This window comes from Schistocerca serialis, chromosome 7 (assembly GCF_023864345.2).
Source record: "Schistocerca serialis cubense isolate TAMUIC-IGC-003099 chromosome 7, iqSchSeri2.2, whole genome shotgun sequence".
NCBI lineage: Eukaryota > Metazoa > Arthropoda > Insecta > Orthoptera > Acrididae > Schistocerca > Schistocerca serialis.
In genome coordinates this window covers 565,075,993-565,220,171 of record NC_064644.1, presented here as the reverse complement: position 1 = coordinate 565,220,171, position 144,179 = coordinate 565,075,993, and the positions used below count along the sequence as shown (strand labels likewise).

At 45.6% G+C, this 144,179-nt stretch overlaps 1 protein-coding gene across 1 annotated transcript; it reads right to left on the bottom strand.

Annotated features, from left to right (window-relative positions):
- Positions 1 to 29,133: 29,133 nt before the first annotated feature.
- On the bottom strand, positions 29,134 to 89,430 carry LOC126413251 (filaggrin-like). Its single transcript, XM_050083152.1, has 4 exons — positions 89,351 to 89,430; positions 86,199 to 86,287; positions 64,307 to 65,175; positions 29,134 to 34,500 (listed from the first exon to the last, which is right to left on the bottom strand). The coding sequence occupies exons 1-4, from the start codon at positions 89,428 to 89,430 to the stop codon at positions 29,134 to 29,136; spliced, it is 6,405 nt and encodes a 2,134-aa protein (XP_049939109.1).
- Between the last annotated feature and the right edge of the window lie 54,749 nt (positions 89,431 to 144,179).

Sequence of the window (144,179 nt, the reverse complement as noted above, 5' to 3'; positions counted from 1 at the left end):
TGGCATCAGCGTCGGCCTCCTATCCAGCTGCTTTCCTTCATCAAAAACAGCAGGCTGAAGCTGTCACCTTATGTTTCACCACTTGTGAGTCAGAATCTTACAACGAACCTTTCACTGAATGGGAATTTCTTTCTGCTCTATCTTCTTCTCATGATACGGCCCCTGGCCCAGATTCCATTCATAACCAGCTGCTTCAACATCTCAGTGCTCCACAACGGCACCATCTTCTTCGGGTGTTTAACCGCATCTGGCTCCAGGGTGACTTCCCTTCTCAGTGGAGGGATAGCATTGTGGTTCCTGTCCTTAAGCCTGGTCAGAACCCCCTATCTGTTGACAGCTATCGGCCAATTAGTTTGACCAATGTTGGTTGTAAGTTACTTGAACGGCTGGTAGCCCGTCGGCTCACTTGGGTCCTCGAATCTCGGGATCTATTGTCCCCTTACCAGTGTGGCTTTCGAGAGGGACGATCTCCAATCGATCATTTGCTTCGCTTGGAATCCGCAGTTCGGCAGGCTTTTTCCCAGCGCCGCCATTTGGTTGCAGTGTTTTTTGACCTTCGCAAGGCCTATGACACGGCCTGGCGCCATCACATCTTACTAACCCTTCATCAGTGGGGTCTTCGGGGCCCACTCCCGATTTTTATCCGCCAGTTCCTGATCCATCGGTCATTCAGAGTTCGAGTTGGTACTGCTTTTAGTTCTCCATGGACCCAGGAGACGGGCATCCCACAGGGTTCTGTCTTGAGTGTCCTTCTTTTCCTCATTGCTATCGATGGACTTGTGGCCTCTGTCGGTCCCTTGGTCGCCCCTGCCCTGTATGTGGATGATTTCTGCATTTGGGTTAGTTCCTCCTCGATGCCATCTGCAGAACGGCAGCTCCAGGTGGCTATACGGCGTGCCTCTGCATGGACCCTCTCACACGGGTTTCAATTCTCTCCTTTAAAATCGCGGGTGGTCCACTTCTGTCGCCGTACTACGGTCCACCCTGATCCAGAGCTCTATCTCGCTGCACAAAGATTGCCTGTGGTTCCACAGTTTCGTTTCCTAGGTCTTCTTTTCGACAACAAGCTCACTTGGCTGCCCCATATCAGACTCCTGAAGGTAGGATGTTTCCGAAAACTCAATGTCCTTCGCTTCCTTGCCCACTCCTCTTGGGGTGCGGACCGTTCCCTCCTCCTCCGTCTTTATCGTGCTCTAGTTCTGTCACGTTTGGACTATGGTTGTCAAGTTTATGGTTCAGCTGCTCCTTCCACGCTGCACGTGCTGGATCCAGTCCACCATCGTGGTATACGTTTGGCCACCGGTGCATTCCCTACTAGCCCTGTTGATAGTCTCCTGGTTGAAGCTGGGATCCCCCCCCTTTCTGTTCGGCGGTCCCAGCTTCTGGTGTCTTATGCCCTTACTATCCGTTCTTCTCCCGCTCATCCTTCCTATTCTATCCTATTCCCAGACCATGGACGTCGCCCGCCTGACTCCCGCCTTCGGGCGGGTTTACCGGTTGGGCTGCGCCTTGCGTCTCTTACCCGTGATTTTCGGCTTCCTTCTTTGTCCTGTCTTCCTCGCTCGCTCCCCTCCACCCCTCCTTGGTTAGTTCCTCGGCCTCGAATTCGGATGGATCTCCGCCGCGGTCCGAAAGATTCCATCCCCCCGGTGGTGTTCCGTTCCTTTTTCCGCCAAATTTTATGGGAGTTTCGGGATGCTGTTGTTTTTTACACTGATGGCTCTAAATCTGCTGATCATGTTGGGTATGCCTTCACGTCCTTTGTTGGAACGGAAAATCATCTACTGCCACCCTCGTGTGGGGTGTTTACTGCGGAATTGATGGCAATTTCCCGGGCCCTTACCTTTATTAAACAATCCCAACACAACCGCGTTTTGTTATGTACGGACTCGTTGAGTGGCCTTGTTGCTATTGACCGGTGTTTTCCGCGCCATCCCTTGGTCTCTGCCATCCATGACCATCTCGCTGATCTTCACCGTGCTGCTTGTTCCATTGATTTCCTATGGGTCCCGGGCCATGTGGGTATCCCGGGTAATGAGCTCGCTGATCGTTTGGCTGGGGGAGCAGTTACTTACCCCCGTTTTCTGTAACCCCTCCTGCAGCGGATTTACGGCTTCACATCAAATCCCACTTTGCACAGTCATGGGCCAATTCTTGGGAGGCTACTCCACTGTCTAATAAACTTCGTGCCATTAAGGTGAATCCAGGCCCATGGCGTTCTTCCTTTAGCCTCTCCCGCAAGGACTCGGCCACACTGTGTCGTCTCCGCATTGGCCATACCAGGCTGACCCATGGTTTCCTTTTGCGTGATGAGCCACCCCCGCTATGTGGTTGTGGAGCCTTCCAGTCAGTGGCCCACATTTTGGTTGAATGCCCCCTTCTTTTGGCTCTGCGTGCTAAGTACAGACTCCCCCACACTTTACCTTTGATGTTGGCTGACGATTCCCGGATGGTCTCTCTGGTTCTAGGTTTCCTCCGGGAGAGTGGTTTTTATTCTCAGTTTTAAAGTTTTTAATCTCCCTCTGGTGTTGGGGCAGGGCGGTGAGTGTTTGGGTATCTCCCACTGTAGGCAGTGTTCAGAGATTCCCGATTCACCTCCCTGACCGGAATCCTCTTTTCTTTCCCTTTTACTCTGTTTTTACCCCTTCTTTTTAAGGCTTGGTTAGTTTTTCTATTCCCATCCGTACTTTCTGCATTATAGCAGTTGTACCTTTCAAGTCACAGGTGGTCTTGCCTATGCTGCTTCAGCATAGTGTTGGGTCCGTTCTCTTGCCAACTTCCTTCATTTGTTTTTACTAATGACAACGTGACTGCCCTTTTACGTTTCCCCTTTTTCCGTTTTATTTTTCTGACTATACTGAGATGTCCCGTTAGCAGAATGGAGTCTATTTGAAACAAGGGACTGATGACCTTGCTGTTTGGTCCCTTTAACCTCAAACAACCAACCAACCAACCATGGACGGTGTTTCGTCTTGGACGGTGTTTCGTCTTGGACGGTGTTTCGTCTTGGACGGTGTTTCGTCTTGGACGGTGTTTCGTCTTGGACGGTGTTTCGTCTTGGACGGTGTTTCGTCTTGGACGGTGTTTCGTCTTGGACGGTGTTTCGTCTTGGACGGTGTTTCGTCTTGGACGGTGTTTCGTCTTGGACGGTGTTAAACGTCCCCTTTTTATAACAATTGTACATGACTGTGCTCAAACTGATACACAATATTTTTCTAGCGCAACGCAATCTGACTTTCAGAAATCGCTACAAAAGAATGGCCCTTACTAACATTAACCTGTACCTTTCACAAATCACTTACCTCGCAAAAATCTTGGTTATTCGAGCTACTGCAATAAAGCGAGCACCACTACTGCCAGCTAAATAAAAGATTCAAACTACAGAAGGCACTAACTACTGATAGGGATAGTTAGCAAATGAAAGATTTTAATAGAGAACAAACAATGTATTTACGTTAATAGTCATAATATATATAGCAGTTCATGACAAATTTCAAAACTCCGCCATCTCTCTCTCTCCATATCCACCACTGCTGGCGGCTCACCTCAAACTGCGCAACACTACGCACTGTTCGCATCCAGCTGCTGCTACCCAACGCTACAATGGCAGACAATAATGCAAACTAGCCACAGACTGCACACAGCACAGCCAGTGATTTTTATACAGAGGTGGCGTTACCAATAAAAAAACATAAACAGCCTACTTACATAGCTCCCATGCTCCCCAGAAAAAATTTTACAAATTGTGTTGGGCAGTGCCCAATAATGATTATGATAAAATTTTTCATAATTACAATAACAAAGATATCAAATGCACACACCTATTGATACATTGTTGGTCAAAAGCTAAAATTTTCTCAGTCTATAAAGACAGTCCTGATTCATCACTGTAAAATTACAGTGTTTTTCTTTTTTTTTTTTTCAAAGTCTGAACAGTAAAAGAGAATGCACACAGAAGTAGTGGATTTCCATGCAGTCTTGAAGTAGTGTCCTTCCATCGGAAAGACAGTGCTCACTCTTGACATGCAGACAAGTAATGGGCCACAACAGAGCAAACCCACAGCAGAGTCCGTCGAAATTTTGAAGAGTATTGGTAGGTAGGTCATCACAGAGCGGACCCACTGTAGTCCTGGTAGAGATTACGGTATTGGTGGGCCATCAAAGATGCAGACCCTCTATAGTCCTTGTAGAAATAATGGTACTGGTGGGCCATCAAAGATGCAGACCCTCTATAGTCCTTGTAGAAATAATGGTACTGGTGGGCCATCAAAGATGCAGACCTACTGTAGTCCTTGTAGAAATAATGGTACTGGTGGGCCATCAAAGATGCAGACCTACTGTAGTCCTTGTAGAGACGGCCAGCAGCCATCTGTTGCGACGGTGACCAGCTCTTCCCCCGTCTCGTTCCAACTTTTTGACTAGCGATGGCGTTGTTTCATTGGAACATAAGAGGTATTCGATCTAATCGGGAGGAATTACAACTGCTCCTCCGCCTGCACTGTCCGCTCGTCCTTGGTCTCCAGGAAACCAAGTTGCGCCCGACTGACCGTATTGCCTTTACCCACTATACCCCGGAGCGGTATGACCTCACCCCTGTGGACGGTATCCCAGCTCATGGTGGGGTCATGGTGCTCGTTCGGGACGATGTCTATTACCATCCCATCCCATTGACCATCCCACTCCAAGCAATAGCTGTCCGCATTACTCTTTCTGCTTTTACTTTCTCAGTTTGTACCATCTACACTCCACCACCATCTGCTGTTAGCCGGGCTGACATCATGCACCTGATCGTTCAGCTTCCCCCGCCGTTCTTATTGTTTGGCGACTTCAATGCCCATCATCCCCTTTGGGGCTCTCCTGCATCCTGTCCAAGAGGCTCACTCTTGGCGGATGTCTTCAACCATCTCAATCTTGTCTGCCTCAATACCGGCGCCCCGACTTTCCTCTCGGACTCTACTCATACCTACTCCCACTTGGACCTCTCGATCTGTTCAACCACTCTTGGCCGTCGGTTCGAGTGGTATGTTCTTTCTGACACCTATTCGAGCGACCACTTCCCCTGTGTCGCTAGTCTCCTGCACCACACCCTATCCCCACGTCCTTCGAGCTGGAACATACTGAAAGCTGACTGGGGACTTTACTCCTCCCTGGCGACCTTTCCGGACCACGATTTTCCCAGTTGTGACAGTCAGGTCGAATACCTCACGGCTGTTATCATCAATGCTGCCGAACGTTCCATTCCTCGTACTACTTCTTCTTCACGTCGCGTTTCCGTCCCCTGGTGGAACGAGGCTTGTAGGGACGCTATCCGTGCTCGACGACGTGCTTTACGCACCTTTCGCCGCCACCCTACGTTGGCGAATTGTATTGAATACAAACGACTCCGAGCGCAATGCCGTAGAGTCATCAAAGACAGCAAAAAAGCTTGTTGGGCATCTTTCACCGCCTCCTTTAACAGTTTTACTCCCTCTTCCGTCGTTTGGGGTAGCCTGCGCCGGCTGTCGGGCATTAAGGCCCACTCCTCGGTACCTGGCCTGACCTCATGTAATGAGGTTCTTGTTGATCCTGTGGCTGTCTCCAACGCCTTTGGCCGCTTTTTCGCGGAGGTTTCAAGCTCCACCCATTACCATCCTGTCTTCCTTCCCAGGAAAGAGGCAGAAGAGGCTCGGCGACCTTCCTTCCACTCGCTGAATCTGGAAATTTATAATGCCCCCTTTACTATGTGGGAACTCGAACGTGCGCTTGCACTGACCTGGTCCTCTGCTCCGGGGCCAGATGCCATTCACGTTCAGATGCTGGCACACCTTTCTCTGGCGGGCAAAAGCTTCCTTCTTCATACCTACAATCGCGTCTGGCCCGAAGGTCAGGTCCTCATGCGTTGGGGTGACGCCGTTGTTGTTCCTATACCCAAACCCGGGAAGGATAGACACCTTCCTTCTAGTTACCGCCCCATTTCTCTTACAAGCTGTCTCTGTAAGGTGATGGAGCGCATGGTTAATGTTCGGTTAGTCTGGATTCTTGAATCTCGACGACTACTTACTAATGTACAATGCGGCTTTCGTCGCCGCCGCTCCGCTGTTGACCACCTTGTGACCTTGTCGACATCGTTCATGAACAACTTTTTGCGAAGGCGCAAAACGATAGCCGTGTTCTTCGACTTGGAGAAGGCTTATGATACCTGTTGGAGAGGAGGTATCCTCCGCACTATGCACAGGTGGGGCATCAGGCCGTTCAGTATGCCCGCTGCCACCGCCATTCATCGTATGTACTCTGCTCTGACTCACTCAATGCTCTTCAGAGCCTTGGAGCTCCCTATTGTAACACTCCGGTTTAATCTACCCCGCTCGATCGGGATCTGATAGCAGCCCAAAATAGATACTAATTAATGTGACCGTGTACCTAATGGGGCTGCCAATCGGATTGGACTGCTACGGAGTTGTTACATTCCATTTTGTCCTTCTCGAATGCTGTAATAATGAATGTCTGGTGCCAAGAAGAACAACAACACAGCTTCATTAATCAACGAACTATATTCATCACAAAAACACCAAAAGGAAGGAGACAGCCACTGCCTTTGTCGTACAGAATTAATAACGGCTAATCTCAGCACAGGCCTCTTCGTTGTTCATTATCGTCACCCGAAAATTTTAGTGACTGTAAACCAACACTTCAATCCAGCACTGCAATCCAAATAATGCCGGCGCGGTAGAAATACAAATGTCGGCACTGAAATATCACTGAATCACTCTAGTAACTATACTTTTTCACTTTCCCGTATATTTCTAACACAAAGGGGTTAAACCACGGCGATGGCCACTCCCTTTGTCGGTACGGTCTTGCATTCCAGCCAGACCTCCACCCGGCTCGGCCCGCAACACGTACTACACTGTCTCAACACTCGCTCTCGCAACCCGACACACACTATCGATTGTTTGTCCTGTCGACCTGTGCTGTCGCAAAACTTATAGTAAGGGCCTACGGACCCCTTACATCCCCGCCCTCGAAAACTTCTTTGAAGCCACAGGCGTAAAAGAATCGGCTAGGGAATTAGACATCACTACATATGAACAAAACACACAGTGCAAATAAGTAATGAAATTACAATCACCAAGAAAATCCTTGACACCGGTAGTGGGCTGCCTCTACAATAATGTTCTACAAAAGTTATTACATCTCAAAAATATGGCATTGTCCAAATAACACACATCATCAATCCTACTTACTTAACATAGCATGGTAAATAGTTTTTTATAAACTTATCTTACCAAAAATTTCCAACAACTTTTCACTTCCAAAGGTTTGTACGAGTCATTAACTACATATCTGTTGTAACTTGCTATAGCAAAGACAAGAAAACAAACTAGGTGAATGCCAGCTACCCCTTTGGTATGCCGTCCTTTCAGCGGGGTTCGTGCCGTCCTTACTACTACCACACTAATTCATAACTCACTTGGCCAACACACATAAAAGTTAAGGAAGAAATCCACAACTTATTCATTACAGATTCCACAAATTTAAATGTTACATTGTACTGCTAAGCATGTTTTACATAATTATTTGCAACACAACTGTGGTCACCCAATGAAAAATTTTAAACTACTGATCATTTCATTTTGCCAAACATTACTTCCATATGTGAATTGTTATCAAGAAAGCTTAGATGAGAGGTACAATATCTCCTGTTATATTCACACTAATTCAATTCCACTATATGGATATTTGTCATTCATTACTCAGTGCCAGAATTCTGCTCCTAAAGCTTGACCTACGTATAACCATAATTGACTCTGATAGCTAATTGGATACATGAATTACTAATTATTCATTAGTTACACTTCGTTTTATCAGCATACTTCATATAAACATGTATACCTACAAATAACTTGCAAACTGATGTTGCTCATGTGTTAAATGACATACTTCAATATTTCAAACATCTTATACTCCATACTCTTCATTACACATAACTTAACATCAACTTCGACTGTAAATAAATATATATAATCTTCAACCTACATCAATTCTCCATATAATTCAATACTTCAATTATCTCATACTCAATACACATCATTACGACATAACTCCCTCAACTTAACAGCAACTTCAACTGCATATATATCTTCAACCTATATCAATCCTCCATATACTTCAATACTTCAAACATCTCATACTCAATATACATCATTATTTCACATCATTTATTCGAACAACTATCTCCCCATGTATTTGTTTCTTTGTATGTTCATCTACTTACAAGCTGATACACTACTTCAATTTTGTAACCACAGTTGACCTTTTCATGTCTCATAAAACAACTCTATAAGATTACACAAAATCTTGTTTGACCAATTAGCTTCCCACGACATTTTGTATACATTAGCTTTTTTATCTGGTTCTCATTTTATTACTTCTGGCACTATTCACTTTGTAATGTACACACACTAAACTGAGCTTTCAACTTATTGATTCTTTGACACCTCACACACTACATCAACAGTAACTACTTATCCTTATTTTAAGTCAACTATAAATTTACTACATGGTTCCTGACTGAATTACTTGGATGACCACTACCAATCCTAACTACTACTCACTTTCTTAACCTAAGGATAGAGAAAGATGGTAGAGGAGTGACACTTGAAATTAGAAATAAAGTCTCACCCAGCTGGGAGTGTACCAGTCGCCACTTGGTATACCAGCAAAAGAGTTGCTAGCTCCCTACACCTAACTTTCTTCAATTCGTACCTCTTCCTCATCTGGGTTATCCCTGTTCTCATGTGAGTAGTACCTTTTTATGTTTTCCACATGATCCTTACCATGCACTCTCTCATGATCTCTTGGTTCTTCATTCCTTCTCCAATCATTTCTCCATTGCCGTTCACCACCATGGTTCCTGTACCTATGGCCACCACCTCTTCCTCTATAATTTGATGAATTACCAAAATGATTCCTTGGGTCATTAATTCCCCCTCGGTTTCGATCATTAGCCTGATTGTGTTCCTGTAATCGAATAGATTCCAACTGTTCCAGTATTTCCATCAAGGCCTCCCTATCTTTAATTAGGCTCCCGGATACAGCTTCCTGCATTCTCCGGCTCATTCTTTTTATTGCTGATATCATTACGTCATCACTCAGGAGTTGTTCCAAGGTCTCGTTCAATTCCCACAAATATTCGGCAAACACTCTCAACGTTCCTCTCCATGTATTAAGTGACTTGCGGTGGAGTAGGTCCTCAATTGCTGCACACTGATGACTTTTGGACCAGTATTTCTTCAAGAATTCCTCTTCAAACTGATCATAACTAGTAGTCCCTTCCTTCTTCCTGACTCCCCAAGTGAAGGATCACCTTCCATTCTATCTATTGCAAATTGAATCTTGTCTGAATCTTTAAGATGTGCTGGGAAAACTCCTTTTAACCACTTCATAAATATCATTGGGTGCAACCCTCCTTTCGGTCTAAATTTCTGCCCTGTATTATTTTGGATGTACCGATTATCACTGTTCATCAAGGTAACGACCTTACCTCCCCCAACGGTTAAAGTGGCATTGCTAATTCGTTTATCAATTTCTTCTGTCTTGCTCTCCAATTGCTGCACTCTCTTGTTATCCTCTTCTCGTTGCGCGGCTATAGCATTTCTCAGATTGATAGCCAGTTGGTTTTGCCTATCTCCTATCCCCTTAACTGCATCATTGCATTGTCTCTGCATCTGCGTCACCTCGGCGATTCGATGATTGCAATTTGTTTCCACTTCGTTGATTCTTTCTCCCAATTCGGCTTTCGTTTCTTCAATATCGTCTTCTATCTCTTTTGTTAACTTTCCTTCCACCTTCTCCACGTCTCCCTGGACTTGGTCTATGCTCTTCTGTAGCCTCCTCTCTCTCTCATCGATGTCCATCTTCAGTCGTTCTTGTAACTCCTGCATTTCCTTCTTCAGATTACATTCCATCTTCATTTGCGATGTTTTGATCTCTCGTGCAATAGTTTCTTGTAAACGCTTCTCTAACGATGCGTTAGTTTCTTGTAAACGCTTCTCTAACGATGCGTGATTGTCTTGTGAACTTTTTAGTGATTCTCTTGTTTCTTGTGAACTCTTCTCTAATGATTTGGTCCCCTTCAGCAACTCTGCTAACATCGACCGTATATCTGCGTCCTCTGAAATTGGCTTATCTCTCGTCGTTTGTCCCGGTGTCTCGGGATAACTAGTTGAGTGTGCTAATGGGCTATCCAATGACACTCCATAATCACTGATTCCCGAATCATCTCTGTCTTCCTGTCCTATTCCTTTCCTTTCAACTACTGCCTCACAAACCTGCTTATCATCAGTAGACATCTTTGTTTATTTTTAATGCACAGGTAAGTAATATAGAATAACCTCTAGTAACCCAAAACACTCCTAATTACCATGAAACTAATCAGACAGTACCTGAAGTATTTTCAGTTAATCCCTAAATTGATACAATACGCAAGAGCATTGAACATAACTCTCAAAACTTAATCACTTCAAATATCAATTTTCACATACACAGAAAATCTTTTAAATAAGATAAATCATACCATTCATAAAATCTATACATATAAAATCCCCCAAAAACAATAAGCATATCTGTATAATTATCATTTTGACAGCGCAGCATGCATAAATAAGTATGCTCAATTCAGAGTATTTTTCGCAAACTTTTCGGAAATTACTGCAATTGGGCACTTTTCCTAACACGCAATTCAGTTTACAAACGTTTATTTACCGCGAAAACTGCACATTGCAATTTAATGTTATGTCAACCAGTCGTCTCCACTCGCCAACCGACGTTACGAGTCGCGATGTTTTGACGTTTGAAGTGGGCGTGGCGCTGTACTGCCGCCGGAACCGCGTGAGGTCTCGCTGTGGTGGGACGTCGTAGTTCTCAGCCGGCCGCTCCGTGGCGCTGCAGGCGGGCGTAGTTTGTAGTTCGGCTGCTTGATGTCAGGACGGCGCTCGGTGTAGTGCGTCTGTGCTTGAACTACTCCTTGCACAGGTAGTTGGGATGACGTGTGAAATCACCTCGCAGATTGAAGCTCTTTGGCGCAACTGCTACACGTGTCTGCGTAACGTCACTCAATAATTGCGTCGCCACAATACATTGTCGTCCGCATACCAGTTTATGGGTCCGCATGAAGCTGTCTGAATTTCACTATTCAAAAAACAATTTCAGTCACAATGTTATCACTAAACACTTCTTTAAAACTTTCGTGACGAATTCTTGGCTCGTTTTGGTCGTAATAATGTTCATACGTGTCTTTCTTTGGTGTTCACTTTTCACAGTTTTTCGTGCGGATTTACGCATTTGCACATTACAACACAGCTTATTGACACTATTATTCTCATCTAAAATGGCAAGAAAAAGTTTAGTCACAATCGTAAGGTGCTATTACTTCGTATTGTTCAAAATGCACTGTTTCTTGTCGCGATTTGAAACTTTATGCTCTGTCCTGATTCAACACTGGAAAATATTTTCTTCGCGTTAAATAAGATATTACCTATTGTTCTTTGATTCGTCTGAAAATTGCACTTGTCCTTTCATGGTAAGCCAAGGGTGTAACACTCCGGTTTAATCTACCCCACTCGATCGGGATCTGATAGCAGCCCAAAATAGATACTAATTAATGTGACTGTGTACCTAATGGGGCTGGCAATCAGATTGGACTGCTACGGAGTTGTTGCATTCCATTTTGTCCTTCTCGAATGCTGTAGTAATAAATGTCTGGTGCCAAGATGAACAACACAGCTTCATTAATCAACGAACTATATTCATCACAAAAACACCAAAAGGAAGGAGACAGCCACTGCCTTTGTCGTACAGAATTAATAACGGCTAATCTCAGCACAGGCCTCTTCGTTGTTCATTATCGTCACACGTAAATTTTAATCACTGCAATCCAAATAATGCCGGCGCGGTAGACGTGAAAATACAAATGTCGGCACTGAAATATCACTGAATCACTCAAGTAACTATACTTTTTCACTTTACCATATATTTCTAACACAAAGGGGTTAAACCACCTCCACCCGGCTCGGCCTGCAGCGCATACCCCACTGTCTCAACACTCGCTCTCGCAACCCGACACACACTATCGATTGTTTGTCCTGTCGACCTGTGCTGTCGCAAAACTTATAGTAAGGGCCTACGGACCCCTTACACTATCCGGTCCATCCCTTGATTCAACGGATACAGCAGTCCCTCCATTCTTTCGCTGATAATGGTGGTTCTGTCAGCTTTCTGTGGGTTCCCAGACATGTAGGAGTGCCTGGGAATGAGGCTGCGGATGCTGCAGCCAAGGCTGCAGTCCTCCTGCCTCGGCCAGCCTCCCATTGTGTCCCATCATCTGACGGTCGTGGGGATGTATGTAAGAGGCTTGTGTCGTTGTGGTGGGATGCTTCGTCATCCCTCCAAGGAAACAAGCTCCGGGCAGTAAAACCGCTCCCAACTGCTTGGACAACATCCTCCCGACCATCTCGGCGCGAGGAGGTCCTTCTGACGAGGTTGCGGATTGGGCATTGCCGGTTTAGCCACCGCTACCTGCTCTACGGTGACCCAGCCCCGCAGTGCCCTTGTGGTCAGGCATTAACAGTGCGCAATGTTTTATTGTTGCGTCCCCGTTTTAGTCAATTTCGTGTTGTCCTGTCCCTGCCATCTACTTTACCGGATGTTTTAGCTGATGACGCTCGAGCAGTTGCTTGTATTCTGCGTTTTATAACTTTAACTGGCTTGTCCACAGACATTTAACCTTTTTACTTATTTTATCTGCATCTTTGTCAGGTCCTTCTGGTGTCCCCCCCATACCCTTGAGTTTTCCCAGATTCCATGTGCTCTAACAACAGTGACTGGGCGCTAATGACCTCAGCAGTTGAGCGCCCTTAAACCCAACCAAAAAAAAAAAAAAACTGTTGCGACTGTGCAGGTGCACAATCACCATCGAAGATTCTTGCGGAGAATATAGCAAGTCCATAACCACCACTAGTGCACTCACAAAGTTTTTGGAATTGTCCTTAGAACTAGCAATGCTGTTATCCAGTCCCTTGCTGAATCATTAACACACGTGCAAACACTAACAGTCCCTACTTCTCACATATTGTCCATATACTATGACCAACAGAAACGTGTGCAGTGAAATGATACTTAATTTGAAGAACTGGCGTCAATTAAAATATTATAACATGAGACTACAATAACAAAGGTACAAAATACATCATTAAAGAACATAACAATACAGATAACATTTGTAGTAACAAACTTTACAAAAGAATCGAAATAATGTATACATCAGTGTTACAGGAATTATGACATAAGTACATACATAAAAGGTCTGAATAACTTTTGAAACATCAATTTCACACGTGAGCATTAAAACAAAACAGAATAAATAATGTCTAAACATCTTTACAAAGAAAATAACATATTATTAGAAAAATTCTACAACATAACTCTTATAGGCTAAACACGTAAAGACAGGGAAAACACAAATACACAAGGGTACACAAACACATAGAGGGATGACACAAAAGGAAAGTACAGGGTTTGTTTTACTGCAGTATTTTGCAAACAAAACTTTCTTTACTTTTCGGAGATCTCCCTTCATTCGTCATTATTCCCAAAAAGTCCTACCTATACCTGCTTTCTGTATTCTATTCATATTTCTTTCAAAATAATTATTTCTCAGTGTACAATACTCATTTATGCCCAAATCTTTTTCATATAACTTCTCAATGCATTTTTTCAATTCATCATAGTTAGTTTATTATATAGTCTACCCCCTCTTAAGCTAACTTAAATCTACTGAGCTCAGATGCTAAACTAAGGGACGAGGCAATGCAGCAGCACAAAACAATTAACAGAAACAGCAATGATAAATACAAAAGGCAAAGCAAGCAGCATAAATTACAACTAATATTACGCAATGAGCAGCAAACAAGAGAAATAAATCAGAAGTAAAATGGCTTAACAGAGTAATACAAAGTCAAATTCAGTAACATTATGCCTGGCAAACAGCACCAGAAAATGAAATAACTTATACCTAAACATGACAAAGCTCAAGCAGATAAAATAGTACACTAAAAATGGCCATGTCTAATACCTATGTCACATCTTAATACTAGTGATGCATCACAATTTATTCTAAAAAAGAAATTACCAAGTACTTGAAAAGAAAATTAGGAATGCAGTTCCTATAAAGGTAAATGTCATTTTGTGCTCCCTCATTTTTTTGAAAAAAATTATTTACTCGATGTGTAGACAGAAAATATTTATATTAGTACATCTATAAAATTTTATTTTAACCAATGCTGCAGTGCAGCTAGAAACTAGATATCAAATGAAATAAGCAACTATGTACAAAGTAAAGCATAAGAACATCATTCAGTAGTCATTAGGCATTTCATAAGTTAGTAGAAAAAATCTCTCATCTAGAAACACAGTAGTCATAATCAGGTGTGTAGACAAACTATTTCTTGTCATTTAATGAGGCATTTCAGTAAATATCAGAAAGTACGATATGTTTCCAAGTAATGAGCGTGTTGTATTTGCGATGCTTTCTACAAAGGAATGTCAGAAGCGAGGTTAATGGCCTTTTTTTTTTTTCTCCACCTAATGGCTTTTTCTCCAGGCGGCTGGCCCAGCTGGGTGCCACAACGCATTACATCAAGGTCACTTAGCTTTCTTGCCAAAATATTTACGACAGCAGTGTCCGCTACAGTGGCAGTCTCATATAAAACATTTCACAGGTCAAGAATTTGCGTTACAAATCTGTAGAAACAAAATCCTATTGATATAACGGTGTCCAAAAAATTTTCGTCGGCATTGTAATACACTCATGCATTTACATACATTTCATAACTCTCAAAGTACGATTCTTGGTTTCCAACAACCTTTTCCACAAATCAGAGTCCCTAACCACTACTCATTATTTCTTACCTTATTACACATATACATATTCGTAGACATTCTTCAATATTTCATTATGATAAATACGTAGCATACTCAAATAACTCATATAGCATCAGCTTATTGACCATAAACATACCTCAGCAGCATAATACACATTGTCGTCGTAAAAATATCATAACATCTCAGTCAATTCTCAAAATCGTCGTAGCTTCCACCAATAATTTCAAAACCTAAAAAAAAATTCTCTGCTCATTTGAATAGTGTCATCTACCTCAAATGTACTTTAAAAATTATGATCCCATACCAAATACATCATTCAAAGCTCTCATAGTATCACAATGGTTCTGAAAAAATATGAACAGTTCACAAAGTACAAACAACATACAATTTCGTAAGTGTGAAGTTATCCAACGGTGTAATTACGTAAACGTCTGTCACTGATGTAGTAAAATAAATGTTTTTCTCTCTCAGGTAAATAATCAGATAGCTGTGTAATTCTGTGTCAGAGAAATATGGTACCGATGTGTAAAGTTGTATAAGCAAATACCATATTAGCTAGGGCTCCTTGTGCTTGCCAAACACATGGTACACAAAGTAAGCGTGTACCCCCCTGAAGATTAATGTAATTATACCCTCAGGTGTTACAGATTATTGCAATGGAATGATATGTATCACGGAAAAACTTCGTATCATTGTACTTCAAATATCTTTAAAAATAAATGTTTTAAGTACAAAATTAATCACTCAAATGCGAGTCCTGTAGCGCTAAATGTGCGTCTTGCTGTAAGATAATTCTGTGGAAGTGTCGTAATTATCGTCCTCCAAAAGCTAAGTTCTGCAGAAGTCAATGTACTTACCTCATGATAAACAAAAGTGAAATGCTTTGAGTATAGATATCTTAGTTATTACGTACAGTACCGTGATCAAGAAAGTACTACACTGTAACGTATTGTGCTAATAAGAAAAAGGCTGTTTTATTGTAGCTATACCACAAAGTCACTATTAAACATGTTCTACTTTCCAGAAGAATTAAGAGAAACTGTGCAGATATAAAGCAGATACAGCACAAAAGCAACAATGTAAATTGTCACACATTGGTAGCGTCGTGATATAATTGTGTAGCTGTCAAAGAAACCAAGTGCTAAGTCATCTTTAATCCCACAGAAAGTACTTCAAATAAAGAATGTCTTTTCAAGTAAACCAAAATGTTGCCTGAAAATCTCATTAGCAGTACCAGTATATGTTCTAAGTATATAAGTCTTACAGTCGTTACGTAATCGTGCAACTAACAAGCAAGAATGTACACACACAATAACACTGTGACGTCTGTTCACTATAACAATGCATTCGTAATTTCTTTCTAAATAAGTTCTCTTGGTTCTTGACTGGATATTTAACTTCAAACATTGTTGCATGTTAACAGATTCTACGTCTGACAATCCATACTAGAAATGTGAAGTGAAAAGTTTTATGGCAATAACAAAGTTGAAAAGCAGATTATCTTTCGATAAACGGTTTTACATGTGAAATGTGTTGTAAACCTTTACTCTTCCTAGTACGCAGAGTTTCAACTTCAACGCAATTATCATGTGGCATACATCGGTAAAGAAAGCTAAAATTTTTCTCAAGGCTAGCGTCTTACGTTATTTTCCTCGGAGCCAGCGGACGCAGGCGGCTGCCTGCTGTGCGAGTCATTGTCTGTCTCTTTGTTGGCGCGCGCCGTTATTGGGATTATGAGACCTAACTTCTACAAATTCACTTTGACGGGAAGGCCCTGCCCTGTTTGAAGCTCGCCAGTTCTGGTGCAATTCAGGTCTGTCGTTACGAATATATCGTCTGTCGTCATGTCGGTAGATTCCGTAGTTTCTTTCTTGTCCGTCACGCGGTGGAGAATTTCTCGCTGAATCGTAACTGTGCGCCAAACTGTTGCGTTTGAAGTTATTCTGCCTCCCTTGATAATTGTTTTGGTTCCCATATTGTCTGTTTCTCTGTCTCTGTGATAGTCATTACCGCGGAGAGGTGATCTTTCCCTGTAATTATTACTACTCTGCCAACGGTTGTCATACGGGTGGTGTCTGTTTTGGTCGCGATATGTTGTGAGAATAGCCTTGTCGTGTCCAGTTATTATTTCTTCCATCGCGGAATTGTGACAGATGTGACCTGTAATTGTTGTGCTTCTGTTTCCGCGTTCCCCAATTGTCAGTGTCAATTTCCAGTTCTTGTAACAGTCCCTGAAAAGCCTCAATGTCTTCTTTGCAACGTCCTGCTAAAATAATGTAAATGTTCAGGCAATTTGAGTAAGCAAATGCGGATGAGTTCTGAGGGGCTGTATGGGTTTGAAAGATACTGATTCTTATGCAACATGTCTTCAAAATATGTCACAAGACTGGAAAATTCAGATTGTTCGAAATGTTGCATCATTATGATGCTATGTTGGACCCGGTCTTGTGTAGCTTGAGACCAATATGCTGAGAGGAAGGCATGATAAAAATCTCCTTCGCTGTGACAATCGTGAATGACCGATCGCGTTCTTACAGCTGGTTCATTCTCCAAGTAGCCACACATAAATTCTAACCTGTGCTCCAATGACCAGTTGGGAGGAAAACAATGAGAGAATTGATGAAGCCACGCTTGTGGATGAATGTCGTTGCCAGAATTCTTAAATGTTTTGAATTTACGTGTAGTAATGAACAGCTTATAGTCAAAATCATCGTGTCGGCGAGTCGCATATCGGTCATTGTAAGGTCGTGTCGGCGGTTCCATCTCAAAATTCGGTGCACATTGCCAGTTTCTTTCATAACTTCCGAAATGCCCTGTGTTATTTTGCGTCTTTTCCGTATTTCTAAGTCCCTCTTCCCATGTTGGAGGGCGAGTGTCCTCTGAAATTTGTAATTTTTGTATTACCTTTGCCAACTGATGTTGTACTTCCCGGATTTCTCTTTTGTATTGCGTATTAACTTTGATTTTGTTTGAATTTCTTAATTTGTTCATACTCTTCTGTGTCAGTGATGGCTACAGGTCTTGTCATTCAGATCATCTACCTTTGCAGATAAGTTAGTGAACTGATCAGAAAGTTCGGCTACTTTCTCCGATAGTGTACTTATTTCCTCAGTGTGTTTTTCTGAACCAAGTTTCAGAGTATCTACTGTGTTCTTTAAGTTTTCCTGAGTTTTTGCAAGTTGCGTAACCGAATCGGTAGATGCAACTGAGTCAAATTTAGCTTGCAAGGTCTCATGATTTTCATGAACAATAGTTTGCAGTTCTTTTATGGCTGCTTCGTGATTCTGTAATGCATTTTCATGCCGCGAAAAAATAGGTTGAAAATGCTCACAAATTTGAGTTTTTAAGTCATTACAGACTTTTTAACATTTCGATTCAATGTTATGTAACTCAGTAGTTAAATTTTCACGTGTTTGTTCAAGAGTTTGTTCCAATGAGTCTAACTTTTTAAGATTTTGTTCCACTGTGTCTAACTGTTGCTGTGTTTGTCTCTGATTTTGTTCCATTGTGTCTAACTTTTCAAGCTTTTTCCCATTTGTTGCATTAATTGTAATAACAATGCACTGGTGTCTGAAACATGTTCCTCAGCGCTTTTCTGCAGGGAAGTTGCACCGGCAACATTCACATTTTGACAAGCAGAAAATGTTTCTTGACTCATTTGAGAAAACGGTGAGAACCCAAAACCTGAGTCTACAGTATTTGCAATATTGTGTTCAGTCATTCCCGATTCCTGAGGCGAGCTGTTGCCGATCGATCGATAATGCTTCCCTGTTCACTACCTGTTTCACTGTCTACGCCATTGTTTGCAGCCCGCTCCATTTCCCTATGCACAGTTACCAAATTACTACTTTGAATGTCTGTTAATTCATTACACAGCGGTGCTCGTAAGCTACACTCGTCGTCACTATTATTTCTCAGTTTACTTTGGAGCCTAGTGTTACGTTTTTCGCACGCCATTATTGTCACAATATTTCACACGATAACACAGAAAAACACAATTTGAAGAGCAAAAATAAGAGAACACATTAACATAGCACTGAAAATAATATCTAGTTAATTGCAAGCGCAGCAGCGAAATACTTGGTGCAAATCTACATGCATGCCACAACTGTTTTACTGTACAACAATGAAAGACTGCAACTACAAAGGAGATTTTCTCTACAATTACGTGCTAGCAATAAACAATAGCTACACTAATTACACAAACTACAAGAAAAAATCAGAAGATTCCAGTGAGGTATCCTGGGCTAAGGGTCGACATATGAAACGTCCCCTTTGTATAACAATTGTACATGACTGTGCTTAAACTGATACACAATATTTTTCTAGCGCAACGCAATCTGACTTTCAGAAATTCCTACAAAAGAATGGCCCTTACTAACATTAACCTGTACCTTTCACAAATCACTTACCTCGCAAAAATCTTGGTTACTCGAGCTACTGCAATAAAGCGAGCGCCACTACTGCCAGCTAAATAAAAGATTCAAACTACGGAAGGCACTAACTACTGATAGGGATAGTTAGCAAATGAAAGATTTTAATAGAGAACAAACAATGTATTTACCTTAATAGTCATATATATATAGCAGTTCATGACAAATTTCAAAACTCCATCTCTCTCCCCACATCCACCACTGCTGGCGGCTCACCTCCAACTGCGCAACGCTATGCGCTGTTCGCATCCAGCTGCTGCTGCTGCCCAACACTACAATGGCAGAAAATAATGCAAACTAGCCACAGACTGCACACAGCACAGCCAGTGATTTTTGTACAGAGGTGGCGTTAACAATGAAAAAACATAAACAGCCTACTTACAAGTGTCTCATATTGGGCGTATTGGGCGGTGTCTCGTATTGGGCGGTGTCTCGTATTGGGCGGTGTCTCGTATTGGGCGGTGTCTCGTATTGGGCGGTGTCTCGTATTGGGCGGTGTCTCGTATTGGGCGGTGTCTCGTATTGGGCGGTGTCTCGTATTGGGCGGTGTCTCGTATTGGGCGGTGTCTCGTATTGGGCGGTGTCTCGTATTGGGCGGTGTCTCGTATTCTTTGACATGTTCAAAAGAACACACACCACACACTCAAAACTGAATATGGTGGATGTATTGCCCATTGAAGTGAATCAGTGTCAGATCTCCTTCGGGAATCAAAGTAGTGAGCATGGAGGAAATGAACAGGGACCCTATCGCAGCTATCTTGGCACGCCTATTCCTACCTTGTGCCACCTGCCTAAACATTGTCTGGGTGGCGCTGTGGTTCCCAACTTCGAATCCTAGGCCAGCACTCATGTTCACTCATCGCCATTCATACCGCGCAGAGTCTTGATGATGCAGCAAATGTCAATATTCCTTTCGCTCCCTTTCTCCCCTCCCCTTCAATATACATAATAAACATAAAAGACACTGAATGACTCCATAGGATGAAGTTTGCCGATATAAGCACGAGCAATAAGAGCCCAGACACAAAACTGACTACTTGTTCAGGGCAAACAATTTACCTTAATACTGCAATTCAAAACAAAATAAGACCAGTTGAGGGCTGTTTTGTACTCAGAAAAACCACTATTATCCTATTTTGGTCTCATTTTCTCCACAAGCAGCTTATGCATATGACATTGGAAAGCCTACCGGTAAGTAGGTTGCACAAATGAAAGCAGTTTATGCCTACATTAATACTGCAAATAACACTTACTTCATGAAGTGAGCCCATTGTACATTTCATAAAATTAGATATTTTCGAATGGAGTGAAAGCAGCGATGCTGCAAATCTGACGTGAGTGATGTATGATTTTTTCTTTGCTGGTAAAGTGGTGGTGACACATTTGTTGAATATACTGTGCTTCCCTTCTACTTTTATTCTCCGTAATGTGGGTACATGGTCAAGGAGGATACCAGAAACCCTTTTCATAGTTTTACACAAGAGTAGGTTTTCATCCAAACATGATTCCAACTGCCTTTGTTTTGCAGTTTGAATGTGCTCGTAGCTGCTTTGTAGTTTCATAAAAGAGACCCCACATTAAAGGTGAGAATGTAAGTAGGAACTGTATGTATTCTTTATCGTTTTCTCACTACACCAGGATTTTAGTAAGCCGACCTGTCAACAGAAATGCTTGTTTACATTGCATACATTTACTCCACACTGTACTATGGCAGTCTCCTGTGACGGTGCACCTAAGGTTGAAAAAAAATTTTGGAAGTACGCTGTGAAGTACAGTGTGGAAAAAAATCATGAACGGGTGTATTTCATGCAGCATTAGATTTTCTCCCTTCTGGTTTTTGGAGGCACACTATAATTTAACAGATTAGTAGTGATAAAATGTATTGTTTGTAAAGTAAATCAGCTTTGATTATGTGAATGTTTAGCATTCTTTAGATTTTCACATCAGTATTAACCTCGATACAAAACCAGGGTCTTCAACAAACGTGACAGCAACACAGGCTGTGTATGTACAATGGTCCGTCTGCCAGATATTTACGTATTTTTTGGGAAGAGAGGAAAGGAAAGACAACAGGAATTGCTTTCAGGAGCGAAATAAACAATGTTTAACCATTCTGTGGCCATTGCCTTCAATTACAGTGTACACTGCTTTCAACAAAGAGTGCGTTCATTGTGGTAAGGTGAGGTTTCCTTTGTATGAGAGATGTAACATAAGCACTCATTGTCAGTTATTCAGTTGAAGACTGTTAAAAAGAGTGGACTTTCTCAGAACCTGCTGCTTACTTCTATTTTTATTAGTGTGGCAGCATCTATGGTAGGATAACTGTCACTTTGTGGTTGCTGCATAAGCAATACTGTAGTAGTGTGTGTGTAGGCCAAAATACTGTATTGTATTTTGTGTTCCAGTGCATCAAAGCCTTCTGTCCGCATCTGCCAACACTTCCTTGGAAAGTGTTGTGTATTTTGTTCTTCTTTCACATCGCTCACCAGATTTTGGGAATGGTTGAAGAGGTAGCATAATCTGATTATGTGAGGAAATAGAAGCAGATCTGGATGTAAATGAGCAGTACCATACAGCTGTTTGAAAAACAGTAAGCATCACTGGATAGGAAACTCAAGATATGTTGGGAAATGTAAAAATAAAATACATTCTTCAGTTATACGTAATTAAATTCGTGTATTTGTTGTGTTATCTATCTTGACTAGCTATCAATTTATTTAGTGAAAGAAATGATTGGTCTGAGGATGATGACCTTGGTGTTCAAACAGTGAAAGATACTTCGATTCATGATAGGTATTTCAACTGAAACCTGAATTACGTTACAATATGGGAAACATCTTATAAACCAGTTTATCAGACTCACGTCCACACGCTTTGGATGTAAACTATGGACCTTACATCTTCTTACTATATACTGGGAAGGGCCAGAATGATAACAATGAGGATCTACCACTAAGTTCGACAGTTAAAAAAAAAAGGTTTCAAATGGCTGTGAGCAGTATGGGACCCAACGTCTGAGGTCATCAGTCCCCTAGAACTTAAATCTACTGAAACCTGAGTAACCTAAGGATATCACACACATTCATACCCGATGCAGGATTCGAACCTGCGACCGTAGCGGTCGCGCGGTTCCAGACTGTAGCGCCTAGAACCACTCGGCCACTCCGGACGGCTGTTCCAAAGTACTTTTGGATATATTGTCCATTATCACTAAGCCAAACAGTTACGAAATATTTTTGACCATTACTTACTAGTCATGACCTCATCCAACAGTAGGGACTAGGCTTCTGTGCATGTGCAACCATAAGAGAAAGCAGAACAACGATGTCACCCTTATCACCAGATAAGGTAATGAAAAAGAAAGGTAGGGAGGGGAGGTTTTGAGTTCGGATTTGATAGAGAAGGAAATCTTTGTCACAAAATGGAATGGTAATAAGTATGTTGTACTAGCAAATGATTTTGACCCTGTACCCCCACGGTCAAAGTCTTGTTGCTGCGAAGAATTCCTACGTTAAAGTTCAGTATTCCAAAACAACATGCAATGAACACACAAGAATGTCATAGATGGGCCAATCTTCATGGATGTCGAAAGAGAAATATAAAATTGCAGTACATGGTTAATAGCTATACTGGTGCCTCTTTTGATTTTACAACAGTTGTAGATATGATGGTTACAAATGCACAACTGGATTCTAAGAGGTGCAATGGAGGAACTTCTGCTAGTGTAAGGGTTCAGAAAACAAATTGCCAGAACATATCAAATGTCAACTAATGGAACACCAATGAATCCTGTGTCATGTCACAGCACGATACGACCAGAAACTGTGTCCGAGAAGTGAGAAAAGCGAAGATTGTCAGTCTGAGACATGTAAAGGACAGCCAAGAACATATTGTGGTGAGTGTAATGTTACGCTCCGCACCAAATGCTTTCAAAACATATTCTTTGGCCTTAATTAAATTTTCGTTTTGAAAAGATGATTGGTTAAATCTTCTATAGACGTGAGTTATTGTAAAATAAACAATAATAGTGAAATGTTATCAGTTCATTATCAATTTCCTTACACTATACATTTTCCTTCAAAGCACTGTTATGTGAAAACTGCAAAGCGCTCACTCAGCATTCTCAAATGAGAATGGCCCAAAATTTTTTCTTTCATGCCCTAAGTAAATTAAATTTCCTCATGTTTCCATAAATTGGCTTACCAGGATACTGTTTTCCAGAAATACATGTCAATTAATAATAAATTGAATGCTAATGGGTTAATACAATTTATTGTTGTTTAGGAAGTTCGTATTAATTTTGTGGATGATAACTGGCGTAATCCGTAGTAACAATTCTCTTATGAACCACATAAATTTCGAAACCCATATCCCTATACATCACTATTGCCAGACAGTGCTTTCATCCTGTCATTGCCTTATGAATCATGTCAGATGTGTTTTCTGGCATCTTTTTGATTGAGCCAAGGTGAAGATCTTCATTCACTTTGTCTTTTCTGAAAACTATCCCTAGCTACTATAAAATCAGAACCTCTCCATCAAAACCAGCCTTTTTAGCCTTGCACTTTCTGTACCAGTGTTACTGTACTGAAACATGTGCAATCATTTGCCTCACAAAACAAGCGATATTCATAAAATTCCAACCAGCACAATGGACGATGTACTGCTGAAAATCGTCCAAATAAGTGACAGTTCTTAATTAGTATCTTTCTGAAGACAGAAAAAACTTATTGACCACAGCATTCCATTGCCTGTACTTCTGCAAAGCTTCTCAGTACAATTTGTAGTGGAACACCATATGGTTTGCGTGAACCAGTCTGTTGCTAAATTACTATTTCACGCCTTCTGTCATTATCTTTAAGCATGTGAAAAAATTCATATCCCTCACATATGACTATCTCTCAAACGAAATAGCAATACTAACCAACGCAAATCACTGCCCTCTTTGCAGACACTTCCACCCAGTAATGACACAAGCAAATGCTGGCTACTGTGTAGCACTAAAATTGCAAAACCATGCCAGAAACAGCACGAATTGAGCACAGTATTGCCAAATGAATACTCTGAAGGACAGGTGTAGGTTTGAATGTCATTACTTCACCCAATGTTACCCGAACAGCACTTGTAGCACAAATAAAACTGTGCCAACGGTGTAAACTTAGAATCACAGACCATGTCAGGCTACCCCAATAGCTTCCCTCTGCTTTTAGAACCTAAGGGAAGATGAGGGGGTGAGAGAATTGACCTGCACCACACCACCGATGTGCCACCCTAGCTGATACCTTGTACATCAACAAATGCCAACGAAAACTGAAAAAAAAAACATTTTAATTTCACTTGAACATGGACGTACCATACATCATAAATATCAGGTCATCTGGGTGCCCAACTGTATGTTCATTTTTGAAAACTAACAAATTCAGAAACATCAGAAAGAATTATTACACCTAAACAACAAATGTATACTCACATTAACTGAGCATGTAAAACAAAAGATAAGTAGCTTAGTGCAGCCAACTTCAATAATTTTCAGTGCCCTTCACACATGGCAATTGCACCAATTACTCTCCTCTTTCGGAAGACAGTCCCATCTACTGGAATATCCAACATCAAACCTACCACAAGATTATAAAAATGTAAACCCTTAAGCACATCTCACTGGTACTACACAAAGCTACAATTTTCTCAACATACCCCAATAGACTAATCACAAAGATAATTCTGTTACATTCGTTGTACCAATCTTCATTCTTTCATACCACTGATGAAAGTAAATTATCAGGACCCATAGCTAAAATGTGTCTCTTTGACGAGAGAAGCTAGTATTGAATGTTTCCTGCCTTTTTATCAAAACACCCTAACCAGCATTTGATGACAGTTCTCTTCATGTAATATTGTTGTTACATAGATAAAGTAGACCACTAGGACATGCCAGCTTCCCAGAATCCAGTGGAACTAGAAAACAGTGAACAATGGTACTTCCAAAAAGTGCTGTAATGTGAGGAAGGCAGAGTACCTGCAGGTCATAACTGGCAAGTTAACAATGGGACAGTGAAGCACTTCTTTTGGAACTGAAGAGTTCTGACAGTACACTCCGCAGCTAAAAGCCCAGTTTCACGAATGACTGAACAATACACAAACACTAAAAAATTACCTCCATTAGTAGAAACAGGTTTTCTTATCTAAGTATACATAGCACTCACTGTAGCCATAGCAATAAACTTACCCATAATAACAAACGTTTTATTATTTCTCAATTTCAGTGTTTCATTAAGAGTTATCTCATAATGAAAATAACCTGATATTGCCACATAATATAATTGGCACTGCAATCAGGCAAACATGAAACAAAGCATCAGAAATAAGCTTAATAAACCAGTCTATTACACAAACCATTCCTGACTTCCACCAAGACCTCAGCAGTACATTCTGGACGTATGGCTTCCAGCCTGCTCTGCGGGATGGAAGGTGTTGTCTGCACACTGCAAAAAAAAAATTGAACTTTCAAAGCAGGTTTTTTCAGTGCAGCAACGGAAAGAGAAATTTTGTAGTAAAAACAGAAAACTCAGTTTAAGGATATCCCAGTTTAAGAAGTCGCACAATGCAGCTGCAGTTCTTACGATTTAATGAGCAATTAAAAAACATGTACTTGAGTAAACGGAAGTGTCACGAATATACATGAAACTTCTGCTGGCAAATCCGAAATGTCATTACATATTAAATGTTTCATTACATATTAAAGCTTTATTCAATTTTCTACAGCACTAATCAGCTGTGGGAAGGTAGCTCTAATGAAGTGTAAAAATAGAAGGAAAATTTTCTAAAGCTTGGGTGGACCCTGCAGATTTGAGGTATGGCACAGCAGGCGTAAGCACAGCTAGTAAAGCTCTAGAGAGAAAACATGCCTCAAATTCATACTGCCTTTCTTAAGTGATTTGTTTCGCATAGTTTTGATAGCATAAAACAAGCATTTCTAAACATGTTACGTGAACAATTAGAGCACTCAGTATCTCGTTCAGCCTGAAATACGCTTTCACACAAATCCTTATTCCTTATCTAAAAATACTTCATTTACAAACCTCTAGCGTACATACAGCTGGGAGCCTAAGGGCTTGAAACATATTGTATATAGGGTTGTTCCGGGAATCTGGGGTAATTGGTTATAACAGACCCATGGCCTCTGCTAGTTCGTTACAGATTTATGGATTTTCGTTAATTTCATACCCTCACTTATGCGATCAAATAATGCTGATGTCAATGTTACGTATTGTGTATCTTGTTTGGAAACAGTTGTTTCACAAAATCTTGTTTATTATAACTCTGTGGAACACAACATATTATGCCTCACCATGACACAGCTGCTAAATTAGTTATTACTACCCAACTTGTATCCATAGTACACATATTTCAAAACTTTAAAATCCGAAGGACGAAAACATAAGTTTTCTTTGATTTACGTCTATGGTCGCAATCTTATCTAACAGATTACCGGTTTCGGTCTTTAATGCCCATCTGCAGATCTGCAGCAAAAATGGGAAATATATACACTCGCTAACTGTATACAGCTTAAGAACAATACATAGAGCATATTGAAAAGTTGTACTTACAAAATTTACATTTGTGCTCCTTAAATGTGAAGAGGCATACCTGTCTCATAGAAACGAAGTCCTATTGCACGGCAGCCATAGTGGCATAGTCAACTGTTAAATGCGGAATCAGCACCAGCATCGTCAAGTACATATAAATCACATCACATGCACGAGTCGTTGTCAGGAAAACTACTATTTAGAACAAGCTGCCGTACAGTAGCCACAAGATGTTTGTACGCTGACATTAGCGACATCTGGTCAACTTACTACAAACCTATTTTCGCTGTTTCAATTAACTATTAAAAACTAAAGGGAATACAATTGCTAAAGTCTGTAATAAACTTATAAAGTATAAAAGTGTTACAGTAATAAAAGCAATAAAAAGAACACAAGAGTAATATTGTTAAAAAGACGAAGAGTTAAAAAACAGTGGTTGACATATGCTCTAGTGCCAATATTCTAGGCAGTAACATTAAACACGGTTGACATTGCACCGGGTAATATTAAACAACATAAAACGCTAAAGGAGCCACAAATGAAAGGAAATATAGTGCTGCACATAATCAGCGCCCTCTGTTACCGCTAACTCTAGAATGCCGCACAGGCGGGAAGTGGTTGGAGGAACGTGACCGGTAGACGGCCCCTTGTACTCTGCGGTACTCCGTTGCAAGCAAAGAACGTTAAAATCCCATAACAGTGGATAATCTACATTATCTGATTAATGCATTCTATGAAATGAATAGAGAAGGAACAAGAACCTACTACAGTCATGCGTAAAACGTATGAAAACGAAGTAAATATGTGATACTCAATACTAGGTGAACTTGCGAACACACTATATATAACAGAAGCGTGGAGTGATTAGGGTAAAACATTGTCAAATAAAGCAAAGTAGGCATTGGGCACAAAATCGTTTTGCCAGTTAAGCAGTTTAATTTTTGCTTTATAAATTCCAAGCTCCTCTAGCAAATTGAAAACCAAATAAAGGGCACGGCCCTTTTCCACACTGTGAAGAATATGCATACAATTTTCAATGCTCCCAATGGAATGACCAGTATCAGACCAATGCTGTCCTAAAGCCGTTTTGTTTCGCGGCTGTGAGTGTTCCTTAAACCTTAATTTAAAAGAGCGGCGTGTTGGACCTATGTAATATTTGTCACAGTTACTGCAGTAGATCTTGTACACTCCAGAGCCATCAAATGTATCATAGTTCCCTTTCAATTTGATGTCAGATGTGGCTTTCAGGTCAATAACACTGTTAAACTACGCATGAAACACAGACATTTTAAAACATTTTTCTATTTGCAGGAATATTTTGCCGTTAAATTTCATGGGAATAGTTGTTATTCTATCTTTGCCCATGCGTGTGCGGTCGTTTCATTAGCCTGTTGTGGGTGCCGCCGTTTCTTTAGCCTGTTGTGGGTGCCGTCGTTTCTTTAGCCTGTTGTGGGTGCCGTCGTTTCTTTAGCCTGTTGTGGGTGCCGTCGTTTCTTTAGCCTGTTGTGGGTGCCGTCGTTTCTTTAGCCTGTTGTGGGTGCCGTCGTTTCTTTAGCCTGTTGTGGGTGCCGTCGTTTCTTTAGCCTGTTGTGGGTGCCGTCGTTTCTTTAGCCTGTTGTGGGTGCCGTCGTTTCTTTAGCCTGTTGTGGGTGCCGTCGTTTCTTTAGCCTGTTGTGGGTGCCGTCGTTTCTTTAGCCTGTTGTGGGTGCCGTCGTTTCTTTAGCCTGTTGTGGGTGCCGTCGTTTCTTTAGCCTGTTGTGGGTGCCGTCGTTTCTTTAGCCTGTTGTGGGTGCCGTCGTTTCTTTAGCCTGTTGTGGGTGCCGTCGTTTCTTTAGCCTGTTGTGGGTGCCGTCGTTTCTTTAGCCTGTTGTGGGTGCCGTCGTTTCTTTAGCCTGTTGTGGGTGCCGTCGTTTCTTTAGCCTGTTGTGGGTGCCGTCGTTTCTTTAGCCTGTTGTGGGTGCCGTCGTTTCTTTAGCCTGTTGTGGGTGCCGTCGTTTCTTTAGCCTGTTGTGGGTGCCGTCGTTTCTTTAGCCTGTTGTGGGTGCCGTCGTTTCTTTAGCCTGTTGTGGGTGCCGTCGTTTCTTTAGCCTGTTGTGGGTGCCGTCGTTTCTTTAGCCTGTTGTGGGTGCCGTCGTTTCTTTAGCCTGTTGTGGGTGCCGTCGTTTCTTTAGCCTGTTGTGGGTGCCGTCGTTTCTTTAGCCAGTTGTGGGTGCCGTCGTTTCTTTAGCCTGTTGTGGGTGCCGCCGTTTCTTTAGCCTGTTGTGGGTGCCGCCGTTTCTTTGGCCTGTTGTGGGTGCCGGCGTTTCTTTGGCCTGTTGTGGGTGCCGGCGTTTCTTTGGCCTGTTGTGGGTGCCGGCGTTTCTTTGGCCTGTTGTGGGTGCCGGCGTTTCTTTGGCCTGTTGTGGGTGCCGGCGTTTCTTTGGCCTGTTGTGGGTGCCGGCGTTTCTTTGGCCTGTTGTGGGTGCCGGCGTTTCTTTGGCCTGTTGTGGGTGCCGGCGTTTCTTTGGCCTGTTGTGGGTGCCGGCGTTTCTTTGGCCTGTTGTGGGTGCCGGCGTTTCTTTGGCCTGTTGTGGGTGCCGGCGTTTCTTTGGCCTGTTGTGGGTGCCGGCGTTTCTTTGGCCTGTTGTGGGTGCCGGCGTTTCTTTGGCCTGTTGTGGGTGCCGGCGTTTCTTTGGCCTGTTGTGGGTGCCGGCGTTTCTTTGGCCTGTTGTGGGTGCCGGCGTTTCTTTGGCCTGTTGTGGGTGCCGGCGTTTCTTTGGCCTGTTGTGGGTGCCGGCGTTTCTTTGGCCTGTTGTGGGTGCCGGCGTTTCTTTGGCCTGTTGTGGGTGCCGGCGTTTCTTTGGCCTGTTGTGGGTGCCGGCGTTTCTTTGGCCTGTTGTGGGTGCCGGCGTTTCTTTGGCCTGTTGTGGGTGCCGGCGTTTCTTTGGCCTGTTGTGGGTGCCGGCGTTTCTTTGGCCTGTTGTGGGTGCCGGCGTTTCTTTGGCCTGTTGTGGGTGCCGGCGTTTCTTTGGCCTGTTGTGGGTGCCGGCGTTTCTTTGGCCTGTTGTGGGTGCCGGCGTTTCTTTGGCCTGTTGTGGGTGCCGGCGTTTCTTTGGCCTGTTGTGGGTGCCGGCGTTTCTTTGGCCTGTTGTGGGTGCCGGCGTTTCTTTGGCCTGTTGTGGGTGCCGGCGTTTCTTTGGCCTGTTGTGGGTGCCGGCGTTTCTTTGGCCTGTTGTGGGTGCCGGCGTTTCTTTGGCCTGTTGTGGGTGCCGGCGTTTCTTTGGCCTGTTGTGGGTGCCGGCGTTTCTTTGGCCTGTTGTGGGTGCCGGCGTTTCTTTGGCCTGTTGTGGGTGCCGGCGTTTCTTTGGCCTGTTGTGGGTGCCGGCGTTTCTTTGGCCTGTTGTGGGTGCCGGCGTTTCTTTGGCCTGTTGTGGGTGCCGGCGTTTCTTTGGCCTGTTGTGGGTGCCGGCGTTTCTTTGGCCTGTTGTGGGTGCCGGCGTTTCTTTGGCCTGTTGTGGGTGCCGGCGTTTCTTTGGCCTGTTGTGGGTGCCGCCGTTTCTTTGGCCTGTTGTGGGTGCCGCCGTTTCTTTGGCCTGTTGTGGGTGCCGCCGTTTCTTTGGCCTGTTGTGGGTGCCGCCGTTTCTTTGGCCTGTTGTGGGTGCCGCCGTTTCTTTGGCCTGTTGTGGGTGCCGCCGTTTCTTTGGCCTGTTGTGGGTGCCGCCGTTTCTTTGGCCTGTTGTGGGTGCCGCCGTTTCTTTGGCCTGTTGTGGGTGCCGCCGTTTCTTTGGCCTGTTGTGGGTGCCGCCGTTTCTTTGGCCTGTTGTGGGTGCCGCCGTTTCTTTGGCCTGTTGTGGGTGCCGCCGTTTCTTTGGCCTGTTGTGGGTGCCGCCGTTTCTTTGGCCTGTTGTGGGTGCCGCCGTTTCTTTGGCCTGTTGTGGGTGCCGCCGTTTCTTTGGCCTGTTGTGGGTGCCGCCGTTTCTTTGGCCTGTTGTGGGTGCCGCCGTTTCTTTGGCCTGTTGTGGGTGCCGCCGTTTCTTTGGCCTGTTGTGGGTGCCGCCGTTTCTTTGGCCTGTTGTGGGTGCCGCCGTTTCTTTGGCCTGTTGTGGGTGCCGCCGTTTCTTTGGCCTGTTGTGGGTGCCGCCGTTTCTTTGGCCTGTTGTGGGTGCCGCCGTTTCTTTGGCCTGTTGTGGGTGCCGCCGTTTCTTTGGCCTGTTGTGGGTGCCGCCGTTTCTTTGGCCTGTTGTGGGTGCCGGCGTTTCTTTGGCCTGTTGTGGGTGCCGGCGTTTCTTTGGCCTGTTGTCGTTGGCCTGTTGTGGGTGCCGGCGTTTCTTTGGCCTGTTGTGGGTGCCGGCGTTTCTTTGGCCTGTTGTGGGTGCCGCCGTTTCTTTGGCCTGTTGTGGGTGCCGCCGTTTCTTTGGCCTGTTGTGGGTGCCGCCGTTTCTTTGGCCTGTTGTGGGTGCCGCCGTTTCTTTGGCCTGTTGTGGGTGCCGGCCGTTTCTTTGGCCTGTTGTGGGTGCCGGCGTTTCTTTGGCCTGTTGTGGGTGCCGCCGTTTCTTTGGCCTGTTGTGGGTGCCGCCGTTTCTTTGGCCTGTTGTGGGTGCCGCCGTTTCTTTGGCCTGTTGTGGGTGCCGCCGTTTCTTTGGCCTGTTGTGGGTGCCGCCGTTTCTTTGGCCTGTTGTGGGTGCCGCCGTTTCTTTGGCCTGTTGTGGGTGCCGCCGTTTCTTTGGCCTGTTGTGGGTGCCGGCGTTTCTTTGGCCTGTTGTGGGTGCCGCCGTTTCTTTGGCCTGTTGTGGGTGCCGCCGTTTCTTTGGCCTGTTGTGGGTGCCGCCGTTTCTTTGGCCTGTTGTGGGTGCCGCCGTTTCTTTGGCCTGTTGTGGGTGCCGCCGTTTCTTTGGCCTGTTGTGGGTGCCGCCGTTTCTTTGGCCTGTTGTGGGTGCCGGCCGTTTCTTTGGCCTGTTGTGGGTGCCGGCGTTTCTTTGGCCTGTTGTGGGTGCCGGCGTTTCTTTGGCCTGTTGTGGGTGCCGGCGTTTCTTTGGCCTGTTGTGGGTGCCGGCGTTTCTTTGGCCTGTTGTGGGTGCCGCCGTTTCTTTGGCCTGTTGTGGGTGCCGCCGTTTCTTTGGCCTGTTGTGGGTGCCGCCGTTTCTTTGGCCTGTTGTGGGTGCCGCCGTTTCTTTGGCCTGTTGTGGGTGCCGCCGTTTCTTTGGCCTGTTGTGGGTGCCGCCGTTTCTTTGGCCTGTTGTGGGTGCCGCCGTTTCTTTGGCCTGTTGTGGGTGCCGCCGTTTCTTTGGCCTGTTGTGGGTGCCGGCCGTTTCTTTGGCCTGTTGTGGGTGCCGGCGTTTCTTTGGCCTGTTGTGGGTGCCGGCGTTTCTTTGGCCTGTTGTGGGTGCCGGCGTTTCTTTGGCCTGTTGTGGGTGCCGGCGTTTCTTTGGCCTGTTGTGGGTGCCGGCGTTTCTTTGGCCTGTTGTGGGTGCCGGCGTTTCTTTGGCCTGTTGTGGGTGCCGGCGTTTCTTTGGCCTGTTGTGGGTGCCGGCGTTTCTTTGGCCTGTTGTGGGTGCCGCCGTTTCTTTGGCCTGTTGTGGGTGCCGCCGTTTCTTTGGCCTGTTGTGGGTGCCGCCGTTTCTTTGGCCTGTTGTGGGTGCCGCCGTTTCTTTGGCCTGTTGTGGGTGCCGCCGTTTCTTTGGCCTGTTGTGGGTGCCGCCGTTTCTTTGGCCTGTTGTGGGTGCCGCCGTTTCTTTGGCCTGTTGTGGGTGCCGCCGTTTCTTTGGCCTGTTGTGGGTGCCGCCGTTTCTTTGGCCTGTTGTGGGTGCCGCCGTTTCTTTGGCCTGTTGTGGGTGCCGCCGTTTCTTTGGCCTGTTGTGGGTGCCGCCGTTTCTTTGGCCTGTTGTGGGTGCCGCCGTTTCTTTGGCCTGTTGTGGGTGCCGCCGTTTCTTTGGCCTGTTGTGGGTGCCGCCGTTTCTTTGGCCTGTTGTGGGTGCCGCCGTTTCTTTGGCCTGTTGTGGGTGCCGCCGTTTCTTTGGCCTGTTGTGGGTGCCGCCGTTTCTTTGGCCTGTTGTGGGTGCCGCCGTTTCTTTGGCCTGTTGTGGGTGCCGCCGTTTCTTTGGCCTGTTGTGGGTGCCGCCGTTTCTTTGGCCTGTTGTGGGTGCCGGCGTTTCTTTGGCCTGTTGTGGGTGCCGGCGTTTCTTTGGCCTGTTGTGGGTGCCGGCGTTTCTTTGGCCTGTTGTGGGTGCCGCCGTTTCTTTGGCCTGTTGTGGGTGCCGCCGTTTCTTTGGCCTGTTGTGGGTGCCGCCGTTTCTTTGGCCTGTTGTGGGTGCCGCCGTTTCTTTGGCCTGTTGTGGGTGCCGCCGTTTCTTTGGCCTGTTGTGGGTGCCGCCGTTTCTTTGGCCTGTTGTGGGTGCCGCCGTTTCTTTGGCCTGTTGTGGGTGCCGGCGTTTCTTTGGCCTGTTGTGGGTGCCGGCGTTTCTTTGGCCTGTTGTGGGTGCCGGCGTTTCTTTGGCCTGTTGTGGGTGCCGGCGTTTCTTTGGCCTGTTGTGGGTGCCGCCGTTTCTTTGGCCTGTTGTGGGTGCCGGCGTTTCTTTGGCCTGTTGTGGGTGCCGGCGTTTCTTTGGCCTGTTGTGGGTGCCGCCGTTTCTTTGGCCTGTTGTGGGTGCCGCCGTTTCTTTGGCCTGTTGTGGGTGCCGCCGTTTCTTTGGCCTGTTGTGGGTGCCGCCGTTTCTTTGGCCTGTTGTGGGTGCCGCCGTTTCTTTGGCCTGTTGTGGGTGCCGCCGTTTCTTTGGCCTGTTGTGGGTGCCGCCGTTTCTTTGGCCTGTTGTGGGTGCCGCCGTTTCTTTGGCCTGTTGTGGGTGCCGCCGTTTCTTTGGCCTGTTGTGGGTGCCGCCGTTTCTTTGGCCTGTTGTGGGTGCCGCCGTTTCTTTGGCCTGTTGTGGGTGCCGCCGTTTCTTTGGCCTGTTGTGGGTGCCGCCGTTTCTTTGGCCTGTTGTGGGTGCCGCCGTTTCTTTGGCCTGTTGTGGGTGCCGCCGTTTCTTTGGCCTGTTGTGGGTGCCGCCGTTTCTTTGGCCTGTTGTGGGTGCCGCCGTTTCTTTGGCCTGTTGTGGGTGCCGCCGTTTCTTTGGCCTGTTGTGGGTGCCGCCGTTTCTTTGGCCTGTTGTGGGTGCCGCCGTTTCTTTGGCCTGTTGTGGGTGCCGCCGTTTCTTTGGCCTGTTGTGGGTGCCGCCGTTTCTTTGGCCTGTTGTGGGTGCCGCCGTTTCTTTGGCCTGTTGTGGGTGCCGCCGTTTCTTTGGCCTGTTGTGGGTGCCGCCGTTTCTTTGGCCTGTTGTGGGTGCCGCCGTTTCTTTGGCCTGTTGTGGGTGCCGCCGTTTCTTTGGCCTGTTGTGGGTGCCGCCGTTTCTTTGGCCTGTTGTGGGTGCCGCCGTTTCTTTGGCCTGTTGTGGGTGCCGCCGTTTCTTTGGCCTGTTGTGGGTGCCGCCGTTTCTTTGGCCTGTTGTGGGTGCCGCCGTTTCTTTGGCCTGTTGTGGGTGCCGTCGTTTCTTCGGCCTGTTGTGGGTGCCGTCGTTTCTTCGGCCTGCCGGGGGTGCGCGTGACGTCGCCTGTAGATAAGCCGTTAGCTAATGCAATCCGCTTTAAAATGCTAAGTTCTTTACGTATTTCGTTTTCGTCTAAAGGTAGATGAAGGAGCCGCTGAACCATGGAAGAAAAGAAAGCTTTTTTGTATCTGGGGGATGGCATGAACTGGCATCGATGATACTGTCTGTTCAAGTTGGTTTCCTAAAAATCGAAAACTTCTGTTTATTATTAACTTTTTTAATAGTGAGATCGAGGTAGCTAATTGCACCATCTTCTATTTCAGTGGGACAAGCTATTTTAGGGTGCATGCTACCTATTGCTTGGGTGAAAGTGTTGACCTCACTGGTGTCACCTGTCAGTAATAAAATGTCATCGACATACCGTTTGTAATAAATCGTTTGATCTTTCAGTTGTGGATACTTCGCAAAAAAAATTACATTCGAAATCATTGATAGAAACGTCTGCTAAAGTGCGAGCTAGGCTATTACCCATCCCAAGCCTGTCCTTTTGATGATAAAATTTATCATTTAAGGTAAAAAAAATTGTAAGCTAAAACAAAATCTAAGAGTTCAATTAGTTCTGTACACTCTACTGTAGACGCAATCTCCTCTCGATTAACAAGATTAGTACTGCAATGTCCCAATAAAAGAAATATTGACATTATTAAAGATTTTTTATATCTACGGGTGCTAATGTTGCATTAATTGGTATATGTATATCCTTAATTATATTCGCTAGCTCAGCACTGTTATTGACCCCAATATAATAAACCTAAATCGTTGTACACGTTCAATAATTAAGTAACTTGTTTAATTAATAGCATTGTGGTGTCATGTTACTAACAATCAGACGAACCGGATTTTCATCTTTGTGATCTTGAGACCTGAGCTGGGGAAGTTTGACATTCATCATTTTGAGCGATTTCTTTTCATAATCACTGAGAAGTAACTGGGAGCTGTCAATCTTTCGCCTCAAATCGGTCTTACTGTTACCAGTTCTTCAAAGAGCTTTAAAGTCTACAACGCGAATGTACATAAAAATTGGTGGATGTGGGGAGTAGAGTAAGAAAAGAGCTGTTAATGCCTGTATGGCGCGACAAATGTGGAGAGATATGTTAGTGCTTCAGTAGTATCACCGAAAGTACCAACATAGCATCAGTCCTCTGCCCGTCCTGACCGATGCTACAAGAACCTGCGCTGCTAGTTATATAGCGGCGGCCGTGGCAAGTAGTGGTATGGAGAACAGAGCGCTTCTGCTGTGGTTGCCATGTAACCAGTCAGCACTCCGGTCGGATGTTTTCTTTCCCACGCGAACGAGTTTGCTTGTGGCCGTGCAGGTCAAAGCCGCCGCTGGGACAGCGGAAATTAAAGTTCCTGCCAGTCCCTGGTTTGTTCACCGTTTTCAGACAGCACCGGATGTGGGGCGCAGTATATTTCACCGAGCGCTGTAACATGTCATTGTCCCGTACACGAATGAGATTTTACGATAGCTAATAATTTCGCTTTTCGTCTGAAAGTATACCCTACATACCACACTATAGTGCTTGGCAGAGGGTTCATGGAACCACCTTCACAATAATTCTCTATTCCACTCTACAACAGTGCACAGAAAAACAAAATTCTTTCTTTCTGCGCAAACTCTGATTTCGCTTAATTTGTTACGTTCAGGCTAACCTACATTAGGAGACAGACCATCATTATTTTCGCATGAGGAGAGAGTTGGAGACGGAAATTTTTTGGAAGGGTCCTGCCACAATGAGAAGCAGTTTTAATGATGTCCACATCGCATCCTAATTCGGGATAATACGAAACGTGCTGCGCTTCTTCAAACATTCTCGATGTATTCCGTTAATCCTACGTGATCAGGATCACACACCGTGCAGCAGTACTCCAAATGAGAACAGACAATCGTAGTGTAGGCACTAGCTTTAGTAGATTTGAGTTTTATTTTCCACAGGTTCATTCCGATTTAAGTTGATCATAATTGTAATTCCTAGGTATTTAGGTGAGTTTGTGGCTTGTACACATGTTCGATTCGTAATGTAGCCGAATTTTAATGGATTTCTTTCAGCACTCAGGTGAAGACCCTAAACTTCTCGTTATTTAGAGTTAATAGCCACTTTCCGCACTATGAAGATACCTCTCCTAAATCTTACTGCAATTTGTTTGGAGCTTCTGTTGACCTTGCAGATCACGCTGTCGTTCATCGTCTAGTAAGGAGCCTAAGATGGCTGTTCAGACTCTCTCCTGCCTCCAGGTCCTCTGCTGTTCCTTCTCTATAACACTACCTTGGGGAATGCTATACATTACTATATATTACTATGGATTCGTGATTTCCTTTCAGAGGTCGCAGTCCAGTTACATACCTGAGACATTGCAGAAGCATAGAATTACGGTGTCAAAAGCCTTCTGGAAACCTGTAATTAAGTAAATAATTGCAAATTCCTTGTCAATAGCACTCAACACTTCATATTAGTAAAAAGCTGTTTCTCGTCGAGTAAATAGTTGTATATGATTCAATACCAATTAGTCTCTTCACAGAGACTGCTGCTGCAATACCTCCGTCCTTAAATCACTTAACAACCTGGACTGAAAGGCATGATTTTATTAAGTTGCTTCACTACGCTCAGGATATCTACTAAGTTACTCATGGTGGCAGCTGTTCCTGACTCCAGTTCCGCAATATTTACTTCGTCGTATTTGGTTTGGAAATGTCGGAAGGCTTTGTTTAGCAGATCTGCTTTAGCAGCACTGTCATACATAGTGTTTCAATTGTTACTGTGCAGAGAAGGCCGCGATTGTCTCTCATGCTAATATATACATATGACCAGAATATCTTTGTCTCGAGACCTGCCAGAAAATCCAGTTTCCACAATGAAACCACTGTAAGCATCTCAGACTGAAGTCCATACTACACTTCGAGCTTCTGTATAAGATTGCCAATCCTCGGGATTTAACGTTCTTTCCAATTTGCATTCTTTTTCGTTGTTACATCAACAGTGTTCTGACCTATTTTTTGTGCCATGGAGGATCAGCTTTGTTAATTTGAAAGGACTGGAGAGTAAGTGCAGACCAGATGTGGCCCGAATTCAAGGTAGTGTCGACAGAGACATAGGGTATTTTGTTAACTTATTTGCTGTAAATCTCAGTTGCTAAGGAAGACGCGAAGTGAATTTTTATCAGAATTTTTAGCATATATTTTTAGTTTATTTTTTGTGGATTTGAGAGTTGCGGTATTTACACTCGATACAATAACCCTGCTCTCACTAATCCCTGTATACGTTTTGATGCTCTTTATTGTCTTAAGATTAGTTGTTGCAAAGAGGTCAAGCGGGTTTCACAAACTTTTACTAATGGCTGCAAACGATTTTTAGAGAACGCGTTTAGCGCAATTTCGGATGTTTCGGTGACTCCAATTACAATCACGTATCCGGCACATGAAATTATAAGGTCTAAAGTAAACTGAAGTGTGCTTCGAACCTTTTAGCATCTGGATGCTTTTACCGACGTCTCAACCCAGATCAGAAAATTATTTTATTCCGATGGCCAAGAATGACCGCTACCCATGCCAATTCACAGGAACTATGTACTTCAGTTTTGGAACAAGGTAGAGGTACTTCTAAAAGCAATAAACGCCACCGCCATCTGTATTTAGCATATCATTTCTGAACACAGTTAGGTGTTCCCTAAAAATTCCGGCTGAACTTACCCCCTGCTTTAGCCAGCTTTCTGTGTCTATAACTATTTGAGCATAGGTGTTTTCTATTAGCCTTTGGAGCTCTGGTACTTAACCAACACACCTACATTTTACAATTGTTACACCAATTTTTCCTGTATATGTTTTTCTTTTGTTTGGCCTGCATCCTTTATGACTAAAACCCTGTTTTCCTTTTCCCGAGATCCTGTAACCTAAAAAACCGCCCAGTCCACTCAACACAGCCCCTGCTACCGCGTAGTCGCCACCTGCATGTAGTGGACTCCTGGCTTATTCGATGAAACCCGAAACCCTACCACCGTACGGTGTAAGACGAGGAATATGCAGCCTAGACTGTCGCAGAACCGACTGACCTTCTGATTCAGACCCTCCATTCGGCACTGCAGCGTAATCGACAGGACCGACTGCGGATCTCTGGTACAATGGTGAGCTCTGTTTCCGCCTCACAAGCAAGGCTACTAGTCCTTACCACTTCTGATAGCTGCTGTAAACCGGGGAGAACCTCTTACAATCCAGTGACTCACATCATTGGTACTGACTTGACCCACTAGTTGCAGCTGGCTGCACCCTGTGCTCTTCATGGCCCTAGGAAGGCCCGTTCCACATCTGGAATGATTCAAACCGGTATGCACATGAGTGCTGCCAAGGATGGGAAGATATCCAATGTGCAATGTTCCTTAGGGGCCCCATAATGCGCCTAACATTGGAGCTCCCAAGTATGTCATTCCACCTGGAGTGTCTGCCCAGATCTTGGGGGCCGAAGGGTTTCCTCTGAAACAAGACATGCAATTGCATCTGTCTGAGGACGCTGACAGGCATGTTTCAGGTGCCGTCTGTGGCTCACAGGCAAACCAGCGAGGCCTAGGGTGCGGCCCCTGGGAGTCTTCCGCTGCCTGCAAAGACCTGATGTTACCACTCGCACTAAAATTGACTCCTCAAACGTGGTCGAGTGGGTGGTAAGTCTGGAGCTGAGAGCGAAGTGTCACGAACTGAGCTCGCATCTGAACTCAATCCCTATCCATACTGAAGATAGTGGAAAACTACACTATACTATACAAGCAAAGGACTATCAACACGCACTGTGGAACTCCAAAAACCGATGAAAACGCAAGAAATGATTTCCCCTGATTGGAAACTTGAAATATGAAATATGTCACAAAATCGGCTACATCTCTTTTCCATTTTAGGCAAATGTGCCACTTACTGCTGATGAGATCTCCCACCTGGAAAATAAAATGTACTGTCTTTCTTACACCAACATCTAAAGAAGAGCTTCGCTTGGTTGTTTAATCCTATGTTCTCTGAGAACTAATGACTCAGAAAATTCGCGAAATAGAATTCGTATGAACGTAATTTTTACGAAGATACTGTCGAATGTTCACTTAAGTGGTCTGAAGAATAAAAATGCTCAAGTGCTCCTTATTTCACAATGAGTATTGTCAGGCACTTAACCATACATTCACAGAACACCAAGGACAATCCACAATGCTCGAATATATTCCAGTTCATTGTAGGAATGTCCAGACGTTTCTATAACGGTCACGAATACCTAAAGATTTTGAAACAGAGTTTCTGGAGGACTGTAACGTATTCGAATGTTTAAATAATGCTGCACGATATTCTACGACGCTTATTTATAGAGTATATTAGAACATTCTGAATCATTTGTTAATATTCTAAATAAACCTAGAATGCTCTTGACTTTTACGAATTATCTTCAATTTTTTTTTTTTCCTCCTGAAATATACTGTGGTTACCATGTGGTGATTACTGCGACGTCTTGCATCTGTTCTGTGGCAGCACATATTACTACTCCTTCAGTCACTACGGCTACCACACTAAAACTATTTTAGTATACAGAATGAGATTTTCACTCTGCAGTGGAGTGTGCGCTGATATGAAACTTCCTGGCAGATAAAATCTGTCTGACGGGACCTATGCCTTTAGCAGGCAAGTGCTCTCCCAACTGAGCCACCCAAGCACGACTCACGCCCCGTCCTCACCGCTTTACTTCTGCCAGTACCTCGTCTCCTACCTTCCAAACTTTACAGAAGCTCTCCTGCGAACCTTGCAGAACTAGTATACAATAGGGGATCCTAGGGTAGCGCCAGGCACACAAACAGCAGCTACCACCACACAACCCCACAGGTTCGTGCTTGGCTACCACGCGGCCCCAGCCTTTGCAGCATTTTTTCCAGACCGTGCTGCATATCAATCCTTCCTATTCTTTTTCTCCTGCCCTGGATAACATGTCTGGGGTGTTACTGGGAATGTTCTGCATTCTGTCGCTGACGTAAGAAGTCTCAGCTTTGTTTTTTCGTTCCCGTTCCCTTTTCCTTTCTTGGTTTCCCTTCTCCTCTCGTTCCTCCACTTCGGCATTTGAGATTCCTCTTTCTCATCTTTCTCGCTGTGCGCTCCTGAAGGATGGCCCATGCGGCCGATGCAGCTGGGTAACATGTAATTCCCAGCCCTAGGTCGACAGCTAGAGCTCTCACGTACCCGCTGGGACAGGCCAGCCCTGCGGATGGGTGATTTGGAGGGCTGCAGCTCAGCCAACTCCAGATCGGACCCTCTGTCAGATGTTCTGGAGGTGTACCTGAGGTGTGAACAATCACCTAAGGTGGGTGCGCCCCGTGTTGAAGGGGCCCACAGTTAGGAGTGCGCCATCGGAGATGCTGGCAACCATGGCGGATGTTCTCGCAATAGGTCAATCATCTTCCCAATCAACGTCAGCGGAACGTAAAAGTAATGAAGGTAATGATTCCCAGATCATTCCCGCTGCACCACGGTTCCTAGGGGTCTCACGTATTGAAGACGGTCAGTCCTTCCCCACGGTAAACCCGTTTATTATTCAGAAAGGTGTAATTCCTGAACGTGTGAAATCCAGCTCTCGTTTATGGAATGGCACATTGCTTTTGGAGAACACATTTGATTGTCAAGCACAACTACTGCTTGCTGCCTCGCTTCTCCACAGTTACCCTGTTTGTGTCTACGCCCATAGAACTTCGAATTTTCCCCATGGTGTAATTTACACCAGGCTGCTCGACGGTCCAACCCAGGTCGAAATACAATCTTCCCTCTCTGATCAGGGTGTCATTGCCGTTCATCATCTAATGACCACCTGCACTTTTCTTCACCTTCGATGGAGTGGTGCTTCTATCAAAGATCAAAGCAGGCTATGAAATTATCACAGTCCGGCCATACATTCCGAACCCGATGCGATGCTACCAGTGTCATCGTTTCAGCCACACCAGAACATCTTGACAGGCAGCTAAATGTGTGATCTGTGGTGGGCATGTGCATGAGGGCGATTGTCCACCTCCTTCTCCCTGCTGTGACAACTTCAACGGCGACCATGCCGCCTCCTGTCGGGATTGTCCCATGTATCTTGATTAGCGGGCTGCCCAACACATCCAGTAAAGGAAAAATTGCCTTACCCAGTTCTCGCAAGTTACTGGATAGTCGCAAAGCCTTCGTTCTCCCGTCTGGTACTTACAGTTCTGTCCTTGTTACCCCTCGATCCATGAAGGACATGGCCACGCAGGCATGTGACCTCCAATTAAACGTCAAGATTGTGAAATAGCCCAGTGTCATGGTAGCATCGCCATCCTCCCCTCCAGCTGTGCAACAAGCAGTCGCTCTCGCCTCAAGGGGTGAAGCCACCAGCTACACAACCGGTACGCCAGAAAGGACAGGAGTAGTACTCTGGCTGGAGGGATGGAGCACGTCTTCACGAAACACCACCCGAGTCTTCCTCTAACTGGATAGGCTCGATGTAGTCCACCAAAGGCAAATGGCCTTGTCCTTCACCAACTCGAAAATGTTCTTCGGTGGTGTCACCACGTAATATGTTAGCCCAGCTGTCCTCCATGTCGCCAGTGTGCACTAACAAATGTTTCTCAGCGTTGAACTCCACAACAGACTGTACAAGCAAGATGACGATTCTGTGGACTCCGTGCAGCAGGATCCTTATGCTTCTGAGAGATATAGTAGCGACTCTTCCTCAGCTGTCACTCGGCAGCCGCTGAGGTGACACCCCTGCATCTCTTGATCATGACTCCCCTCCAATGGAACGTACGCGGCCTCCAGTCCCACGAACATTTACAGCTGCTTCATCGCAGTGTCCCATTGCCTCTGCTCTCAGGAAACGCAATTTCATTTCTTACCGATTAGTTTTGACCTTCGCCTGTGGTCGGCATTCCATCTCATGGGTCCGTCGTGCTGGTCATACAGGATGACCTTAACAGTCAACACATCTCCCTAACTATGTATCTTCAAGCTGTTACAAATCGTCTTTTATTTCCCCCACCTGAATTTTTCTTTTTGTACCTTCTTTGTTGCTCTGTCCTTCGCTGTCACCAGGGCAGACTTCATTGAGCGTATTGGGTAGCTACCTCGCCCTTTTCTGCTACTCTGACACATCATCCTCTTTGGGCTTCTTCCAGAATCTGAGATGCTGACCTTCTTGACCATCTTAACCTCTTCTGCCTTAAGATTGGAGCACCTACTAAACTTTCCGGCTCCTTGCACACCTATTCCCATTAGGAACTACCCTCGTGCACTACCCTCGTGCACTGCCCAGCTTGCCCCTCATCTTGAGCGGTCCGTCTCCTTGACGCCTACTCGAGACGCTATTTTCCATGTGCTATCCGTTTGCTGATTCCTACCCCACCCTTGTACACGCCCAAATGTCAGCTTACTAAGGCTGACTGGCGGCTTCGCTCCTCCCTGGCGACCTTCGAAGAGCAGGATTTCCCCACTTGTGAGGTGGAATGGAATCTCACATCAGTTACCCTTACCGCTGCAGAACGTTCCATTCCACGCCCACGATTTGCCCCCCCCCCCCCCCCCCGTTCCTTGGTGGAATGAGGCATGTCGTGGCGCAATTTGTGAGCGGCGACGTGCTCTTCGCGTTTTCTGCCATCATCCTACGTCGGCCAACTGTTCCGCTATAAGCAGTTCCATGCGCGGTGCCGTCACGTCATGCGCGATAGCAAGAAGGCAAGCTGGGACTTCCTTACTAGCTCATGTAACACCTTCACTCCCTCCTCGGAAGTTTGGAGTCTGATTCGACGGTTATTTGGCGCGCCTCGTTTCTCCCCGGTCTCTGGGCTCACTTTGCTGAGATTTCGAGCTTTTCACATTACCCACCAGCTTCTCTCCCGAAGAAACGTGCAACCTCTTGCTTTCTCCTCTCAAAATCGCTAAAGCTATAATAGTGTTTTCTCCATGCGGGAACTCCAACACGCACTCTCTTCTTCTCGCTCCTCCGCCCCAGGACCGGCTGGTATTCACGTCCAAATGTTGCTGCATTTATCAACCCATAGTCTGCGTTACCTCCTTCACATTTGTAATCCAATTGGGACCAACAGTACTTTACCCAGACGATGGCGGGAACCTATCGTCGTTCCTGTTCCCAAACCTGGAAAGGACAAACATCTCCCCTCTAGCTATCGCCCCATTTCTCTCACTAGTAGTGTATGTAAGGTTTTGGAGCGTATGGTGAATTGCCGTTTAGCCTGATGCCTGGAGTCCCGAAGTCTTTTTAACACCTGCACAATGCGGTTTCCGAAAGCATCGTTCTGCAGTTGACCATCTTGTTGCTCTCTCCACTTGTATGATGAAAACTTTTCTCAGGAAACACCAAACATTAGCAATATTTTTTGATCTGGAGAGAGCATACGATACATGTTGAAGGACGGGCATCCTCCGCACACTGCTGTCTTTGGGCTTTCGATGTCAGCTGCCTCTTTCTTCGTGAATTTATGGCAGAGCGCACATCTATAGTGCGGTTGAACACTACTTTCTCGCGTACTTTCTCCCAAGAAAACGGGCTACCCCAGGGCTCCATGCTGAGTGTTTTACTGTTTGCCATTGCCATAAATGCAATTATGGATTGGCTCCCTCTTTGTGGACGATTTTGCGATCTGTTATAGCTCTCAACGGACCAGCCTTCTTGAGCGGCGTCTTCAAGGATGTCTCGATCGCCTCCGCTCTTGGAGCATCGAAACAGGCTTCCGCTTTTCTCCCAGTAAGACCGTTTGTGTTAATTTTTGGCGTCGTACGGAGTTTCTTCCGCCTTCCTTACATCTAGGACCTGTCAACCTTCCGTTTTTGGACGTCGCTAAATTCTTTGGTCGTATGTATGACAGAAAACTGTGCTGGTCCTCCCACGTTTCCTACCTTTCGGCTCGCTGTCTGCGATCCTTCAACACCCTCCGTGTCCTGAATGGTACCTCCTGGGTAGCGGACCGAGTGGTCCTTCTCCGCCTCTCTAGCGCCTTAGTGAGCTCGAAATTTGACAATGGAAGCATAGTTTACTCCTCTGCTCGGCCGTCTATTCTTGTGGATTATGTTTAGTGTCTGGAGCTTTTTACACCATCCCTGTGGAAAGCCTTTGTTGAGACTGCTGAACCTCTGCTGTCCAATCGGCGAGCTGTCGTGAGTGGTTACGCTAGCCATCTGTCTTCCATGCCTGCTAATCCGGCCCATGACATTTCTTTTTTGGACTTCTCGTTGGATTTAGGGTATGCAGGTCGCCCTGCCTCCTTACTACCACCGGGAGTCCGCTTCCGTCAACTGCTCCATTCTCTTTCCTTCCGCTTTCCTAAAACTTTCTTGGCAACTTGCGGTACAGCACCGCCTTGGCTCCGGCCCTGGACCTGCCTGCTCCGTGACCTTTGTCAGTTTCCCAAGGATGGTACCCCTTCCCTTGTTATTTTCGGGCATTTGGTGTTTTCCTGCTGTTTAGTTTCCCCACTTTGAGTTTCGCTCCCATTGCTGCTGGTTTCCAGTTTAGTTTTTTTTTACCTTTTCGTAAGTCACAGACCGGGCGCTAATGACCGTAGCAGTTCTGCGCCCTAAAACCGTAACAAAAAACCACTCCAGGACTTTTAGTTGTTACATGCATACCAAGATAGTGTCTTTTATGGTAATAAGTTGTGTTGGTACCTCTATCAACACTTTCCAGCTGGAGGTTCTTCGTTTGTACCTGAATGGTTGACCTTTTACCTGATCCATCAACCACTGTGGTCTGTTTTACTCTAGTCAAAATAGAGGACACTTAATAAGAGCAGAGCAAATAGTTGTGTTGCTGCGGTGTTCATTTTAGCGCTGTACCCCTCGGTGTTTGCACCCTCTAGGTGCAGAGGTTACCTTTTTACTGTATAGGACTTTTACAAGTGTGTCTGAGTATTGATTGGTTGGTTTTGGCGTTTGATGGAGGGTAAACATAGAGTTCGTCAGTCCTCAGTTCCAATGTACCCTGACTCCCATCTGTGTGAACTGTGGAGAGCACCATTTGGCTTGCTTGGCTGACTGCCAGATGTTCCAGAAAGAAAGGAAAATCATGGAGTAAAAGACCCTGGACATACTGACCTACACTGAGGCTAAGATAAAATTTCAACGCCTGCATCCTGTGCATATGACATCGTCTAAAGCCTCCACTACAACAGTTCTGGCACCATCAGCTCCGCCAACCCAGATCACCTCTCAGAGCTAGAAGACTATACCTGCCCCTTGATGGTGGAGGCATTTACCTCCCTATTGCTCCTTTACCACCTACTTTGGGAGCAACCCACCCTTCCCCCCAACCATTGGGGACATCTGTCCGCACTTCTCCAGCTTAGAATTCTTCGGCTTCTCTCGCTAGGAAGGATGGGGTCCCTTGGGTCACTTCCTTCCCAGGTTTCTTCTAGTGGGAAAGATGACACCTGCCAGTGGCTGAAGCGCCCAAAAGCAGCTGGTCGTACAGCTTCACGCTCATCCTCAGTCCCAGAGACTGTACCTTCGGTTTACCTGGCTGGGAGAACGTCACTGGCTCATTGAGACACATCCAGAAAGGAAACCCCTAATAACAAAGAAATCATGGTGGCACCCACACCACCGCTACCTACAAGCTCTGCGGCTGAGGATGCGGACCCCTGCCCTCCATGGCTATAAGAGATATCACAGGAACCATAGTGAGTATTACAGTGTCAGGTGGAGTTTAGGACATAAACGCAAACTCGGTCTGTAGTGAACATGTGCCCCTTCAAACCCCTCCTGAAGCTGTGGCTGTCAGAATAAGGACGAAGCAGGAAGTGACTGTCCGCAATGTATATCTTCCTCCAGATGGTGCAGTACCCCTCAATCTATTGGCTGCAGTGATAGATCAACTCCCTCAACCTTTCGTACCTCTGGGAGATTTTAATACCCATAACCCCCTTCTGGGGTGGTACCATGCTTACTGGCCGAGGCAGAGACGTCGAAACTTTACTGTCGCAATTCGACCTCTGCCTCTTAAAGACTGGGGCTGCACACATTTCTTTGTGGCTCATGATAGTTACTAGGCCATTGATTTCTCCATCGGTAGGCAAGGACTCCTCCCATCTATCCACTGGACAGCACATTACCACCTGTGTAATAGTGACCACTTCCCCAGAATCAGGCCCGCTGACGCCTGTCCAGATGGGCCTTAAAAACTCCCCCCCACGGTAACAGTGATGTGATGGTTGATCAGGTGACCAAGTCAATTGTTTCTGCGGCAGAAAACGCTATCCCTCGCTCTTTAGGGTGCCTTCGGCGTAAGGCAGTCCCTTGGTGATCGTCGGAAGTCTCTGAAGCAATTAAGGAGCTTTGGCAAGCTCTACAAGCTCTACAGTGACATACGCGGCACGCTTGCCTGGAGCTCCTCATAGCCTTGAAACGGCTCCGTGCCAGTGTTCGCTACCTTATCAAACAACGGAAGAAAGCGTGTTGGGAGAGATAAGTTACCACCATTGGGTGCCACACGTCATCTTCCCAAGTCTGGACAAAGATCAAACGTCTTTTCGGGTACCAGGCCCCAACAGCTGCCCCCAGTGTTACAATAAGTGGCCAGTTATGTACCGACGCAAACCCGATTGCTGAGCACTTTCTACGGCGCAGAGGCTCGACCAATTATTCCCCAGCCTTTCACACACTGAAACGGCGGCTGGAAGGGAACGTCCTCTCATTCACTAGACGCTGCAGTGAATCGTGTAACGCCCCATATACTGAGTGGGAGATCCTCAGTGCCCTTGCACATTGCCTGACACAGCTCCTGCCCCTAACTGCATCCACAGCCAGATGATTAAACAACTCTGATCTGACTACAAGCGACATCTTATCGTCATCTTCAACTGGATCAGGTGCGATGGCTTCATTCCATCATAATGTCGGGAGAGTATAATCATTCCGGTCAGCAAACCCGGTAAAATCCCGCTTGATGTGGATACCTATCGGTCCATCAGCCTCCCCAACGTTCTTTGTAAGCTGCTGGGTCATATGGTGTATTGGTGGTTGGGTCCTGGACTCACGTGGCTTACTGGCTCCATGTCAGGGCGCCTTCCTCCAGGGTATAATCTTGTGTCCATCGAGTTGACCATCCAAACAGTCTTTCCCATAAGCAAACACCTGGTTTCTGTTCTTTCTGATTTTGGAAAAGTGTATGACACCACCTGGTGACGTCATCCATGACACATTATACGAGTGGGGTTTACGAGGCCCACTCCCGATTTTTTCCAGAATTTCCTGTCGCTTCGTACTTTCCGTGTCAATGTTGGTGCCTCCCATAGTTATCACCATATCCAGTAGAATGGGGTCCTGCAGGGCTCTGTATTGAGTGTGCCTCTATTTTTAGTGGCTGTTAACGGTCTAGCAGCAGCTGTAGTGCCCTCAGTCTCATCTTCTCTGTACGAGACGACTTCTGCATTTCATACTGCTCCATCAGTACTGGTGTTGCTGAGTGGCGCCTACAGGGATCCATCCATAAGGCGCAGTCATGGGATTTAGCCCATGGTTTCCAGTTTTCAGCCGCAAAGTCGTGTGTTCTGCGCTTCTATCAGCATTGTATCATTCATCCAGGTCTTACTATCCTCTCACTGTAGTGGAGACATATCGATTCTTAGGACTGGTTTTTGACACCCGATTGACTCGCCGTCCTCGCCGTAGTGTGGTGAGGTGCTGCCAGCACTTCTGCTTAAGCAACACCAACTGGGGTGCAGATCGCTCTAAGCTGCTGCAGCTCTACAGAGCCCTTGTTCAATCCCGTCTTGACTATGAGAGTATGGTTTATGGTTCGGCGGCGCCCTCAGCATTGCGTTTACTCGACCCAATGGACCATTGTGGCGTTCGCCTAGCGACAGGAGCTTTTAGGACGAGTATGATGACCTGGGTCCTTGTGGAAGCCAGAGTAGCTCCATTGAAGGTTGGGTGCGAACAACTGCTGCCCACTTACGTTGCACACGTTCGTAGTTCTCCTGCACATCCGAATCACTGTCTCCTTTTCCCACTCACGGCGGTTCATCTCCCGCATCGGTAGCCTAGGTCAGGGCTTCCATTTGCAGTTCATGCCCGATCCCTTCTTTCTGGAGTCCTTGCCTTTACCACCTATACTTGATGTCCATTCACGTATACTTCCGTGGTGTACACCTAGGTCGCGGCTTCTCCTGGACCTTTCAGTTAACCCCGCGGCTCTCCACTGCCACTTCTTATCTATTCTTGACAAGAACTGAGACAACAAAGTAGTTTACACTGATGGCTGATTCTCATGTCGGCTTTGCGTATGTCCATGGAGGACAGACTGAACAGCATTCTATGCCTGATGGCTGCAGTGTTTTCACTGCCGAGGTGGTGGCTATATCTCGTGCTCTTGAGCTCATCCGTTGATGCCCTGGGGAGGCGTTTCTTGTGTGTCCTGTCTCCTTGAGCAGTCTACATTATCTCGAGCAGTGCTACCCTCGTCGTCATAGCGACCATCCAGGAGTCCATCTATGCTTTAGAACGGTCCGGTCGTTCAGTGGTGTTTATCTGACCCCAGGTCACTTCGGAATCGCAGGTAACGAACTTGCCGACAGGCTGGCCAAACAGGCTACGCGGAAATCGCTTAACGAGATTGGCTCCTCTGCAACTGAGTTGCGTTCAGTACTACGCCGCAAGTGTTTGCAGGAATGGCATAACCTAAGCATGCGGAACAAACTTCATCCCATTAAGGAGACTACGAATGTGTGGCAGTCCTCCATGCAAGCCTCACAGAGGGAGTCTTGTTGTCTGTCGGCTCCGCATTGGTTACGCTTGGGTGACACATGGCTACATCCTGTGCAGTGATGACCCACCTCAGTGTCGGTGCAGCGCCTGGCTGACAGTGGCCCATATCTTGGTGAGCTGTCCTCCTTTGGCTGCCCTGCGATGGACTCTTCAGTTACCGGACTCGTTGCCATAAATTTTAGCTGACAGCGCCTCATCAGCTAATTTAGTTTTACCTCTTACACTTGATGGTGGGTTTAATCATTCTATGTAAGTTTTAATGCATGTCCTTTGTCCCTTTGTGTTCTCCACTCAAATGCTTTCAGGGTGGATGTTTTAATGTGTCGACGAGTGGCTGGCTTTACCTTTTTATTCCTTGGCTGTGATGTCGCATTAATATTTAGTGTCGTAGCCGGCAGTAGCTTTGATTTTTTAGTTCCTGTTCAAATAATATGTCTGTCTGGGTAGTTGCTGCTTCAGACGTTCCGACAACATACAAAGCAATTCGTTAGGTGTTAGGAGGCGCCAATGGTTTGTCTAAAGACAATTACCTCATAATGTTTGAAGTAGTGACCATGCTTCTCGACTAGATACTTTGAAGTCATCGTATTAATTTCCATTTACGTCGTAGTGCAATAGCTATCTAGGCTGTATATCAATTCATGGGCTGTGTGTCATCGCTACTTTGAAAATGGTTGGTGTTCCTCACATATCTAGTCCCATTCTTTCCTGTCTTCTCTGGGTATGTACTTACTTTGCTTTTCTGGTAATTGCTTTCCAGCATGTGGAGGAATCCAGGAATTTGTCAAGGTGTTCAGGGACATTACAATCAGCTTATTTTAGGTTACATCTTATAATATCCCTTACCCAAAGTAATTGCAATAATGTTCTAATACTCTCTTGAATCAATGTGTACTCTACTGCGTGACTGTGCAGATAAGATAAATGGAAAAAATACAAGAATATTAAAAATGTTTGTAAAGGTAATTGCAAGACTTTTCCCAACAGTAATCTTTAAGATTCTCTAAATTCATTATTATTATTATTCATTCTTTCTTTACTTTCTCAGACGTTAAGTCTGGTTAAAAATGGAAAGTGACACGGAGCTTGATCAAGCGTCGCTTCCTTCTAACTGTATGGTATGTGTTATATTGCATTTAGGAACTTTCAGGTAATTGAACATGTATCAATAATTACGGATTTCTGTAGTTGTATATATAGGTTTGGATGTAGCTGTATTGCATTGATGTACTGGTGGATATTGTGTGGTATGACTCCTGTAGTTGATAGTATAATTGGTATGTCAACTTTATCCTGATGCCACATGTCTTTGAATTCCTCAGCCAGTTGGATGTATTTTTCAATTTTTTCTCCTGTTTTCTTCTGTATATTTGTTGTATTGGGTATGGATATTTCGATTAGTTGTGTTAATTTCTTCTTTTTATTGGTGAGTATGATGTAAGGTTTGTTATGTCGTGTTGTTTTATCTGTTATAATGGTTCTGTTCCAGTATAATTTGTATTCATTATTCTCCAGTACATTTTGTGGTGCATACTTGTATGTGGGAACGTAGTGTTTTATTAGTTTATGTTGTATGGCAAGTTGTTGATGTATTATTTTTGCTACATTGTCATGTCTTCTGGGGTACTCTGTATTTGCTAGTATTGTACATCCGCTTGTAATGTGATCTACTTTTTCTATTGTTTGCAAAGTCTGCATTTATCTGTTGTGGTATTGGGATCTTTAATGATACGCTTGCTGTAATATCTGGTGTTTATTGTTTGATCCTGTATTGCAATCATGAATCCTTCCGTGTCACTCTATATATTGCCTTTTCTTAGCCATGTGTTGGATGCGTCTTGATCTGTGTGTGTGTGTGTGTGTGTGTGTGTGTGTGTGTGTGTGTGTGTGTGTGTGTGTGTGTGTGTGTGTGTGTTAGATGATACGGGTGCTTGCCATGTAGTGTTTTCTTTTTCCAGTTTACTTTCTTTGTATCTGTTGATGTTATGTGATCTAAAGGGTTGTAGAAGTGGTTATGAAATTGCAATGGCGTAGCCTATGTATTTATATGAGTGATTGCTTTGTGTATTTTACTAGTTTCTGCTCATTCTATAAAGAATTTTGTTAAATTGTCTACCTGTCCATAATGTAGGTCATTTATGTCGATAAATCCCCTTCCTCCTTCATTTCTGCTTAATGTGAATCTTTCTGTTGCTGAATGTATGTGATGTATTCTATATTTGTGGCATTGTGATCGTGTAAGTGTATTGAGTGCTTCTAGGTCTGTGTTACTCCATTTCACTACTCCAAATGAGTAAGTCAATATTGGTGTAGCATAAGTATTTATAGCTTTTGTCTTGTTTCTTGCTGTCAATTCTGTTTTCAGTATTTTTGTTGGTCTTTGTCTATATTTTTCTTTTAGTTCTTCTTTAATATTTGTATTATCTATTCCTATTTTTTGTCTCTATCCTAGATATTTATAGGCATCTGTTTTTTCCATTGCTTCTATGCAGTCGTTGTGCTTATCCAATATGTAATCTTCTTGTTTAGTGTGTTTTCCCTTGACTATGCTATTTTTCTTACATTTGTATGTTCTGAAAGCCATATTTATATCATTGCTGAATACTTCTGTTATCTCTAGTAATTGGTTGAGTTGTTGATTTGTTGCTGCCAGTAGTTTTAGATCATCCATGTATAGCAAATGTGTGATTTTGTGTTGGTATGTTCCAGTAATATTGTATTCACAATTTGTAGTATTTAGCATGTTGGATAGTGGTTTCAGAGGAAGGCAGAACCAGATAGGACTTTAAGCGTGGAATATATCAAGGAGACGCATTATCGGTATTGGCTGTGATGTGATATTATTTGAATTTGTTTGGATATTAAGTGTGGTTTTCCAGTTTATCATTACTATGTTTAGGAACTGTATCAGTTTAGGGTCTACTTTGTACATTTCCAATATTTCTACGGAATCAAAACTGATCTTCCCTGAGGTCGCCTGCTACCACTTTTTCCATTCGTCTGTAAAGAATTCGTGTTAGTATTTTGCAGCTGTGACTTATTAAACTGATAGTTCGGTAATTTTCACATCTGTCAACACCTGCTTTCTTTGTTTTTATATGAAAATACCAAATCTTCAAGAAGAATATAATAATTCCAATCCCAAAGTTTATAGCCGCTTCGCATAGCCACGCAGAACTGACCTTCTTTCGTCTCTGAGCTCAGTACATTCAATATTTCGGTCACCATTTTCTGGACACGCTCATAGATTCCCTTGAAACGTGTCAAGGATTCTAATCTTACAGTGCATTTGGTGGGATACATTGCATACAGTCAAGCTTTTGGGTTTGGATTCGTCTCATCGACATTAGATAGTAGCATAACCCTTTCTGCGGATTCTAGACTAACATTTCACACGTCTTTCACAGTTAGCAGTACATCGCGCAATGGATCTCAGCCTCTTGAAGCTTCCTGTTGTGCCAGCTCCAACCAAAGATTGCTGCAGTGAATGTAACAATTGTTCGGCTTAGAAGGATGATTCCCTTCACACCTTTGTTACGCCCACACATATTACCTGTACCACGTAGAATCTAAATTTGTAGCGACAGACTGACAATGATGTCTTTAAGTAGTTGCAGCGTTCGTTCCTTTGAGCCCGGCGGACTATACAAACCCAAGAGGAGATTTGTTTCGAGCGTCTCAGGGTCAGCACAGAGTGAAGTGCCCCTGGCCAGCCACGTCCAGCGTCGAATCTGCCATAACTGCGTAAAGTGGGGAATTTCTTCACTTGCTGCACAAATTCTCGTTGGATCATCCGAGTCATAATTTTCAGTACATAGTAATTCGTTTTTAACCGTTGGTGCCAACCAGGTGAAACGGCGTTTCAGCCATATATTCAGTTCTGGCACATCATCCTTTCCCCTATCGAGAAAGGTCAAGAGGTTCCTAGAGACCGTTTTATGATCTCTCAGTGCGTTTGCTGCTCGACCAAGGAACCTGAGTGACCTGATAATTACTAGTAAAGCGGTTCTAGCTTTCTCCTGATCGGTCAGCAGGCGTCGCGCGTCTTGTGCAACCACAGGTGTACTATGTTTACGCTGCTGAATAATTGAGACAAACTCTCAATGATAGACCCTTCTCGTGTATCTTGAACTTCTCCGTAGCTTTGTTCCAGTTTCTGTGGTCTTCCATTGTTTACTAATTGTATGTGTCGCAAGTGAGAGGAAGAACTGTGAGCATTATCGAACATCTATACAGTTAATTACAAAAGAGTGTGCAAATCAGACCTTGAAGCAATACTGCAATGTAAATGTAAGAACATTATCGAACATAACATACAACAAATTTGCACATTTCATACCAAATAAGTTGAGAGTGATGCTTTAGTAGAAGCAGACTCTCACGGTAAATAAAAATATTTTCACTGTTTTCGTAATGTAATTCATTTGTAATGAAACTGGTACAAAATACAAAGAAATATAATCTCGTTTCTGTGTACGAATGCTTTTCCCGAAGGCTTTAAACCAGGCAAGAACGAAGTCACACATGCAGTATATTGAAACGTCTTAACAGATGCGACTGTGTATTTTTTACTTGCTGATGTTCTTGCGACAAGTTTTATTGTAAACATTGACCTGCATTATAGCTCTGCATTTCCACTTTCATAAGCTAACGAATGGCATTCATATACTTCCACGTTACGATACGTAAAACACATCAGTATTTCACAGTATCAGTATTTTTTGGGTTTGCCTGTTTGCTCCTGTGGTTAAAGGGTGAATTAAATTTCAATAGTACGTTGCGTCGCGTGATGAATCTTTCTTGTTTTCCCTGTTTTGATGTAATGGTAGGCAGTGCTGGATTCCAGGCTGCGCTTAATTGAAAACTTGCATCCCTGTTCAAATTGTCCGCCGTACGGATATGTATGGCCTCCTTAAGAACACAGTCCCAGAACGACGACACTGGGGACAACATTTCACTCTTCTCGTAAAACATATTATGTCCCGTGTCCATGCAACGCCGCAGGTTTATCAGGTTGACCCAGGCGTGTATGACAGTGTTCCGACGCAACGCTCTTGCGGAGTTCGACATGGCTGCCCAATATGATCTTCCACACTGCCATGGGACTTTATACACGCCACGTTTCCTAAGGCCAAGGTTGTCTTTGACCAAGCACAATAAATTCCTCAATTTTGCTGACGGCCGAAAAACACTTGAGATCTTACCTTCAGAGGATTCTTCCTATTCTTGAAGAAATAGCACCAAAATAGGGCGAGAACGCTGTTGCAGTGGGTGCCTCAACTTCATTTACATCCCTGCTTAGAGTTTGCTTAGAACTGAATGCATGGCGTATATGCGTATCGGAGTAGCCATTTTATTGGAATACCGTTGTTAGGTGCTGTAGCTCTCACCAGGTAGACTATCTGCATCTGAGACCACATGTGCTTGTGCACCAAAGAGCGTGAGACACAACCACGTTGCGCAGGGTGGCAAGGTGATGACAACCTGCGGCATGCAGATACAGTTCCGTAAGGGTTGAGTTGCGATAGACGCTATGTCCCAGTGTACCATCAGCTTTTCTCCTGTGCTGTTTGAGACATTACCGGCGCTGCGTCTGCTTGATAGGTTCCCGGGAATTACGCCGGATAATATTGTAGAAACCGCACAATATTTCAGCGAGACAACCGCCCGCCATCTTCAGGTGCTACTGTCGCGTCGCTGAGAAGCTCGCCAATTTATATGCTGGCTTTCTAGAACAGCGCAGGCACCAGCGGGGCATAACGTCATCGAAGACCAATCGTAGACGGCGTCGAATACCAGAGCCCTCTGCTGGAGAAGCGGGTCGCGGTCTGCGGAAGCGCGCCGCGGCGCGGGAAAATGCGGCCGGGAGCGACGGACCCCGTTCGCGCGCGCGAGGTGTTGGCGCGCGCGAGGTGTTGGCGCGCGCGAGGTGTTGGCGCGCGCGAGGTGTTGGCGCGCGCGAGGTGTTGGCGCGCGCGAGGTGTTGGCGCGCGCGAGGTGTTGGCGCGCGCGAGGTGTTGGCGCGCGCGAGGTGTTGGCGCGCGCGAGGTGTTGGCGCGCGCGAGGTGTTGGCGCGCGCGAGGTGTTGGCGCGCGATTTAAGCATCTGCGCTAAGGCTTCCCATCTGCGGTGACTCGGTGTGGTTGCTAATCTGCGGCAGACGATTCCTTAGTGCCGGCAAGGCTGGCTCCCAGACTTTGCTCAGGTGAAACCCCGTGTCTCTGTTGGTTAGGTCACTGCTTACACGCATTTCGACCGGCTCTTTGATGGAGTCCCAGTATGTGGAAGAATGCGAGAGGATCTTGGTTTCTTCATAATTCATGCCGTGTCCCGTGTCAAGGCAGTGTTCAGCAACCGCAGATTTCTCTGGCTGATCCAACCTCATGTGACGTTTATGTTCGTCGCATCTGTCTTTGACCGTACGACACGTCTGGCCGATATAAGATTTCCCACATTGGCACGAGATTTTGTATATTCCTGATCTCCTCAGGCCGAGGTTATCTTTGACACAGCCCAGCATTGATTCCACTCGTGCTGCAGGCCGGAAAACACCATATGTCGGTGGTGTGTCTTTTAAGAATTTTCAAGAAATACCAGATGAAATATAGGTTTCCGAACAAATATCAGAAAATGATGTAGCTTTGGCTCATTTATCTTACCTAACGGCCTGGGTTCGATTCCCAGATGGAGCGGAGATTTTTTCCGCTCAGAGAAAGGATGTGGTGTTGTCCTAACCACCATTGCATCCCCATCGACACGCAAGTCGCCGAAATGGCATCAGCTCGAAAGACTTGGACCAGCCGAACGGTCTACCAGACGGTAGCCCCTAGCCACATGGCATTTCCACTTCCATTTGCGTGAAAATTAAGTTTCTGCTTCGGTTCTTTTGTGGCGCAGGGTGAGAAATTGGTTTCCAGAAACAACAGTAAGCAACAATAATACTGTGGCTATCAGCCTTGAATAACGAATTGCGATGAGTCTGGATAATAAACCACAGTGTACTAGACTTAAAGATAAAATTATCTATAATACCTTATTAAACTGAGGGCTGTTTTTTGCAAGAGAGAAAACATCTAATCAATAACAGACACGACTGATCTACATTTACATGGTTACCCTGAAATTCACACTAAAGAGCCTGACAGAGGGCTCATTGAATCATTTTCATACTACTTCTCTACCATTCCACTCTCGAATGGCGCGTGGGAAAAAGGAACACCTAAATCTTTTCCTCCGAGCTCTGATTTCTCTTATTGTATTATGATGATCATTTCTCCCTACGTAGGTCGGTGTCAACAATATATTCTCGCATTCTGAAGAGATAGTTGGTAATCGAAATTTCGTCAATAGATCTGGCCGCAAAGAAAACCGCCTTTCTCAGTGACTGCCCTCGCGTATCATATCAGTGAGACTCTCACACTTATTGCGCGATAACAGGGAACGAGCTGCCCTTCTTTGCATTTTTTCGATGTCCTCCGTCAATCCTACGTGGTAAGAATCCCACACCGTGCAGCAATATTCCAGCAGATGACTGACAAGTGTAATGTAGGCGGTTTCTTTAGTGGGTTTGTCGCACCTTCCAAGAGTTCTGCCAACAAAGCGCAGCCTTTGTTTTGCTTTCCCCACAATATTATCAATGTGGTCTTTCCAATTTACGTTGCTCGTAATCGGTATTCCTAGATATTTAGTCGAATTGACAGCCCTTAAATTTGTGGGATTTATCGTATACCCAAAATTTATCGGATTTCTTTTAATACCCACGTGGATGACCTCGCACTTTACTCTTAGTGCCAATTGCCACTTTTCGCACCATACAGAAATTCTCTCTACATCATTTTGTAATTGGAATTGATCGTTGATGATTGAGCAGCTTCCTTAGATTTTTTGCATACGACGCTATAATTTCAGATTATCACCTAGATCATCTGTGTAAATCAGCGACAGCAGAGGGCCTATGACACTACCTTGCGGAACGCCAGATATCTCATCAAGGAATATGGAATCGATCTGACATCCCTTGTCGACAGCACTCATTACTTCATTGGAATAAAGAGTTAGCTGTTTTGCACAAGAACGATATTTTCTAAATCCGTGTTGTTTATGTATCAATAATTCATTTTCTTGAAGGTGATTCCTACTGTTAGAGTACAGTACATGATCCAAATCCTACTGCAAATTGAGGTCAGTGATATGGGTCTGTAATTTGATGAGTTACTCCTTTTTCATTTCTTGAATATTGGTGTGACCTGTGCTACTTTCCAGCTTTAGGAACAGACCTTTCAAGTGAGCGGTTGTATATGATTGCTAAGAAAGGCGCTATTGTCTGCATACTCTAAAAGGAATCTGATTTGTATACCATCTGGACCGGAAGACTTGCGAAACAACTAAAATCACTGAGAGGCAACAATTAAGATACCTACTTTTGTCACTCACGCTAACAGCTGTTCTGGTTTCGAATTCTGCAATATTTACTTAGTTTTCCGTAATTCCTTCACGAAAGAAGACTATATTTAATAACTCCACTTTAGAGGCTCCATCATCGTTAATATTTCCATCGCTATCATGCAGTGACGGTATTGACTGTTTTTTGCCACCGGTGTACTTTACGTACGACCAGAATCTCTCTGGGTTTTCTACTATATTTTGAGACAATGTTTCATTGTGAAAATTATTAAAAGCATCTCGCATTGACGTCCGCACTAAATTTCGAGCTTCCGTGAAACTTGAATTTTGTGAATTTTGCATTCTTCTGAATTTGGCATCCTTTTTTTCGTTGTTCCTGCAACAGTGTTCGACGTGTTCTGTGTACCACGGTGTATCCGTCTCGTCTCTTAACTTACGCGATATGAATCTATCCATTGCTGCCGGTACTGTGTCTTTGAAGTTAAGCCATATCTGGTCTACGCTTACACAATTAGCTTGGAAGGAATGGTAACACTCTCAGGAAGGCATCAAGCAGAATTTTCATATTTATTTCAAAAAGATACATTTTGTGTTTATTTTCAGTGGTTTTGGTTGATACGGTTTTGAGCCTCGCTACAATGACCTTGTGTTCACTAATCCCTGTAAACGTCATGACACACTTTATTAAATAAGGATATTTGTGGCTAATAGGTCAAGTATGTTTTCGCAAATAATTACAATTCGTGTGGGCTAATGAAGTAATTGTTCTAACTAATTATCAGAGAAAGCATTTAGTACAGTTTCGGAAGCTGTTTTCTGTCTACCAACGGTTTTGAATATGTATTTTTGCTAACAAATCGAATGTAGATTGAAGTCCCCACCAATTATAACTGTATGAATGGTAACTGTGAGTGGGATACTTATTTGTAATGAGATTAAAGTTTTCTTTGAACCGTTCACTGATATTTCAGTAGGGGGGGGGGGGTCGGTAGAAGGAGCCAATTACTATTTTTGGGCGGCTGTTGAGTATAACCTCTACCCATAGCAAATCGAAGGAACTATCTCAACTTAACTAAAAGATAAATACCGACACCACACACACACACACACACACACACACACACACACACACACACACACACACACACACACACACACACACACCTACACCTACGTTATTTGGTCTATCATTTCGCTTGGTTCAAATGGCTCTGAGCACTGTGGGACTTACCTTCAGAGGTCATCAGTCCCCTAGAACTTAGAACTACTTAAACCTAACTAACCTAAGGACAGCGCACACATCCATGCCAGAGGGAGGATTCGAACCTGCGACCGTAGCGGTCCCGCGGTTCCAGACTAGCGCTTAGAACCCCTCGGCCACTCCGGCCGGCTAATCTATCCATTCTGAACACGGTTTGAGCCTCTGTAAAAATTCCGGCAGACTTTATCTCCCTCCTTAGCCACCTTTCTGTTCCTACAACCATTTCAGATTCAGTGCTTCCTATCAGCGCTTGGAGCTCTGGTACTGTTCCGGCACAGCTATGACAATTTACAACTACAATACCGACTGTTGCATGGTCGATTCTCGTCGCTTCTCTGCCCTGTACCCTTTGAGACAGGAGCCCTTTTTGATCTTTCCCGCGACTAACCTAAAACACCGCCCAGTCGACGCCTACAGCAGCTGTCACGCGTTTAGCCGCCTCCTGTGTGTGTGTGTGTGTGTGTGTGTGTGTGTGTGTGTGTGTGTGTGTAGTGGACACCTGACATATGTAGCGGTACCCCACCCTATGGCGCAAGTCAGGAATCTGCAGCCTGCACGGTCGCAGAACCATCTGATTCAGATCCTCCACTCGGCTCTGTACCAAAGGTCCGCAATCGCTCCTGTCGACGATGCTTGAGCTCTGCCTTCATCTCCCTAGCAAGACTGGCATTTTTTACCAACTTAAATAGCCGCCGGAAACCAGATAGAATGTCTTCCGATCCATAGGGACACAACTCATTAGTGCCGACATGAGCCACCACCTGCAGTTGGCTGCACCCTGTACCCTTCATGGCATCTGGAAGGACCCTTTCCACACCTTGGATGACTTCCCCCGGTATGCGCACGGAGTGCACATTGGCTTTCTTCCGGTCCTTATCTGCCATATCCCTAAGGGGCTCAATCACCCACCTAAAATTGAAGCTCCCGATTACCAGCAATCCCGTCCTCTGCGCTTGTCCGAACCTCTCAGGAAGACCGGCCACTGCCGCAACAGGCGAGGCCGCCCTTGCTGGCCCAGAAGTACTTTAAGCAGTGGTCAGTACCTCAAAACTGTTACGGACCCGTAACTGTACAGCCTTAAGGCCAGCACGAACTTTCGCCTTCCGCCCAGGGATTCGCGACCCTACCACCGTTCGCCAATCACCGTCAGGCAAGTGTCGACCAGCAGGGACGTCGGAATCCGAGGGCGCAGTGGCATCAGAGATCCCAGGCGAAGCTACAGGTTCCAGAGGCGCCAAAGCGCTCCTGTCTGGTGTCACCGCGCCCCAGGGCAACAGCCTGGAGCCTGTCGGCCACGGCCAACGCAGCTACCAGCTGTTTACGGACGGTGGACAATTCCCCCTGAATCCGTACACAAAAGGCTCAGTCCCTGTCTACCCCTAACAACTTTTTTGCCTCTTTCATCTCACAATCCGTTGAAAACAGATGATTGACAACTACGCGAATTTACACTGTATGGGTAGTAAAACGCGATGCTACAACTCACAAATACTATAATACTCCAGAAATTTGTGAATTAAGCTATGCAAATACTTAAAATCACGCAAAGAAATTAAGAATTAAACTATAAAACAAGTGAGCTAGAGTGCAACTTGTTGCTGGCTGCTGCTTATCCAACGGCGACAGGTGGCAGGGGCATTGGTTAACTACTGTCGCAGGACTGAATCTGAGAAACAAAGTAGCGTCTGTCAAATCATGAGTGTATTATGTATTCCTATGAGATAACAATGTATATTTGTAACTAGTGAAATTAATTAAAATTTTCCAGCTGAAACATGAATGAATTGCATATCATAAACTTCATAACAACTTGCTACATAAATCTCAATTTTCTGATCCTGCAACATCAGCGTAGTTTCTCTTGCTGTGGAATAGGGGGATGATATGAGTAACCTGTCATAACGCCTAATTTCGGGACAAGCTGCAATGGGTTATGGAGGGATTTTTTGCAATACTACACCTAGCTCAAAAGCAAGGGTCCAAATATTAGTTTCCTTGCAACTTAAACTCATATAGAAAGCGCAAGTTACGTACATACACCATGTCGATAACTAAGGTGGAACTATTCTTCTAAATTTAATTATTACGTAGTGATTATCGACACCTTCTTTGATTGAATCTCTACTTGCTTTGTTGTAGTGATAGGGAATGCTTATTCACCGACCGTTATTATTTCTGGAGCATTTATTCGCTTTTTCCTTCCTGAATCCTTGGAGCTGGCATGTTTCCCACTGATAGGGATAGTCAAACGAGTTCCAAGAATTCCTGTGTAGACCCAGGCATTTTCTTGTCGCTTTTGCATTGAGATTTGGAGCCCCCTTTAACTCGAAGCATTTCCACAGTACCTGAAATAACTGCCTTCATTTATTTTTTTTCGAAATATGTACTTACAGGTATGCCATAGCTCCTAACCCATTCTTTTCCCAAAAGTCTCACTGAGACGTGTGAGAAGATAATTACATTATCGTTCTTCGCTGAACTGCTGACAACTATCAATATTGAGCTAGGAGATATGACAAATAAATAACATAGAAGAATCACGTACCTTTCACCACAAACGTTCACTCGTATCACCTCGAAACTGCAAATGAATTGCGTGTGTCCTTACCTCTGGTAACGAAGGTGAAATTTCTAGTGAAGCCAGTGATTTTTCTCCTGCTCTCTGTACAGAGCTACGGCGTCAATACAGGGTGCTCGTGAAGAGACGGAGAAGGGCGAGCGTCAGAATACTGCCTCTCCTCACATCTAGGTTCACACGTTGTGTGGTGGGGGGAGTGGGAGACGGAGAGCAGAGGTGCCAAGGGCCGGGGAGAGAGGGGGAGGGAGGAATGAGCTGGCCGAACTCCGTCGGCACTTACATACGGTTGCGCTCGTGGCGGCACCTCGCCTGCGATCGCAATGCACTTTCAGCGCTCGCGGGGTCGTCCAGCGGCCCGTGCGCAAGTAGTGAGATTTGTCGCAGGTCGACCCTTAATCTATGATGTTACACTGTGTAGACCCAGGCATGGTTTTATCGCTTTTGCATGGAGTTTTCTTGCCCCTTTAACTCAAAGCATTTCCAGTGTACCTGAAATAACTGTCATTTCTTATTTCGAAATATGTACTTCAAAGGTACGCCATAACTCCCCCCCCCTCCCCCCCTTTTCCACAAAAGTCTCACTGAGAAGTGTGAGAAGGTAATTACATTAACGTTCTTCAATGAACTGCCGACAACTACCAATATTGAGCTAGGAGATACGACAAATAAATGATATAGAAGAATTGCATACCTTGCACCACAAACGTTCACTCACATCACCTCGAAACTGCAAATTAAATGCGTGTGTCCTTACCTCTGGTAACGAAGGTGAAACTTGTGATTTTTCTCCTGTTCTCAATACAGAGCAACAATGCATAGCGGTGTAGCTACGGCTTCAATGCAGGGTGGTCGTGAAGGGACGGAGGAGGGCGAGCGTCAGAATACTGCCTCTCCTCACATCTAGGTTCACACGTTGTGTTTATTTTCTTAAATGTTGGATTGTTCGTATAGCGTAGCGGACAGTGTCGTAACTGTGAGCCAGGTCGGCCTTCGAACAGTACGTTGTTAACAGGTATCCTCTGCACCTGCGCAATCATATAAAAAGAATTTAAAAAAAAAATGTTCTTCCAGTCACGATTTCTGCCTGAAGTCTGGCGCTCCTCCCCCAAATTCAGTGCACTGGCAACCCTGCTATTCGCCTACGGGTCCGATCACCGTCAACTGCTGTTCGAAAGTGCTATACAGAATTTGTTAGATATGCATACAGAGGCTGTCCCCCTTTTGGGGAAAAAATGGGACGAAGGGAGGGGATAGAATGTAGTAGGTGTGAAAAGCTGCTTCAGTCAAAAGCAGAAAGAGCTGCCAACAAAAGTACTAATTCCATATTTCTTCATGCCAGTGTAATTCATTCACTAGCTCTTCCTCTAGATCAAATGAAATTCAAAATTAAATAATTTGGGGGGGGGGGGGGGGGGGGCTGGGAGGGGGGCGGCAGATACCGCTTCTCGGACCTCCCCCATTTCCCAATTGATACGCTGTTGTCCAGGAACTTGATACTACAATCCTTTCATCTGTTAGTTACTGAGTGTAGGAGTACTACTCTGGCGATCTGGCCTCTTTTGTTCCTTTTATTGTTCGTTGCCTTCCCTTCGTTCTTGTGGTCTTCCCTTTCTTTCCGTTTTGTGTTACGTCTCGTCAGTTTTATTCCCACACGTGTGGCATTGATTTGTTAGGAACAAGGGACCGATGATTCTTAGTTTGGTCCCTTTCCCCCTCTTTTATACCAACCAGCCAACTGCTCTGGCTTTTTATGACTTCATCTAAACACCATGAATTTTATCTTCCTTAGGACGGCAGAAGAGGAACTAAAAACAAGTTATACTTTCCGGAAAATGTTTTGAACAATGATGTCGTTAAAATATTGCTGTCATGTGCAGCCATGACAAATTTTCAGTGTAAATTATTAGCAGCAATAGGCAGCACTTAAGCGTAATTCAGATAAGATGGACACATGACGGAAGGTATTTTTTTCCCTAACACTATTGCATTGATATTACTGTACCTGCGGCAGGTTTATCAGACGGCTTCCAGGGGCAACAAACTTGAATTTCATTGTTGCATCAACATCCTACGTTCAGTCAATAATTAAATTGCTGTCATATATTTATTATGGCTATAACCTTAAGTCAAAGATTTATCACAGATCAATATAACAGTCACAAACGGTACATTTCATAAGGCAGCATAACTCAGAATTCATGAATTACACGGACTCTGTTCATGCATTGTTTCATAACGAGAGTACTTGGCGACTTCCAACGAACTTTAAACGTAATTTCAAACCATTTCTAAATTTGTTTCTCGCTTATTCGCTTAACGTCCAATACCGCACAAACTGATTTGTAAAGCAATTAAAGATATGGAGCAGTTGTAAACTTGAGTTCGATTCTTGAAGGAATCAGATTTAATCGTTAGTTTCTAATTACTGTTATTGCTTCTGCTCACTGAAGTTACTTTCCATGGTTTACTTTTGGCCTGGTTTCCCAATATTTTAAACTTACGCTTGGGCTCCATTAAGTTGGTGATGCAGCTCTCATATGCATAGTGTGAGATTTTAGCACACACTCTGCTACTATAGTTCCTTTAATTTAGTCATGTGCAGCTGAAGTTACCAACAGGATCTCCCCCCTGCGGGTCCGGGGGTTAGAATAGGCCCGAGGTCTTCCTGCCTGTCGTAAGAGGCGACTAAAAGGAGTCCATCCCCCTCAAGGGGGTAGTTAGCGCCTGCGTCCGGAGATTTGTGGTCTTTTTGCTTTTTCACTTCTCGTTTCTTCCTTCTTTGGTTGGTTCCTTTCTTTGTTCTTCTCCATCTCACTGTCTTCCTTACTCTTTCCCTTGCCTTCTTCTCCTTGCCTTCTTCTCCTTGCCTTCTTCTCCTTGCCTTCTTCTCCTTGCCTTCTTCTCCTTGCCTTCTTCTCCTTGCCTTCTTCTCCTTGCCTTCTTCTCCTTGCCTTCTTCTCCTTGCCTTCTTCTCCTTGCCTTCTTCTCCTTGCCTTCTTCTCCTTGCCTTCTTCTCCTTGCCTTCTTCTCCTTGCCTTCTTCTCCTTGCCTTCTTCTCCTTGCCTTCTTCTCCTTGCCTTCTTCTCCTTGCCTTCTTCTCCTTGCCTTCTTCTCCTTGCCTCCTTCTCCTTGCCTCCTTCTCCTTGCCTCCTTCTCCTTGCCTCCTTCTCCTTGCCTCCTTCTCCTTGCCTCCTTCTCCTTGCCTCCTTCTCCTTGCCTCCTTCTCCTTGCCTCCTTCTCCTTGCCTCCTTCTCCTTGCCTCCTTCTCCTTGCCTCCTTCTCCTTGCCTCCTTCTCCTTGCCTCCTTCTCCTTGCCTCCTTCTCCTTGCCTCCTTCTCCTTGCCTCCTTCTCCTTGCCTCCTTCTCCTTGCCTCCTTCTCCTTGCCTCCTTCTCCTTGCCTCCTTCTCCTTGCCTCCTTCTCCTTGCCTCCTTCTCCTTGCCTCCTTCTCCTTGCCTCCTTCTCCTTGCCTCCTTCTCCTTGCCTCCTTCTCCTTGACTCCTTCTCCTTGACTCCTTCTCCTTGACTCCTTCTCCTTGACTCCTTCTCCTTGACTCCTTCTCCTTGACTCCTCCTCCTTGACTCCTCCTCCTCGACTCCTCCTCCTCGACTCCTCCTCCTCGACTCCTCCTCCTCGACTCCTCCTCCTCGACTCCTCCTCCTCGACTCCTCCTCCTCGCCTCCTCCTCCTCGCCTCCTCCTCCTCGCCTCCTTGTCCTTGGCTTCTCTGGTCTCCGCCTCGGCGTTCGAGACAGTCTGTCCTCTGTCTCTCTTCTTTTTCTTCTTCTTCTTCCTTCCTCCCTGTGCGCGCCTGAAGGCCGACCCACGCGTTCGCACGCGTAGCCGGTGATGGGGTAACGCGTAATTCCCCGCCCTGGGTAGATAAGTAAGGCACGCACGTACCCACTGGTAAAGGCCAGGCCTAGGGAGGGGTGATTGCCTGAGCTGATACCTTCTGACCATGCCGATTGGTCCCTCCGTCTGTTTCTCAGGAGGTGTGACCTGAGGTGTAAACATTCACCTAAGGTGGGAGTGCCCTCTGAGAGGGTCCCCATAAGGAAGGAGCGCGCCATCGGAGACGCTGGCAATCATGGGGGATTCCTCCGCAATGGATTTCTCCTCTTCTCTCTCGACTTCTGCCCACAAACGGAAACATGACCAGCCACCAGTGACAAAAGTACTACCGCCTACCCCACAGTTCCTCGTCATTTCTCGATCTGAGGACGGAAAGGATTTTTCCTCTGTCAACCCTTTCGTTATCCACAAGGGTGTAGATGCCATAGCCGGTACTGTTAAGTCTTGTACGAGGTTGCGTAATGGTACCTTGTTACTAAAAATTGAGAGCGCCTTTCAGGCACAAAAACTGCTTCGGGCCACACTGCTGTACACGTTCCCTGTCCGGGTGGAGGCTCACCGAACTTTGAATTCGTCTTGTGGTGTGGTCTATACTAGATTCCTCGACGGATTGACTGACGAGGAGATTCAATCTTTCCTCGCTGAGCAGGGCGTGACGGCTGTCCGTAGGGTCATGAAAAAGGTCAACAATGACCTTGTACCGACCCGTACACTTTTCTTGCCCTTTGACAGTGTTAAGCTGCCATCGCGCATCAAGGCGGGCTACGAGGTTATTTCTGTTCGCCCCTATGTCCCGACACCTACGCGCTGCTACCAGTGTCAGCGTTTTAATCACACCCTCCAGTCTTGTTCCAATGCGGCTAAATGTGTCACTTGTAGCAGGGATGCCCATGAGGGTGACTGTCCACCTCCGTCTCCTCGTTGTGTGAACTGTCAGGGTGACCATGCCGCATCCTCCCGCGACTGTCCCGTCTATATGGAAGAACGCTGTATCCAAGAAATTCGGGTCAAAGAGAAAGTGTCCACCTCGGCTGCTCACAAGCTATTGGCTAGTAGGAAGCCCACGCTGCTCCTAGCGGGGAAATACAGTACTGTCCTCGCCTCTCCTCGGACTACCAGGGAGGTGGCAACCCAGACATGCGATCTGACCTTCAGCACAACGGTTGTCCGTTCGGCCAGTGCTAAGATCACGCGGTCGACGTCTCCTTTTCCTCCCATCACCCCACAGACACCATCCCCTTCATCAGCTTCTGCTAAGACGAAGACCCAGAAGTCAGATGCACGGGCCTTCAAGAAGGAACCGTCCCGTGCAGACTTCCTACGTACCTAGCCGAATATCTGGCCGTTCACCGGCGGAGGAAGCTCCCCCTCCCGGCCATCCTCCCAAGATGGCCGATGAACCTATAGACCCAATGGACGATGACTGTCCGCCTACTGATAGCGGCGGCAGTGCTCGCTCGAAGCCAGGCCCTCAGCGGCCTTCGAGGTGACCCCTTCTTTCATCTTCCTTTTCTTCTTACGATGGCACTCATTCACTGGAATATTCGCAGCATTCGCTCCAACCGAGAGGACTAGAAGTTGCTGCTCCGCTTGCACCGTCCGCTCGTCGTAGCCCTCAAGGAAACGAAGCTACGCCCATGCGATCAAATTGCCTTGGCACACTAAACCTCTGTGCGTTTTGACCTACTCCCTGTGGTAGGTATCCCGGCTCATGGAGGGGTTATGTTGCTGGTCCGGGATGATATTTACTACGATCCCATCACATTGCACACCGGCCTGCAGGCAGCTGCCATCCGCATTACTCTCCCCACTTTTACATTTTCCATTTGTACCGTTTACACTCCATCGTCGTCCGCCGTTACCAGGGCAGACATGATGCAACTTATTGCTCAGCTACCTGCACCATTTTTGTTCACTGGAGACTTCAATGCCCACCATCCCCTTTGGGGCTCTCCAGCATCCTGACCGAGGGGCTCCCTGTTAGCAGACCTTTTCAACCAGCTCAATCTTGTCTGCCTCAATACTGGCGCCCCTACTTTTCTTTCGGACACATCTCACACCTATTCCCATTTAGACCTCTCTATATGTACTCTCCAACTTGCACGCCAGTTTGAGTGGTATGCACTTTCTGATACATATTCGAGAGACCACTTCCCGTGTGTTATCCATCTCCTGCAGCATACCCCCTCTCCGTGCTCATCTAGTTGGAACATCTCCAAAGCAGACTGGGGGCTCTTCTCTTCCAGGGCGAACTTTCAGGATCAAACCTTCACAAGCTGCGATCGTCAGTTCGCACACCTCACGGAAGTTATTCTCACTGCTGCTGAATATTCCATCCCTACTTCTTCTCCACGTCGCGTACCGGTCCCCTGGTGGACCGCAGCATGTATAGACGCTTTACGTGGTCGTCGACGTGCTTTACGCACCTTTAAACGCCACCCTACAGTGTCGAATTGTATCAATTATAAACGATTACGTGAACAATGTCGTCGTATTATTAAAGAAAGCAAGAAAGCCAGCTGGGCTGCTTTCACAAGCACCTTCAACAGTTTTACTCCTTCTGTTGTCTGCGGTAGCCTGTGCCGGCTATCTGGCACTAAGGTCCACTCACCAGTTTCTGCCTTGACGGTCGCGAATGACGTCCTTGTGGCCCCTGAGGCTGTCTCCAATGCCTTCGGCCGCTTTTTCGCAGAGGTTTCGAGCTCCGCTCATTACCACCCTGCCTTCCTCCCCCGCAAACAGGCAGAGGAGGCTAGGCCACCTAACTTCCGCTCCTCGAATCATGAAAGTTATAATGCCCCATTCACCATGCGGGAACTCGAAAACGCACTTGGCCGATCACGGTCCTCCGCTCCAGGTCCTGATTCTATTCATATTCAGATGCTGAAGAACCTTTCTCCTGCGGGTAAAGGTTTCCTTCTTCGTACTTATAATCGCATCTGGATTGAGGGACATCTTCCCGCATGCTGGCGCGAGTCTATTGTTGTCCCGATCCCTAAGCCGGGGAAGGACAATCACTTGCCTTCCAGTTATCGACCCATCGCGCTTACCAGCTGTCTCTGTAAAGTGATGGTGCGAATGGTTAACTCCTGTTTGATAAGTAGGCGTCGAGACTCGAGCAGCCAAACCAATGTACACTGTGGATTTCGTAGGCGCCGCTCTGCTGTTGACCATCTGGTTACTTTGTCGACCTTCGTTATGAATAACTTCTTGCGAAAGCGCCCGACCGCGGCTGTGTAATTTGATTTGGAGAAGGCTTACGACACCTGTTGGAGGGCGGGCATTCTCCGCACCATGGATACATTGGGCCTTCGTGGTCGCCTCCCTCTTTTTATTCATTCCTTTTTAATGGATCGACAGTTCAGGGTACGTGTGGGATCTGTCCTGTCAGACACCTTTCGCCAGGAGAATTGGGTGCCACAGGGCTCAGTTTTGAGCGTCGCTCTCTTCGCCATAACGATCAATCCAATAATGGATTGCCTCCCAGCTGATGTATCAGGCTCCTTTTTCGTGGACGATTTTACCATATATTGCAGTGCACAGCGTACGTGTTTCCTGGAGCGCTGTCTTCAGCGTTCTCTTGACCGTCTGTACTCCTGGAGTGTCGCCAATGGCTTCCGTTTTTCTGCCGAGAAGACGTCCTGTATTAACTTCTCGCGCTACAAAGAGTTTCTCCCACCGTCCTTACGACTCGGTCCCGTTGCTCTCCCATTCGTGGAGACAAAATTTTTAGGTCTAACATTTGACAGGAAACTTAGCTGGTCTCCACATGTCATATTTGGCTGCCCGTTGTATCCGTTCTTTAAATGTCCTCCGTGTTCTCAGTGGTATGTCGTGGGGAGCGGATCGAACCGTCCTACTTCGCCTATATCGGTCGATCGTCCGCTCCAAGCTGGATTATGGGAGCTTCGTATACTCCTCTGCACGGCCATCCATCTTACGCCGCCTCAACTCCATACAACATCGGGCTTACGACATGCGATGGGAGCGTTTTATACTAGTCCCGTCGAGAGTCTTCATGCTGACGCTGGTGAATTGCCACTCACCTACCGGCGCGATATACTGCTTTGTCGGTATGCCTGTCGGCTACTGGCAATGCCCAACCACCCGTCTTATCGTTCCTTTTTTGACGACTCTCTCGAACGTCAATACGGGTTGTATGTCTCTGCCCTGCTACCCCCTGGAGTTCGCTTTCGTCGCCTCCTTCAACACCTTAATTTTTCACTCCCTGCAACCTTTCGAGTGGGCGAGAGCCAGACGCCACCTTGGCTCCAGGCTCAGGTTCGCGTCCACCTTGACCTCTGCTCGCTCCCATAGGTTACCCCCGGTTCAGTCTACCACTCCCGTTTTGTCGAACTTCGTTCGACGTTCATTAATATGGCCTTCATTTATACAGATGGCTCTAAGACCAATGATGGGGTCGGGTGTTCTTTTATTGTCGGGGCACATAGTTTCAAATACCGGCTCCATGGCCATTGTTCGGTCTTCACAGCTGAGCTTTTTGCCCTCTACGAGGCTGTTCTTTACATCTGCCGCCACCGACATTCTGCTTATGTCATCTGCTCCGATTTCCTGAGCGCCATCCAGAGTCTCAGTGATCCGTACCCGGTTCACCCTTTCGTGCACCGGATCCAACGCTCTCTTCAGCAGCTGGTGGACGTCGGTTCTCCGGTTAGCTTTATGTGGGTTCCTGGCCATGTCGGTATCCCTGGGAACGAAGCTGCAGATGCCGCGGCCAAGGCTGCGGTCCTCCAGCCTCGGACAGCTTCTTGTTGTCCCTTCGTCAGATTGTAGCAGGGTCATTTGTTGGCGCATTTTATCGCTGTGGCATGCCGATTGGGCTACACTTACAGACAACAAGCTTTGGGCCTTGAAACCTCTTCCCGCGGCTTGGAAGTCCTCCTCACGCCCTTCTCGGCGGGAGGAGGTAGTTTTGGCCCGGTTACGAATTGGACACTGCCGGTTCAGCCATCGCCATCTGCTGACGGCTGCGCCGGCGCCGTTCTGCCCATGTGGGCAATTGCTGACGGTCCACCACATTTTAACGTCCTGTCCGGATTTTAACGCACTGTGTCTTGATCTTGGCCTGCCATGTACTCTAGATGCCATTTTAGCGGATGACCCACGAGCAGCTGCTCGCGTTCTTCGTTTTATCAACTTGACAAACCTCTCTAAGGACATTTGATTATGCTGTTTTTTTTTTTTAATGCTATGCCTGTCAGTCTGTCTTTTATCGTGTTTTCCGTTTCGTTGCTGTTTTAAACTTGTGCCTCGTGGTGCATTCCTAACGTAGCCTGGGCGCTAATGACCGTTGAAGTTGTGCGCCCTAAAACCACAAAAAAAAGGAAAACCAACAGGATCTAACATAAATGCAGGTATGTACCATGGCGCATTTTTAGCCTTTCATAATCCATAGTTTTCATTGTATCCTGGATATGCTTTGTTTTTTTATTCTTATGTGATTGAAATGTTATGGTATGACTCCTTTCCTTTCGCCATATTAAGTTTTCTATTAATAACTGAGGTAAGACGAAATTGGTATAAGTGCACTAGAATATATGATTGAGTTCCTTTCAATCCCCTCCCCATTTTCCACTGTGAGTGCTTACATAACAAATATATGCTGTAAATTTAGTTTTGTTCACACTACTTTACTTTAATTGTGAATAGTTTCCATTATAGCTAATCATTCTGGTCGCGAAACAATCAAACGCACTCTCAGTATTCAGTACTGGTTGCCTGTTAATATCCACTTCAAACATCTTGTATTTAGTAGACCAGTAATCAGATGTTTGTATAATTACATTCGGAAGCACCTCCTGTACTTTTAATGCAATTAAATATGATGGTACATTAACTTCTGGATGGTTAGTTATTTGACAAAAGTATTGACTAATCTGTTGTAATCTCGTCATAATGCTATCTACTCCAAAAATATTGTACTGAGACGTCTTTGTTCCTCAACATGATTTCATTGTATTGGACTTAGGTGGGTATGCAAGCTGAATTGCTTAGGACATTGTAGGCTTGTGCCTTTCGCTTAACTTCAGGTTCATGCGAAGTTTTGCCTATGTATGGACAGTGCTTATATACTGAAGCGCCAAAGAAACTTATACGTGCATGCGTATTGATAAACAAATATATATACGGGCAGAATACGGTGCTGCGACCGGCAACGCCTATATAATACAAGAACCGTCTGGCGCAGTTGTCAGATCGGTTACTGCTGCTACAATGGCAAGTTCTCAAGGTTTAAGCGAGTCTGAAAGTGGTGTCACAGTCGGCTCACCAGCGTTGCGACACAGCATCTCCGAGGTAGGAATGAAGTGTGGATTTTCCAGTGTGACCATTTCACGAGAGTACCGTGAATATCAGCAATCGCTGCGACCAGAAAAAGGTCCTGCACGAACGGGACCAAAGTCGACTGAAGAGAATCGTTCAATGTGACAAAAGTATAACCTTCCTGCAAAGTGATGCAGGATCAAAAAGGGTCTGCCTTCGGCTGCTAAAGCACATATGGATAGTATTTTGGTGAATGGTTCGCACGCAAGGTCGTGTACCCTAGACGACTGCACAACACAGCTTAACGCCTCGCCTGGCACCCATCAACACAGACATTGAACTGTTGATGGCTGGAAACATGTTGCCTCGTTTCAGATTGTACTGAGGAGATGGACGTGTAAGTGTATGGATGAAACCTCATGAATCCATGGACACTGCGTGTCAGCAGGAGACTGTTAAAGCTGGTGGAGGCTCTGTAATGGTGTGGGACTGTGCAGTTGGTATGATGTGGGACCTCTGATACGTCTACACACGACTCTCTATAGGTGACACGAACGTAAGTTTTCTGTGTGATCACCTGCATTCATTCATGTCCATTGTGCATTCAGAAGGACCTGGGCAATTCCAGCAGGACAATGCAACATTCCGGACATCCAGAATTACTACAGCGTGGCTCCAGGAAAACTCTTGAGATACACTTCCGCTGCAACCGAACTCCGCAGACATGAAAATTACTGAGCATAATTGGGATGCCTTGCATTGTGCTGTTCAGAAGAGATCTCCACCCATTCGTACTCTTACGGATTTATGGAAAGCTCTGCAGGATTCATGGTGTCAGTTCCCTTCAAAACTACTTCGGGCATTAGTCGAATGTACGCCACGTCGTGTTGTGTAGCGCCCATTCGAGCTAGCAGAATTGTCACAATATTGGGCAGGTGTAAAAGGTTCTTTGGCTCTTCAGTATAAACAAGAAAAATGCTGACTGAAAAATTGTCATACTTCTATACTAACCTAAGACATATTAGGTAAAAATAGTTCGGTGGTAATACGAACAATTATTAATTATTTGTATGATGATAGGCCTGTTTCCTTGTTGATTTCTTAAATCATATCATTCTACGTGATATTAAATGTAATGCTTGTCATTAATGAAGCCAAGCTGCTTTAGTACTAAAAATGTATAAAAGAGTGAACATAGCTTTTGAGTATGATAGAGTAATTTATATGATGAAATGTGACGTGATATAATTGTAAGCTATTCGTAAGTATTTAAATTTGACTATCCACTTTCACTGGCACTTGTATTTTTTGATGTTACATTGCGATTCTTTCTGTTGCGTATTCAGTACCGTGAGGAGGAACAGTGAAAGAAATGGGTCGTAATAAATAAGTATTAAAAACTGCACCATCATTTATCTTTATAGACGGTAATTTCAGACTGTAAGACATGGCACTGGGACTTACTATTTATTGCATTTGTAGGAATAGCAAATATTTGCTATTGCCAGTAAACACACAGAAGTACCTCTATCTGGGCTTCGATCTTCATGTACCCTCGTCACTAAAGATGTTCCCCTCATCTTGAGGTATGAGTCACTGTCCCTTTCTTTTTAACCTGTCCCAGCTTATCACCCTTTCCTGGCTGAGGAAGGAACTGTTACCTCACTTCAATTTTCCAATGACCTCTTTAATGCCTTCGTATTTCTGTGTGTTTTCATACTTACTCTGAACTTTCGTCATGATGCATATGGAACAGTTGCTGTACAATTAGTCATGTTTACTTTTTTATAACTTGCACTGTTATTCATTTGTTTTTTCAAAGTTGTTAATGAAAACAGAATTTGTGTTGTGCACGGGGTATTCATATTGATTTAAAAAGGACTGGTTAAAATTTTCTTCTATTTTTAGTTATTCTGTAAGAAAGAAACGATAATGAACGTACTTCCTGTATTTCGCTGAGGTGTAACCTGCATGTAGCTTTGATTCTGTAAAAATATTCTAGCTGACATTGTAATTTGTTTATAACATCTAAGAAATCTGTTATGTGTATATGTTCTAATATTACATTTGTTGAATTAATTTTTTTTTATTGACTGATAGACTGTCAAATTTGGGAAGTAATAATTTTAGCCAGACAAAATTTCTATGTAGGCAAAATCTGAAGGCCAAAACAGCAATGTTGCTTGTATTTATGTTATGTTGTCTTTGGTAAGATGGGAAAGGACCATCATGTGTCTGACTGCTAGTAAGCTCTTCAGCTAAGTCTATCATTACTCCCACTTACTGTTCAGGCTACTGTCCTTCTTCCTGTCGGCCTCTCTTGGCCAACTCTTGATTATTTCGACCCCGACGGTATTAGGTTGCGAGGCCCGAGGGTGTCTTTCTTTTCCATTATGTTACCTTTTCTGGGGGAGGGGAGTATCTTCAGATTTGGTGAAACCTGCCTTACTAAAGGAGCCAATCTGAGAGACGAAAACTGGTCCTCAAAGCCAGTGATTAGGCTTGTAGCCTATGTAAAAGATTTTACACTCGAACACCTAAAACTTCTCAGACATAAGGCCAGATGTGAGGGCAGAACAGGCTGTACTGGAGGTGTAGATAAGTTTGTACGATCATACAGTCTCACAAGAAACCTGGCTTCGGAAAATGTGACCCACAGTTGCAGGTTTTTCTCTGCATCAAAAGTGAAGTAGGTGAGTTAGAAAAAGCTTTCTGCATAAGGAAACACACTTTTAAACCATCCAGTTGTTGCTGCACTTGGTGTCATCGCAAAAAGAAGTAATGGGAAATATTGGAAACGTGTAATCCCACGTTGCTTCCATTACTACAGAGACAATACCAGAGAGCAGCATACGTGCAGAAGTGACCTCGATGACTAGTGAACGCATGCAAGTGAGAACATCAGGCTGCTGTTTCAGAATTCCAGTGACATTGAATAACAGTAAAGCGTAGTAAGCAATAAACTTTCTTACCTGCATAATTTTGTGGAGGGTGTCAATGATAAAAGGTTTCTTAAGTTACAAAGTTTGAAAGTCGCTAAGGGCTGTGTCTCAAATTCTGAATGAATAAAGTTACGGATATTTGCGTTCTGTCAGTTATGCTGTGTCCTGATAAACATAAATTGTAATACCGGTTTGTTGTTCCTGTGTTAAAATTTTAACGTACGATTATACTTCCTAACGAGTAGATTGTGACGCATTTTCAATTTTTTTAGTTGAATCGGTAACTGTTCTTTCCTTACCACTTCAAGCCATTAGCCATGTAACACTCAACCATTTCACTGGGACTGTAGTAATTACGCTGAAAGGATACAATCTGTAACTGGATTTAAACAACCATCTCGTTTTGTATTCACCACAACGCAATTTCAGGTGCCTGCACATAGCTAAAGAGCGATCTCGTACATGTAGAGTACGTCCCTGTACTGGCCCTTGCACCACAACCACTACGACGCATGCTGGGAAACTGTCTACAGTTGGATGTATGACATTTGGAGCCCAACGGCGCCTAATGTGATACACGTGTCAAATAATCGTTTCGCATGCGATAGCGCGCACTAACCACTGTGTTCCAAATGGCTGCGAATGAAAGTGAGATTTTTCCGGGGCTCATATCTCTGGTTCCAGTGGTGGTAGAGACTTAAGGTAAAATGTTTCGGGTAGCCCTTGACCTGGGGACAACTGAATACCCAGTAGAACGAACGATCGTCTTACTGTCACTATCCTACAGTCAAGAGTCAAAATTTGAACATTACACGCTTCCTTCAGCTTTTTGCATTAGTTGCGGTCTTCGGCGCGTCTTAAGAGGCGTATTGAGGCATCATTCAGTTCACGGACAGTTTCTCATAAAATAAGAAAAAATTCTTTTTCATCATTTTTTTCGAAGTCAGCACCAGGTGATGATGGCCGAAATTTACCAGTATATTATCTACGTACTTACGTAGAAGTGCCATCTCCTCGTTTTCAGAAATCTTTATAAGCACTTTACTTTGATTCTTTAGGGCAAGTAAAGCAAAAAAAAAGCTCAAGCTTGCTTTGAAGTGGTAAGGTCTGGTTACCCATCATAAAATCCTTAATGTTTACAAAACATTTATTTCAACCCAGAGGCATATTACAGAGAGATTTGGCACTTTAGTAATGTTTAATTTTAAAATAATGTTAAACTTCAAAAACAAAGTTACGCATATTTTAAACGCCCTGCTAGTAAAGAAGCTCTAGAGAGGAAACATACCTCAAATTAGCGCTGCTGCGCCAGAGATTAGCGCTGCTGCGCCAGAGATTAGCGCTGCTGCGCCAGAGATTAGCGCTGCTGCGCCAGAGATTAGCGCTGCTGCGCCGCGTGCCTCAGATTCGCAATTTAGTGCAAGTAAATTGCTCACTAAAAGTTCAGGATGGCCGGGCACAATGTGTGGATTTAATTTTAAGTGAAATTTTGTTACAGCAACTGTTAGGTAGGAAATTTCAAAGCAGCGCTCATGCCATAAAATTTAAAAAGACACCTTTCGATTTACGTTAAATTTTTTTCAGTAATTCTTAAAAGGAAACCAAATAATTGAAGGCAGAATTAGCCTCTATGGAATTGATTGCAAGATGCTCCTTGCCGATAACGCATCAATCGCCATGTCTATGTTACAGAGAATAGCAGCTTGACAATGATATAGAATTATATTAACAGTTCTTGGTACAACGCACCAAAATTCCAATCATACACATATAGCGGATTCAGTGTCCGCCCCTGGTAGCTGAGTGGTCAGCGCGATGGAATGTCATACCTAGCGGTCCGGGTTCAATTCCCTACTGGGTCGTTGATTTTCTCAGTCATGGACTGGGTGTTACGTCGTCCGTATCATCATTATTCCATCCCCATCGACACGCAAGTCACCAAAGTAGTGTCAACTCTAAAGACTTGCACTAGGCGAACGGTCTACCCGACGGGAGGCTCTAGCCACACGGCATTTCCATTTCCAGCGGATACAGCGAGCAGACGTTTCAAAGGATTGATACCCGTTGCCAAACAAATGAGTTTGTGGATAAAAACACATTAACTTTTCTTGAAATGAACCAATACCGCGAAAGGCTCAGACGAACAAAGCAGATGAGCCAACGCTAACGTGAGTAGTGATGTCACGATAATGCGAGCACGAATTACCGTCCACAACAGCGTATGAGTTGAAACAGAAGTCCTCACCAGAAGTAGTGGCAATGATGCAGTTCCTCCCGTTGGGCAGCGCAGATACACGAGCAAAGGAATCGATTCAAACTCTCGTGAGCGTCTTCAGTAGAAAATTTCCTTCGCAGAACTCGACAGCCAACGGATTTTCTCACACTGAGCGATCACCGGACTTGTGTGCATCGTCGTGTCGATCCACTCGTGATCTGACTAAAGAGAACAACGCTGGAAGGTCGTATACTCTGGTGAAGTCGCTGCAGGCGGTTAAGTTTCTCCCGACCACCTTGCTTCCCTAACGCGGTGAGCGAGAAATAGTCTATCCAGTCCGAAGCATTTTATCTTCCAGATTACAAGATAGATTCGAGCTAATCCTGGCTCACTTTGTCCGTTGCCGACAAAATCCCCAAGAACATGGTTTTTGTGTACCACAACAAGACAAGAACTCCAAGGCGGCTACGCCCAGCAAATCGGTGTAATTTTTACGGTACATTCCAATGATGCTGTTTTCTAACAACCGTCAAAATTCCCAGGCACACAGGTTCAAAGTTACACCGCTCGTACCCGTTAGTGCCGTTCAACAAGTAATTCAACCTATTTTTTTCCTGAGAGCAGGTGGATTTCATTTATGCTTTTGATATAGTATATTATTTCGCACTCCTTTGCCTACAAAACCCTGATTTTCAGAGTAATCTCCGTCCAATGTGACTGCGTTAAGCCACTTTACTGCGAGGCCTGTATGTCTGTATGGTAGCATTCTATTGGTAGGCACCTGAGCGAACGTCTTCCTGCATCAGTAACATCTCAATCATCCGCGTACTGCTTGCCGCGGAGTGCATCCTTCGTTGCGCCAGAAATGGAAGTGGGGGAAGGTGCGAGATCCGGGGGTGAGTGAGGAAGAACAATCCAACGGAAATAAGGCAGCTTCCGTTGGGTGCACAGCCCTTTACGGCCTTGCGTTGTCATAGAGACGATTGTTCTTTTGTGGCGACGAACACGATGAAGTCGTCTTAAATTTTCGGAGGGAACGTGCAGCCGTGCGGGACGTGGGAGATCGGACAAGTTTGCGAGACGTTGTTGCAATGATGAGACGTCTCGCACAACGGCTAAGTGTGCTTTTGTTCACTGTTAGGTCTCTCTAGACATTCTTTTGGCGGAAAACTCTAGAATCGTCGATATTCGTAGGCAGCTGCAGAAACTCAGTGACTGTGCTCTGCCAGGAATACGGCTCTGTTACTGACGTTCTCTTCAAGGTAACGCATAGCGCCGCTACCAATCGGAACCTGATGAAACATAAGGGGCTGCAGTAGGGATATTCCGTGATGCCCAATAACAAATTCCGCATTTTTAACAGAAATCGGCCAAGAAAAATGTTACATTACTTACGTAACGCTCCCCGTAAACCATGAACGTAAAAATGAAATTTAAGTAAATACCCGTGATAAACCCATGGTTAATGGAATACCAATGAACGACTGATGCGTTGGCATAAATCCAAGGGCGGTTACTGATGAAAGAACAGGAAAGTGTTTTTCACAATTACTTTGCCATCAACAGCGAACAGGTCCCAAGCCGTGGATTCGAAGACGGCTGTGCCCAGTAAATGGCTGCAATTTTTACGATATTCCTAAAATTTGCCCTAGAAAACTTTCTGGATATCATTATCCGTTCCCGAGATACAGAGGTATAAATTACCAAACTTCGGCACGTAAAATGTGGTGTGAGGCGAAAACGTAGTTCATAAAGTGACTTAGCACGAAGAAATATGTTGTAAGTTCTGTTATCATCGGAAGGGTTCTGGGAATCACGTTTTGTAGTAATGAAGCACATGAAATTTTTTTGTACACCTAAATTGGGGTCTGAGGTGTAAAATTATTTTAGTGTTGGTTTTACATAAGTAAACTACCGGAATTTCACTGACCCATAAAGTCCTTTCCACGAGTGACATGCCGCTGTGGTAGGCAAAGTAACTGAACCAGCGGGTAAATGTTAGTCTCAGAGTGCAAAATAGGCCATTACGCTCCGTTTAAAAAACTGAGTCTCAAAAATGTTTGGCATGTGACTGTATTCCCACTGTTTTATGCTGAGTAAGGAGACAGTGACAGTATAATTACAGCTGACAGTCACTGATTAGCCTGTCACAACTGTCTCATTTTGTATCTCGTGTCCCACTTTTGAAATATGGGTTGCTTGTTAAAATGGTCTTTCACATTTACACCTTATCCTGAGTCTCAATGTCTGAATGATCAGTACCTAACTTGACATGCCATTTTCTGGTTCAGTTATTTTACTGAAAGAATAGGGGTACTGTCTGACGAGCAACTATCACTGATGCATTGAACACTATTATACTCTACCTGTGGAACACCAGTGCCCATGGATTCAAGTTTGACGTGGGATAAAGGTCCACAGGATGTGGATCTGTCTCGCGGAGAGCACTGTAAAGACATAAAAGTTGCTGATAATAATTTGAGACAATTTATCAACAGAAATTTCTGTTTGGCAGTTGACACACTACAAGTACATTTGAAGACTAGCACAGCATCAAGTATGAGTACTAGGTGGACAAGAAGAGATTTATATAATTAAAACTTGAGCATACCATACCATACCTCACGAAAATTTGCGCCTCTGGATTCAGGACATGTTTTTTTGTCTCTCTTGCACTGAAATTGAAATATTTGTGCTACATTAGAAAGTGGAATGAACACAAAACAGGACACAAACCATTACGTACGTGGGATCATTCCTTGCTAACACCCTCAATTGTGCAGACCACATCGATTATGCTGAAGCATATGCCATTAATGTATGCCTCTCTGTAGATGGAGTTCTATACCAACAGAAACGATCATAATATTTGCAAAAGTCACAATAGGAATGGAACTAATGTAAGAGTGGGCAGACAGCATCACTCTAGGCTCGGTACGTGGCACACTGACTAATATTAAATTACACAAATACACAGTGTCCATTCTTTCAGACTTGTTCAAAAGAACACACACCACACACTCAAAACTGTATGTGGTGGATCTATTGCCCATTTAGGCGAATCAGTGTCCGATCTCCTTCAGGAATCAGAAAGTAGTGAGCATGGAGGAAATGAACAGGGACTTTAGGCAGGTGGCACAAGGTAGGAAGAGGCGTGTCGAGATAGCTGAGATAAACATTGTGTGGGGGTGGCGCTATCGGTCCCAATTTGGAATCCCAGACGAGCACTCATATTCACTCATCACCATTGATGTCGCGCAGTGTCCTGATGCATCACATGTCAATATTCCTTTCCCTCCCTTTCTCCCCTCTCCTTCAATTTACATAATAAACATAAAAGACACTGAATGACTGCATAAAATGAAGTTTGCCGATATAAGCACAAGGATTAGGAGCCCAAACACTCACAAATCTGGCCATTTGTTCAGGGAAAACAGTTTCTCTTAATACTGCAATTCAAAACAAATGAAGACCAGCTGAGGGCTGTTTTGTACTCAGAAAAACCACTAGTATACTATTTGGGTCTCATTTTCTCCGCAAGCAGCTTATGCATACGACATTGGAAAGTCTACCGGAAAGTAGGTTGCACAAGTGAAAGCAGTTTATGCGTACATTAATACTGTAAATAACACTTAATTCATGAAGTGTGCCCATTATACAAATCATAAAATTAGATATTTTCAAATGGTGTGAAAGCAGCGATGCGTGGTGGTGATACATTTTTTGAATATACGGTGCTTCCCTTCTACTTTTATTTTCCGTAATGTAGGTACTTGGTAAAGGAGGAATACCAGAAATCTTTTTCATAGTTTTACACAAGAGTAGGTTTTCATCCAAACATAACCTAATTGCCTCCTTACAAAACCAGGGTCTTCAACAAACGTGACAGCAACACAGGCTGTGTATGTACAACGGTCCGTCTGCGAGATATTTACATATTTTTTGGGAAGAAAGGAAAGGCCACAGGAAAGGCTTTCGGGAGCGGAATAAACAATGTTTAACCCTTCAGTGGCCATTGCCATCAATTACAGCGTACGCTGCTTCCAACAAAGAGTGCCGTCATTGTGGTATTAGTGTGGCAGCATCTATGGGAGGATTACTGTCACTTTCTGGTTGCTGCATAAGCAATACTGTAGTAGTGTGTGTGTAGCCCAAAATACTTTGTGTTTTGTGTTCCAGTGCTGTCCGCGTCTGCCAACACTTCCTTGGTAAATGTTCTGTATTTTGTTCTGCCCAGACTACTTTCACATGGCTCACCAGATTTTGGGAATGGTTGAAGTGGCAGCATAATCAGATTTTATGAAGAAATAGAAGCAGATCTAGATGTAAATGAGCAGTACCATACAGCTGTTTGAACAACAGTAAGCATCACTGGAGAGGAAACTCAAATTTGTTGGAAAATGTAAAAATGAAATCCATTCTTCAGTTGTACATAATGAACTTCGCGTATTTGTTGTGAAGTCCATCTTTACTAGCTATCTAATTATGCAGTGAAAGAAACGATTGGTCTGAGGATGATGACCTTGGTGTTCAAACAGTGAAAGATACTTTGAGTCATAATAGGTATCTTTAACTGAAACCTGAATTACATTTCTACGAGGGCAGTTCAATAAGTAACGCAACACATTTTTTTTCTGAAACAGGGGTTGTTTTATTCAGCATTGAAATACACCAGATTATTCCCCAATCTTTTAGCTACACAACACTATTTTTCAACGTAATCTCCATTCAATGGTACGGCCTTACGCCACCTTGAAATGAGGGCCTGTATGCCTGCACGGTACCATTCCACTGGTCGATGTCGGAGCCAACGTCGTACTGCATCAATAACTTCATCATCCGCGTAGTGCCTCCCACAGATTGCGTCCTTCATTGGGCCAAACATATGGAAATCCGACGGTGCGAGATAGGGGCTGTAGGACGCATGAGGAAGAACAGTCCACTGAAGTTTTGTGAGCTCCTCTCGGGTGCGAAGACTTGTGTGAGGTCTTGCGTTGTCATGAAGAAGCAGAAGTTCGTTCAGATTTTTGTGCCTACAAACACGCTGAAGTAGTTTCTTCAATTTCTGAAGAGTAGCACAATACACTTCAGAGTTGATCGTTTGACCATGGGGAAGGACATCGAACAGAATAACCCCTTCAGCGTCCCAGAAGACTGTAACCATGACTTTATCGGCTGAGGGTATGGCTTTAAACTTTTTCTTGGTAGGGGAGTGGGTGTGGCGCCACTCCATTGATTGCCGTTTTGTTTCAGGTTCGAAGTGATGAACCCATGTTTCATCGCCTGTAACAATCTTTGACAAGAAATTGTCACCCTCAGCCACATGACGAGCAAGCAATTCCGCACAGATGGTTCTCCTTTGCTCTTTATGGTGTTCGGTTAGACAACGAGGGACCCAGCGGGAACAAACCTTTGAATATCCCAACTGGTGAACAATTGTGACAGCACTACCAACAGAGATGTCAAGTTGAGCACTGAGTTGTTTGATGGTGATCCGTCGATCATCTCGAACGAGTGTGTTCGCACGCTTCGCCATTGCCGGAGTCACAGCTGTGCACGGCCGGCCCGCACGCGGGATATCAGACAGTCTTGCTTGACCTTGCGGCGATGATGACACACGCTTTGCCCAACGACTCACCGTGCTTATGTCCACTGCCAGATCACCCTAGACATTCTGCAAGCGCCTATGAATATCTGAGATGCCCTGGTTTTCCGCCAAAAAGAAACTCGATCACTGCCCGTTGTTTGCAACGCACATCCGTTACAGACGCCATTTTAACAGCTCCGTACAGCGCTGCCACCTGTCGGAAGTCAATGAAACTATACGAGACGAAGCGGGAATGTTTGAAAATATTCCACAAGAAGTTTCCGGTTTTTTCAACGAAAATTGGCGGAGAAAAAAAATGTCTTGCATTACTTATTGAACTGCCCTCGTATATGAGAAACACCTTATAAAGCAGTTTATCAGACGAAAGTCCACACACTTTGGATGTAAACTATGAACCTTTCATCTTCCTACTATACACTGGGAAGGAGCAGAATGATGAGGATCTACCACTAAGTTCGAAAGTTCCAAATAATGGTTCAAATGGCTCTGAGCACTATGGGGCTTCACTTCTGACCGTAGCGGTCGCGCGGTTCCAGACTGTAGCACCTAGAACCGCTCAGTCACTTCGGCCGGCTGTTCCAAAGTACTTTTGGATACGCTGTCCATTGTCACTAAGCCAAACAGTTAAGAAATATTTTTTGACCATTACTTACTAGTCATGACCTCATACAACAGTAGGGACTAGGCTTCTGTGCATGTGCAACCATAAGAGAAAGCAGAACAACGATGTCACCCTTATCACCAGATAAGGTAATGAAAAAGAAAGGTAGGGAGGGGAGGTTTTGAGTTCGGATTTCAAAGAAAAGGAAATCTTTGACCGTGGGGGTACAGGGTCAAAATCAGACGCTAATACAACATACTTATTACCATTCAATTTTGTGACGACGACTAACTTAGGAATTCACCCCAGAAACAAAAGCTCAGTATTCGAAAACAACATGCACTGAACATACAAGAATATCATGGATGTGCCAATCTTCACAGATGTCTAAATGAGAAATATACAATTGCATTACATGGTTAATAGCGATAGTGGTTCCTTTTTGATTTTACAACAGTTGTAGATATGATGGTTACAACTGCACAACTGGCTTCTAAGAGGTGCAATGAAGGAACTTTTCCCACTGCACTAATGGAACACCAATGAATCCTGTGTCATGTCCCAGCACGATACGACCAGAAACTGTGTGTCCGAGAAATTAGAAAAGCGAAGATTGTCAGTCTGAGAATTGTAAAGGAAAGCCAAGAACATACTGTGGTGAGTGGAATGTAACACTCCCCACCAAATGCTCTCCAAACATGGTATTTGGCCTTGATTAAATTTTCGTTTTGGAAAGTTGATAGGTTAAATGTTTTATAAAATTGACTTATTGTAAAATAAACAAACTGATAACATTTCACTATTATTATCAATTTCCTTACACTGCTTCGTAGGAGAATGGCTGGTATAAGGTGAAAGCTGCCAAGCGCTCAGCATTCTCAAATGAGAATGGCCCAAAAATTTTTTCTTTTATGCCCTAAGTAAATTAAATTTCCTCACATTTCCATAAATTGGCTCACCAGGATACTGTTTCCCAAAATTAAGAATACATTTCAATTAATAATAAATTGAATGCTAATGGGTTAATACAATTTATTGTTGTTTGATTGTCCCTTAGGAAGTGTCTATTGTTTTTGTGGATGATAACAATTCCCTTACGAACCACATCAATTTCGAAACCCATGTTCCTATACATCACTATTCCCTTCATGATAACTGGATATCCAGGATGCAAGTATTAGCCTAAAGTGATATTCAGATCATCCCACTGAAGTTTTCTTTGCCAGACAGTGCTTTCATCCTGCCATTGCCTTCTGAATCTTGTGAAATGTGTTTTCTGGCATCTTTTTGATTGAGCCAAAGTGAAGATCATCCTTCACAATGTCTTTCCTGAAAACTAGCACTAGCTACTCTAACATCAGCTCTCCATCAAAACCTTCATTTCTATCCTTGCACTTTCTGTACCAGTGTTACTGTACTGAAACATGTGCAGTCTTTTGTCTCGGAAAACAAGCAATATTCATAAAATTCCAACCAGCACAATGAACGATGTACTGCTGGAAATCGTCCAAATAAGTCACAGTTCTTCATCAGTATCTTTCTGAAGATGGAAACTACTTATTGACCACAGCATTCCATTGCCCATACTTCTGCAAAGATTCTCAGTACAATTTGTAGTGGAAAACTATATGGTTTGGGTGACTGTCTGTTGTTGCCATACTATTTCACGCCTTCTGTCATTATCTTTAAGCATGTGAAAAAATTCACATCCCTCACATATGACTATCTCTCAGACGAAATAGCAATACTAACCAACGCAAAGCACTGCCCTCTTTGAAGACACTTCCACGCAATAATGATACAAGAAAATGCAGGTTTCTGTGTAGCACTAGAATTGCAAAACCATGCCAGAACAGCACAAATTAAGCACAGTATTGCCACATGAATACTCTGAAGGACAGGTGTATGTTTGAATGTCATTACTTCATCCAATGGTACCCGAACAGCACTTGTAGCAGAAATAAAACTGTGCCAACGGTGTGAGCTTAGTATCACAGACAGTCAGGCTACCGCAATAGCTTCCCCTCTGCTTTTTGAAACCTAAGGGAAGATGAGGGGGTGAGAGAACTGACCTGCACCACACCACCCAGGTGCCACCCTAACTGATACCTAGTATATCAGCAAATGCCAATGAAAAGTGAAGAAAACCATTTTAATTTCATTTAAACATGGACCTTCCGTACATGATCAATATCAGATCATCTGGGCGCCCAAATGTACGCTCATTTGAAAACTAACAAATTCTGAAACATCTGAAAGGATTATTACACCTAAACCACAAATGTATACTCACATTAACTGAGCATGTAAAACAAAAGATGCGTAGCTTAGTACAGCCAACTTCAATAGTTTTCAGTGCCCTTCACACATGGCAAATGCACCAATTACAAATCGTCTTCCGAAAGAGTGTTCCATCTACCGGAATATCTAACATCAAACCTATCACAAGATTATAAAAATGTAAACCCTTAAGCACATCTCACTGGTACTACACAAAGCTACAATTTTCTCAACATACCCCAATAGACTAATCACAAAGATAATTCTGTTACATTCGTTGTACCAATCTTCATTCTTTCATACCACTGATGAAAGTAAATTATCAGGACCCATAGCTAAAATGTGTCTCTTTGACGAGAGAAGCTAGTATTGAATGTTTCCTGCCTTTTTATCAAAACACCCTAACCAGCATTTAATGACAGTTCTCTTAATGTAATATTGTTGTTACATAGATAAAGTAGACCACTAGGAGATGCCAACTTCACTGTTTTCTACTTGCACTGGATTCTGGGAACAATGCCTTCCTCACAGTACAGCCCTTTTGTGAAGTACCAGAATACCTCCAGGTCATAACTGGCAAATTAACAGTGGGACAATGAAGCCCTTGTTTTGGAACTGAAGATTTCTGAGAGTATACTCCGCAGCTGAGAGCTCAGTTTCACAAGTGACTTTTATTGTTTGTGTATTGTTCAAATTACCTCCATTAGTAGAAACAGGTTTTCTTATCTAAGTATACATAGCACTCACTGTAGTCATAGCAATAAACTTACCCACAATAACAAACCTTTTCTTATTTCTCAATTTCAGTGTTTCATTAAGAGTTATCCCATAATGAAAATAACTTGATATTGCCACATAATATAATTAGCACTGAAATCAGGCAAACATGAAACAAAGCATCAGAAATCAGCTTAATAAACCAGTCTAGTACACAAACCATACCTGACTTCCACCAAGCCCTCAGCAGTACATTCTGGACGTATGGCTTCCAGCCTGCTCTGCAGGATGGAAGGTGGTGTCTGTACACTGCAAAAAGAATGTGAACTGTCAAAGCAGGTTTTTTCAGTGCTTCAACGGAAAGAAATTTTGTAGTAAAAACCAACAACTCAGTTCAAGGATATCCCAGTTTAAGAAGTGGTACAACGCAGCTGCAATTCTTAACATTTAACGAGCAATTTAAAAAAAAATTACATTAGTTAAACTGAAGTGTCACGAATATACATGAAACTTCTGCTGGCAAGTCCGAAATATTTGAATAAAGTTTTAATATGTAATAAGTTTTCTACAGCAATACATTACCTATGGGAAGGTAGCTCCAATGAAATGTAAAATACAAGGAAAATTTTCTAAAGTTTGGGTGGACCCTGCAGATTTGAGGCATGGCACAGCAGGCGTAAGCACTGCTAGTAAAGCTCTAGAGAGAAAATATGCCTCAAATTCATACTGCATATCTCAAATTCATACTGCCTTTCTTAAGTGATTTGTTTAGCGTAGTTTTGATAACATAAAATAAGTATTTCCAAACATGTCACGTAAACAATCCGAGCACTCAGTATCTCGTTCAGCCTGAAATACGCATTATCTAAAAACACTTCATTTAGAAAGCTCTGGCGCATATATAGCTGGGAGCCTAAGGGCTTGGAACACCTTGTATATAGGGTGGACCCACAATCCACACACTAAATTTTGGACATTGTTCCGGGAATTTGGAGTAATTGGGTATAACAGACCCATTGCCTCTGTCTGTTACAGAGTAATCGATTTTTGTTAATTTCATACCCTCACTTATACGACCAAATAATGCAGATGTCAATGTTACGTATTGTGTATCTTGTTTGGAAACGGTTGTTTCACAAAATCTTGTGCTCCACAGAGTTATAAAACACAACATATTATGGCGCACCATGACAAAGCTGCTAAATTAGTTATCACCAAACTTGTATCCATAGTACACATATTTCAAAACTTTAAAATCTGAAGGATGAAAACATACCAGTTGCAGAAGCATAACAATTTCGCAGCCATGTGGCGGTTGTACATCGAAACTTGTTATGTTTACGCACAGTACTTGTTGATAACTGTAACGCCTGTTTATTCTTGGCCATCAAGATAACTCAGCAGTCGGTGCTGTTTTGTTTTCCCTTCTTTTTGCAGTGTTTGTAAAGCTTTACATAGGCCTGGCAAAATAGAGTATTTTTGTTTTGTAAGAAGAATGGCAACTTGTAAGTAGCCATAAAAAGAGTTGGTTTCGTCCCTGATAAATACATGGCTACATTTAAATCATTTCCTTAAATGAAAAACATATGACCACACTATTTTTTTCCTTTACCTATAGATTAGGAGGGGCACACGTCCCCTGTTATTGCTCCCGGCTATGGGCGCCCATGGAGGTAGCAGCTCTTCAGGGATGCTTACACTGCTGTGGGGGACCGTATTCTGCACGGTCGGCCGCGGCGTGAGAAACCCCTCACCTTCTGTCTTGACACATCGCGATGTCTTAAGGAAGAGCAATGAAGTAAAGAATGAAGGAATACTAATGGCCTCATCACGATTCTCGAGGATCTCGCTTCTATTTGTACCTCCACGATACTCTGATATAACATTACATCATTTCATAGAAACAGTCTGCACTACCTGTGAATAATTCCACATTCGATGTGCAATTAACAGAACAATAAGCTTAGCTGGATCACGTGTCTTCTCTCTAAGAATTATAAGCCTTGCGTAGTAGGTTTTATTCCTTGATGTTAGAATGGGAATCTCACCACAGGAAGAGGGTATGTGTAAACATAACACATAGTGAAACACATTCTGATAACACAGTGCTTTTAAGAAACGAAAACGTCTGCAATTAATGACATTTGAAATACACTGCTTTACACACCAAACTAAAGTCGAATTATTTAAATAATTCATAAGCGTGCTGCATTGCATAGTATTTCAAAAGGAGCACCTAGCGACTTCGAACAAGCTTGGAAATTATGTGTAAAGTTTCCGAAATTTTCTGTCGCTGAGACACCCAAAAAATAAAGAGAAAAAAAATTTGTAATAAAAATTGTTTGCTCACGCAGTAAAACTTAAGCATCAGGGTAACACTGAATTAACAATAAGGATTCTACATATTCAACCATAAAGGTACTATGAGCTTAATGTCAGTCAAATAATTCGCTCTCGCTCAAGCAGCGGACGTCAGAAAGACACATCGCAGTGTTACATATTTGGGGACAATAGCGCCTTGAGCTGGAAAGCGGAACTTCTCACTCTACTTACAGATTGTAAAATGATTTGACCGGGACTTTGTTTTGAAGGAATGCAGATAGGATTTTTTTGTTACACAATGTTCAACGTACGGACGTGGCACAACAAAAGCGTTCAGATAGCTGATGAGCTGTCGACGCCCGCCTCCCCTCACCAGGTCTTCTGGAAATTTGTTGCACGGGAGGAGGCTAGCACTACTGTCCATGGCAATCTGCATGCTTTTTGCACAACTGATAATGCTTTCAACCTGCTCTCACTTCTGCAAGGCATGCACATTCGAATCAAGAGTAAAAGAAAAGTAAGACTGCATGAGCCAGCTACCGACATCCACTACTACTGCAGTTCATCATGTTCCTTGGCGTCAATAAAATATACTAATCAAACGGGTCTTCAATATGATTCTGCAAATGTTACAAGACTGTCTCTGAAAAAGTGATCGCGTAAGAACACTTGGAACATGAAGATATCGGGGCGTAGCTGCCATTCATGTTGAAATACAACAGTGAGTCTTCGGGCTTCGTTGGCATCTGCATTTATGTTCAAGCGTGCACTTTTCGCCGTGATTAGATTTTTGTCCAACCCTTGTATCTTATTGCGCTATTTATGTATAGGCGAATGGTACATAAACAATGCTGCACTTGGACTAAAGTCAGCGCTGGAGACACACATGACCATCTGTTACCAGTTTTACAAGAACAAACCGGTTGCATTGAAGCGCTGTACATATGTAAGAGGGTGGGAGGTACATCGTCCAATGACGTTACAAATACAAACACGTATTACCCACGTAATCTTGAAGAAAGTAGATTGAGAAAACTGCAACAAACTGACCATATAAATAGTGCTTTCACCAGGTAAACAAGCCTAATTTCTGTGTTTGGAGTTTCTGATGCTTTTTCTAAATACTTCATGCTGACCATTGGTAAGGTTCGTCCTGAAATGGTACGTTTAATACTTTTCGCATTCATTGCAATGTATTGAGCATGTTGAAATGAAATGGACCCTAATGATAAATTTTTGGACAACATGGTTGTGGTGATGAAGCAGCAGTTAGTATGATTAATCAATTATTGAGAAACCTTAATCGCATTTATTATTATTATTATTATTATTATTATTATTATTATTATTATTATTATTATTATTATTATTATACCGCCAACCGGTTTCAACCCGACGTTGGGCGTTTACACTGTGAAATTATATATATCCATCAGAACGACTCCGTTATACAACATCTAAAATTACGTAAATTTAAAATGTTACCCATTGGTCGACTGCTGAAGGTGTCACTCCTGTCTACATAACGGGAGGAAACTATGAGAGACTAACCCTTCGTATGGGCTTAAATAGCGTGCTGAGATGACGTGAATAGAACGGCAACACCCCCAGCGGCGTTATGTGGATGAAGAGCCATGACGTACCGCTACCACGGCAACAGACGCCGTGGCCAGGGCAAAGATAACACCATACGAACACACAAGCTGCTACCATGACGACGGCGTCCTCGCTACACTGACTAGATGGCACCTGATATACGCTTTGTAATCCATTGCACCGGCGTCCTCACCACAAGGAATTGAGGGCTCTGTAGTCCTTCCATATTTTAGTAAGTTGTCTCCAATGTTTTCTACGTAATTGTACGAATAGATATATTATAATACAAGACACCAGTTTTTGTGTGTCACAAATTGTTTTACTTTATATTATGGCACATAATGTAATATACTGCTAGGAATTTTACGAGTTGACTACGGAACATTGGTTATTACTTTATAATCAACACTATGATTTTAACTCCTTTTAAATTGAATGGTTCCGTTTTCTGTTATTTACTGTAACTTAAATTTATGTTAAACCAAGGTGACTAGTAATTACATTAAATGCCGTTGATTGCCGCTGGGGGTGTTGCCGTTCTATTCACGTCGTCTCAGCACGCTATGTAAGCCCATACGAAGGGTTAGTCTCGCATAGTTTCTTGCCGTTATGTAGACAGAAGTGACACCACCAGCAGTCAACCAGTGGGTAACATTTTAAATTTGTTATTTTAGCTGTTTGTATAATGGAGTCTTTCTGACGGATATATATATATAATTTCACAGTGTAAACGCCCAGAAGATAACCCCTACGTCGGGTTGAAACCGGTAGGCGGTATAATAAATGCGATTAAGACTGTTTTTCAATAATTGTCCAATGATAAATGTTCACGTTTATTATGAGGGGCTCCTATCTGGTGCGATACAGACTATGTGAAATTTCAACCTGTTCTTGTGTTGCTGAGATTCTCCTATTTCTCCTTTTCTTGAGGGAGGTTCTTTGTACACCTTGGACCAAGTAGTTCGTGTACCTCTCCCCTTTACTATGTTCTTGTTCAGTCTTGGAATTTGGTTTATTATAATTATCGCTATGTTTTCATTTCCTACATTTCATAAATCAAAGATTCTTGACGGTTTTATGTAAATTTTTTTTAAATATTACGATATAACCCATAAACGGGCCATAGACTCAAAGTATCTGCCATCCTCATTGTTCTTACTACTTTCTAACAAACTTACAGGTCATGCTTTCATTTTATTTCTGTTCTGTGGGATGTTTAACTCGCCCAGTGGTTTATATACTTCTCTTTCAAGGGTATTGAAGAGGCATTCTTTCGTAACATAACAGCAGGTATTTTGCATGTCATAATGTTCACAAGCGATAAAATTTGAATACAGTCTGCTTCGACCCCCTGCGGATCCGGGGGTTAGAATAGGCCCGAGGTTTTCCTGCCTGTCGTAAGAGGCGACTAAAAGGAGTTCCTCCCCCGCAAGGGAGTAGTTTGCACCTGCGTCCGGAGACGGACGGTTCCACGAGTTACCTTTGTGGTCATTTCGGTTTTTCACTTACTCTGGTTTCTTCCTTCCTTTGTTTGGTTCCTTTCTTTGCCCTTCTCCCTCTCACTGTCTTCCTTGCTTTTCCCTTGCCTTCTTCTCCTTGCCTTCTTCTCCTTGCCTTCTTCTCCTTGCCTCCTTCTCCTTGCCTCCTTCTCCTTGCCTCCTTCTCCTTGCCTCCTTCTCCTTGCCTCCTTCTCCTTGCCTCCTTCTCCTTGCCTCCTTCTCCTTGCCTCCTTCTCCTTGCCTCCTTCTCCTTGCCTCCTTCTCCTTGCCTCCTTCTCCTTGCCTCCTTCTCCTTGCCTCCTTCTCCTTGCCTCCTTCTCCTTGCCTCCTTCTCCTTGCCTCCTTCTCCTTGCCTCCTTCTCCTTGCCTCCTTCTCCTTGCCTCCTTCTCCTTGCCTCCTTCTCCTTGCCTCCTTCTCCTTGCCTCCTTCTCCTTGCCTCCTTCTCCTTGCCTCCTTCTCCTTGCCTCCTTCTCCTTGCCTCCTTCTCCTTGCCTCCTTCTCCTTGCCTCCTTCTCCTTGCCTCCTCCTCCTTGCCTTCTTCTCCACCCTCTGGTCTCCGCCTCGCCGTTTGAGACAGTCTGTCCTTTCTCTCCCTCTCTCCCTTTATTTTTTCCTCTTCTTCTTTCCACCCTGTGCGTGCCTGAAGGCCGACCCACGCGTTCGCACGCGTAGCCGGTGACGGGGTAACGCGTAATTCCCCGCCCTGGGTAGATAAGTAAGGCACGCTCGTACCCCCTGGTAAAGGCCAGGCCCAGGGAGGGGTGATTGCCTGAGCTGACACCTTCCGACCATGCCGATTGGTCCCTCCATCTGTTTCGCTGGAGGTGTGACCAACATTCACCTAAGGCGGGAGTGCCCTCTGAGAGGGTCCCCACAAGGAAGGAGCGCGCCATCGGAGACGCTGGCAATCATGGGGGATTCCTCCGCAATGGATTTCTCTTCTTCTCTCTCGACTTCTGCCAACAAACGGAAACATGACCAGCCACTAGTGACAAAAGTACTACCGCCTGCCCCAAAGTTCCTCGTAGTTTCTCGATCTGAGGACGGAAAGGATTTTTCATCTGTCAACCCTTTCGTTATCCAGAAGGACGTAGATGCCATAGCCGGATCTGTCAAGTCTTGCGTAACGGTACCTTGTTATTTGAAACTGAGAGCGCCTTTCAGGCACAAAAACTGCTTCGGGACACACTACTGTACACGTTCCCTGTGCGGGTGGAGGCTCACCGCACTATGAATTCGTCGCGTGGTGTGGTATATACTCGATCACTCGACGGATTGACTGAGGGGAGATTCAGTCTTTCCTCGCTGAGCAGGGCGTGACGGTTGTCCATAGGGTGACCTTGTACCGACCCGGACACTTTTCTTGATCTTTGATGCGCGACGGCAGCTGAACACTATCAAAGCGGGCTACGAGGTTATTTCTGTTCGCCCCTATGTCCCAACAACTATGTGCTGCTACCAGTGTCAGCGTTTTAATCACACTAGCCAGTCTTGTTCTAATACGGCTAAATGTGTCACTTGGGGCAGGGACGCCCATGAGGGTGACTGTCCACCTCCGTCTTCTCGTTGTGTGAACTGTCAGGGTGACCACGCAGCGTCCTCCTGCGACTGTCCCATCTACAAGGATGAACGCTGTACACAGGAAATTCGGGTCAAAGAGAGAGTGTCCACCTCGGCTGCTCGCAAGCTATTTGCTAGTAGGAAGCCCACGCTCGGACAACCAGGGAGGTGGCGACACAGACTTGCGATCTGACCTTCAGCAGTACTGTCGTCCGTTCGGCCAGTGCTAAGATCGCCCGGTCAACGTCTCCTCTTCCTCCCGTCACCCCTTAGACACAAGCACCTTCATCAGCTTCTGCCAAGACTAAGACCCAGAAGTCAGATGAACGGGCCTTCAAGAAGGAACCATCCCGTGCAGACTTCCTATGTACCTCGAACTCCCAGCCATCGACCAGTACATCCACCAAACGACCTTCCAAGAAGGCTCATAGGAAGCACAGTTCTCCTTCTCCGCCACGGCGCGTTTCTTCTCCTGGGCCACCCAGCGGTTGCCGCCCCAGGCCGTCATCCGTTTCGCCTGGCCGCACCACTGGTAGCCGAACATCTGGCCGTTCACCGGCGGTGGTAGCTCCCCCTCCCGGCCATCTTAACAAGTTGGCCGACGAACTTATTGAACCAATGGACGATGACTCTCCTCCTATTGATAGCGGCGGCAATGCTCGCTCGCAGCCAGGCCCTCAACGGCCTTCGAGGTGACCCCTTTTGGCTTCTCCTTTTCCTTTTTCTTCTCACGATAGCACTTCTTCATTGGAATATTCGCGGTATTCTCTCCAATCGAGAGGACTTGAAGTTGCTGCTACACTTGCACTGTCAGCTCGTCGTAGCTTTCCAGGAAACGAAGCTACGCCCATGCGATCAAATTGCCTTGGCACACTACACCTCTGTGCGTTTTGACCTACCCCCTGTGGCAGTTGTTCCGGCTCATGGGGGGTTATGTTGCTGGTCCGGGACGATATTTACTACGATCCCATCACATTGCACACCAGCCTGCAGGCAGCTGCCGTCCGAATTACTCTCCCCACTTTTACATTTTACATTTGTACCGTTTACACTCCATCGTCGTCTGCCGTTACCAGGGCAGACATGATGCAAATTATTGCTCAGCTATCTGCACCATTTTTGTTAACTGGAGACTTCAATGCCCACCATCCCCTTTGGGGCTCTCCAGCATCCTACCCGAGGGGCTCCCTGTTAGCAGACCTATTCAACCACCTCAATCTTGTCTACCTCAATACTGGCGCCCCTATTTTTCTTTCGGACACAACTCACTCCTATTCCCATTTAGACCTCTCTATATTTACTACCCAACTTACACGCCAGTTTGAATGGTACGCACTTTCTGATACGTATTCCAGCGACCACTTCCCTTGTGTTATCCATCTCCTGCATCATAGCCCCTCTCGGTGCTCAACTAGTTGGAACATCTCCAAAGCAGACTGGGGGCTCTTCTCTTCCAGGGCGACCTTTCAGGATCAAACCTTAACAAGCTGCGATAGTCAGGTCGCACATCTCACAGAAGTCATTCTCACTGCTGCTGAATATTCCATCCCTCACACTACTTCTCCACGTCGCGTACCGGTTCCCTCGTGGGCTGTAGCGTGTAGAGACGCTTTACGTGCTCGTCGACGTCGTTACGCACCTTTAAACGCCGCCATACAGTGGCGAATTGTATCAATTATAAACGATTACGTGCGCAGTGTCGCCGTGTTATTAAAGAAAGTAAGAAAGCCAGCTGCACCTTCAACATTTTCACTCCTTCTTCTGTTGTCTGGGGTAGCCCGCGCCGGCTATCTGGCACTAAGGTCCACTCACCAGTTTCTGGCTTGACGGTCGCGAATGACGTCCTTGTGGCCCCTGAGGATGTCTCCAATGCCTTCGGCCGCTTTTTCGCAGAGGTTTCGAGCTCCGCTCATTACCACACTGCCTTCTCCCCCGAAAGCAGGCAGAGGAGGCTAGGCCACCTTACTTCCGTTCCTCAAATCGTGAAAGTTATAATGCCCCATTCACCATACAGGAACTCGAAAATGCACTTTCGCGGTCACGGTCGTCCGCCCAGGGCCTGATTCTATTCGTATTCGTATTCAGATGCTGAAGAACCTTTCTACTGCGGGTAAAGGTTTTCTTCTTTGTACTTATAATCGCATCTGGATTGAGGGTCATGTTCCCACATGCTGGCGCGAGTCTATTGTTGTTCCGATTCCTAAACCAGGGAAGGACAAGCACTTGCCTTCCAGTTATCGACCCATCTCCCTTACCAGCTGTGGCTGTAAGGTGATGGAGCGATGGTTAACTGTCGTTTGGTTTGGCTGGTCGAATCTCGACGCCTACTTACCAATGTACAATGTGGATTTCGTAGGCGCCGCTCTGCTGTTGACCATCTGGTTACCTTTTCGACCTTCATTATGAATAACTTCTTGCGAAAGCGCCCGACCGCGGCTGTGTAATTTGATTTGGAGAAGGCTTACGACACTTGTTGGAGGGTGGGCATTCTCCGCACCATGCGTACATGGGGCCTTCGCGGTCGCCTCCCTCTTTTTATTCGTGCCTTTTTAATGGATCTACAGTTCAGAGTACGTGTGGGTTCTGTCCTGTTCGACGCCTTTCGCCAGGAGAATGGAGTGCCACAGGGCTCAGTTTTGAGCGTCGCTCTCTTCGCCATAACGATCAATGCAATAATTGATTGCCTGCCAGCTGATGTATCAGGCTCCCTTTTCGTGGACGATTTTACCATCTATTGCAGCGTGCAGCGTACATGTTTCCTGGAGCGCTGTCCAGCGTTGTCTTGACCGTCTGTACTCCTGGAGTGTCGCCAATGGCTTCCGTTTTTCTTTCGAGAAGACGGTCTGTATTAACTTCTGGCGCTACAAAGAGTTTCTCCCACCGTCCTTAAGACTCGGTCCCGTTGCTCTCCCATTCGTGGTGACAACAAAATTTTTAGGTCTTACATGTGGAGACCAGCTAAATTTCCTGTCAAATGTGTCATATTTGGCTGCCCGTTGTACCCGTTCTCTAAATGTCCTCCTTGTTCTCAGTGGTATGTCTTGGGGAGCGGATCGAACCGTCCTGCTTCGTCTATATCGGTCGATCGTCCGCTCCAAGCTGGATTATAAGAGCTTCGTATACTCCTCTGCACGGCCGTCCATCTTACGCCGCCTCAACTCTATCCAACATCTTGCGATCGGAGCGTTCTATACTAGTCCCGTCGAGAGTCCTCATGCTGAAGCCGGTGAATTGCCACTAACCTACCGGCGCGATATACTGCTTTGTCGGTATGCCTATCGGCTATTATCAATGCCCGACCACGCATCTTATCTTTCCTTTTTTTGACGACTCTCTCTACCGTTAATATGGGTTGTATGTATCTGCCCTGCTACCCCATGGAGTTCGCTTTCGTCGCCTACTGCCGCACCTTGATTTTTCACTCCCTGGAACCTTTCGAGTGGGCGAGAGCCAAACGCCACCTTGGCTCCAGGCTCAGGTTCGCGTTGACCTTGACCTCAGCTCGCTCCCAAAGGAGGTTACCCCCGCTTCGGTATACCGCTCCGGTTTTGTCGAACTTCGTTCGAAGTTCATTAATATGACCTTCATTTATACAGATGGCTCTAAGACCAATGACGGTATCGGGTGTTTTTTTACTGTAGGGGCACACAATTTCGAATACCGTTCCATGGCCATTGTTCGGTCTTCACAGCTGAGCTCTTTGCCCTTTACCAGGCTGTTCATTATATCTGCCGCCACAGACATTCTGCTTACGTCATCTGCTCCGATTCCCTAAGCGCCATCCAGAGCCTCAGTGATACGTATCTGGTTCACCCTTTCGTGCACCGGATCCAACGCTCTCTTCAGCAGCTGGCGGACGATGGTTCTCCAGTTACCTTTATGTGGGTTCCTGGGCAAGTCGGTATCCCTGGGAAGCTGCAAATGCCACGGCCAAGGCTGCGGTCCTGCAACCTCGGACAGCTTCTCATTGTGTCCCTTCATCAGATTGTAGCAGGGTCATTTGTCAGCGCATTTTATCGCTGTGGCATGCCGATTGGGATGCACTTAAGGACTTCAGGCCTTGAAACCGCTTCCCACGGCTTGGACGACCTCCTCACGCCCTTCTCGGCGGGAGGAGGTCGTTTTGGCCCGGTTACGAATTGGACACTGCCGGTTCAGCCATCGCCATCTGGTGACGGCACCGTTCTGTCCCTGTGGGCAATTGCTGACGGTACGCCACATTTTAACGTCCTGTCCGAATTTTAATACACTGCGAATTGATCTTGGCCTGCCATGTATTCTGGATGCCATTTTAGCGGATGACCCAGGAGCAGCTGCTCGCGTTCTTCGTTTTATCCACTTGACAAACCTGTTTAAGGACATTTGATTATGCTGTTTTTTTTTTTTTAATCCTATGCCTGTCAGTCTATCTTTTATCGCGTTTTCCCTTTTAGTTCCTGTTTTAACCTTGTGCCTTGCAGTGTATTCCTAACTTAGTCTGGGCGCTAATGACCATTGTAGTTGTGCGCCCTAAAATTACAAAAAAAAAGTATGTCTAAGGGGAAAGTCCGCGTTGTCGACGTGCGACTCCAGCTCTGGAGATGTCTTGGCGAGTTGTAAATCTCTGTGTGACAGGCATTAATGGACTTTAAGGATGGCTAAATTGATCGTGTACACTGTACGTACTCTCATTATCAACTGATATAGAGATACGTACTGTTCTGGTGACTGAGTTAGCTGACATGACTGTGACAACCGTTAGACATCTAAAGGACCAGAGCGCCAACTGGACCTGGAACGTCCTCGCCTTCTATCATCTCAGCACAGAGGGGCGAGGGCGAATAATATCTGTGGCCCGACACCTCCGACCTGGCGAGGAGGATGCCGGACGCACCGCCTGCGATATGTGGGCTGCCAGGGCGAGGCGTGGGCGCAGGCGGATCGGGCGGGCCGTGACGTATCGGGAGCTGCATTATTCAAGAAGCGGCGCTGCGCTGAGAAGCCCGCGCGTCAGATGAGGCCCCCAGCCTGGCCGCTATATTATATCGACTCGGAGATTCTCAGCCAGGTGGCCCGGCCATGACAGGCAGGATGCGAGGTCCTGTCTGCGGCGTGCGAACGACAGGTTTACTCGAAAGTGAGGTCTCTTCCTCTTCATTCACATTTTGGTGCGACCCTTCAACAAACGCAGAATTAAACAGAGAAGTGTTACACCGGCTAAAGTATTGTTCTAAATTACAGTTAACTTTATTTGTACAATCTGGTGAGCTCGTTTCATTTAAGTTATGCTACTCGGTCATTAGCTCCGCATAATAAATAGAAACCACCTATCTGACGTCTAATTGTAGTAATATTACCTAATTGTTTGGAACTATAGATTTATAAAATGTTTGTGACGTAAAACTGTCGACATTGATTATTAAGATAATTGTATTATTTTAACACCCACTAATGCTTCAGAATAAATTTATCTGTAATCATTTTTCACATACACTGTACTTCCTACTGCAGTAATTACTTTGACTCTGAGACATACCCAAAAGAATAGCATTGTTTAATACCGGGACAGGACAGTTTAACTTTTCATTTTCCTTCCCGAAAAACATTGTGTGTGGAATTACAGAAATAACTTGTGTTAGCCTAGTCAGGATTGGCGACGGTATTATTCAATTTGGAGAACAATCTTGTTAATGATAAAGTGTGCTTGCTTCTTTTCATCATTACAGGAAGTAAATTGGTTTCTCTACGTTTGCAGCCAACAATACTGAATTGATTTTTAAAAGAAACGAGAACCATTATTAATTTTGCTGTTTTTTCGTAAATATTGCGAGAGTCTAATAGTAAAATTAAAAATGAACTATAAAAGAGCGATCACTATTAAATACGCACGACTTCTGTTTAAGAAGTTACTTAGTATAAATGTTCGTGAAGTATTGCACGAAGATAAAGTGATTATCTGTAAGCACAGTTTCGTTATCATTGACCTAGGAAAATCACTTGCAACGTCGTTTCCTTCTTCCCATGTCATAGAAGTTACTACAGATAATGTTACCATATTGTCCAGATCTAATTGACACCCAGTTTTCCTAACATATCTGAACGTCGCTTCACACCTCTAAGAAGGAAAAAAAAGCGTTCTTGAGTTTCTAGCTGAGGCACAGGTGGACAAGCAGGGGGCAGTCAACAGATGATTGTATCTTCGTCTCACATTAGGGATGTTGCTCCTTCTCCTTGTTACGTTCTTTGGCTGCAATACTTGCTGCACGTTTCTTTCTTCTTCAGTCAATTATAACTTAGATTTAGCCCCGAAAAAGCCCTCTATCCGAGGCAGTTACTTCTCTGAGACGACTTACTGTAACTATCAAAGAAACGTTTCCATCCACTACTGCGCAATACTTTGCTGCGCGAAATACTGCTTTTGAGCATACTAACCGCCGACTCCAGTGTACCAGTAGAACCGAGATTGACTGCCACTAACTGTTCGTCTCTTTACACTTTCCACACCAAAGCAAAAGAAAGTCGCCAAGTTTAAATAAATATTATCTCCCCTGCTTTTGTGGTTGAAGACCACATTAATAAGTTTATTAGAAAATCATTCTCTTAAGAAGAGACCAGTCGCACCAATCGCACAACAAAAAGAATATAGAGGAATACATAGCTAAAAGTACTTCTCGGCGCTTCACTACTTCCCAAATACGTGGAAGAAGAAAATATTACTTCTAGTCACCTGACAAACGATTCGGCAGTATTACCTAAAATAACTTCCGCATTTCTCTTCATTTTATATTGTCAGTGTCGTTGTAAGCGACGTTGCACTTTCCTGTTTCATGAGACATCCTTCGGGAAGTGTGAAGTCTGACTTCCGTGCTTTCGTTGATCCCTTGTTTCCACTGAAGTGTAGACGTGGTATCAAACCTTCGCAACAACTGGGAGGGGCGACATGTAGCAGGTTGAGTACGCTGCAGACGTTTCGCTGGGTATTTTATCCCTTACATATCAGCCGTACTTAAAAGGGCCCCAATCTCTCCCCATGTGATGTCAATGTTCTTGGAGACCTAGAGAAAAACATTTGTAGCCATTTATTGCCTTCGGACGAAGACGACAGAGCCTTGGTGCAATCATGGTGCCGAGCACGCGAAACATTTTTCCATGAAGGCACTGACCGTCTATTTCGGAACTAATCGCTGTAAGTACGAGTATACTACATTTATCCCATTGTGAGAAAAAAGTTTACTTACTTCTTTCCCTTCTGTGTTGGTAAGGCAAGATGCACACAGGGTGTCAAAATCGAGAGGCAAGGGCTCTTAAAAGGAATAATTTGAGATGGACTGCTGGCCTGAAATGAACATACTTTCATTGAAAAATCGCGACAGACAACGTCGACCACAACTGTTCAGAGCAGTGACAGCGTTGCGTACATCCACTGACAGAACCGAACACGAGGTTCAAAATAACATGACCCAGTTATTCTTTTTATGATGTACCAGTATGGGCAAGGCAAGGGCTTGCTGCCGTAATTGTGTAATTAGCCAGTGCAGCATCCCATCGCCTCTTCTGCTACAGTGCATCAGCACTACTTTTCGCTTTGTGACCAACGGTATTATCGTAACCTAGAAGACTTAACCGACGTTAGGACAAGTGATGAATGGGTAGTTGACCGCCATGACATTTAAAATTACTGGCTGCCTAACCAAACTGGGCAACTACCACTGTAGTGTGGAATTCCACCGTGGTTCCATCATCGCTCAACCGTCATCCCGTCGGGATCTCAGTTCAACTCTCGTCTAATTAGGCTCTGGCTGCACCTCAAGCAGGTCGTCCTGTCATCCACCAGTCCACCTTCCTTACAGCTTAGCCAGCCAGAGACGCCTCACCGGCAGGTGACGTGGCATAGCTCACCAGCCCACGAATGCTAGCCTCGCAAGATAGCCCCACTGTTGAGCTAACCTGAGCTGGTTTTAGCGACTGCTGCCTATGCCTTACTCACACATCGTGCGCCCTGGAGAGTAGGTTCGATGTCCAACTATCGCCCGCCTGACGTGAACACGAGTCTAGGTTTAATATACTAATTGTAAAGAAATGCCTTTAAGCTGTCAATCTCTCGTGCTGCTGACCCGCCTCCACCAAAAGAGCCGTGACACCCCCATAATGACAGGGCTGCTGTGAAAGTTTCATCAGTACTTACTACACTGTATTTGTGAGGGAGAAGAAAATTCATAAACAAGCAGCCGGCCGCGGTGGTGTAGCGGTTCTAGGCGCTCAGTCCGGAGCCGCGCGACTGCTACGGTCGCAGGTTCGAATCCTGCCTCGGGCATGGATGTGTGTGATGTCCTTCGGTTAATTAGGTTTAATTAGTTCTAAGTTCTACGGGACTGATGACCATAGATGTTAAGTCCCATAGTGCTCAGAGCCATCTGAACCATAAATAAGCAGCAGCTGCACGTCATCTCCTTAGATTCGACTGTGCTAACAATTCCTTAGATTCGACTGTGCTAACAATTCCTCACCGAGAATCTTGGTCAGCTTTATGTGGCCTGAACGACACAGTTGAAAAAACCTACTTCTGGAGGTAAACTGATTCAGGTAGGACGATGTCTGTTGCGAAACATTCCCCGCTTCGTTCCGCTTTCCAGAAAGTACATCTTGCGGCGCCGTACACTGAATGCGATTCTGCACGTTACAGTTTACCACTATTTGCAGGTCATGACTAGTTCCTGTTAAACATAATTTTGGAAACTCAGTTATAGAAACTGCTTTGTTATGGTCTGATACCCGCCCACAGTATCTATATTATTGATGCTAGTGTGCATTTTGCAATAATCTGAACATATGTCTAGACATTTGTTAGTGGACATTGTGGGTTGTCTACCCTTAGGCTTTGATGACCTGAAATCCGCCGCGAACATCTTCAATCAGGTGCTTCAATGTCTGTGAAGGAATAGGAGCCGTTCCTTCTTCAAGAGCCGAAACAAGAGAAGGTGGGATGCTGGATACTGGGGTCTGGGGCGATGTCGACGTAGTAACTCATCCCAAACGTGGTCTATTGGATTTTGGACAGGCCAGTCGATTTCAGGAATGTTACTATCCATAAACCATTGCCTCACACACAATGTGATCAAAAGAATCTAGACACCCGCAAAAACACGTTTTTCATGTTAAGTGCATTGTGCTGCTACGTACTGGTAGGTACTCCTTATCAGCGACCTCAGTAGTCAATGGACATCGTGAGAGAGGCGAATGGGGCACTCCGCGGAACTCGGGACTTTGAACGTGGTCAGGTGATTTGGTGTCACTTGTCGTACGTTTGTACGCGAGATTTCCACACTCCTAAACATCCCTAGGTCCACTGTTTCCGATGTGATAGTGAAGTGGAAGCGTGAAGGGACATGTACAGCACGAAAGCGTACAGGGTGACCTCGTCTGTTGACCGACAGAGACTGCCTATTACACATTACGACCCTCTTCACTATCGGCCGACATTTACCCAGACCATCACACAGGAATTCCAAACTGTCATAGTACTTGCAGTGGATTCTGATGCTGTCAGGTGGAAGGTGAGAACTTGAATTTCATGGTCGAGCGGCTGCTAATAAGCCACACATCACACTGGTAAATCCCAAACAACGCCTCGCTTGGTGTAAGGAGCGTAAACATTGGGCGATTGAACACTGGAAAATTATGTCTGCAATGACGAATCACGGTACACAATGTGGCGATGCGATGGCAGGGTGTGGATATGGCGAATGCCCGGTGAACGTCACCGGCCAGCTTGTGTAGTGCCATCAGTAAAATTCGGTGGCGGTGGAGCTATGGTGTGGTCGTGTTTCCCCATGGAAGCGGCTTGCACCCTTTGTTGTTTTGCGTGACACTATCACAGCACAGGCCTACATTGATGTTTCAAGCACCTTCTTGGTTCCCACTATTGAAGCGTAATTCAGGGATGGCGAGTGCATCTTTCAACACGATCGAGCACGGCCTGTGGCGGAGTGGTTACACGACAATAACATCCCTGTAATTGACTGGCCTGCACAGGGACCTGACCTGAATCGTATAGACAACTTTGTGATGTTTCGAAAGGCCTGTTTCGTGCCGGACCTCACCGACCGACATAGATACCCCTCCTCAGTGCAGCACTCTTGGATAATGGCAGCCCATTCTTCACAAAGCTTCCAGTACCTGACTGAACCTATGCCAGCGAAAGTGAAAGCTGTCATCGAGTCTAAGGGTGGGCCAACACCATGTCCAGTTCCTGAATTACCAATAAAGGGGGTTACGAACGTGTAAGTCATTTTCAGCCAGGTGTCCGGATACTTTTGATCACATAGTGTATTATGCTTGATGACACGGCGCATTGTGGTGCTGATATAATCAATCTTTTCAGAACTGTACTTCTACTGTACGCAGTAGACGATTCATATTCTTGCGCACTTCGAGTATTCTTAATCGCAGCAAGAGGCACACCATAACCCTGAAAAAGACTCGTATAACGTAACATAAGTTCCTTTGTAGTGTACGATCGACAATACACGTGATGGTAGGCAACGTCTTCAAAGCATTCGCGAAATCCAAACCGTTGTGTCGACTTGTCACAGGGTTCAGCGGAGCTCATCACTCCAAATCACTGGTTTCGTCATGGAATGTCCAGCTGCATCGCTCCACCTCAGCAGTCGCCTAACAATGACGACAGACATGTGACTTGCGATGAACTGCTCGATCATTGTAGTACAATATTTGTAACTCTGTACGCACAGTCTTTGTGCTAGCTAGATTGCTGGCAGCACTTTCGAACATGAAGTGACTCGTTCCACTGGCATCATAATTTCTTTACGAACACCCTTCACAATGCTCGTGGGTTCATCAGCACACGAGGTCCACCTGGCCATGGCTTGTGACTGAAGTGGAAACGCGAAGGAACCACAGTAGCCATCACCAACAATCAACTTCAGCTGCTTTAGAACAGTTGAGATGTCGTTGATGGATCTGTTGCTCAGGTGACATCCAGCGGCTTGTCGGTATTCGAAGTCGATCAGTTCTGCTGTCGATGTTTCTGTACTGACAAGACTTTACTTCCCGCCTCGATTTTTACTGGCAGGTCCGCCTCTCCCAACATCTACTGGTCGATTCAGCATTATATAGAGGTGTCCGGATAGTTTTCATAAGATAAAGTAAACATTCCCAAACATGTTATGTAAACAATCCGGGCACTCGGTGTCTCGTTCTGCCTGAAATACGCATTCACGACCATCGGATCCGTATCTCCAAATACTTCAGTTAGGAACCTCTAGCGCATATATAGTTCGGAGCCTAAGGGTTTGGAACTTCCTGTATATAGGGTGGACCCGCAATCCACATACTAAATTTTGGACGTTGTTCCGTGAATTTGGAGTAATTGGGTATCAGACCCATGGCCTCTGGTAGTTCGTTACAGAGTAATGGATTTTCGTTAATTTCATACCCTCACTTATGCGAACAAATAATGCAGATGTCAATGTTACGTATTGTGTATCTTGTTTGGAAACAGTTGTTTCACAAACTCTTGTGTTTTTAAATCTGTGGAGCACAACGTATTATGCCTCGCCATGACACAGCTGCTAAAATAGTTACTATTATCCAACTTACGTATATCCATAGTAAACATATTTCAAAACTTTAAAATCTGAACGACGAAAACAATCCAGTTGCAGAGGAATAACAATTTTGCAGCCATGTGGCGGTTGTACATCGAAACTTGCTCCGTTTACGCTACAGTACTCGTTGATAACCGCAACGCCCGTTTATTCTGAGCACCTACGACTACGGTGTGCGACCTTGATAGCTGTTTTGTTTTTCCTCCTTTTTGCAGTGTTTGGAAAGCTTTACGTAGGCCTGGCAATATAGAGTATTTTTGTTTTGTAAGATGAATGGCAACTTGTAAGTAACCATAAAAAGAGTTAGTTTCGTCCCTAATAAATACATGCCTGCATTTATACTATTCCCTTAAAAGAAAAACATATGACCACACTGTTTGTTCCTTTCCCTAAGGATAAGGAGGGGCACACGTCCCCTGTTATTGCTCCCGGGTATGGGCGCCCCTGGAGGTAGCAGCTCGTCAGGGATGCTTACACTCCTGCGGGGACCGTATTCTGCACGGTCGGCCGCGGCGTGAGAAACCCCTCACCTTCTGTCTTGACACATCGCGATGTCTTAAGGAAGAGCAATGAAGTAAAGAATGAAGGAATACTAATGGCCTCATCACGATTCTCGAGGATCTCGCTTCTATTTGTACCTCCACGATACTCTGATATAACATTACATCATTTCACACACAGTCCGCAACACCTCTGAATAATTCCACACTCGATGTGCAATTAACGGAACAATAAGCTTAGCTGGATCACGTGTCTTCTCTATAACAATTACAAGCCTTGTGTAGTAGGTTTTGTTCCTTGATATTAGAATGGGAATCTCACCATACGAAGAGGTTATGTGTAAACATAACACATAGTGAAACACATTCTGATAACACATAGCGCTTTTAAGAAACTAAAACATCTACAATTAATAACATTACAAATACGCTCCTGTATAAACCAAACTAAAGTCGAATTTTTTAAATAATTCATAAGCGTGGTGTCTTGCCTAGTATTTCAAAAGGAGCTCTTAGCGACTTCGAACAAGCTTTGAAATTATGTGAAGTTTCCGAAGCTTCCGGTCGCTGAGACTCCCACAAAATAAAGAAAGAGAATAAAGTTTCGTAATAAAAATTTTGTTTGCTCACGCAGTAAAACTTAAGCATCAGGCGTAACACTGAATTAATAACAAGAATTCTGCGTCTTCAACCATGAAGGTTCTACGAGTTTAATGTCAGTCAAATAATTGACACACACACACACACACACACACACACACACACACACACACACACACACACACACACACAAACGAACTCACTCTCTCGTCTATACTCAGAAGTTTAAAGCTATTTAAAGTATCTAACGTGCATGTACAGAACAACTGGTGGATGTGGGGAGTAGAGTAAGAAATAAGCTGTTAATGCGTGTATGGCGCGACAAAGGCGGAGAGAAGTGTTAGTGCTTCAGTAGTATCACTCGTTTGAGGCCACGCAGGTCAAAGCCGTCGTCGGGACAGCGGAGATTAAAGTTCCTGCCAGTCCCTGGTTTGTTTACCGTTTTCAGGCAGCACCGAATGTGGCGCGCAGTATATTTCAACGAGCGCTTTAACATGCCGTTGTCCCGTACACGAATGAGATTTTACGGTAGCCAATCATTTCGCTTTTCGTCTAAATCTACAAGGATACCCTACAAATCACACTACAGTGCTTGACAGGTGGTTCATGGAACCACCTTCACAATAATTCTCGGAACAGTGTACAGAAAACACTTCTTTCTTTCTGCGCAAGCTCAGATTTCCCTTATTTTATTATGTTCAGGCTGACCTACATAGGGAGAAATCAAGTCATAATGTTTTTGCATGAGGAGGAGAGAGTTGGAGAAGGAAATTTTTTGAAAGGGTCCTACCGCAATGAGAAACAGGGTTTCATGTGGAAGTCGTTAAAACAAAGCCGTATCATTTCAGTGACTCACTCATATTTCAGGATAATACAAAAAGTGCTGCGCGTCTTCAAACATTCTCGATGTATTCCGTTAATCCTACGTGATAAGGATCACACACCGTGCAGCAGTACTCCAAATGAGAACAGACAATCGTAGTGTAGGCACTAGCTTTAGTAGATTTGAGTTTTATTTTCCATAGGTTCTTTCCGATTTAAGTTGATCATAATTGTAATTCCTAGGTATTTAGGTGAATTTGTGGCTTGTATACATGTTCGATTTATAATGTAGCCGAATTTCAATGGATTTCTTTCAGCACTCAGGTGAAGACCTCACACTTCTCATTATTTAGAGTTAATAGCCAATTTCCGCACTATGAAGATACCTCTTCCAAATCTTACTGCAATTTGTTTGGAGCTTCTGTTGACCTTGCAGATCACGCTGTCGATCATAGACTAGTAAGCAGCCTAAGATGGCTGTTCAGACTCTCTCCTGCCTCCAGGTCCTCTGCTGTTCCTTCACTATAACACTACCTTAAGGAATGCTATATATTACTATGGATTCGTGATTTCCTTTCAGAGGTCGCAGTCCAGTTACATACCTGAGACATTGCATAAGCACAGAAGTACGGTGTCAAAAGCCTTCTGGAAACCTGTAATTAAGTAAATAATTGCAAATTCCTTGTCGATAGCACTCAGCGCTTCATATGAGTAAAAAGCTGTTTCTCGTCGAGTAAATGGTTGCTTATGATTCTATACCAATTAGGCTCTTCACAGAGACTGCTGCTGCAATACCTCCGTCCTTAAATCACTTAATAAAATCAGGCCTTTCAGTCCAGGTTGTTAAGTTGCTTCACTACGCTCAGGATATCTACTTCTAAGTTACTCATGGTGGCAGCTGTTCTTGACTCCAGTTCTGCAATATTTACTTCGTCGTCTTTGGTTTAGAAATGTCGGAAGGCTGTGTTTAGCAGATCTGCTTTAGCAGCACTGTCATACATAGTGTTTCAATTGTTACTGTGCAGAGAAGGCCGCGATTGTCTCTCATGCTAATATAATGTACATATGACAAGAATATCTTTGTCTCGAGACCTGCCAGAAAATCCAGTTTCCACAATGAAACTACTGTAAGCATCTCAGATTGAAGTCCATACTACACTTCGAGCTTCTGTATAAGATTGCCAATCCTCGGGATTTAGCGTTCTTTCAAATTTGCATTCTTTTTCGTTGTTACAACAACAGTGTTCTGACCTTTTTTGTGTACCATGGAGGATCAGCTTTGTTAGTTTGAAAGGACTAGAGAGTGAATTCGAACCACATGTGGTCTGCAATTGAAGTAGTACCTACAGAGAGATAGGGTCCTTCATTAATTTATTTGCTGTAAATCTCTCAGTTGCTAAGGAAGACGTGAAGTGAATTTTTATCAGAATTTTTAACATATATTTTTAGTTTATTTTTTGTGGATTTGAGAGTTGCGGTATTCACTCTCGATACAATAACCCTGTGCTCACTAATCCCTGTATACGTTTTGATGCTCGTTATTGTCTTAGGATTAGTTGTTGCAAAGAGGTCAAGCGGGTTTCGCAGACTTTTACTAATGGCTGCAAACGATTTTTAGAGAACGCGTTTAGCGCAATTTCGGATGTTTCGGTGACTCCAATTACAATCACGTATCCGGCACATGACATTATAAGGTCTAAAGTAAACTGAAGTGTGCTTCGAACCTTTCAGCATCTGGATGCTTTTACCGACGTCTCAACCCAGATCAGAAAATTATTTTATTCCGATGGCCAAGTATGACCGCTACCCATGCCAATTCACGGGAACTATGTATTTCAGTTTTGGAACAAGGTAGAGGTACTTCTAAAAGCAACAAACGCCACCGCCATCTGTATTTAGCATATCATTTCTGAACACAGTTAGGTGTTCCATAAAAATTCCGGCTGAACTTACCCCTGTTTAACCAGCTTTCTGTGCCTATAACTATTTGAGCATTGGTGTTTTCTATTAGCCTTTGGAGCTCTGGTACTTAACCAACACACCTACAATTTACAATGGTTACACCAATTTTTTCCTGTATCTATGTTCTTTTGTTCGGCCTGCACCCTTTGTGACTAAAGCCCTTTTTGCCTTTTCCCGAGATCCTGTAACCTAAAAAAAACCGCCCAGTCCACTCCACACAGCCCCTGCTACCGTGTAGTCGCCCCCTATATGTAGTGGACTCCTGGCTTATTCGATGAAACCCAAAACCCAACCACCGTACGGTGCAAGGCGAGGAATATGCAGCCTAGACTGTCGCAGAACCGACTGACCTTCTGATTCAGACCCTCCATTCGGCACTGCAGCGTAATCGACAGGACCGACTGCGGATCTCTGGTACAATGGTGAGCTCTGCTTCTGCCTCACAAGTAAGACTAGTAGTTCTTACCACATCTGATAACTGCTCGAAACCAGAGAGAACCTCTTCCAGTCCAGTGACCCACATCAATGCTACTGACTTGAGCCACAACTTGCAGCTGGCTGCACCCTGTGCTCTTCATGGCCCTAGGAAGGCCTGTTCCACATTTGGAATGATTGGCTTTCTTCCCATCCTTGGCAGCACTCATGTGCATACCGGTTTCAATGTGCAATGTTCCTTAGGGGCCCCATAATGTGCCTAACATTGGAGCTCCCAAGTATGTCTTCCACCTGGTGTGTCTGCCCAGATTTTGGGGGCCGAAGGGTTTCCTCTGAAACAAGACATGCAATTGCATCTGTCTGAGGACGCTGACAGGCATGTTTCAGGTGCCGTCTGTGGCTCATAGACGAACCAGCGAGGCCTAGGGTGCGGCCCCTGGGAGTCTTCTGCTGCCTGCCAAGACCTGAAGGGGCCACACACTCGAACACGTTTGAGGAGTCAATTTTAGTACGAGTGGTATGTCTGGAGCTGAGAGCGAAGTGTCACGACTCAGCTCGCATATGCACTAAGCAATCAGTCCCTGTCCATACTGAAGATAGTCCTTTGCTTGTATAGTGTAGTTTTCCACTATCAGCACGCACTGTGGAACTCCAAAAACCGATGAAAACGCAACAAATAATTTGCTCCTGTTTGGAAACTTGAAATATGTCACAAAATCGGCTACATCTCTTTTCCATTTTAGGTAAACGTGCCACTTACTGCTGATGAGATCTCCCACCTTGAAATTAAAATGTACTGTCTTTCTTACACCAACTTCGCTTGGTTGTTTCATTAGTTCCCAGAGAACATAAGATTACTCGAGAAATTCGCGAAATACGATTCTTCTGAACATTATTTCTACGAATATACTTGTTGCAACCGCAGTAACAAGCAAAGTCTAAATATAGTCTTTCTCAGGCAGTACGACGGAGATAGTCCGTAAACACTAGGTGAGTTAAGGTGTAAGCTAAATGCTGGGCGTGGCAGAGAGGGGTCATAAAGGAACACAGACCAAACTGTCGGGCAGCTACGCGTGATAAGAAAAGAAACAGACTCCTTAACGAGACAAAAGCAGCTCTGTGTAGGGACTAGTGACAAGTAGGCAATTAAAAATATCAACGGAGAACTTCTGTTTAGAGAGAGAAGTCTGGGATCGGAGAGAGAAAGAAAGAGGGCCCTTGTTGGGGACCGCACTACGTCATGAGGAGCCAATGAAGGGCCCAGGACGCTGTGCGTGACCGTATTGCGAGAGGCGCATCTGTCCCTCCACCCAGCCTCTGGTAACGTTTAAGTATTGTTGTTGTTATTGTTCTTCAACAAGGGTGAGTCGTTTTCGACGCTACGTCATGCCAAGCGCTGGCGGGGTCAGAGGGACAGAGCTAACAAAACTCGGGAGATCGCCGCTCCGGCGTCTCTCGATGTTAGGCTCCAGGTAGCGACAGTAGGCAGCGTGATAGCAGCAGCCGACTTGGGCTGAGGAATGGGCTGTAGGCAGGCAGCCGGAGATAGTCGCTGAAGAGCGTTAGGGCGTAGCGGCGGGACTCTGACTCCACCGTTCCGACTGCCTACTAGAAGCTCTGCAATACTTCCTAGCGCCATACGTCAGTCACCGTCTCTGTATTAGACTTGGCATTCCTGTGAATGCAGTCACCACGCAGTTAGGGTGAGCTGTTATTCTTCGGAATAAACTGCAACTTGTTAAAGTTAACAAGACTTTAATTTCACCCGCCCCTAGCTTTGTACCTTCACACCGGGGATTTCCACATCTTAGCCAGATCAAAAAGTCTCCCTCTCACTAAGGTCAACCCGCTAAATCCCTTTCACGAACCGTGTCGCTCAATCCCTTGCAATACCCATGGACGCGACACACTGTCGATTGTTCACTTCAGTGGTCTGAAGAGTAAAAATACTCATGTGTTCCTTATTTCACATTAGGTACTGTCAGGCACATAACCATACATTCACAGAACACCAAGAACAATCAGAACCGCTCGAAAATATTCCAGTTCGTTACAGAAACGTCTAGATATTCTGGATCATTGTAGAAAGGTCCAAACATTTTGAAACAGTAATATTTTGGAGCACTGCAACGTATCCGAATGTTTAAATAATGCTACATGATATTCTAGGACACTAATTTACAGAGTACATTAGAACATTCGGAATATTCGTTAATATTCTAAATAAACCTAGAACGCTCTGTACTTCTACGAATTATCTTAATTTTTTTTTCTTCCCGAAATATGTACTGCCACAGAAGAGATGCAAGTGTCACAGTAATCACCACATAACCACAACTCGAAATATTCCTACTCCTTCAATCAATATTGCTACGACAGTAAAATTAATTTAGTATACAATGGGGCAAACTAGGGTAGCGCCAGACACAAATACAGCAGCTACCACGACACAAACCCCCCCCCCCCCCCCCCCCCCCCCCCCCCCAGGGGGCGCACCACTCTTTTGCAGGTTCGTGCTTAATGTTCTGCATTCTGTCGCTGACGTAAGAAATCTCACCTTTGTTTTTCGCTCCCTTTTCCTTTCTTCGTTACCCTTCTCTCATTCCTCCGTTTCGGCGTTTGAGGTTCCTCTTTTTCTTCCTCTCTGTGCGCTCCCGAAGGCCGGCCTATGCGTCTCATGCGTAACAGGTGACTGGGTAACGAGAAATTCCCAGCCCCAGGTCGAAAGGTAGGGTTCTCACGTACCCCGTGGTACAGGCCAGGCCAGGCCAGGCCCAGGGACGGGTGATTGCCTGAGCTGCAACTGCAAATTGCCGGTTGGTCCCTCTGTTAGATGTTCGGGAGGTGACCTGAGGTGTGAACAATCATCTAAGGCGGATGCGCCCCCTTTTGAAGGGGCCCACAGTTGGAAGGAGTGTGCCATCGGAGATACTGGCAACCATGGTGGATTTTCTCGCGATTATGCAATCATCTTCGCAATCAACGTCTACGAAACGTAAACGTAATGTGGGTAATGATTCCCAGACCCTTCCCGCTGCATCAACATTTCTCATGGGCTCGCATACTGAACATGGTCAGTTCTTCGCCACGGTAAACCCGTTTATTATTGAGAAAGGTGTTCATGCAATTGCCGGCCCTGTGAAATCTAGCTCTCGTTTATGAAATGGTACTTTGCTTTAATTTACAACAGGCTCCTCGACGGTCTAACCGAGGACGAAATACAATCGTACCTCTCTGATCAGGATCTCATGGCCGTTCATCATGTAATGACCACCTGCACTAATTTTCTTCACCTTTGATGGAGTGCTGCTCTCACCAAAGATTAAAGCAGGCTATGAAATAATCACAGTCCGGCCATACATTCCGAACCCGGTGGGATGCTACCAGTGTCATCGTTTCAACCACACCAGAACATCTTGACGGGCAGCTAAATGTGTGATCTGTGGTAGGGATGTGCATGAGGGCGATTGTCCACCTCCTTTTCCCCGCTATATCAATTGCAATGGCGGCCAAAAAGTGCCTTACCCAGTCGCTCGCAATTTACTGGCTAGTCGCAAAGCCTGCTTTCTCCTGTCTGGTACCTATAGTTCTGTTCTTGTTAGCCCTTGCTCCATGAAGGACATGGCCACGCAGGTATGTGACCTCCAATTCCGCTCTGAGGTTGTGAAATAGCCCAGTGTCATGGTAGCATCGCCATCCTCCCCTCCAGCTGTGGAACAGGCCGTCAAACTCTAGCCTCAAGGGGTGAAGCCATCAGGTACACAACCAGTAGGCCGGGAAGGTCAGTAGTACCACTCTCGTGAAGATTTGATGCGTCCCTCCAGCCAAACAACACCAGAGTCTTCCTCTAACTGGAAAGGCTCGAAGTAGTCCACCAAGCGGGCAAATGTTGTTCTCCTTCACCAGCCGCTGAGGTGACACCCTTGCATCTCCTGATAACGAATCCCATCCAATGGAACGTACGCGGCCTCCGGTCCCACGAAGATTAACAGCTGCGTTTAGCTTCGCAACGACCCCTTGCCTCTGCTCTCAGGAAACGAATTTGCGCCCTCATGACCGCTTTGAGCTTTCACATTTCTTACCGATTCGTTTTGACCTTCCCCTGAGGTCGCCATTCCATCTTATGGGTGCGTCATGCTGGTCATACAACATGACCTTCACAGTCAACCCATCTCCTTGACTATGCATCTTCAAGCTGCTAAATTCGCCTTTTCCTTCCACAACTGACTTTTCCTCTCTGTACCTTTTTTTGTTCCTCTGTCGTTTGCTGTCCCCAGGGCAAACTTCATTAGGCTTATTGGACAGCTACCTCCCCGCTAGTCTGTGACTTTAATGCTCGTCATCCTCTTCGGGGTTCTTCCAGAATCTGTCTGAGAGGCTGACCTTCTTAACCAACTTCTGCCTTAACACTGGAGCACCCACTTTCCTTTCTGGCTCGTCGCACATCTCTTCTCATTTCGACCTACCCTTTTGCACTGCCCAGCTGGCCCATAGTCTTGAGTGTTCCGTTCTTTGACACCTACTCGCGTGACCATTTCCTGTGTGCTTTCCATTAGCTGACTGCTACCTCATCCATGTGCACGACCAAATGGCGGCTTACTAAGGCTGACTGGCAGCTTCACTCCTCCCTGGCGATCTTCGAAGAACAGGATTTCCCCAGTTGTGATGACGATGTGGAATCTCACTTAAACTATCCTTACTGCTGCAGAATGTTCCATTCCTCGCACTTCTTCACGACGTCGTGTCCCACTTCTTTGGTGGACTGAGGCATGCCGTGACGCAATTCACGCACGAAAACGTGCTCTGAGTTTTTAAGCGCCATTCTACGATGGCAAACTGCAGTCATTATAAACATATGCGTGCAATGCGTTGTTGCCTTCTTCGGGATAGCAAGAGATAGCTGGATTTCATTCACTAGTTATTGTAACAGTTCCACCCATTTTCTGTTGTGTGGACCAACCTCAGTCCGGAAATTGGGGATTGGATCTTGGTCCCAGAGAGCTGTCTGACAGTAGCAGACGGCGGCCCAAGATGTTGGAGATAGCAATAGGGTCCACAAGGGCTTCATCTTCCGGAAGTTTTGAGCTCTTGTCACTATCATCCTGCCTTCCTCCATCGGAAACGAGCAGAGGCGGCTTGGGCGATGCGCCTCTCTTCCCAAAACCGTGAGTGCTACAATGCTGCCTTCACTGCGGGAGCTAGATCATGCTGTTAGTTCATCCCAATCGTCTGCCCCCAGGCCCAGACGCCATCAACGTTCAGATGTTGCACCACCTTTCTCTTAGGGGCAAGCACTTTCTGCTTAACACATACAACCGCATCTGGGATGAGGTCACATTTCACAGACGCTGGCGTTAAGCCACCGTCATACCAGTACCTAAGCCTGGTAAGGACAAATACCTTCCTTCCAGCTATCGCCAAATTTCTCCTATCAGCTGCGTTTGCAAAGTGATGGAACGTACGATTCATTCCTAGCTAGTATGGTGGCTCGAGTCTCACAGTTTAGTAATACACAGTGCGGATTTCGAGAGCGGTGTTCTGCAGTTGGCCATTTCGTTACTTTGTCCACCCTGTCATGAATAGTTTTCTGTGGAACAAGATTGGTTTGGAGAAGGCCTAAGACACCTGCTGGAGACCCGGAATCCTCCATACTCTTCACACATGGACTTCTGTGGCTGCCTGCACTGTATCCTTCAGGCATTTTTAAAAGGTAGAGTTTTCAAGGTGCGTGTGGGTTCTACTTTGTCGGACACCTTCATCCAGGAAAACAGTGTACCTCAAGTTTCCGCCCTGAACTTCGTCCTCTGCTATCGCTATTAACAGTATAATGGCCTATCTCCAGCCGGACATCTCTGGCTCCATTTTTTATTGACGGTTTTGCCATCTATTGCAGTTCTCCACGGACGTGTCTCACTGAGCGTCGTCTACAGCGAAGTCTTGATCGTCTTTATTCCTGGAGCATCAATAATGGTTTTCGTTTTTCTACTGACAAAACCGCCTGTATGAAGTTTTGGTGGCACAAATGGTTTCTCCCACCATCTCTACGTCTTTGGCCTGTTGCCCTTCCGTTCCTTGAAACTACGAAATTCCTGGGACTCATGCTCGATGAGAAACTACCTTGGACCTCCCATGTGTCTTACCTGTCAGCTCGCGGTTTCTCATTGTCGTATGTGTCCTCAATGGTACTTCCTGGGGTGCTCATCGGTCCACCTCCTCCGTTTGTACCAGTTCCTTGTCCTTTCGAAACGGACTTTGTTTATGCATCTTCATGTCCATCCCTCATTTTCAATTGTGTCGTCTGCTCAGACTCGCCCTGCGCTCTTCAAAGTCTGTGCGCTGTACACCGCCCATCACTCAGTTTCCCTGGACCTGTTACACTGTCACTTGCTCATCCCTCTTGTTTTTTGTGGGTTCCTGATCATGTCCTTGTACCTCAGCCCATGAGTTCCTATACTCCCTCCGATGATCTGTGTTGCTCTCTGTCAGGAGGTGGTGTCCCTTTGGCATCGCCATTGAGCCTCTCCCAGTGGCTTGGATGACCTCCTCCCGACCCTCCCACCGGGAAGAGGTCATTTTAAGTAGGTTGAATATTGGGCACTGCCTTTTTAGCCATCGTCATTTGATAAGTGGCGCTACCCCACCTTTTTGTACACACTGCGCCCAGTTTTCACTGTCCGCCACTTGCTGACGGACCGCCCGCTTTTTAACCGTCTACGTTCCCGCTTGGGTTTGCCGTGAGAGTTACCATCCGGTTTAGCAAATGACGCGCGGGCTGTCGACCGCCTTTTACGTTTTATCCGCCAGAGTAATATGGCGAAGGCCATTTAATTTTTAGTTTTGGGCCTGCATTTCTGTATGGTGTCTTCTTAGCCCTTTCTCCACATGCCTGTTTTCAGCTGTCTTCTATTACTTTGTGTTCTATAAAGGCAATCAAGAACGACTATACGTAAGTCCCAAGTAGTTTTGACTTCGGCGCCTATGGCCCCAGTTTTTTGCAGCCTAAAGCAAAAGAGAACCAAATAGTTCAGCCCACAATGCACTCAAAATGTCGGACGAGGAACCCTCGCTGAGCAATAACGAATATGGAAATCGGCCAGCTCGGTGGTGCTGACAGCTGCTTTAGTACTGGGGTAAAAGACGACGGGGCTTATAAAGAGGATTCAGATATGGAGATGGACATATGACAGTGCAAACAGAGGTCACCAAAATTGTGAAAGAAAAGCTGCTGCATATAATCAGACCAGTGTTTTCTCGGTACGAGAGAGAGCGTGGAGGAGGCGACTATTGGGACGGCATAAGTAAAGCTGGTTCTGTCACAGGCGCAATGGAAGAAGATACAGAATTAGTTCTTTTATTTCCATAACATATAGGTAGCGTCTTGGCTAGTGGTTGGCCTCGTCTGTCAGTGCTCGCTGAGGAATCGCGTCGTAAGCAGCCTTCACTCAGCTCACGGCAGCTGACACCGCACACTTTATTCCAGCCGGCTGCTGCACTGGCGGTTCCCCGCTTGTGGTGGCCCCCTGGCCCTGCCGCGGCGTCGCAGTACAGCCAGTGGGTAACACCGACTTTCTAAGTACACTGTTTCCTCCCGCTCAACCCTTACGTCGAACTTCGTACATCGCTGACGATTTCCGTGTAGCCGTGGAGTGTCAGGAACGCTGTTGTCCTCATCGTGGTGGAACAGAAAGACCTCCAGATCTTCGGAACAGCGACATGATCAGACTGTGGAGTTGAACTCTGTGAGCGGTGATTATGACGTAACGGCCAGGTCTCCTAGTAGCGGCCGTTGTTGCCCGTAAGGTGCAGCAAATCTAAAACAGACTTGGCAGACGTTACTCCGATTCACAATGGAGTCCCTGATTGCAGCGATCAGGCGGACCGATGGCGTACATGATGTTCACACTGTAATATTATTGGTATTTCCGTCCTATGAAAGCTTTGAGTACTCTTGGAAAGGCATTCATCTATCTGTATATTAAATGATCAACTTATAAGATGAGACACATTCTTTGAAAGACATTTGTTTGTATAATTTACATAACTGTAAAGATGCGCATCTAGCGCGGACGCTAATACATCGATTGCGCAGTCAAAGAAACATTTTAACAGAAGCTGAACTGTCGTTCCGCTTCGATCTAAATAAAAGATGACAGTAAAAAAAAAAAAAAAAAAAAACTAACTTTTGTAGATCTTCAGATTTTAATGTACTGCTGCTTGTAATGTGAAAACGTAAAGGAGGTCGACTTTAAGTTAAAAAAAAAGTGAGCGGTCCTGCCAGCGTGCGGACAACATTATTAATTATTAAAATTAAAGTAATTCATGTTCGAAACTGTAAATCAGCAAGCTATTGTTATCGGAGGTGTTGAACAGTGCAAGAATTGTCTTTAACGAAAGGAGAAAAGTAATGACTGTAATTTGTGACAAAAACGTGAACCAAGGAGACTGCACAGGACAGGCTGAAATCTGATCGCACCATACTGTTAGAAAAGTACTTATGTATGTTATATTGTTTATAAATAAGCCCTAATTTGCTAGTGAGAAATGTTTCAATATATTTAGTGTTTACCAGACTACTTATTCTGTTCTTTTCCTTTATACTTTTTTATCCTCCATGCCATATTATTTTTATAAATGTCAAACAGCCTTTACTACAGCAGAGAATACTGCGGCATCCTGGTCGTAGACAGAAGGCCGCTCCTTGTCTTCTATACAACTCATAGCTCCCCCATTTATTAATGATTTCATTTGCAAATGCAATTTTTTTTACTATTCATTGTTAAAGGTCTCTTAGGTAATTATAAAATTCATACTGATTACGTAAAGAAATCCGGGTTGTTCTCTTCCAAATAATAGAAGTCTTTGCGTAATCAAAAACTAGCCCCTTTCTGACAACGATCAGGAGCCGCTTTCGTGTGTCCTGTGGCAAAGCGGTGCCAAACTGGGAACACGGCATTCTAGTATGAAATACAGATTTAAATTGAAAGAATTGAGATATATTTAATAGTAATAATTTTTTTATCATACTAGAACACACAGCTTGGAGGCAAGCAGTAGCTAATACTTACCCGGCGTCATTCGACATGACCGCATAGGACTTGCTGTTACGAAGGTATCAGCGGTTCTATGTTATGCTATGCTAGAACTGATTCGTAAGAGCGTGAATGTGCATCTTTTTTCTTTAAATTCTTACTGTAACAGGGATAAGCAGGCTGCTAGCTTGTTGATGTACAGAATATCTAATAATAAATAAATACTTACACAGCTGTCATATTGCCAGTACATTAAGAATATGCAGCTTTCCTTTTACATAAGCCTTAGCGTGATTACTTTTCCGTCGATATTTTTCCGTCGATAAATTGCGATATCGATAATCCTTAAATACATCGAAGGCCGATTACAATTAATAATGAAGATGTATGCTATGGCCTGCAGACTTCACCAACACTCGATATGTATCTTCTTGCTCGTCCTCCAATGACAGCAAGTCTAGCGAAGTTACGACCTAAGGAAAGTATGTAATACTGTGATGCTCTAAGGTGGGCCAAAGTCCTTGAAGTCGGGCAGTCTTGTGAAGGGCGTCAACAGATCCACTCAAAGAAATACACTTCTGGAAATGGAAAAAAGAACACATTGACACCGGTGTGTCAGACCCACCATACTTGCTCCGGACACTGCGAGAGGGCTGTACAAGCAATGATCACACGCACGGCACAGCGGACACACCAGGAACCGCGGTGTTGGCCGTCGAATGGCGCTAGCTGCGCAGCATTTGTGCACCGCCGCCGTCAGTGTCAGCCAGTTTGCCGTGGCATACGGAGCTCCATCGCAGTCTTTAACACTGGTAGCATGCCGCGACTGCGTGGACGTGAACCGTATGTGCAGTTGACGGACTTTGAGCGAGGGCGTATAGTGGGCATGTGGGAGGCCGGGTGGACGTACCGCCGAATTGCTCAACACGTGGGGCGTGAGGTCTCCACAGTACATCGATGTTGTCGCCAGTGGTCGGCGGAAGGTGCACGTGCCCGTCGACCTGGGACCGGACCGCAGCGACGCACGGATGCTCGCCAAGACCGTAGGATCCTACGCAGTGCCGTAGGGGACCGCACCGCCACTTCCCAGCAAATTAGGGACACTGTTGCTCCTGGGGTATCGGCGAGGACCATTCGCAACCGTCTCCATGAAGCTGGGCTACGGTCCCGCACACCGTTAGGCCGTCTTCCGCTCACGCCCTAACATCGTGCAGCACGCCTCCAGTGGTGTCGCGACAGGCGTGAATGGAGGGACGAATGGAGACGTGTCGTCTTCAGCGATGAGAGTCGCTTCTGCCTTGGTGCCAATGATGGTCGTATGCGTGTTTGGCGCCGTGCAGGTGAGCGCCACAATCAGGACTGCATACGACCGAGGCACACAGGGCCAACACCCGGCATCATGGTGTGGGGAGCGATCTCCTACACTGGCCGTACACCACTGGTGATCGTCGAGGGGACACTGAATAGTGCGCCGTACATCCAAACCGTCATCGAACCCATCGTTCTACCATTCCTAGACCGGCAAGGGAACTTGCTGTTCCAACAGGACAATGCACGTCCGCATGTATCCCGTGCCACCCAACGTGCTCTAGAAGGTGTAAGTCAACTACCCTGGCCAGCAAGATCTCCGGATCTGTCCCCCATTGAGCATGTTTCGGACTGGATGAAGCGTCGTCTCACGCGGTCTGCACGTCCAGCACGAACGCTGGTCCAACTGAGGCGCCAGGTGGAAATGGCATGGCAAGCCGTTCCACAGGACTACATCCAGCATCTCTACGATCGTCTCCATGGGAGAATAGCAGCCTGCATTGCAGCGAAAGGTGGATATACACTGTACTAGTGCCGACATTGTGCTTGCTCTGTTGCCTGTGTCTATGTGCCTGTGGTTCTGTCAGTGTGATCATGTGATGTATCTGACCCCAGGAATGTCTCAATAAAGTTTCCCCTTCCTGGGACAATGAATTTACGGTGTTCTTATTTCAATTTCCAGGAGTGTACGTTGGTTGTATTCGGCAGTGACTCACATTTTTCCTGTCAAGTGTACATAACATAGCAGTGTTGCAGGTCCTCTAAACACCGAAAACCCTGTGGGGTACAGTCCTTTGACTACGCACTATGGGTACCGGAAGAGACTATGAGAGACCCAATGTCGTCATACAAAACATAATAGAAAACATGTTCTTAGCGATGAGACACCCCGTAACACTCCTAAACTAACCTTAATTGCTAGAAGTGACATTCCAAAAGTTCTGAGAAAACGGATTATTTTACATATGTCGTACAGTAATCCTTAGTCAAAATTAAATACATGAGACAGTATATGGAGCTACAAAGCTGTACGGCAATTGGAAAAAAGTTTTTCGCTCTCGAAAAGGTTTTCCATCCACGTGCTGAGCGTCGCTCAACGGCGAGTGGCTCTACAAACTGGATATTGAACGAACCAGTAAAAAAAATGCAATTAACGGCAACAAGCACTCCACGGAAATCTCAACATTAACAGCGAATCACCAGTAATATCATTGTTCTTGTAACACATAAACAGCTACGTGTATACAAATTTGAACTTTAAATGACATGACCAACGTCGTCGTTCTGGACCTGTATTCTAACCCAGCACCTATAGCCATTGCTAACTAAGCTAAGCTTTGTTTATGCCTAGTGATCGGGTCTCAATAAGGCACAAAGAGACGTGAAGTATAGACGTTTGCACCAGTATCAGTTATCAATTCAGATCCTGAAAATAAATGACGGAAATGTTTGTACCGAACTAGGAATCCTGTCATAACAGTTACCTTCCTGGAAAGTACCCCCCAACAACGTTTAATATGGTGTCATTCATAAGGAACACGGTATACTCGTGTTTAAAATTGAAACGCCATCATGTTAAGCTTGACAGGGATGCGAACCCAGCACCTAATCTGATTTTACGTACTTCGTTAACAATCTGAAGTTAAATATCAAATTACAATGAAATGAACACTCTTAGCTGCATACAGGCGTTGACATACGTCAACGGGGACAGATGAAAATGTGTGCCCTGAACGGGGCTCGAACCCGGGATCTCCTGCTTACATGGCAGACGCTCTATCCATCAGACCCACCGAGGACAAGGAGGATAGCGCGACTGCAGGGATTTATCTCTGGCACGCCTCCCGCGAAACCCACATTCTCAACGTATTGTCCCGCACTACATTCGTAGTGCCCCCGCCCATTATACTCATTACTCGCGGCGCGTTGCCAATTCCCGTATATATCAATATCAAATGTTTTCACCAACAGCGAGATTTTGGAACCTTAAATGGCGATAGAATTGTTTTTGCTGACTGGGATTCGAACCCAGCATCTAGCGCCGTCGTTTTCTAGCCAGGAACAGACGATAAATAACCATTGTTGGTTCACCAGTAGCGAGATGTGCGCATGTTTAGCTAGACATCAGGCGACGAAAAGTTCTGTGCTGAATTGAATTCAAACCTCGCACATGTGGTCATGAAGACACTTTAACTATCAAATTCTTTTCCAATAATAGCTAGGAGTAGCATGTTTGTACTTTCAATGATGTGATGGAAAATACTCTGCTGGCTAGAAGTTGAATCAACAACATATCGTCGTTGGTGATCACAACGAACACAACGTCAAACCCAAATCCGTTTTCGCCAGTAAGATGGAGAGAAATCTTTGAACTTGAAAAGATGTAAGAAAACGTTTGATCTTGTAATGTTGTGATAAAAAGCTCATCATGTGGCTGTGAGTTGAAACGAACACGTTACAGCTGACAACGCACGAAGAGACGGTGAAAATGCAACTATTTTCGAGGAGGCCTAGAAGAGTTTGCAATCTTGGGGAACACAGTGAAATCGAATTCGAATCCCAGTCTGTCTGAAATGGAGACGTTGAAAATTGTGTGCTACAGTAAGAGCCTTGTGAACTTACGCTGCCGTTGGTTCATTAAATGAAATAAGTTTTCTAGTTTACGATGGCTTGTTGGTGGCAGTCTCTGAGCTTTGACAGATTGAGAAACCCCGGAAGGCAAACGAATGCCGCTCTGCCCCAGTCGGCAGCGAAGGGATGTTATCTTTACTGCGGGTATTGCACTACAGAGCTTACTGGCGTTCTGCACTTGGCGTTACTAGGGGTGCAACAGAGTTACTTGTGTGTGTTAAAAATCTAAGCCTGACGTGAGATGTGAGCCTACAAGTTTTACACATCAATACAAGATTAATCAACCAGACCACAGAATCCACTGCCAAGAACATAATTATTAATTGAAGAGTATTCATTTAGATGAGATGCAGATGTCAAGGGACGGGTAACAGGAAGGAGGGAGGGATCTGGGAATGGATATAAGTGCTGAAGTGCAAAATATAAACGTGAAATGTTTGCAAAGTATTGCTTACTTAGATGTGTGCCACAGTTCGTTTTATCTTGGGACCGAGAGATAAGAAAGGACTATTTGCAGAAAGAAGAATGGGTTATAGGGAAGGGGAGATCAAAGAATACGGTTTCTTAGGTGTTGAGGGGAATGATAGAGAGCAAAGACAGCAGCAATTAAAAGAGAAAATGTAGCGTCAATGGAAACAGCTAGATTTGTTTATAAAGTTTTGGGGAATCGAATAGACGGGAACTTGCGGCGATTGTGTCGGAGAGAGAGTGAGTGTGAGAGAGAATAGAGGAGATATTAACAACGAGTAAACATAATATGAAATCGTTTGCGTATTGTGTGGAGGACGCAGGGTGTATTCATGGGTAGAGGGGAAGAGAGAGATGTATTTGAAATAACAAAAACTACTGTGACAGTCCATCTACGCTGATTAGTTTGTAAGTATCTAGATAGTGTATAAATGCAATCAAAACAGAATATTTAACAAACTGTATATTCAAAAGAAACCCACTTGCCTTTTTAATTCAACTCACAGGAATAATAACCCATATTGTATCTCTCCTGTTGCCACGCGATCTTCCACTAGCTCCCAATGAGGAAATATGACTAAAAAGGACATAAAATGTTTTCTTACGGACTCTAATATTTTATCCAGAATCATTCATTATTTTGTACTTACATCATGCGTCTTGGCATAGAATGTATAAGCCGTCGGACGTAACAGCCTGAAGAAGCAACTTCTTCCAAGGTTTCCAGGACGCAGTCCCAAAGAGCGTCCACAGTAGTTGGTTGGTTGGTTTCGTGGCCATTTCTCCGTTAATGTTCTGGCGACCTCAGCCAACATTTTTCCATGGGGTTCATATCAGCCGCCCGTGGCTGCCAGTCCATGACGTTGACGCCAATCGTGGAGAGCCGCTGCTGAACAAATGCAGACTTGTGAATGGGAGAATGGTCCTCTTGCAATGTGACGTCCCCTTCTGCGTACAGCATTCGCACTGACGGAAGCATCACATTTTCCAATATGTGGGCATACTGCACGCTGTCTAGAGTTCCTTCTATCCTGTGAAGAATTCCCGCCCCTCTCGCAGAAATCCAACCCCAGCAGGTAACAAATAGCCAGCTACTTCTTCTCGTCGTGTTTACATATTCGCGTCGTTGGTGAGTCCCTTGCGGCCTGTAAACGATTCGTGGACCATCGTTACTGGTGGAAAACACCTTCTAATCAGTGAAAACGACGTTGTCCAACGAGGCTCTCAGATGGAACTCGGCAAATGCTAGCCGGTATAAAACGTTGTCTTCGCTGTGCTCTTGTTTCACTGTGGATCGTCGTGCATGCAGTCCAGCGTCCCTCAGCCTTCGGCGAATCGTGTCACTGGAGCCGGGGAAGTTGGTCTCCCGCGCAACTGCTTCGCGTTGAGAAAGGGATTTTCTTTGCTCCTAGACAGCAGGTCCCTGTCTTCCTGCTGTCAGCTCACTCTCTTCCTGCCTGAGCCAGGAGCCCTGTTGGTGGTGCCTCTTTCAAGGCAGTTCCTCCACCATCTCGTTGCAGTGGTATGTGGTACGCCATACAGTCTACCAGCTTCTCTGATAGAACATCCTCCTTCAATGAGAGCGACTACTATATCTCGAATAGACCTCCCCAGTGAACCATTACTGCAGACGGCCTGTAGTGTATTTTTTTTTCCTTTATTGTATTTCAATTCCCCCCCAAGGGGGCGGGCTGGCAGCAGCTTATTACGCTGCTCTGCAGCCTCCTGATGTGTATTCCTGCTTGCCGCTCTTATACTTGTGCCAGGAGAAGAGGTAAACATATTTACGTCAAACGGAGCGACACAGAGGCATGCGGCGCAGCCGTGCTGTCTCGTTCCGGGCTGTTGGCCCACCAACGTCACCGGCAGCTCGCTCACTTCCGTCTCGTCTCTGGCAGCCTGGCTGGCCCGTAGCTCGTGAGCCGCGGCTAGTACAGACCCGGGCCGCAAGGCCACTATCACTCCTTGAAGGATCAAAAGTTACACCTAACCTACCCAAGTATATAGTATAAACTAACGCAGCTACAGCTATTATGCTATAACATGTGCAGGCACACCTACAATTGACGTTTCATTCAAATATTTGACGAACAGTACGTTCAAAAAACATTCATTTTAAACATAACTACCACAAAATATATCACCTAGTTAGCAATAGCATGACGCAGGTAACTATTCTTTCTTGTAAGCGCTCTGCATTAGATGTAGCCTTAAGAAAACGTGTATTCAACCACGACAACTAAACGGAATGTAAAAGTAAACAGGTTTGGCGGCAGCTTCTCCAAATAATAGTATATAGGTAGTATATAATACAAGTTTTGTGCTCTTATAACATGTACTCAGTGTCTCTGAAACAATACGTGCTGCACGACGGAAATTACATTCTGCTGAGGCACTTCATTTACATCTCAATGATACATGACTACTAGAGAACATTGCTCTATACGGCAGTAATGGTTCAAATGGCTCTGAGCACTATGGGACTTAACATCTGTGGTCATCAGTCCCCTAGAACTTAAAACTACTTAAACCTAACCAACCTAAGAACATCACACACATCCATGCCCGAGGCAGGATTCGAACCTGCGACCGTAGCAGTCGGGTGGTTCCGGACTGAGCGCCTAGAACCGCTAGACAACCGCGGCCGGCGTACGGCAGTAATCCACTTGTAAATTAACACCATGATATCGCAAATATTAGGCAACACGTTAGTAGGGATGAGAAATGCCTTAAGGTTTGCAACTAAACATGCTACACCTAGCTACTACTGAATAAGAATTTGATTATTAACGTGTCTTCATAACGATGTGTGTGGCGTTCGACTCTATCAGCATAGACATTTTCGTCGCCTTATTTCTAGTTAAACGTGCGCACATTTCGCTAATGGTGGACCAACATTCGACATTTCTCGACTGTCCCTGGTTAGACAATGTCGGCGGTAGGCGCCGGGTTCGAATCCCGGTCAGGCAATACAACTTCAGTCGTCATTTAAGGTTCCAACCGCACTACTGGTGACAAACTGTAATTTCTACTTTCTGATTTTACGTATTTATTCAACAATCCGATTAGATGATGGGTTCGCATTCTTGTCACCAGCATCACATGATGGTATTTCAATTTTAAACATCCCCCCTGCGGGTCCGGGGGTTAGAATAGGCCCGAGGTATTCCTGCCTGTCGTAAGAGGCGACTAAATGGAGTCCATCCCCCTCAAGGGGGTAGTTAGCGCCTGCGTCTGGAGACGAACGGTTCCACGACCTATATTTGTGGTCTTTTTGGTTTTTCACTTCTCGTTTCTTCCTTCCTTGGGTTGGTTCCTTTCTTTGTTCTTCTCCATCTCACTGTCTTGCTTACTCTATCCCTTGCGTTCTTCTCCTTGCCTTCTACTCCTTCCCTTCTCTGGTCTCCGCCTCGGCGTTAGAGACGGTCTGTCCACTCTCTCTTCTTTTTCCTCTTCTTCCTTCCTTCCTTCCTCCCTGTGCGTGCCTGAAGGCCGACCCACGTGTTCGCACGCGTAGCCGGTGACGGGGTAACGCGTAATTCCCCGCCCTGGGTAGACATATAAGGCACGCACGTACCCCCTGGTAAAGGCCGGGCCCAGGGAGGGGTGATTGCCTGAGCTGATACCTTCTGACCATGCCGATTGATCCCTCCGTCTGTTTCTCAGGAGGTGTGACCCGAGGTGTAAACATTCACATAAGGCGGGAGTGCCCTCTGAGAGGGTCCCCATAAGGAAGGGGCGCGCCATCGAGACGCTGGCAATCATGGGGGATTCCTCCGCAATGGATTTCTCTTCTTCTCTCTCGACTTCTGCCCACAAACGGAAACATGACCAGCCACCAGTGACAAAAGTACTACCGCCTGCCCCACAGTTCCTCGTCGTTTCTCGATCTGAGGACGGAAAGGATTTTTCCTCTGTCAAGCCTTTCATTATCCAGAAGGGCGTAGATGCTATAGCCGGTACTGTTAACTCTTGTACAAGGTTGCGTTATGGTACCTTGTTACTAGAAACTGAGAGCGCCTTTCAGGCACAGAAACTGCTTCGAGCCACACTCCAGTACACGTTCCCTGTCCGGGTGGAGGCTCACCGAACTTTGAATTCGTCTCGCGGTGTGGTCTATACTAGATCCCTCGACGGATTGACTGACGAGGAGATTCAGTCTTTCCTCGCTGAGCAGGGCGTGACGGCTGTCCATAGGGTCATGGAAAAGGTCAACAATGACCTTGTACTGACCCGGACACTTTCCTTGACCTTTGATAGTGTTAGGCTGCCATCGCGCATCAAGGCGGGCTAAGAGGTTATTTCTGTTCGCCCCTATGTCCCGACACCTACGCGCTGCTACCAGTGTCAGCGTTTCAGTCACACTCTACAGTCTTGTTCCAATGCGGCTAAATGTGTCACTTGTAGCAGGGATGCCCATGAGGATGACTGTCCACCTCCGTCTCCTCGTTGTGTGAACTGTCAGGGTGACCATGCCGCATCCTCCCGCGACTGTCCCGTCTATATGGAAGAACGCTGTATCCAAGAAATTCGGGTCAAAGAGAAAGTGTCCACCTCGGCTGCTCGCAAGCTATTGGCTAGTAGGAAGCCCACGCTGCTCCTAGCGGGGAAATACAGTACTGTCCTCGCCTCTCCTCGGACTACCAGGGAGGTGGCAACCCAGACATGCGATCTGACCTTCAGCACCACGGTCGTCCGTTCGGCCAGTGCTAAGATCACGCGGTCGACGTCTCCTCTTCCTCCCATCACCCCACAGACACCATCCCCTTCATCAGCTTCTGCTAAGACGAAGACCCAGAAGACAGATGCACGGGCCTTCAAGAAGGAACCGTCCTGTGCAGACTTCCTATGTACCTCGACCTCCCAGCCATCGACCAGTACATCCACCAAACGACCTTCCAAGAAGGCTCATAGGAAGCACAGTTCTCCTTCTCCGCCACGGCGCATTCCTTCTCCTGCGCCACCCAGCGGTTGCCGCCCCAGGCCATCATCCGTTTCGCCTGGCCGCACCGCTTGTAGCTGAACATCAGGCCGTTCACCGGCGTAGGAAGCTGCCCTTCCGGGCCATCTTACCAAGATGGCCGATGAACCTATAGAACCAATGGACGATGACTGTATGTATCGGAATTAAATAGAAAAGGCACAATGCCGACTTAAGTACAAGACGACTGACTTTTCTTACTGGCTATGATTTGAACCATTCCTGTGACACTAGTTACAGATTCCGATGCATCACATCAGGTTTACTGTATCCCTTGGAACTTCTTATTGACGATGAAACAAAGAAATTGCATCGGAATTAAATACAAAAGGCACAATGCCGACTTAAGTACAAGAAGACTGACTCTTCTTACTGACTATGCTTTGAACCATTCCTGTGACACTAGCTATAGATTCCGATGCTTTACTTCAGGTTTACTGTATCCCTCTGACCTTCTTATTGACGATGAAACACAGAAATTGCATCGGAATTAAATACAAAAGGCACAATGCCGAAATAAGTACAAGAAGACTGACTCTTGTTACTGTCTCAGCGGCCTTCGAGGTGACCCCTTCTTTCATCTTCCTTTTCTTCTTACGATGGCACTTATTCACTGGAATATTCGCAGCATTCGCTCCAACCGAGAGGACTTGAAGTTGCTGCTCCGCTTGCACCGTCCGCTCGTCGTAGCCCTCCAGGAAACGAAGCTACGCCCATACAACCAAATTGCCTTGGCTCACTACAACTCTGTGAGTTTTGACCTACCCCCTGTGGTAGGTATCCCGGCTCATGGAGGGGTTATGTTGCTGGTCCGGGATGATATTTACTACGATCCCATCACGTTGCACACCGGTCTGCAGGCAGTTGCCATCCGAATTACTCTCCCCATTTTTACATTTTCCATTTGTACCGTTTACACTCCATCGTCGTCTGCCGTTACCAGGGCAGACACGATGCAAATTATTGCTCAGCTATCTGCACCATTTTTGTTAACTGGAGACTTCAATGCCCACCATCCCCTTTGGGGCTCTCCAGCATCCTGACCGAGGGGCTCCCTGTTAGCAGACCTTTTCAACCAGCTCAATCTTGTCTGCCTGAATACTGGCGCCCCTACTTTTCTTTCGGACACACCTCACACCTATTCCCATTTAGACCTCTCTATATGTACTCCCCAACTTGCACGCCGGTTTGAGTGGTATGTACTTTCTGATACATATTCGAGCGACCACTTCCCGTGTGTTATCCATCTCCTGCAGCATACCCCCTCTCCATGCTCCTCTAGTTGGACCATCTCCAAGGCAGACTGGGGGCTCTTCTCTTCCAGGGCGACCTTTCAGGATCAAACCTTCACAAGCTGCGATCGTCAGGTCGCACACCTCACGGAAGTCATTCTCGCTGCTGCTGAATATTCCATCCCTCACCCTACTTCCTCTCCACGTCGCGTACCGGTCCCCTGGTGGACTGCAGCATGTAGAGACGCTTTACGTGCTCGTCGACGTGCTTTACGCACCTTTAAACGCCACACTACAGTGGCGAATTGTATCAATTATAAACGATTACGTGCTCAGTGTCGTCGTATTATTAAAGAAAGCAAGAAAGCCAGCTGGGCTGCTTTCACAAGCACCTTCAACAGTTTTACTCCTCCTTCTGTTGTCTGGGGTGGCCTGCGCCGGCTATCTGGCACTAAGGTCCACTCACCAGTTTCTGGCTTGACGGTCGCGAATGACGTCCTTGTGGCCCCTGAGGATGTCTCCAATGCCTTCGGCCGCTTTTTCGCCGAGGTTTCGAGCTCCGCTCATTACCACCCTGCCTTCCTCCCCCGCAAACAGGCAGAGGAGGCTAGGCCACCTAACTTCAGTTCCTCGAATCGTGAAAGTTATAATGCCCCATTCACCATGCGGGAACTCGAAAACGCACTTGGCCGATCACGGTCCACCGCTCCAGGGCCTGATTCTATTCATATTCAGATGCTGAAGAACCTTTCTCCTGCGGGTAAAGGTTTCCTTCTTCGTACTTATAATCGCATCTGGATTGAGGGACATGTTCCCGCATGCTGGCGCGAATCTATTGTTGTGCCGATTCCTAAGGCGGGGAAGGACAAGCACTTGCCTTCCAGTTATCGACACATCTCGCTTACCAGCTGTGTCTGTAAAGTGATGGAGCGAATGGTTAACACTATTTTGGTTTGGCTGCTCGAGTCTCGACGCCTACTTACCAATGTACAATGTGGATTTCGTAGGCGCCGCTCTGTTGTTGACCATCCGGTTACCTTGTCGATCTTCATTATGAATAACTTCTTGCAGAAGCGCCCGACCGCGGCTGTGTTCTTCGATTTGGAGAAGGCTTAAGACTCCTGTTGGAGGGCGGGCATTCTCTGCACCATGCATACATGGGGCCTTCGCGGTCGCCTCCCTCTTTTTATTCGTTCCTTTTTAATAGATCGACAGTTCAGGGTACGTGTGGGTTCTGTCCTGTCAGACGCCTTTCGCCAGGAGAATGGGGTGCCACAGGGCTCAGTTTTGAGCGTCGCTCTTCGCCATAGCGATCAATGCAATAATGGATTGCCTCCCAGCTGATGTATCAGGCTCCCTTTTCGTGGACGATTTTACAATCTATTGCAGCGCGCAGCGTACGTGTTTCCTGGAGCGCTGTCTTCAGCGTTGTCTTGACCGTCTGTACTCCTGGAGTGTCGCCAATGGCTTCAGTTTTTCTTCCGAGAAGACGGTCTGTATTAACTTCTGGCGCTACAAAGAGTTTCTCCCACCGTCCTTACGACTCGGTCCCGTTGCTCTCCCATTCGCGGAGACAACAAAATTTTTAGGTCTTACATTTGACAGGAAACTTAGCTGGTCTCCACATGTGTCATATTTGGCTGCCCGTTGTACCCGTTCTCTTAATGTCCTCAGAGTTCTCAGTGGTATGTTGTGGGGAGCGGATCGAACCGTCCTACTTCGTCTATATTGGTCGATCGTCCGCACCAAGCTGGATTATGGGAGCTTCGTATACTCCTCTGCACGGCCATCCATACAACATCGGGGTTTACGTCTTGCGATCGGAGTGTTTTATACTAGTCCCGTCGAGAGTCTTCATGCTGAAGCTGGTGAATTGCCACTCACCTACCGGCGCGATATACTGCTTTATCCCTATGCCTGTCGGCTACTGTCAATGCCCGACCACCCGTCTTATCATTCCTTTTTTGACGACTCTCTCGACCGTCAATACGGGTTGTACGTCTCTGCCCTGCTACCCCCTGGAGTTTGCTCTCGTCGCCTCCTTCAACACCTTAATTTTTCACTCCCTGCAACCTTTCGAGTAGGCGAGAGCCACACGCCACCTTGGCTACAGGCTCAGGTTCGCGTTCACCTTGACCTCAGCTCGCTCCCAAAAGAGGTTACCCCCGGTTCGGTCTACCACTCCCGTTTTGTCGAACTTCGTTCGACGTTCATTAATATGACCTTCATTTATACAGATGGCTCTAAGACCAATGACGGGGTCGGGTGTTCTTTTATTGTCGGGGCACAAAGTTTCAAATACCGGCTCCAAGGCCATTGTTCGGTCTTCACAGCTGAGCTCTTTGCCCTCTACCAGGCTGTTCTTTACATCTGCCGCCACCGACATTCTGCTTATGTCATCTGCTCCGATTCCCTGAGCGCCATCCAGAGCCTCAGTGATCCGTACCCGGTTCACCCTTTCGTGCACCGGATCCAACGCTCTCTCCAGCAGCTGGTGGACGACGGTTCTCCGGTTAGCTTTATGTGGGTTCCTGGCCATGTCGGTATCCCTGGGAACGAAGCTGCAGATGCCGCAGCCAAGGCTGCGGTCCTCCAGCCTCGGACAGCTTCTTGTTGTGTCCCTTCGTCAGATTGTAGCAGGGTCATTTGTTGGCGGATTTTATCGCTGTGGCTTGCCGATTGGGCTGCACGTACGGACAACAAGCTTTGGGCCTTGAAACCTCTTCCCGCAGCTTGGACGTCCTCCTCCCGCCCTTCTCGACGGGAGGAGGTCGTTTTGGCCCGGTTACGAATTGGACACTGCCGGTTCAGCCGTCGCTATCTGCTGTCGGCTGCGCCGGCGCCGTTCTGCCCATGTGGGCAATTGCTGACGGTCCGCCACATTTTAACGTCCTGTCCGGATTTTAACACACTGCGTCTTGATCTTAGCCTGCCATGTACTCTAGATGCCATTTTAGCGGATGACCCACGAGCAGCTGCTCGCGTTCTTCGTTTTATCAACTTGACAAACCTCTCTAAGGACATTTGATTATGTTTTTTTTTTTTTTTTTTAATCCTGTGCCTGTCAGTCTGTCTTTTATCGTGTTTTCCCTTTTAGTTGCTGTTTTAAACTTGTGCCTCGCGGTGCATTCCTAACGTAGCCTGGGCGCTAATGACCATTGAAGTTGTGCACCCTAAAACCACAAAAAAAAAGAAAAAAATGTAAACATGTGCATCCTTTGTTCCTTGACAATGCAACAATATACAACGTCTTTCGAGGTTAATTACCAAGAAGGTAATTGTCATGTTATGGTTCCTGCTTTCGTACAAACATTATCGTCATTTACGTTCAAGTTGAGAATTGATAACTGATACTGGTGCAAACATCAACATTTGACGTCTATTTCTGCCCAGTGATCGAGTCTCGATAAGGCACAAAGCTTTGCTTGGTTAACAATGGCTTTACGTTCTGGGTTTGCATCTGGATCCAGAACGAAGACGTTGGTCATGTCATTTAAAGTAACTGTTCAGTAATGTGAACAATAAGATTACTTGTGATTTGCTGTTAATGTTGGGATTTCCGTACAGTGCTAGCTACCATTAATAACGTTTTCTTTTAACTGCTTAGTATTACATAAAGTTTATGAAACACCACTCCCCGATGAACGTTGAACGACGTTCAGCATGTGTTGGGTAAAGCTTTTAGACAGCAAATAACTTGTTTCCAATTGCCATACAACTTTATAAATCCATATACTGTCTGAAAACTAAACTTAAATGCAATAAGTGACATTTCAGACGTTATGGGACAACTAATTTTGTCACATAAATCGTTCAGCAAACCTTAGGCACTATTAAATATTTCAAACGTTGACTGACTGATCACTTCTGTACTATCGTGGTGTTACTTTACATCTGGACGGACTGTCCTAAAGACTGGTGTTCTCTAGTAGTCTCTAGCGGTACCCATTGTGTATCTTAAGACTGTACTGTAGAGGGTTGAGACGATGGGCAACTCAGATATGCTATGTTGGTTGCATACGTTCAGGTGCAGCCCACACGTTGGAATGTACACTCGACAGCAAACAAAAGTGGGTCACGCCTGAATTCCAACCACCAACGGAAACTGGCGATACGGAGTACACAGATATGTCTGCCGTCCCCACTATGAATGTCGCTCTCCTACACAGACTCCTATTTCACAGCCCCCACCTCCCCTCTCCCCCCTTGCAGGTCTGGGTGCTACAATAGGCCCGTGGCAGTCCTGCCTGTTATACGAGGCGACCAAAAGGAGTCGCTCACGTTTCGACCTTTATGTAATGGTCCTCTGTAGGGTTTGATGTACATTTTTCAAAATTTTCCAGAAGAGCAAGCCAATTACACAAGGGCACCTTCCAAGGTGAATCGTGTCAATCGTGCATTGAGATCTTTAGCCCACTTTCCGGTCGTCCCATTTCAATCACGCCCATTCTCCATCTCTTGGGCGAGGACATCTTAATGGGTGCGTTTTTCACCGTGAACTGTGCAGCGTCGCTTTCTGGGTCGACAATGACCATGGACTTCATTGCACCTGATATCCAGCACAGTACCCAGTCCGTTGTGGTGCGGCTGACATGTACCCTGTTGGTTGCAGCTACCTGATGACACAGGGATCGCTCTGCTGATGCCTACCCTGTTAACTCACCACGTATGCCATAGGGTAGATGCTCATCCCCTTGGGGCTTCGGGACTCCCGACAATGACCATCCTGCCAGGTGGCCTTTGCTGCAGCTGGGTGGCGCCCGTGGGGAGGGCCCCTGGTCGGAATGGGTGGCAGTAGGGTGGATGACACGCTATGAAGTGTGGTCCATCATCTCTTGCTGGTGGTGAAACACCAACAGTCTTTAAGTGTTCATAAGCTCAAATCAACACACCAAAGTAAGACCCCAAATCCTTCCACTCCCAGGCCGCACCATGGGAGGAACGTCAGGCTAAGGACAGCAGCAGAATTTATGCGCCCTGGTACCTTCTATGATCAAGAGATGATGGGGGAAACTCTCATGATTATGGAGCCTCAGTTTTTTGTTGAGTGTTTAGAGGACAAGTCTGGGGAGGTGGAGGGCTTGTCCAGAATGAGATCTGGGTCAGTGTTGATAAAAACCGCATCCTCTGCCCAGTCACTGGAGTTATTTGCTTGTGACATTCTGGGGATGTTTCTGTAACCATTACGCCCCATGAGCTTAAATATGGTCCAGGGTATCATATTTCAGAGACCTTCTTTTGCAGTCCGACGATGAGCTGTGCGCCAATTTAGAGTGGCGAGGTGTACATTTTGTCCGGCGTGTCCACCGGGGTCCGAAGGACGGTCACGTGGCTACCGATACATTCATGTTGATCTAAAGCCCTATATCCCTCAACCGGTCCAGTGCTTTAAGTGCTGGAAGTTCGGCCGTATGTCTTCCTGCTGTACTTCCAGCATCACATGACAAGATAGGGGACGCCCATCACATCCCAATACTCCATGTGCCCCACCTCCCATCGGTGTGAACTGCAGAGAGCACCATTCGCCTTGCTCTCCTGAATGCAAGATTCTCCAGAAAGAGAGGAAAATCATGGAGTACAATACCCTGAACCGACTGACCTACACTGAGAAAATTCGAACGCCTGCATCCTGTGCGTATGACATCGTCTTACACCGCCGCTACAGTCAGCTCCACCAACCCAGGTCACCTCTGAGCCGGATGACTACACCTCCCGCTTGATGATGGTGGGCATATCCCTTCCCATTGCTCCTGCACCACTTACTTTTGGAGCAACACCCCGCCAACCATCGGAGACGTCCATTCCCACTTCTAAGACAGAGAAGCGTAAGTCGTCTTCGGCTCCTCTCGCTAGGAAGCGGTCCCTTGGGTCACTCTCTTCACAGATTTCTGCTAGTGGGAAGGACGACACCCGCCAGAGGCTGAAGAGCCCTAAAGCAGCTGGTCGTAGGGCATCACGTTTATCCTCAGTCCCGGAGACTGAGAAAGTGAAGTCCTCCAAGCTAGGAAAACCCAAGGAGCAGCGAGAAAAATCCAAAAAGAAAACCCCTAAGACCTAGGATCGACCCATGGTGGTCCTTTGGTGGTCGCCGGAAGTCGCTGAAGCAATTAAGGAGCGTCGGAGAGCTCTACAGCAGCATGAGTGGCACCCTTTCCTGGAGCTCCTTATAGCCTTTAAACGGCTACGTGCCCGTGTTCGCTTACTTATCAAACAAAGGAGGGAGTAGTGTTGGGAAGGTGACGTGTAACACTCAATGGTGGAGACTGATCTTTGCCTAGACTAGGGGCCTGGTACCCGAAAAGACGTTTTATCCCTCCCAACAGCGGTCCCCACTGTTAACATAAATGGCGAGTTATGTGCCGACGAAAACGCGATTGCCGAGCACTTTGCTCGATCTCGGAGTTGGATAATCTCTCATCTGACTACAAGCGACATCTTATCGTCATCTTCAACCGGCTGTGGTGCGATGGTGTCTTTCCATCGCAATTGCGGGAGAGCACTATCATTCCGGTGCTCAAACCCGGTAAAAATCCGCTTGATGTGCTTAGCTTAGGCCCATCAGCCTCACCAACGTTGTTTGTAAGCTGCTGGAACGTATAGTGTGTCAGCATTGGGTTGGGTCCTAGAGTCACGTGGCTTGCGGGCTCCATGTCAGGCAGGCTCCCACCAATGTCGCTCTACCACTGATAATCTTGTTTCCGTCTGGAAAAGGCTGATCGGATGGCAGACTCGATGAACACACCAGATGTGTCGTAAGCTTTACGTAAGTCAAAAAAGACGGCAGACTTGGCGACATCATATCACCAGCTTGCAAGTTTTTGGTGGCAAGGCGCATACCATCTCCTATGTGTCTGTAAATGAAGGAATATTTGTCCTTATTATCACAAAGAAATACAGTATCTCAGAGTCCCACTTTAAGTAGCGTTTCAAACAACTTCTGTAAGTTGACAAAAGTTTTTTTTTTCGTTGTACTACCTGAGACTACGTTATTACCTATGTAATTTGCTTCTGTAGTTGTCTTTGGTTCAACGTTGTGTCCCACTTAGTGATCGTAACAGGTTCAATTATGTTATCTTCTAACATATGCAATTCCTATTTGACTTTCTCACACAGTGTGTTACGGGTAGATACAGTCTGGCAAAACTTTGGTATACCAATCGTAACTTTCAGAGAAGCGTCATGAAAGGCAAATTTTGAGTAAAACCTACACATTTCTCTGGTTACCATGTTAAAGTTTGCTTCTTTTGGCCAAAACAGCGAAGTTTACACAGTCTCACCCCACTACCATGTTGTACAGACACAACAGCGAGATAATTGGGAAGCAGTGGTTTATTAAGTGAGCAACTTAGGAAAAGTAAGATCAGTAGCTTATGAAGACACATCCTCGGTCAAAAAAGTGTAATGTCTTCATATTTCGCGTTCCACCAACTATCAATGGCACTTAAAAATTACATTCTTTCGCCGAAAAAGTCTGTAGTTAGTGGAATAACAGGTACATAACGAAGTTTCGCATAATAATCGTATGGAAAAATACTCTCATCTTTATGTGCCCTCATTTGCCATTTCGATGTCCGAAACCTTTTATGAAATATAGGGAAAGTTGTGCACATTTCACTTTCGCCTTATCGCTGGCGAAGCTTGACCGCAGATGAATGTGCTACGTCAGATCAGTTTTCTCAGGTCTGAAGGAAAAGTTAAATGTTAGCTAAATTTCATATGCAGCAGCATAGTATATAATGTGCACCAAACACAAAATCATAGCGATCTCTATTTTTCATTGCAAACTTTTCCGAATTTCGCGTAGAATCTCACATCCACGTAAATATCACAATAACTATGACCATTCACGAAATAATGGAAAGATCATCATCAACCTGACACACAAAGCTGTAAGTAAAGCAAAAATTAACTTTTTTACCGAATAGTTTGAGTAAAATTGTTTTAGAAAGACTGCAAGGCGTACGTTTCGATTCCGTCGTCACCAGTCAGTTGAAAGGTGGCAAACACTTGTCTACCTCCCCTTCTCAACAAAACGAATGAACTTGCCCAGCGGTTTGGATGAAAATTGGTCACTGTGTATCTACCACCATACCCTACGCGGAGTCTACGCTTTCACGACTAAAGCGCTCATCCTGTTTTCAGGAAATTTTGTATTGAGATACTTCGAACAGTAAGGAAGAACACGGGCTGCTTTAGAATGCATTAAAAGCGGTGGCTCGTTTTATTTTTTAGGTTACTATCCCTTGCTAAAGGGGCTGTAATTTTGTTTCACCTTGCTGGTTTAGAAAAAATATCAGAGGCCACTACTTCCACCACAAGTGGATTTAGTGCTCATGTTCTCACACTGAGCCCTGAACACTTCCAGTTTATCAATGGGGATAACTGAAAATTATTACATATTGAATCTTTATCCTATCGTTAAGGGCGCTAGACCTACACGACCTTATAGTAGAATAATATACACTCCTGGAAATGGAAAAAAGAACACATTGACACCGGTGTGTCAGACCCACCATACTTGCTCCGGACACTGCGAGAGGGCTGTACAAGCAATGATCACACGCACGGCACAGCGGACACACCAGGAACCGCGGTGTTGGCCGTCGAATGGCGCTAGCTGCGCAGCATTTGTGCACCGCCGCCGTCAGTGTCAGCCAGTTTGCCGTGGCATACGGAGCTCCATCGCAGTCTTTAACACTGGTAGCATGCCGCGACAGCGTGGACGTGAACCGTATGTGCAGTTGACGGACTTTGAGCGAGGGCGTATAGTGGGCATGCGGGAGGCCGGGTGGACGTACCGCCGAATTGCTCAACACGTGGGGCGTAAGGTCTCCATAGTACATCGATGTTGTCGCCAGTGGTCGGCGGAAGGTGCACGTGCCCGTCGACCTGGGACCGGACCGCAGCGACGCACGGATGCACGCCAAGACCGTAGGATCCTACGCAGTGCCGTAGGAGACCGCACCGCCACTTCCCAGCAAATTAGGGACACTGTTGCTCCTGGGGTATCGGCGAGGACCATTCGCAACCGTCTCCATGAAGCTGGGCTACGGTCCCGCACACCATTAGGTCGTCTTCCGCTCACGCCCCAACATCGTGCAGCCCGCCTCCAGTGGTGTCGCGACAGGCGTGAATGGAGGGACGAATGGAGACGTGTCGTCTTCAGCGATGAGAGTCGCTACTGCCTTGGTGCCAATGATGGTCGTATGCGTGTTTGGCGCCGTGCAGGTGAGCGCCACAATCAGGACTGCATACGACCGAGGCACACAGGGCCAACACCCGGCATCATGGTGTGGGGAGCGATCTCATACACTGGCCGTACACCACTGGTGATCGTCGAGGGGACACTGAATAGTGCACGGTACATCCAAACCGTCATCGAACCCATCGTTCTACCATTCCTAGACCGGCAAGGGAACTTGCTGTTCCAACAGGACAATGCACGTCCGCATGTATCCCGTGCCACCCAACGTGCTCTAGAAGGTGTAAGTCAACTACCCTGGCCAGCAAGATCTCCGGATCTGTCCCCCATTGAGCATGTTTGGGACTGGATGAAGCGTCGTCTCACGCGGTCTGCACGTCCAGCACCAACGCTGGTCCAACTGAGGCGCCAGGTGGAAATGGCATGGCAAGCCGTTCCACAGGACTACATCCAGCATCTCTGCGATCGTCTCCATGGGAGAATAGCAGCCTGCATTGCTGCGAAAGGTGTATATACACTGTACTAGTGCCGACATTGTGCATGCTCTGTTGCCTGTGTCTATGTGCCTGTGGTTCTGTCAGTGTGATCATGTGATGTATCTGACCCCAGGAATATGTCAATAAAGTTTCCCCTTCCTGGGACAATGAATTCACGGTGTTCTTATTTCAATTTCCAGGAGTGTATAACTATATCGGTTGTTATGACACTAGGGGTGATTTTACTTAATGAAAGGGATAATGTAAAGATTAAAGGACTCTTTTTATTTAACAGTTAAATACTGAACAACTATACAGTCAAAAGGGGGTGTGGGAAGATAGAATAGAGTTCAGCAGCATACCCCAACGCTCGTTCGTAATAAGCCACAATAGCAGGAGAAAAGGAATCTTAGGAACGATCGCCGTATTATCAAATGAAGTCCAATTTACTAAAGGAAGGGGTTGCAGGCATGCAACGACCACCACCATGAATCAGCCCAGGACTAAGAAAGATGGGTGAATCGCTAGGTAGCCACCTGTACAAAAGGAATAAAACCAGCAAGACGCGGAACTATTCATACGGGCTAGACTCGTTAGAGTAGATAACTTTGGCTCGCGGTCCGACTAAACATGAAGGGGCGCCAGACACTCACCACGTGGCGTAGGACAAAGGGCACACGTTTTCAAGCTAGGAAGACGTGAGTCGAATTTTGCACGGGAGAACTGAAAGAGCCACTGCCAGAGGAAGCGGGAAAAGCGAGCATGAAAGTATACACACTAAGACTCTAGGCATGTAGCTGCGTATCGCTTCTGGCTGACTGGCAACAGTAAGAATGAGAATGTAAATGTGGCCAAAAAGTGGGAGCAACTGCCAGGAGTAACTATGACTCCTTTATGCCCGCATGATGCACAATTTAAGGTAGTCCCACTGTGCCCCCATGCTTTGAGCTGATATCGGTAGGTGATGCCTCCGGCCTCTCTGTGGTAAAGTCAGTGTCCCTTGCCTTCCCGAGGCGAGAGTCGGGTGCTGAGTCAGCCGCCGCAGGGTTTGCTAAGGCAAGCCAAGTGGTGATTGGCTTTGCAGCTAATAGGGCAGGGCCACGGGGCCGTCACATGAGGTGTCGGGACAGGCCTAGTCTGTACTAGTATCAGAGACGAGACCTCGTACCAAGCAGTCGTTTGAGGTGTCGAGGCTGTTAACCAAAGACTCGTCTCGGATATTAAGGCGGTAAACATCGGACGACTGCTGAGGTAGTCGTCTCAGGTGTCAGGCCACTGTTGTACTGTGGGATTCACTAGTATCCAAGTGCCCTTATTGGGGCAGTGTCCTTTTCAGGACCATTGTGTGTCCTTTTGAGGACAGTGTCCTTTTCAGGACCGCGATGGAGCCCCTGGCAGAGCGCACGGCGAAGAGGGGTGCTGTGAGAACCTCACATTAGAGCGAGAGGTGGGGACTAGGGTTTGCAGCCCAAACGCCCCCTCTCCATGAGATGATAGGAAGCAACGGAACAAATAAATTTGCCTTGGATGGAGGTCCTGAATGGACAGGGGCCTCACTTAAGTACCGATACAAGCGGTGACTCGACCCCTGGCAGTAATCTAAATTCGCCAGGTAATATTAGCAGAATCTCATGCTTAAACTGCGGAATTGATAACTCAGGTAGAGCGGTGCGTCAAGAGCAGCAACATATCCGGAGATACACCTAGCTCCCTCGAGCCCCTGATGATCAAGGTGGTTTCAAATGTCCTCACTGCCCCCCAGTTTTACAACCATTAATGGGCGGCGGCTACATGAAAGAAAGGGACATCCTGCTGAATATAACACCACTAAACTTCAGCGCAAATTGCAATATCGAAAAGGACTATGGTCTATGCCGAAGTTGAGGAAATGACTAAGTGAGAACTGGAGTGGAGTGGCAGGTTTGGTACGCAGGCACAGCTAAACAAAGAGTTAGGAAATAGACTTGGCAGATCAGCAGAAGCCATCAAGAAACGCCGTGTAACGCCAGAATATAAACATGCGTTAGCGGCATTAAAGGAAGAGACATCAGCAGAAGCACAGCAATGTCATCCGTCTGTTAGTAGCTCTGATCTACTGCCTCAACCACCTGTGTCAGAGCCCTCTCCAGTTGGCAACAATAACACAGTGGGATGGATCTTAAACCGAGCCATAGCACATCATCTACAGTCGATTTTACCTAAGTGCTTGGATAATTTACAACATTTGGTTAACATGATTTTGGATGGGAATGTCGTCTGGGATGGGATTAATGACGCCTTCCAGAACTTCACATCTACTTTAGCAACTCCACGAACAACTCGGCAAAGAAGAAAGAGAGTTGTGACGGCACCCAGGGAAGGCTCCAGTATAAACTCTAATCGCAGAGCACGCACAGTAGAGAGAGCTGAGCGCTTCCGTTCCACACAGTTACGGTGGTTAAACATGATGTCACCGTTCAGTATCTCCTTTACCATGCTGGATAATGTGGTATATGCAGACGCTGACCAGCTGCGGAAATATTATGAAGGCTATTACGCCAAAGAGGCTGTGGATATACTCGTGGAATTAAAGTCATGAGGTGAGGATTCCATTATCTGTCAGATCCCATCTCCTTGTTGGAATCCAAACGCTAGGTGAAGAGGCTGAGAGTCACTGCTGTGGGCCCAGATGGGATTACGCTTCAAAATTTGCCTAATATTCCAGATGCGGACTTGAATGCCCTGTTGAACATGATATTTGGCCTAATCAAAACCTCTACAGTCTTGCAAGAAAGCCGCACGTGTTTGTTGCCTAAAAAGGGCGACCTAAGGTCTTCCTCCAACTGTAGACCAATCAAAGTATCATCTATGTTGGTTCGGTTATTGAGTACGATTTTGGCGTTCAGAATTTCGAATTCAATAGTCACCCACCAGGCTCAAACAGGTTTCTGTGCTGTTGATGACGTTATGGCGAGTGCTCTCTGCCTGGATATCATCGTATGAGAACATAGAAGACTGGGCAAGCCCTAGCATATGATAGCCTTAGACCTCACGAAAATCTATGATCGGGTTTCGTGGAAGACGATCCATCAGGCGTTGTGGAATCATGGTGTAGATGAGGGCACCTTGAGCTCTATTCTAAACTCCTACAGCGGCCAGAGAACATGTCTGCAAGCTGGGTCCTGTTCGTTTGGGACAGCAGAGTTCTTCAGGGCGTTAAACAGAGTGACCTCTTAATCCCCATTGCCTTTAACATTGTAATGGACAACCTTATGTGTAACATCAAGGAGAACTATGGAGCAACGCTGGGTGGCGTGAAGACTGCTGTCATGGGCTTCGCAGACGATATTGTACTCCTCTCTTGACACCGTAGAAGGCATGAGAAATCATCTGGATTGTCAAGATTCTTGCAGGCGACCGCGATGGAAATCAATCCTGACAAATGTAGAGCCCTTCAATGTGTCAGAGTGGCCAGGACTAGGAGTTGCTATGTTGAGACCAAGAGCCTGTTCCAAATCCAAGGGAAATCCATCCCATTTTTAAATGTGTTGGAACAATTGAATTATCTTGGGCATTCTTTCGATGTGCAGGGGATCCAAACACTTTCTCCTGTCAGGCTGCAGCTGATGTTGAAACAGCTCCTGGCTGGGCTTAAGAGCTGCTTTCTGAAGCCATTTGTGGATCAATCTAGGTATTAAATATGTGTGTAATACAGTCTACAGTCAATGGAGATTACAACGAAGAGGTTGAATTATGTGGACTTGCGTATCAGACAATTCGTCAAGGTTATATTACACCTGCCTAAGACGACCCCTCCCTTTTCATCCATGCAAAGCTGCGTGATGGTGGACTTGGAACTTACCAGCACCCTTAGGGCAGGAATTCCATCTTTCGCCGTTGACTCCAAAATATGAGTGCCATGCAGGACAAGCAGCTGGGCGCGTTTCTTGGAACTGAGCTGATCAACAAACTTGTTGCCAGGCTCAAGAAGATTTTATGTATGGACAGAGAGGAAGTAGGGCCCACCAAGGAAGCCATTTCCAACTTCTGGTGAAGGAAACTTCACTCAACAGCTTTAGGGAGGGGTCTGGAGTACTGCCGGAATTCAAGGCATTCCACTAGCTGGATTAATGGCCCTCCTCCCTTTTAGAGTGGAAGGGATAACATTAGCGCAATCCATCTGCGGATTGTACTGCTGCCTACAAGGGGTGCTTCTTATGTCACTGGCCCGAATTCCAACTGCAGGGCTGGGGGCCCCTGTAGAAATGGTCGTGCGACATTGCAGCATGTCCTCCAAAGGTGCCCACTGACGCATTTTGCGCGTCTGGAATGTCACGACAGCGCCAATAAGTCCATCAAAAAGGCGCTGGTTAATAAGGGTTATGGATGGGCCTACCTTGACCCTGACCAATTCAGAGAGATACGTCTCAGACATTCTCGTCATCCACAACACCGATGCGGCACCAGGAGGCTGCAGCTGCTCCCTGATAGAAACTACAGTCGCTTACGAATATCAGGGTAGCCCTGATAGAACCCATGAGCTGAAGCTGGTCAAATACAGCTGAGTTCATATTTCCTCTTGACAGCCAGCAACAGATACTCTGTCATTCACCAGAGGTTCTTCCTCATGTGGTAGGTCCACGTGAAACCTGGAGTGGGGACAACCAGAGAATTTGTGAAAAAATTCATTTCTGAGAATTTCTTCAGAGGGAAAGAATGTGCAACACCATCCTAGCAGGTATAAGGATTCACCGCCAATTTATGAGAATCATTTGAAGGAAGTCAAAATTCCCCCACACGAAAGGATCAATCCACCTGGTCGACAGAGACTGCCAGCTACTCCTCGGATGTGCTAAGTTATAACATGTATCAGTGTGAGCTGGTTTAAGCCCCACCGGTGGCATCATAACCTGGTGAGAATATCTGTGAGGCTGTTCATTTACTTAGCCAAATGCCTTGTCACTAGACAAAAAAAATAGCAAACACGAGGAGAGACTGGCGGGAGTCACTGTGACTCTAGGCATATAGATGCATATCACTTATGGCAGACTGGCAACAGTAGGAATGAGAAGGTAAAGGTGGTCAATAAGGTGGAGCAACTGGCAGGAGTAACTACTACTCCCAAATGCCCACCTCATGCGTAATATATGGACCCTCTCGATCAACCCCTTAGCATCCTTGTGATGTCAGTTGGATGATGGTTCATGGGCCTCTCAGTGGGAAATCCTAGCTTTGGCCTTCAAGTAGCAGGGGTCATGAGGGTGCTGAGAAGGTTTATGCCTAGGCGTAACACTTTTTAAGTTTCCCAACTGACTGAGCAGGGTGTCTTTTAGGGCTTGGAGGTTGCCACCCCCCTCTTCCTTTGCTTCTTGTTGTAGCACCAGCTGGAACAAACGTGGTACCAGGCCTCCCATTGGACTGCCTGTGCCAGCTGATGAGCCATCCAGTCAGCCAACCGGTGCAGGTCGAGTGCTGCTCCCTGCCATTTGCCCTGATTGTTTGCAGTCCTTTTCCACCAACACCGGCCTTGGTTTCCACCATCATCGTGCCAATCCAACTGGTGCCAATGCAGAGATCCAGACAGAGAGGAAGAAGGCTAGGTGGTCCCAAGAAGAGCTGTTGCGTCTGGCTCATGCAGAAGCGACCCTGTCAATCTGTGGTTGCAGGTTCTTCAGTAAGGAACTCGCCAAGGACTTTCCTGAGTGTACGTTGGAGTCCATCAAGTGCCAGCATAGGGCGCAGGCCTATAAGGAAATGGTGGCAAACTTTGTCGCCGAGCTATCTTGCAGTGATCGTCGTCCTCATGATCCTGCTGCTGAGCCTGCAGACAGATCTTCCTTGCCCCGATCTCCACCATGATGTTGACCTTGCCATCTGGTCCTTTATAGCGGAACTTCCTCCATCAGGCAGCAGATTTCGCTTGCTTGATGTTCTTCTGGCTCTATGTTCTACCATTGGCCATGATACCATCTGGTCTATGCTGCTGCCTGTC

Coding starts and splice junctions, on each gene's coding strand:
- LOC126413251 (XM_050083152.1), bottom strand. CDS start 89,430: ATGAAGTATTTAGAAAAAGCATCAGAAACTCCAAACACAGAAATTAGG. Junction 65,176..86,198: donor CTTGGTGGAAGTCAGGTATG/GTTTGTGTACTA, acceptor GGCGAGGAGGAG/GAGGCGAGGAGGAGGAGGCG. Junction 34,501..64,306: donor AGAAGAAGGCAAGGGAAAGA/GTAAGGAAGACA, acceptor GCTTATCTACAG/GCGACGTCACGCGCACCCCC.